The following is a 121,743-nucleotide window of genomic DNA, read 5'->3' as shown; positions in this document are numbered from 1 at the left end:
TTTGATGACCAAAAAAGTTACTTTTAAGACGTGGGCAAAACATTTTAATACCTATGTGAAACAATCACAAAAAAAGCCAGAACATTTCAATAAAAAATACAACAAAATTGAAAAGTGAGACTATTTTGCACATTTTTGGTAATAAAACAACACCTTTTGCCAATTTTTGACATAAAAAAAATGAAAATTTTTTACAATTTCTGGCCAAAAAAAGCAAGAATACGACAATTTTATCAAAAGGTAGAGCTTTTTTGAAAATTTTTGAAGAGAAAAAAACGAGACTTTAGGCAATTTTTGGAATTTTTTGCAGAAAAAAACACGATAATTTCAGTAATTTTTAACGAAAAAATTAAATCTTTCCGCAATTTTTAACAAAAAAAAAAAAAAAAAAAAAATATGAATCTTTCTGACAAAAGCAAAACTATTGAGAAATTACTTTGAAATTGTTGTCGCAAAGTTGGGAATTTTTTGCAACTTTTCAGCAAAAATGGATGTTTTGAAAAATGACAAAAATCGAAACTTCGACGCTCTCAGCAAAAAAGCAAAACTTTTGGGGCTTTTGGGGGAAATTTTCAACATTTTTTCCACACTAGAAAAAGAGGTCTATGATTTGGAAAAGTTGAATTATTAGAAATTTTTTCAAAAAATCAACTTTGGTAAACAAAATTTTAGAGAAGTAACTAAAAGTTACTTCGAGTACCTTTCTAAGCAAGGTAAGTAGTAAGTACTTGAAAAGTAACCGAATTCTACCCCTAAATTAATAGTTTTCAACACTTGGCAAAAAACGAAATTGTTGGTCAATTTTAGCAAAAACAAAAACTTTCCGTTAGTTTTGAAGCTAAACAGGATTTTTTTGACAGAAATGAAGCCTTTTAACAATTTTGACAACTTTTTATGGCATTGATTTTGGACAAAAAATGGGGACTTCTCGACAATTTTGGGGAAAATGGAACTGTTTGAAAATTCTAGCAAAAAACAGGACCTTTTTACCAATAAAAAAAAATCTCTTGTAAGTTGTAAGGTAATGTTGGAAATGAATAGATTGTGAAAACTTTGACAAAACATAGGACTCTTTGACAATTTCAACGAAAAATGGGCCTTTCTAAAAGACTAAGTGTTGAAAAGCTAAATCCGAGACCACAAAAAAGCAAGAATTCAGAGCGATTTCAATAAAAATCAAGACCTTAACTTTTCGAAAATTTTAGCAAAAAATAAAACTTTTTCAGCTATTGAGACAAAAATCAGCATGGTGTTATTTTATCAATCTACAGATTTTTCCCGGGTAGGTACTTATGAAGGTACAAATTGAGGAGAGAGAGGAAGGAGTCAGCTGTCTCCTTATGTGACGAAAATGATAACAAAAATTCCTCAGTAAGGCGAGGGAATTTTTTTACAAAAAAAAGGGTAAAATCCAAAATTTTATTGACATTTTCATGAATTTTCTAAAAGCAGAAAATTCTCTGATTTTTTCCGACTTTCCAGTTTTTCCACAGAATGGGGACCCTGCAGGGCTATTCCCGAAATATTTTTGCCTCCGCAATCGACGTAATCGAACGCAATGAACGTAAAAGATTGCGTCGTTTGCGTCGCCAGAAAGCAACCGTGTTGAGCGTAATGTGCGTTATTTTAAATATTTGAGTAACAATTATGTTTATAAAAGCCCAATTAACAATTAAAATATTTTGTTTTTCAAGATAACGCCAATAATTTGCAATGCTCATTACGTTGATTGCGGCGATTGCGGAGGCAAAAATATTTCGAGAATAGCCGCTCAGAAAAGGCAACCCACAATAGACGAATACTAACTATTGAAAATCAAAAACTTTTACAGGAATGATCAACAAAAATAAAAAGAATCTGGCAGCTGGCGTATGTCAATTTTGAGCCAATTAAGTATAGGAAGATGGCACTTCAAAGTTCAAATTCCACCAAAATACGATTTACGAAACCCCAAAAGTTTGATCTTCCTCTAAATCAATAGATTTTACTAATAGTACGACTCGCATGAATCACATTGCAATTTACAAAATGTATTTACCTGATTTTGCAAAGAGAAGTTTTCATCTATGTAACTCAGGTTTTCGAACCCTTTCATCGCGTGGCCATTCAGGGTACTTCTTCCGAAAAGGATTCAAATCACACAACCCTGAAACAAAAAAACAAAACAGTCGCATAAATTAAATGTTATAATATCTCGAGTACAGCCAATTAATATCTATACCTAAAAAAAACTCCACAAGTATCCATATCAGGGTACAACAATAAACCCCTGCACTCGTCCATTACATCCAATCCATTATACTTAAGTTAGTTCTATCGCCATCAATTCCAGCACCAACTCATCGAACAAATAGCTCGTGAAAACCCGCATTTAATCATCCATCATCATTCTCTCAAATACAAATACAAATACATCATTCTCAAAAGCATCGCACCGATTCGCTCAAGTTATTCTCATTCTGTACTCGTGACCACCAATTACCAAAGCACTGGAGGTGGTTCCACAGGCGGCGGCGGTGGCGGCGTTCATGGTACTCTGACTACTAGTGATTCTGCAAGCCAACTCTCGTACATTGGTTTTTAAAAGCGCAATATTTGTGGCTTTTAAAAGAGTAAAAATGTTAAAAGCTTTCTGTATATCCATTTACCCATACACGTCATGAACATACTCGCTCATATGATTCTTTTTCTCTCTTTTTTTTCCTCTTCGCTCAAAGAAAAATATATTACTTCCTTTACATTGTTATATTGGAGAGAGACGAGCTGTCATCCGCAATTACTATCCTCCATTCGCGTTCCAAATACAAAGGGGAGACGTATAGTAGTCGTAAATTGCGAAATTTCTCTCCTTTCTTTTTTTTTCCACGATTATTCTTTCTCGCTTTCGCTCTCTCCTCACTTACTCACTCACTCACTTACTCATAAAACCGCCACCAGTCTCAAAGAATGTTATTTTTACACAAATGAAGGATATTTTACACAACTTTATGCTGGCGGCGGTGTTACTTTGTTTTCCCAATATTTTTAAAATCCTTATTTACCGTAACGTGAAATTTTTTAGCTGGTTTTTTATAATTAAAAATGGCGACCGAGGTTTATTGTTCTAGATAGTTCTACTGTGTTAAGCATTCGTCGTGAGTTGTAATGCTGCACCGATCTTTCGTCTTCTGCAGCCTATGTAAGTATTCGGTTGGTTGCAACTCCGCAGGCAAGCTGCATTGTTGTTTACATTTTAATAATTGCGCGAATGCTTGCACATTGGAGAAGTGTTGAGATCTCGACAGATACATGTACAATGAAGCACTCGATATTTCGAGTAGGTACGATAGGTATACATAAAACAGTGAAGATCTTGACATTTTTACGAGTATTATAATTTTATATTGCAATCTTCTTAATTAAAATATGAGTGGACGGTTAAGGTCAATCAGAGAACCAGCGTCAAATTTAATCATGCACAGCAAAATTAATCATGTCGAGGGAATTTTTGAAAACGACACGAAATAATGAAAAGTCAAATTTTTGAATGTTTAAATTGTTCATCGAATCTAAATAAAACTCGCAGTAGTACTTTTGGGAGGAAACTTTTTCAAATTTATCAATCTGGGGGTGGGATTTTTAAAAGAAAAATTGAAAAAAAAATTCAAAGGAGGTGAATAGAGGGAAAATTGATAAATTATTGAATATTGAAAAATGGAAAAATGTAGAACTTTTTTGTGCATCATAATTATGGAAAAAAGTAAGACTTTCAGCTAGCAAATTAGAACCGTTCAAAATTTATTCAAGCCAATACATTAATATTTCAATGAGAGCTAGGAAAATGGGAGAAAATCAAAATTAAGGAAGAAAAAGCAAATAAATAGAAAACATTTAAATTTGATTGAAAACAATAGAAGTTTTCGCCATTTTGAAAAACAAAGCGAGACTTTTTTTGCAATTTCGGAAAAAATCATTTTTTTTTTTTACAAAGAAAATTAGGATTTAGTGACATTTTTGACAAAAAAAAGTAGGGCTTCCATTTTGAAATTTTGGCAAAAAATCAAACATTTCCGGCAACTTTACGAAAATATGAGCACCTTTCTTACATGAAGAATTTCTGGCAACATCAGCAAAAAATCAAGACTTTATTATGCAATTTTGAATAAAAAAATAAAAATTTTGTTGCATTTTTTGCAAAAAAGCAGAACTTTTTTCTGCAATGATGGCGAAAAATCAAAACTTTCTTTTACAATATTTTTGGTAAAAGATTCACGACTTTTTTGCACTTTTGACAAAAAATCAAGACCTCTGGGCCATTTTGGAAAAAAGTTAGAGATTTCTGGTAATTTCGTTTTAAAATATCAGGACCTTGTTCACAATTCTGATTTTTCAAAATCGGGAGCTTCTTGCACTTCTAACAAAAAAAAAAAAAACAGAACTTTTTTTACAACTTCGATTTAAAAAATCAAGACTTTGTGCCTTTTTGGAAAAAATTAGCACATTTTAGCAATTTTGGCAAAATAAATACTTAGGAACTCCGGGCCAATTGGGATGCAAAATTGCGACTTTATTTACAATTGTGATGAGAAAAAATATGAAAGCACTTTCTTCTGTTATTCTCTAGCAAAAAATCACAGGACTTGTTTTACAAATTTCGGTAAAATCAAATCATGAGTTTACGTCATTTTTGCAGTCCAAAAAAAAATAGTACTTTCTGCTACTACAACTTCTGAAAAAAAATCACGAAATTTTGCACAATTTTTTTGATGGAAAAAAATCAGAAGTTTTGTGCATTTTTTATAAAATTTAGGATCTTTTGGCAATTTTGGGGGAGAAATCAGAAATTCTTGGTAACTTTAGCGAAAAGTCAGGACTTCATTTTACAATATTGTGATGAAAAAAATCAGGACTTACGTGCATTTTTTAGTAAAAATGAAAACCTTCTAGCAACTTTGGCGAAAAAAAAGTCATCAAGGATTTCTCGTAACTTTGGCTAAAAATTAGGATTCGAATAACAATTTTGATACAAAAATATCTGGACTCTTGTGAATTTTTGACCAAAAATGTAGGACATTTTGCAACAGTGCGATCCCTTTACCAAGTTTTGCAAAAAAAACAGTACTTTTTCTCACAATTGTGGTAAGAAATCAACACTTTCTGGCTTCTTGGGAAAAAAGAAAGGCTTTTTTTTTGCAATTTTGGCTAAAAATCAGCGTTTTCCCAACAAATTTACAAAAAATTCGGGATTATCCAGCATTTTGACAGAAAAGAGGGACCTTTTTTTTTTACAAGATTAGCAGAAAGCAATTTGGAGAAAAAGCACACGAGTCTTTTACAAGTTCAAAGTTTGGTAAAAAAATTGGAATTTCTGAGAATTTTCACAAAAAAAAACAGCGCAATCAAACATCCTCCTGTCCTTGTTTTTTCTTTGAGAATTTTCAATAACCGGATAACTTTTTTTTTGCTAAATTAGGATTCGATTACCAAGTTTTGATATGAAAAAAAACAGACTTTTGTGCAATTTTGACGAAAAAATAGGACTTTCTTCAGAAATTTTGCAAAAACTTCCAACCTTTTGCCAAGTTTTGCAGAAAATCACTACTTTTTCTCACAATTTTGATAAGAAATCATCACATTAATGGAAAAAAACGCTTCCCCTGCAATTTTAACAAAAAAAATCAAGATTCTTCGGCATTTTGACAGATAATAAGAACTTTTTTCACAAGTTTAGCATAAAATAAATTTATTTTTGGCAATTCGAATTTTAATGGAAAAAATTTGCAATTTGGAGAAAAAACAGGAGTCTTTAACAAGTTTAAAGTTTGGTTTTTAAAAAGTCAGAATTTCTGAGAATTTTTAACAAAAACACCGAATGTGGGATTATCCAGCATTTTGGCAAAAGGAGGACCTTTTTTTTTTTTACAAGATTAGCAGAAAGCAATTTGGAGAAAAAGCAGGAGTCATTTACAAGTTTGAAGTTTGGTAAAAAAATTGGAATTTCTGAGAATTTTCACAAAAAAAAACAGCGCAATCAAAACACCCTGTCCTCGTTTTTTCCTCGAGAATGACAACAGGTCATTTTTATTTTTACCTATAGAGTAACATGGGGTAAAAGCCCGGTAGGGGTAAAAGTCCAGAGGACATGGTTAACATTTTTTATTTGTATATTTTTTCATGGGGGGAGGGGGAGAGTGACAGCTTTTCTCCTCCGCTATTTCGCTTACCAAACATTTGAATCGAAATTCAGGTACTTTTCTTCCTTGTCATTGGCGACCAGAAAAAAATTGATCTCATCAGCAACCTTGAAATCCACAACTTTGAAGAGAAGTTTTTCAAGAGAACTATCGAAACTTCAGTACAGTGCTTTCCAATTCTCGAGTAGAATAAAATACACTCTCTGAGCTTCTCAGTGTCAGAAAAAAATGAAGAACAAAATTTTTCATTTTGATCTCAAATTTGAAATCAATCAGACCTTATCCACGAAAGTACATACATACATCATAGACATATCTATTTACTAACTTCAAATCTACATCAAAATCACCGGATACCTTTTCAAATCACAAAACTGAAATTAAAAACTTGCTCGAGGGAAGCCAGAACTTCACAAGTCATCTCACCATGACATTCCCCAATTCCTAAATGCCAACAAGAAATCACCCTTTGATTCGTTCATAAGGGAAATTATCTTCGTAAGCTGCACCCTTCAACTATATAAGGCGATCAGCTCGAAATCCAGTCTACTTTTCAAGTTACCTCGAAATAACGCGAATTAATACACCCATCTTCCCCTCACACTCCTCGCAGCATCTCACCACCTCCATAATTTCATCTTCCCGGTATATACTCGTATTTTCATCTTGTGTCACCATCTAAATAGAATTTCTCGGGTTATAGTATAAGGTGAGAGCAAGAGTATCTGTCACCCTCATACACATCGTTATGTACGAGTTGACGTTGAAAATTTTTTTCTCAAAGGTTTCTTTGGTAGCTTTGAAAAATCAAAGTGTATTCCCATATCAAAGACCCGTGTGTACCTACTCGAAAGTCGTCGACGTCGACTCACAAAAGGGTATCTCGACTTGAAATTACTTTTTAAATCGCCATTAATATTCTGCAACGTAACGAAAAAAAAAACCTGCTCGCATAAATTTACGTAAATTATCCTTCGCACAAAAAAAAGGTAAAAAAAAAACTAACTTCGCCATACGTGAGTCTCTGAATCCGTTTTAAATTTCCTCGTTCTTTGCGGAATTTCCATCAATAAGTCGTTATTTTTCTGGTCTCATTTCCCTTTGAGATTTACCACAGAGTGACGTTGATTTTATACTTAACTTACGCCGAACGACGCACAATACACAACTTGATGAAGCTGTCTGTATACAAAAAATTATGCAAAATTCGCATCCCCCTCCCTCTCTGATCCCTCCTCACCACGCTGTGAAATGTTTCCTTCGATATTACAAATTTATAATATCCGGCCAGTAGCGTTACACGAGTATTTCAGTGCGAGGTTTTCTTCGACTTCAGCCAATACGGAGCGAATTTGCAGCAGGTACAATACGTCGTCGTGTAACCGAGTCGTCTTAATTACCGCACAAACATTGGGTGGAGTTTGTACGCTGGTTAAAAAACAAGAAAGAGAGAACATAAAAACCCTATGAAAAAGGCAAAAAACGACGCCATTACGATTTTCGCAAATTGCAAGTGAAACGTACGGGTGGATGGAGCTTAAAAATTGACGACGATTGTATGAAAGAGAACAGAGAGACCATAGAAGATGAAAAAAAAAGAGAACCTTTTGTACGACTTTGCATATGCATAATATCGCGCGCAACGAGGGCTGGTGGTGAGCGAGACGGGTGCAGGGGTAGCGAATGTAGTCGAGAGGCACTTCATTTACACTTTTTTTTTTTACTTCTCCCAATGCCTCGCGTCCTCGCCTCGCCGACGATTTTAGCTGGTAATGATCGAGCACGCTGCGTATTATGCATATTATTATGATGAAAACGCCCCTACTTTTGTTATTTTCGTCGAAAAGTACCGGATTTCACAGATGAAGGCCGAATTCATTTAAATGCATTAATGGCGAATATTACAAAAGTGCTCGCTTTTTCGACTTTTTCTTGCTTTTTTTTTCTCGCGCCACTCTCTCAGCATTGATTATGGAAGAAGTATAATAATAAATATGGAGAAAGATACGCAGGCGAAGAGCGCGGAGTCGAGTAAAAGAGAGCTTTCCGCGTATAATTTCGCGTCCGCTTTCGGGTTAAACTCCGGCGGATGAGAACAAGTTCATTGTATCGAAGTCAAACCATCATCACCGCAGAGAGCATGTATAATAGGAATCGGTTCGACGAAATTATTTTTTTTTAACGAGATTGCATTTAATTTTTACCTAAACGAGCGAGCTTTAATTTATCGCAGTACTACGCGGTTTTAGGCACCTCCACCTCCACCTAAACATGAGCCTTGGTGGTGTTTCTTCCACTTCTTCATCCTTGTGGTTTTTTTTTTCATCACCTATACGAGTATTTCTTCTTCATCATTGGTCGTATTTAGTGGAAAAATGATTATTTTTGCAGACAAATATTAACGAATACAAATCTACACCGCTGGCTGCCTTCCTTCCTCTCGAGTGTTTTGATTTCTCGCCTCTCCTCCCTCGATCTCGTAGAACTATACAGAAGGTGCTTTTCAATGGATTTTTATTTAATGACGAGTGAAATCGGTTTACATATTATATAGTTGAGAATGTATAGTAATAGCGAAGGAGGAAGACTCTCGGGGAGTAAAGTATTACTGATATTAATTTATGTACTCGTTAGTGTGGTTTTTAGTACTATAACATCTCGTCTTCGTCGGCGGTACGAATAAATAAGTTAAATTAAAAAAGTACACAGTGATTATAACTAAGATTCAAAGCGATGAGATTTACTCGACGAGTAACTCGCCTTAGTATTTATGTGCGGTATAAATTTCTTCATCACTTTTATCTATGCAGATACACAGATAGACTGACCGAAAAGAAATGAGTATTTTTTTCATATTTTAATTGTGCTTAATGTTCAACAGTAATGATGAGTTGATGATGAGATTTTATCATTTTACTCGTAAATGTACCAGATGGATAATGGATCAAAAGATGAGAATGAATTTCAACTAGAATTTACATTCAAACTAAGGAGATTTTAAAATTTACAATTTAAAAAAAAACATACCACTCGAGTCTTCTTCAACAGTTTACATTTCATTTTAAATTGACACAGAAATTGCCAAGAACTTTAATCTATAAGGAAATCTGCAAGGATTGATGAAATCTCACCAGGAATACTGGAGGAGTTATGAAAAAAAGTATTGTGATGCAGACATTTATACACATTCAATTAATGCTTTCAGCTACATAGAACATATTGTGCCTCAGTGTTTCAAAATTAAAAAAATCATTATGCTGAAAAAACCAGACAAACCTGAAAAAAGTGGATAATAGGCTAATTTCTACATTGCCCACAATATGAAAATTAATATCGCAAGCCACCACCCAAAATACTAGATCATCAGTTTGGATTTTGTAATCAACACTCAACAATAGAGTAGGTCCACTGTATCACAGCTACTATTGAAAAAGCGTTTGAGGAAAAGAAATTCAGTTCTGCAGTATTTATATCGATGTACCTAGTGCAGGTATTTGTATATATGACTGACGTGAGTATGGCACAAAGCAAAGGTATCCAATCAAAAATTGCAGGAATCCTACCAAGAAATCATGTTCATTTGTTGAAATCATATTGTATTACAGAAAGAGTATTCAGGGTGTTCCACATGCAAAATCCACCCATCGCCTAATTAGTGTAGGAGTGTGCCATAGGGTAGTGTTCTGGGATCAATTCTATGCATATGTAATGCAGAGTTGTTGCGATTTGAACCTCATAAAGAATCGCTAATAACTAGGGCTGAGAAAAATATTGTTTTACATTTCATAAAATTTTGAGTTGATTGAGCCTCATATGTTAGGGAATATTTTGGTATATTTTAGGTATAAATGCTATTTTGAAATTTTTTAGGGAATATTTGGCTATATTCAGCAATTTTCACTGTTTTTGGAGAATATTTTTTTTTTAACTCACAAAAGTGGTGAAATTTTAAAACTAAAAAAAATTTTTTCAATGAAAAAATTGAAATTTGAAAATGTTGGCAAAATTGGTCTTGTAACCGTAACGTATCGAAAAGTGTTCGGTAATTTTAGTTTTTATTTTTAATAAAAATTAATTTCGTTTCGCGAATCTAAATATCGCTGGTTACGTATTAAATGGAATTTTATCCTTTTCGTAAAATCGCGTAAACTGTTGGCTGTTAAATTATCGTTGTATATTCGTTGTTTTCGTTAGTTAATAAGTTCGTTCGCGTTAATATTGATTTTATCGTCGAGTTAGAAAGTTGTAGAGCGTTTGCTCAATTTCTGTTATTGTTTTGGTTCGTTGATCAAGGTCAATGACCGAGTAAATAAATATTCTTATTTATTTTTAAAGTCATTATGTTTTGTATGTCGAATTGTTCGATTAATTTCAATATTCTTGAGTCAGATTTATCGATTTAGATCGATTCATCGTACAGAAAAATGCAATTTAAAAAAAAAATCAAAAATTATGCTTATATTGATGGAAAGGAAAGAATTTTTCATTTATTGTGATACCCGTATTGTCAGGGAATCTCATATATCAGTTGGTTTCTAGCATATTTGATGGTTTCTGTCAGGGTTTTGCAGGGAGAGTTAGCTGACAAGTTTGTTGTCATCAGCTCTGACTGTCTTCTCCCTCTTGCTGGTTTTCCTTGAATTTTGCCCTCCCTGCACCACTAGCATGAAAATACTATTTTCTCTCATTTTTTGTGCAATATACTTCATTTTCCTATACTTGATATCCTCTAGGACTTCTGTGTTGGTGATGAAGTCCTTCCATGAGATCCTCAGTAGTCTTTGGTAGTGCCACATCTCAAAATCGGATATTTTCTTTCCACATTCCACCCTTATGGTATGGTCCATGTTTCACAGGAGTACTTCAGCACAGTCCATATGTAGCATTGCATAATTCTCTTCCTCAGACTTAGATTCATTGTTTGATTTCCAAGTACTTTGACAAGATTATTGAATGAGGTTTTTGCTATTCCAATTACTAGTGATTGTGTAAGAGAGGGATGAGGAGAGAATGCTATTGGTAATGATTACAATGATTAGTCTGAGGGGTGGTTAAGGTCAGAATATATTCACAAAGAATAGACCTACCATTCCCTATGGTTTTCCTGGATAGCTAACAGGATTCTCTCTAATCCAACTTCACATTAATGTAGTCTCACCTATTCAAACTACCCAGTATAGGATTGACAATATTCACAACTGATATAATAGTTAGTGTCTATTCAATTGTAGGCGCTTGCAATGAAATAAGAACTCAGAACTACTATATCTACACTTGTATATTTATGGTATATCTACAAATATACTACTTATAACTACAAATAGATTAGTAAGATGTAATTTAACTAACTGTACCTTGATTAAGAAAATACTATACACATACCACACAATTCTACCCCCTTCCCCTCACTTAATCACATCAGAGAAAATTATTTTAAAAAATTACAACCAAAAAACTAAAAAGATTTAAAAAATATATGCAAAATAAAAAATGAATGTGAAATAGGTACATAGTAAAATAAAAATAGATAAAAATTATATGCAAAGTAAAAAATAAATGAAAAATATACACACAAAAAATTTAAACATCATGGAGATACTGGCCAGACTAGCTTCCTGCACTGAGAGCATGCCAGACTCACATCAAGCCAGTAAATCATGCAGTTTCTGCATTTGAGGTGTTCACAATTTGTTTCCCAAACTTCCTGTTTTTCCTCTAAACAAGTTTGGCATTAATCTACCTTTATTTCAGGGAACACTGCCACTTTAGGCCACACTCCTCTGTGATAAAGGTGGCCTTCACATCCCACTCGTCTGAGAGCATCACCATTTGGATTTGGCTGAGAGCGACGGAGCTCATTCATTATAGCTTCAACCTCCTATTCATCAGTAAAAATGGGGTAATTTTTGTTAAAATATGAGTTGATCATTGTGTTAGAAATTCAATTCTGTACAACAATTCTGTACAAAAAAGGCTTTCAACTCATTTTTGATATTTTCAATTCATTTTTATATTTCAAATTGATGTATCTCATGTAATTTTGATTATAGTAAAAATGTGCAGAGAACCTTTTTTGTAGAAAATTGAATTTCCTACTCAACAATAATCTCATTTTAAAAAATATCTTCAAAATTGAAATAATGTATTAGCAAATGTTTCCAACAATAGTCAAATTCACTACATGTATCTCACATAATTTTAATGTTATCAAAATATGCAAGGGATCTATTTTGTAGAGCATTAAATTTCCAACACAATGATATCCTCATTTTTGAGGATATCTTCAAAATTGAGCAAATATTTGAAATAATTAAAAATTGAAATTAATTTTTTCTTTTCAAGTACACAGATCTCTGATCAATTTTGAATTTATTATAAAATAAATATTTGAGAATGTTTGCAAATATTCACTTTGTGCATATTCACATCAGAAATGAAAATTCATAGCACTGTACAATATTATAAGCAAAAATGAATCTCATTAGCAGCTCAAATCTCAAAAATGTGATTATCTGATCAATATTAAAGCAGCTAAAAATCTCAACAAACATCCATAGCAAACTCGAGGAACTAAATGAAAGATTTCACAGTTTACTTGAAAAACTGACCACCAGAGATCTATATGTGTATCCCTCACACCTCTCCATTAGGCAAGAAGAAATGCTCCCGAATCATCCCTAGCAGTAAAAGAAAGTCTAGACATGAAAGTCTAGACAAGTGTTCCTTTCAGTACCAGGTATGTATGGCACAATAGAGCAAAAGATGTACAATTGACTGTGAAAAAACCAATCAACTTACCAAAGTCTAGCCAAGGTAACAATTTCTCAAGTTTTAATTTCTTCACACTAAAGTCTAGTTAGTGTAATAATTTATAAAGTTTGATTTTTTCACAGTAATAGGTACTATGGGAAAATAAACAATGCACCACAGTCTAGTCATGAGTGAAAATGCAAACTACTAATTTATAATGATTTCTAAATGTAAGTATAAAAATGTTGGTGCAGAGGATAATAATTTATCAAGTTGAAATTATTTTCCCACAGTAATGTAGTGAACAAAATCAAGGATGATGATGTGTATGTCATGCTGAAGTCTAGTCCTGTGAGCTCATTTTCTACACTCTCCTGTCCGAATTGCAGTTTGCAACAATTTGTAGCTATGATGTTGAATTGAGGAGTTCCTGACCAACACCCATTGTGGGCAGATGGAAGCACACAGCGGGCTAAAATTTTTACCACACAGATATTGAACCTTAACGAAGACATGGTGGAAATTTCAGCTCAATCCACCAAGCTAGGCGTTTTTTATGCATATTATTTCCAAGACCCTGATCATCCACCCAATCAGTTTTTGTTTTCACCAAATTTGTCATTATTTTTGCGCAAAAAAAGAATTGTAGCAGAAGAATGGTTTGATAAGGAGGGTTGAAATTTTTATGGTGGGGATAACATGAAAATTAGAAGTTTGGTGAATGAATGCTAGTCCACTCTAGTCCAGAGTAGACTGGTGCAGTCTTATGGACTATCTGACTATAGTCTGAAGCTGTAGTCCAGACTAGCATTCGCTGAAATCATTATTTTCATGGAAAAATTGTATTTTTTGGGGAAATTCCACTGAAAAATACATATTTTTACACAAATTTTACACATGGACTACATAGTCCATTGGGTATGGACTAAGTGGACTACTAGTCCTGTCGCAGAATTTATATTTTCCCACTACTGCCCACGAGTCATTCTATGCATTCTATTACTCTAGGGCCCAAGAGAATGAGTGTGGTCCAAAGTGCAAAAGAGTTGATGGGCTCTTGATAAAATTTCTCACTTTTTTCCCTCTCCCATTTTTCAAAACAGTGCAAATTAGACCTTCCAATAACCTATTTTTGAAATAAAATTTCGATTTTTAAATAAAAGTTTGCTGAAATTGGGGCTCTAGTAATCAAGAGCTCCATACAAGTACACTTTTTGCCCCCTTTCTCATAAGTCATGCCTCAGTATGCTTTAGCAAAGTTTATGTTGGTTGGTAATGGTATGTTACCTGACAGGAGCGGAAAGTTAATGGTGTTACTGTCCAATCCTGTCGCGTATACTATTTGAATTTCATATGAGAGGAAAATAAATGCTGAAATTTTTAAAAATTGTCAATTTTGAATTTGTAAACATGTGCGGAAAACTGTTACTTTCCCTTCTTTCCGCGCTTGTTTAGATACATGCATTAAAGACGTATTTTCCAACCACAAAACTGTCTAGGAAACTACTCATTTTCTGATCATATGAAATTACGTAAAATTTAAAGTTTCTTTCTACCATTTGATGTAAGATGCGAGGCAATGAAGGCGACTAAATCGCCACTTGACGGGTTAGTGTAGCTTTTGGAAAAAGGCCTGCATTTCGCACGCTGATTATAAAATGACGAGTAAGTAAAGAGGAAAAGGATAGATAAAGAAGAAATGACGGGGATGAGAGAGAGCGAGAGAGACTCGTTCACGCGTACGTGTCTGAACAAAGTCGTGCTACTAAATTGGTCCTCGTGACGTATCTTTTATCAAATTGAATTTATTAGTAATCACGTCGTTACTCTTCTCTAACAAGATGAAATAATTTATTTTCAAAATGGTTGTCAACTCGACTGTTAGTGTTGTTAACAACCCTAACTTTCGGTTTATTCCCCTTATATTTAATACCCTTTTTGTATTCGTGGAGCAAAACTCGACACGATATCGAAGGCTTCGTCGACGGGTGTCCGAATCATTCCAACTGCAACCTTGAAACTTGGTCGAAAATTTTCACAGCTTTTCTTATGACTGAGATTTTTTGTCTTGCATACGATTAGACCTATTTGTACTTACCTAATAGGAGTAGGTCTAGGTAAGTGTTTATACGATAGATTTTCATTCAAAGCTGTATAATTTCTCTTTCATTCTGTACGTGTGTGAAACTATTTGACGAATGCATACCTCTTCTTACCCTCCCACAAGAGTGTGTCTAGGATTTGGACGTTCGTTGCCACCAAGATACAGGCATAGGTGCCTTATTCAATGATGTAAAGATTGACGTAGGTTCGTCGTGAGAAATGGTGTAATTTAAGATGAGGTTTGTTTTTCACAAAAACAATAAATTAGCTTCGGTTTAGGTTCGCGTAGGAGGATATGTTTTCGGTGTATTTGGACAATGGAAAAAACTAACATCATTTCGGTGGTGATTTTGATTTAAACGGGTCGATAATGCGACGAGTAAAACCGGTGAGTCTAATATAGTATAACGCAACATTCTATCTCTCTCAAGTATTATAACAAATACAAATGGGGAAAAATGTGAAGGGTACTGATTGTTATTTAACTAAGAAACATTTGGACGTCTAGTGCCGTGTTTAGCTTGTCATTCATTGTGACACCTTTTATATTCCGTATAATTTATTCGGTTGGCCTTTCTTGTCTTTTGACATATTGTTACCATATATTTTTTTTTTCATTATTTCTTCTTTCTTTATCGCAGATACAAGCATAATCGGAGTATTTTCAAACTATATAAATAAAAATCGGCCAAAAATTGTATAATAGGGGCGAACTATACGAGACCTACGTCATTACTTATTCGTGCCTCTTGAAATTGGAACATTGATTGGTTTCAAGGTATTTTTTCAATCGCCTACAACTTCACCGGGACAGGTGTTTACAACGTAATCGTTTAATAAACACTTTTCGTCTGATATAATTTTTATAACGTCTGATGGCTCGGGCTCGGTTTCGTTTTTATTGTAATTTTTATTTTCAATGTAATCCAAGCTCGAATACTTGGAATACCTACTCGTAGTTTTTCGACGACGACGAGTCAATAATTAGAGAGAAGGGATTCGAAAATGGGAGCGAACCTCTGAATATTCGGTACATACTTTCCACTTGGCGATAGAAGGGGGAGGAAGACGTTCTACTTTTCGTGAAAAACTCAAAGTTTGATCAAATGAGGGTAAAAAGCTAAAATTCATATATTTCCTCACAAACGGTTTTCTTTTGATTTTTTGGATTTTTTAATTTTGAAAAAAGCTGGTCAAAAACCCACTCTTGAGGTGTCACTCCTAAAATCGGCTCAAATATAGATAAACTCGTTAAACAGGTCGAGTATAATATACAACTCGATTTTTAGCTGCCCAACTGTATATTAACGCTTTCTGGAGCAAATTCAAAATTCTGGAGAAATTTGAAAAATCGCGCTGGAGGCTCCAGAATGGCTGGAAATAGTGAAATTTGGATTTGGGGGATTAGTTTTGGACAAAATACATCGATTCGCGTAAATTTTAAAAATTTCCACACAAACGGGAAACTTTTGATTTTTTGGATTTTTTAATTTTGAAAAAAGTTGATCAAAAAGCCACTATCGAGGTGTCACTCCCAAAATCGACTCAAATATAGATAAACTCGTTAAACAGGTCGAGTATAATATACAACTCGATTTTTAGCTGCCCAACTGCATATTAACGCTTTCTGGAGCAAATTCAAAATTCTGGAGAAATTTGAAAAATCGCGCTGGAGGCTCCAGAATGGCTGGAAATAGTGAAATTTGGATTTGGGGGATTAGTTTTGGACAAAATACATCGATTCGCGTAAATTTTAAAAATTTCCACACAAACGGGAAACTTTTGATTTTTTGGATTTTTTAATTTTGAAAAAAGCTGGTCAAAAAGCCACTTTTGAGGTGTCACTCCCAAAATCGACTCAAATGTAGATAAACTCGTTAAACAGGTCGAATGTAATATACAACTCGATTTTTAGCTGTCCAACTTCATATTCACGCTTTCTGGAGCAAATTCAAAATTCTGGAGAAATTGAAAAATCGCGCTGGAGGCTCCAGAATGGCTGGAAATTGTGAAATTTCGATTTGGGTAATTAATCTTAGTTTTGGGACTTATTTTGACCATTTTTACTGATCAAGTAGGTACGTACTTTTAAAAAAAAAGGCATAAATCGCCAAAAACAGTCAATTTTGAATTTTCAAAAATTCGCCAAAAATCGAAAAATGAACTTGGGCAGCTGAAAATTTGGTTTTGGGAGTTTTAGACTATGCTCTTTCCAAAAATCGCAGTCCCGTTCAAATCGGAGTGTGACACCTCAAGATGTTCGCTTGTGAGAAAAGTTGGCATAAAAGACCAAAACGGAATTCAGCGTCTATCAACAGCTCTATTTATCGTCTTTAGGACCCTTTTAGTTCGATTCAAGCACAAATTTTCAAAAAAAGTTTATAATGAAAAAAAAAATGAAAAACTTATTTTTCTACCAGAAGAATCAACTTATTATTTCTGATCATATTGAAGCTAGGTGTGTAAATGGCCCTGAAATTTGCTCTCCTAAACGTTATTTTGTTCTGATATTCAAAAATTTGATTTTTTTGCTTTTTCTTTAAAATATTGCAGATTTGGTGTGAGGAAAAAAAGGGATAAGTAAGTTGAAATTCATCGTAAAAAAAGTGGAAATGGGGTAATTTGATGTATTGGATGAAAAAAGTTATCGATCTAAAAGAGTGTCGTTTTGAATATGAAAATGAAAAAATATACGTCTGCTTTGAAACCCGGTGTTTCGATCGCTCAGGACTGGAAAAGTTCTGAAAAACTGGCGTAAAGGCGAAAAATCTGTTAAGAAATATTTTGTGGATCGATTTGAAAGGAAAATGATTGTTTTTATTTTGAAAGCGAACGTTTTGAACTGACACGTACTCATATTCGAATTAAACCACGCTACATCAAAAAATGATGTCCTGAACCCCCTCAACTATAATTTAAAACACTCCAATTTATTTTTAATATTTTGGACTATCATTTTAACAAATTCAAAAAATTTAAAAAAGCTGCTAAGTAACAATTTTTAAATTTTTTTTTCAAATTGGAATCCACCAGTTTCAGACCATTTTGGAACCTCTACCAAGGTCTCAGTTTTTTGTAGAAATTTCAAACTGTTCTGGAAGAGCTGAAAATGAACTTTTGCTCCCATAATGCGGTTTTCGATTCGGGTTTTCACAATTTTTTCTGGATATTTCAGTTGGTAAACAATTTTTTCTGAAGTTGTGTTTTTTTTTTTTTTTTTTTTTGGTCTTTTCAGAATAATACGGAACTTTTGGAGAGAATTGAACTCTCGCTGGAGAAGTGGAGACTCCAGAATCATCCAAAACGTGCAATTTTCAAGTTTGAGGGTTGAAATAATATAATTATTCGCGCAGGTCAATTTTTTTTTCAAGAAAATGAATGAAAATTTCTCTGCAATTCAACTCATGGTTTCTCTTTTCGATAATGCACTTCTACAGTGAAAATAATACCTACATAGGTATACAAATGAGGAGTCGGCCTGCAAAGTGACCTAACTGCAAAAATTGAACTTTTGAGATAGCGACGCTATTTGGTAGTCTAGGGCATGCATTACAAAAGGAATATAATCACCTTCATCCAGTTTCACTCGTGACACCTCTTCCCCACACCTTGAAAATGATGAAATTAAATCTGTGTCCTGCAAAGTGACCGTATTTTTACGATTTTCCGAAAACGTGTTTCATACGGTACTGTTTGTTGAAATCAAAATTAATTTTAACCCCTTCTGAAGAAATTCGGAGGCTCCAGAGTGATTCGAAATGATAAAATCGTAAGTTGAGAATAAGCCACAACTCCAGTTTTAGCTACCCAGCTTCCTGTACGTAAAAAATCTGGAATGAATGAATAAATCTTTGCTTTCATAAAAAATAACATACGCAATGAAAAACCGGAGAAAATTGCGTAAATATCACTAAAAAAAAAAAAAAAAAACGTATGTGCAGCCTGCAAAGGTGACCTAACTGCAGCATTTTTCATTTTTGTTGCACCCTGTAGCGAACCAGTGTTCAGATTTTTCAGAAACGAAAAGGTGATTAGGTGAGTGAAGGTTGACCCTTTCCATTCTCGAAAACAGATTTCGAAAATGTGACTTCATTTTCCTAGGACACGTTTTTCTCATTAATCTTGAAATCAATTTTTTGCAGTTAGGTCACTTTGCAGGCCGACTCCTCAAATCAATTCATAATGTCGTGTAATATAATATCGAGTTCTCCAAAAAGAAATTTCACCATTTACAGCAATTATAACGCCTCAGCGTGATTTTCGATTTCTCCTGAACTTTTTTGCTTTCCCTGAAAATTGCAAATTTTGACAGCTAAAAATCGAGTTCTGGCTATAATTTTTGACTTCGCTCAACAATTTATTTCCTCGCCATGTTGTGGCGTTTTTTATGCGGAAATTTCCAGTGTGTTTTATTGACTACATTCACTGGATGAAAAATCCGAATTGATACGTAAAATTTGTAGGTCTGAGAAACACATCAGCCGAGTGTCTGCCTCGAAATCGTCCTAATTACGAATAAAATTTTGAGCAAGTTGAAAATTGGCCTGAATTCGATTTTCAGCTGACCAAGTTAATTTTAGTGTTTCTAGTAAAATTTAAAAGTTATGGAAAAATCTAGAATCCGGATGAAGGTTTTAAAATGACCAGTATAATGATGAAATACTAACGGGTTGGGAGTGGGGGGGGGGGGTACGATAATTTGGGCAATATTTTAAAATTCTTCGAACTGGAAATTTTCGATTTCTTTCTTAATCTTTACGTTACAATAATAACTATGATTATCAAAAATAAAAAAAAAACACTTCAGGTGTGAGTCTCAAAATCGCTCTAATTGGGAATACAATACGATGAACAGGTCGAGAATAAGCCACAAACTCGATTTTTAGCTGTCCGAATGAATTTTCGCGTCTTCTGAAGAAGTTTACAAGATCAAGAAAAATCGAAAATCTCGCTGAAGGCTCCACAAGGGTTAGAAATGTTGAAGTACGATCTGTGGATGAGTCGATATTGGCTTGATTTTGAGAGAACCTAAAACGATATTTTTCCATGCAAGGAGTTTATTTTTTAATTTTTTCAATTTTAAAATTTGAAAGATTTTTTGAAATATGAAAGAGAACAAGCCAAAGTGAGGTCGAAAGATCTTGAAAATTGGTATTTCAAGAGCCATAAAAAATATGATAGGCCTACTTTACGCGAAAATTTTATTTTTTTACTTTAAAACTTTCGAACAGATCCTTGCAATTATCCTCTAAGTACGTGCATCTGCATACCTTATCCATGCACTATCTGAACTTCAATTTTCAAAAATCAAACTTCAATCCTCCAAAAATACAATTCTCAAACGTACCCCAGTCACCGCCCAATTTACAATAAATCTGATTCGTTGGCACATCGCATAAAGACTCTATACTTCGCAAACCCACTCATCGAGCCAATTTCCAACGTCAAGCCTCCATTAAAATATGAAAGCACACACTCGATCACACATACAGAAGCGCTAATTAGAAACAATAGAGGATCGCGTGGGAGCCATCGTATAGTCTTATAGACAATAAGACCAGAGACCGGATTGGATATCACAGGAGGATGCGAGTACAATACCTACTCATTCATGGTGTTTGGTAATTTATGACACGTTTAGTGTAGGTACATTAGCTCATTGTACATGTACACTTTTTATACTCATAGATGAATACCGGATTAAAGACTATTCCAGACGTGGTTGGTATGGTATCGTTTCATAGCCCCTTCTTTCTAGTTGGTTCAAGGATGAAGACTTGGTTTCTGAGATGAGAATTGCAAATGTGGGATGGATTTGTACTGTAGTGATTGCATTGTAGTACATAATGTACTCGAATTTGCTGCAGTCTTAGTGGATAAGATTTGATTTCAAGATATTGTTCCATCGTTATCATCATCCTATAGGTGAATACGTATCTTAATGATTGAAATTTTTTCCTCATTGTTAGAGCAGATCTTATGGAAGACGAGTAATCCTCGATTAATCGAACGTCTATATTATTTTAATCTACGATCCTTGGAAACAAGACTTGTCGCTCTCGTAATACCTGAGTTTGGCCAAATTTCACCCTTTCGACTAAGTACATCGTCGCTCGTCGCAGCTTCCTAAACCATATTCTATACCACATCTTGAGTCGAGAATCAGACGCGAGAATGTATAATTAACGCGGCAGCGATATTCGCGTTTTTAGCGACAACTCAGCAGCTCGACGACCCACCAAGCACCACCCAATTTTTACATACACATCCCTCGTTCACGATGAAGCACCCTATTAACGCGAATCTATTCTCCCCCTGGGTTTTTTTCACGTCTTCATTTAGTACATACGTATAAAGAGGCATATACTGTATCGAATAATACACCATGTCGCATGTAAAACCAGCAGCGGCCATATTTGGTACATAAAAAAAAGGGGGATTATCTGGCTCTCTGTCTGCCTACATCTATACAATATCTATGTATCTCTACACATGAAATGCTACGGGTGTCGACGTTGTTGGTGCAAACACGTTTCCATCTATTTATGCTGGTCGTCGATTTGCCGCAGGCTATAACTCGATTAAACTTTTATAAAATCGCTTAATTCGCCATTTTTTTATTGTTAATTTCATTTTTAACCCTTTTCATTTTCATATTAGGATGTCGATGAAGGCGCGGGTGTCCTCGACGCCGCCGCTGCTGCCCCCCTACACGTTCACTTTTTTGACGATGTCTTTGTACTGTCTGTCGTCGTAATATGACGTACCTACTGCTGCTAAATCGAACATCAGCCCGGTGGCAAATGCTAATGTTACTGTCATTTAAAAATCGCCCCGAAACAGAGCCCCCTGTCCCTTTTTTTGTATATGGTGCACCCCTTTGTACTATACACGTCTAAACGTACGTACGTGGTATGTATATTACGACAATACACATTCTACAATAATTAACGAAGGGTTAAATGATTAGTTTTCGCTTGGATAAAGCTTCGAATTTTACGCAATTACCTAATGACGTATTAGGTAAATGGTTAACATGAGTCAGACAATTGATGAGTTGCAAATTGAAGCGTCAAATACGGATTAGCGATGGTTTTTTTTTCTCTCCTTTTTTCATTAATCGACTCCCGCGTATACGTGAAGTCGTGTGTTTTTTATCTCCTTTTTTTTTTTTTGGATAGATTAATTAAAAAATCGCTATTTGGGAACGCGGTAAGAGAGGAATGGAGTTTATTGGATGGGGCGATGTTATATTGAAAGTGATGCGAGGGAAATTGAATTGCGTTGAAATTTTGCTAAACGTTTGCATGGTCATGGTAAATTTTTAGGTTTTTATGGTACCGAAGTGTAGAGCTTCTCGTCAAAAGATTAAAATCTAAAAAATAAACAAAAACAAACTGAAAATGATGACATTATTTTGAAAAGAGGAGTGGGATAATCAGGTTATGGGACTTCTTTTTTGAAACAAAAGCTCATTGGAAGAAAAAAGTAAAAAGTAGTCTGAAAATTGTCAATTCTGTTGCCTGTACGTAAAAATAGGGATGCACTCGAAGTGATTTTCTTGAAGTAAGATAATTTTTCATTAGCTCAAAAACTGAGGAGAATAATAATTATAAATTCGAAGATTCGCCATTTTTGAGCACTTGAAGAACCTTTCAAGATCAATTGTTCTGATCTAGGAAGCTTAAAAGCTTATATTTTGCAATTTTTGTAGGAAATTTGTTCATCAGTATTTCAGAATAGGTTTTTTGAATTCCAATGAGAAGGTACAAATAAATCATGTGAAAAATCAGAAATCACGGATTGGATCATTTGATCATAAAATTTTACTGGTGTTTACATAAAATTTTGCCTTGAAATTTAAATTGCACATGGAACTTACTCGACCTTTTTAACGAGTTTATCCACATTTGAGCCGATTTCTAGAGTGACACCTCAAGAATGGTTTTTTGACCAGCTTTTTGCATAATAAAAATATCCAAAAAATCAATAGTTTCCCTTTTGCGAGGAAACTTTGGAAATTGGCACGAATGTGGATAAACTCGTTCAAAAGATCGATTATAACACACAACTCGATTTTTAGCTGCCCAACTTCATATTCACGCCTTCTGAAGCAAATTCAAAATTTTGAAGAAATTGAAAATCGCGCTGGAGGCTCCAGAATGGCTGGAAATGGCAAAATTCACCCTCGGGGGGTTAGTTCTTCTTGAAATACAACGACTAACGCAAATTTCGAAAATTTCCTCACAAACCAGAAATTTTTGTTTTTTGACCATTTTCTTCATGTAAAAAGGTCAAGAAACCACTCTTGAGGTGTCACTCCCAAAATCGACTCAAATGTGGATAAACTCGTTAAACAGATCGAGTATAACACACAACTCGATTTTTAGCTGCCCAACTTCATATTCAAGTCTTCTGGATAAAATTCAAAATTCTGGAGAAATTGAAAATCGCGCTGGAGGCTCCAGAATGAGTGGAAATGGCGAAATTTAGATTTGGGTAATTAACATCAATATCAGAGTTTATTTTGATCATTTTTACCGGTCAGGTACGTACTTTTTTTTAAAAGGCATAAATCTCACAAAAACGGTCAATTTTGAATTTTCAAACGTTCGCCAAAAATCGAAAAATGAAGTTGGGCAGCTGAAAATCTGGTTCTGGAGGTTTTAGACTATGCTCTTTCCAAAAATCGTGGTCCCGTGACGACACCTCATGAAGTTCCCTTGTTAGAATATTAAAATTTTGAGTTGAAAATTTTGTGGAAATCTGTAGTTATTTTGTTTTTTTTTTTGGATAAAATGTCAACATCTTTTATTTTCGTTCTATTTTTTTTTCCCCAACAAAATAAATTCAATTCACTTTTTGCAGGTTTTTGAAAACAGGTTTCAAAATAGTGATCCCGATTTCAGAGATTCGATTCTCAGCTAATAAAATTTCATTCCCGACCAATGTGATAATATATATGTTACCGTTAAAGTATTTACTCCAGGTAATGTATGAAATAACTAGTTATTTCATACATTTCTTTTTTTTAAAAATCAATTTTTGAAACACAAACAGAAATTTTTGCAATTATTTGCAAAAATTAAAATTTTGACAATTTTAGCAAAAAGCAGGCTTTTGTGACAAATTGTTAATTTATGGCAAAAAAGTGAAATTTTTGAAATTTTATTAAACAGCGAGAATTTAAGTCAGTTTTTGGCAGAAAATAAGCAAGAGTGCACTTTGATAATTTTAGCAAAAAGCAAGACTTTCTGGTTTTATCGGTAAAACAATTATATACTTACATACCTACTTATTTTTGAAATTTTGGGAAAAAAGCGAGACTTTTTTGCAACTTTTTGGCTAAAAAATACTTTTTTGGTAATTTGCAAAAAAAAAAAACGAGGATTTTGAGTGATTTTTGGAAAGAAAGTGAGATTTTTTAAAAACAATTTTCAGCAAAAACCTGGATATTGGGTATTTTTTAAACGAAAAAGCGACAACAACTTTTTTTAGGAATGTATTCATTTGGTAATTTTGACAAAAGTTGAAATTTTTTGTAATTTTTGGCAAAAAGCGAGACTAACCGAGAATGAGAGACCTGCACATGCACAAATTGTATCAAAAAAGTGAAATCGGTATAAAAATCCGAAGTCATCGAACATTGATACGAGTAAATGATAAAATTTTACCAAGATTCAGGAGAACTTGAAAAAAAATTGCTTCACAATAAAACTGACTACAAAAGATGGCCGAAGATTCAAAATTTGAGCAAAATAGTCCAAAATGGTAGCTATGTATGTACCAAGATTCAAAAAATGAATGAATTTTAGTTGTGCGTGTAAGTAATTTTTTATCAACTTTTTCATGAAATACGTCAGAATGAGGTCAAAATAAGACAACTGAATAAATTTAAACTTTTTTTGATGTTTGAAATTGAAAATTGAATTTTTTCGAATTTTGATTTTTTTGTGAGGAGTTCATTTCATTGAGTGAAAAGGTGTTTAAAATCTTTTTCAACAGATACGAAAAAATAAGGGGTCAAATGGGCCAACTTCACCTATCAGAACTTTTTTTCATGTTTTAAATCAAAAAATCGCATTTTTTCGCAAACTTTAAATTTTTTTAAAATCAACTTTGCAACATGTTACCATCTCAATTTTTTGATATGTTGTTCAACATGAAAAGTTGTCCATAATATATTTTTTCAGAATTGTTGAGAGTCGGAACGATATGAAAACTACGTTTTGAAACTTTTTGAGCTAATTTTTTGTACGAAAAAAAGTGGCAACACTGATTTTTATGATATCACCAAAAAGCCTTTCAAAACTCCTAACTATGGGAAAAAGTTTCATTTTGGTAGGTATCGCGGTAATCGAGTAATCCACTGCTGAAATGGATGATATTTTAGGTTCACTGAAAACTTTGACATCCCCTGGCTGCCTTTAAAAATGGCTAGAGGGCTGCGATTTTCGCCATTGGTCATCTCTTCGGAAGGTCTTTCCACAGGAAAAATTTCAAAAAAATCGCCGAACCCCCTACCACTGCTTGGTCCAATTGACGTGGAATGGCCCACCAGTAGATTTTTGGAAAATATGCTGGAGATACTTAAAGAACTCGAAACCACAACTAATTTATTCGAGAGACAAAAAATTAATAGATACTTACATATAAATAAACCACTTCCAGCTAATCGTCCCAATTTTATCAAATTTTGATCTTTCCTCGGAAATTGAGTCTGAACTTTTAAAAATTCAAGTTCATAAAAACTTTAAAAATGAAATTAGAATTTGAAATTTGGAAGGGGAAGGGCTAAAAAAAGGAAATCTGCCTAGAAATCCTTTATTATAAATTTTCACATCTCTCCACCTTCATTGGGATAGAAAGTGATTTTCAATTTTACACATACATGTTCATAAATTTATGCAATCAATTTGAAAATAAATCAAAAACGCAATTTTCGGGAAAACCTTGAAGGAAAATTCTCTCGAGTGCTTCAAGGGGTCTAAAATTGAAGAATTAGAGACCCAATGAGTGGAAATTACAGAAAAATCGGAAAAATTTCATTTGTTTGGGAAATCTCAATTGACTAAAATCCTGCATCTTTGCATAATTGGTTTCAAAAATAAAAATATTTTCAATTTGACAAAAATTTTTACATGGAGTAGGTACTTTGATTCGAGATCTACTAACACTTCATTTAAAAATTACCGCAATAAATGTTTTAAGCCCCATAATTCACGAAAAAATGTAAAAGACAAAAACTCCTCATCATAAAAAATACCCAGCACAATAAAAACACCTTCCAGCTTCACTTCGTCAAAAGAAAACTCAACCCAAAAAACCTGCTGAAATTCCCATTATCTCACTTCTCACTTGATCATTCAAATAACCACTTCTCCAAAGACGAATTTCCTCTCGCCTGCAAATCCATCCCAATCTCTTGATATTCCACCACAACCACATCCACACATCGGAAATGGATGTTCGAATAGAAAAAGAAAAAAAAGAAAAAAAAATTCTACGATAGGCTGGCATTTGTAATTTTATAAATCCAAACGCTTCGTAACCATTCAACTCTTGACACGACGCATTTACTTGTGCTTTGGCATAGTATACAGTGGGTACCTACCTATAAAATACACTTCGGACGAGATTTTTACATCGAAGGGATAGAATTTATAATGGCGATGGAAAGTTTTTTAATGGCTCGACGATGGTCTCTTTTGTATAATTTTTCGATTGCCACCACGACACGACACGACGACGAGGCGTAGGCAGCGCGATGATGGCTATATTAGGGAAAATAGAGTGAATATGGTAAAATGAAGTGTAAACGTAAAGGGTTCCCTATGCCGATCGTTTCTTACCCCCATTAAATGTGATTTCCTTTTCCAAAAATCTAAAGTAATTTTACCAAACGACTTCGGGGGGTCGAATGATTAGTATAAAATGATACCTCCATTAAAAGCCGGATTTCAGTTTGTAAAATAGAGACTAGCGATGAACGAGGTTGAGCAGACCGGAGAAGAAAAACGCAATACACCCCCATTATTCTGCGAGGTGTTGGAGACAGAAATTTTTTTTCAAAACACGACTTTTCATACACTATGTACCACCTGGCATCATTTAACGCTTTCAAAAAATACGTGCATCGATGTACAGAGACAGAGAAAAAAAACAGCACCAGATATCCCGCCGGTTTGATTTTGTTTTTTCTCGATATTTTACTATACTCCACTATGTCCTTTTTCTGTACCAGGAAACGAGATAATGAACCGAGTGATATGTTGTGTCAGGTGTCATTGTATTTGTAAACCCATTCAACGCCTTTTTCGATATTGAATTTCGACTAATTACGTTATGTAATGGCGCTCTGAGACCATGAGCGATGAGTTCACGTGTCTCTAAGAAAGCCTATACGTAATCTTCATTCATGAAAAAAGTGCAGCGATTCTGTTTTTTAAAACGTCTCATTCGCATGAAATAAAATATAGGAAACGTACAACGATTATATTTTTCTGTAAAAAAATTATTATTATACACATTTTACAATATTTCTTATAAATTAATAGCACCAATAAGACGTCAACAATTACGTCGATTTATTCGCAGCTTTATCTTCGCCCTCTTTTTTATCGTTATTTTCTCGACTATTGCGCCATTTCATTCGTCTATTTTGAAACCATACTTTGACCTGGAAATGAAAAATACCCGCTTAGATACCTATTTTAGAGAAACTTGAATAGGGGAATTACTTACGTTTATTTTTTACTTTTTTATTTTTTTTTACGTCTTACTTGAGCATCTGTAAGTCCTAAAGTCGCTGCTAATTGTTTTCGATCCGGTTTCATAATGTATTTTTGGATCTGAAATCGTTTTTCTAATCCTTTACGTTGTAATTTGGAGAATACCGCTCGAGACCAAATTCGTTTTCGTTTGCTGGTGGCCCCATCGGAGCTGGCATGGTCTTCGATAACAACTGTAAATAAATAAGTAACTAAGCAAGGAGGCATAGCTCAAGTGGCTGAAAATGTTCTGAACTGGACAGAGAAAACTCTGAAGAGCAATGAAAGACACACCATACGACAAAATATCAGATGCTGAATTCAATTTTACAAATTTTGACTGATTTTTCTGATATTTGGTATCTCAGCTGCAGGCACCATGCTCAAAATTAAAATCTATTTTTTGTTCGATTTTCATTTCTCAGAGAAGAAAAATAAAAAATAAATTGTTTAATAATATTGAAATCAAATTCATTTTTGAAAGAACCTAATCTCACATTATTTTAAAGGGTGAAAGGGGGAGGCAAATTGATTTCAACACAGCCATAAATTTTGAAATTTTGATAATTTTCCAACTTTTTCATTTCTCTAAGTGATCGAACTGAAGTGCTGAGTTCGTACTCGTAATTCGCAGTTTCAAACTGTTCTGTAAGGAACCTAAAGTGAATTTTTGAAATATTCAATACCGAAAAAATAAGACACAAAATAAATATGGAAATCGGAAAAGTGAGCTAAAATTGATCGAGGGCAAAAAGACCCCCGAAAACTTTGAAATCGACTCAAAACCCCCACCAATCAATCGGGAATGTGGAAAATAGAATATTTTTATTTTCTCACGAGCACGACTAATTTTCAAAAATTCATCAAACATTTTTTTAAAAGTATAATTCTGTATTAAAATTTTCTGGGTGGTTCATTTTTGGTCATCCCTTTAATTTTTTTGTTCAGAGGTAGCCTGCAAACATTTTCTAACCAAATGGGATTCGCAAACAATACAACGAAACCGAGATTGAAGGCGTAGTCTACAAATTCTCAATTTTTTTCAGTATCAGATACAATTACAATCAATACAAAACTCAACAAATTGAAGTCTGTGCTACAGAAAAACTAAACTTGAACTGAAATTCAAATCAGACGTTTGTTTCTATTCGTGGAATGGAATTTCTGAAATGTAAATTTTTTACTTTTGATAATTTTTTTTTTTGGCTTTTGAACAAAAAAACTGCTTCGAATATACCTACTCCCTTTAGAAAAAAAAAACACGGGCCTACTTCAATACATTTTTAAAATTCAAATTACCAAAATATAGTGTTCGCTTTTAATCTGGAAAGGGTCGCAATTTTTGGAGCCTCCGGCGCGACTTTCAGTTTCTTCGGAATTGTTGAGTTGTTTTATGACCATAATTTATTAGATGAAAAATACGAATAATCAAAAATAGCTGTGCAAAAGAACACACTCGAAGCAGTTGCCAGTAGGAAACCCGCACCGACTGCGAATGGAACTTGTTTACACACATTTACTAAAAATAAGCCAAAACTCGATTTTGAACTGCCTAAATAAATTTCCGAAACCTTCAGAGAGATTCAAAGATACTCGAAAAACCAAAAATCATGCTAGAGGGTTTAGAGCTAATGGAAATGGCGAAATTCTGTTCGAGGGAGTTGAAATCAATTTCAAAACTGATTTGTACAATTTTTCTACTAAATAAGAAAGAACATTTTTTTAAAAAACATGAAAATCACCGATTGGACTATCAAAATTTTTCCAAAAATTAAAAAATGAATCTGGGCAACTGAAATTTTGGTTATGAGGGTTTCGGAGACCATGTTCCTTCCACCCTTAAACCATTCCTTTGAAGGTTATAAAATTTAAGAAAAATTTACATTTAAAAATTACGGAATTTTTTATTATTAAAAATAGATATTAAAAAAAAATAGAATCTGACATTATTTTTTAATGATCATATTCGGCCTCCAGAAAGCAGAAGTAAAATTTCAGGAAAAACGCGATTTAAAAAAGAAAACATTAGAAAACTTGGAAATACGCGAAAGTGAAACATAATAATAAGCCTATAGCAAGCAAAAATTATAACAAAAAAACCGCTGACCAACCAGCTTCAGTCAAGGCAGAGTAAAGCTCCTAAAAAATTGCGATTTATAAAATTTTACACGTAATATTGAATTTTTAGAAAATTCTGCTATTTTTGAACAAAAAAACCTAACAAATAAAGTTTTAGTTTGGTTTTTGGGGATATTAATAAACCTAGAGGCCAAAAAGGAAGGGAAAAGAGCAAAATTCTTTTAAAAAATTGAGAACTTAGAAAATAATTTTAAAATTTTTGAAATTAAATTGAAAGAAAAATGTAGAAAAACTCAAAGTAGGCATTCAATGAACTGGATAGGATCAATAGGCTCCCAATTACGCCAATCATATTTTAGTCATTTAAAAAAAAAAAAATGAAAAATATACTTATTTCTAAGTGAAAAATCAGATAGGCTCAAATAGTGAATCACTAAAAAAAATTAGCTGGTGACGTTGAATTAGAAAAAAAGTATCACGATAAGCAAATATTTAGTAGCAATTACACGAACGAAATTTTAAAAAAAGCCAAAATATTCCCAATACTTAATTACCCCAATTTTCCTTTTTTTTTTCTTTGGAAGAAAGGCTTAAAAACTTTAGCAACACATCATAAAAAAGGCAGATTTCAAAAAAGAGAACCACAGATTTTTTCGACTAAATATGTCAAACTTTAATTATTTATAAAACAAGCACTCGTTTTTTGTTCAAAATTTAAAAACGCGATTTTAAGAGAGAGAAATTGTTTATTCTCTTCAATCAGAAACTGAATGAAAATTTTGTACACCCTCCAAAAAGAAGAGTCTCACAAGCAGGAAAAGTACATAAATACATGACAAAGTAGGACAAAAACAGACCGTTTTTTCAAATACACATTTCGATTTTCCTTAAGGAGCAGGGTTTTCGAGAGGGGGGCAAAGGGGGCAGTTTGCCCCAGGCCTGCACTTTCTGGAAGGCCTAGCAAAAGAGAGGACTGTGATGAAAGAAAATCTCCGTTTTTTTACTTCTCAAAACACATTTTTTTGAAAACTTTTGCCTCGCTTCGCTCAAGCTTGTTTTATTTCCTTTTTCAAAAATTAAATTTCCAAAAAAATATTGCTCAACTTTCAAAGCTTTAAAGTAAAAAAATAAATTTCTCGCATACTTATAAAGTATTGTTTTTGTGCCTCTCGACATGCAAATTTTCGAGAGATTTCACCCTAATTTGGGCCTGTTCTCTTTTCTTTCTAGAAATTAATAATCTAAAAAAAAATCTTTCAAAAGCCAAAAAATGAACTCATGGCATTAAAAAAAATCGTCTGCAGTTCTCTAAAGATAAAAATTTTCAAAAGTTTCCCTCGGGTATGATTACTTTATTTTAGCATTAACTTTCTAAAAAAAAATCAAATTTTCAAATTCTTTCGCCCTTGCTTCACTTGTGTCAATTTCTTTCTCATTTTGAAATTTAGAGAAAAATTACATTTGGGCCCCAAAAAGCCGAAACAGAAGATGAAAATTCCTATAAGTCATACGAATACAATATCAGTCGACAAAATCGGTATTTTTTACCTATTACGTATCAGAAATGGGGCCAAATTATATTTTCCCCGAGCCCGCATTGTCTCTCGACAGCTCTAAAGGGGGTAGATAGGAGAATCAAAGTCATCTCAGGTAAACAATTTTAGGGTCAAGATTTAAAATTTTCAATGAGAACTGAAAAAAAAATCAAAAATATTTTTAAATTTCTGAAAGAAGGAGAAAATAACTAAAAAATCCTCGAGTTGAGTTTAAAAATAAAAAATTATGAAAAAATCTAGACAACGTAAAAAGAAAAGCAGAATAGATAAGCAGGACTGGTGGATTTGCGAAACGTGTTTCGAAATGTTGAAGAATATCATTTTGTGCTTTTCAGATGCCATTTTTCAAAAAGTATCAAGTATTCAACCGTGTTTTGGAAAATTTTTAAAAAAGATTGAAACTTATTTTTTGTTAAAAATTTTGCTCTCACATTTTTCAACTGCTTGAAGGAAATCCTGGCCTATCTCGTAGTTGAGACGAACGTTTTCTTCAATTTAGGGCCAAACGCAATTAGAAAACGAAGAATAACTTAATTTTATCTTTTCATGCTCCAGTCCAGTTTCTCAATCCACATCAACCTTTGAAAAAAATCAAAATAAAATGCTTACAATTGGCATATTTTCTAACCACAGGTAAAACACCATTCGCCGATATGTACAAAGGTGGATAAAACTGCGAATATGAAAAATGGTTCATCTGACAACAATGCAACGTGCCGTGAAAATATCTCGTATTCGATTCAACCGCATCTGAAATCAAAATTTCAAACACCCAATTATACATTTAAAAACAAATTTTCCAAATAACCCTCTTCTCACCCCAACCACTAAAAAAATCAACCCACTTACTCGTATGCTTCTTCCTATCGGTATCTTCTTTCGACAAAATCATATCAATACCAAATTTCAATCGTTTCGCGACACCACCACTACCATCGCCACCACCGGAAATACTTCGATCTCGATCATCGTTCGCGTATTTTACACCGTAATTACCGATCAAATCACCTCTACACGAATTATTACCAAGTGGATCATAACCGTAATCGTTCATTTCTCGTCGCGATCGCGATTTCGCACAAAATCATCGACTTAGGTATCGATTCTTCGATCACCTCAACGTCGAGTGCTTCGATGATAAAACTAGTTGCTCGACTCGACACACGGGGCTAATCATCATTCCACAGGAGGCTAGGATTGTATACTAATTTTTCATTTCAATATTATTACCCATATGGTTAATATCTAAACACCGAGTCACATATACTACACGTACATACAAGGCGGAGTCATCCAAGTGGATACAGCCACTAAAGTACACAACAAGAAGTGGAAGATGCGCACCTTGCGCCGTTTTATTAGGGCTATTATATGGCTCATCTAGTCTTTCTTTTGCTGTACTGTAGTACATCGTGTACACATTATGTTCCCTTCGCCACCGCCTTTCTGCATCCCATCGACTGAGACGAAAGAATTGGTTTTTCTTTCTTTCTTTCTCGCTGCTTTTTCGATATGTAGATACGTTTTATTAGGTAGATGATTAACTAGGTTTATTTTCATTTCGGTTAATTCCGACAGTAAAAATAAAGCTCTGCGTTAGCCTATGGTATATGGGGCGCGTAAAACAGAAGCACGCGTGTGTAACTTTTCAAATGACTAAAAACAGATTGTTATTTTGATCGGTAATTTACCCATTTCTCTCTATCACCGTCTCACTTCTATTTTTTATGTGTACGGAAATTACTTATTATCTCTCTCGTATTTTATGTAGTGATGTATCAATAAAAAAACGATGGTCTTATTTTATAGACAATTTATATGAATCGAAAGATACTGAGAGAAGAGAAGAGGTGGAGGGGGAGGGGGAAGAGGGTATTACACTATACATATAGACAGTATTTCCGAAACGCGTTAATTGATTCGAAATTATTACATAACTGTCGAGATACTCGTATACCGCCGCGTATCGCGGTTCAATATCTTTATAGCGACGAGTGTACATAAAACTACCAATTCTTGGAATATACTTATACATGAATGTACATTTAGTTTGAAATAATCATGATCGCTTACCAAATACCAACTGCAATACAGATGCCATCGTGTGGTTTTCCGAAACTAGTAAACAATCATTTTTGTAGGCAATAGACGAATTCCAATCTGAAACGCGAAAAATTAACAGGATTATTATTCGCATTAGATTAAATTAAGGTAATATAATTTGGCTAATAAGTGATAGTCTTTAATAAAATATGTAAATTCATTTGAATCCGTAGAGTATTTCTTCGCAAAAGTGGCCAGCAAAGCGAACATTGATGAATAAAAATCATGCTAGGAGGTTACCCATCAAAAAAGATGCGACAAAGAGGTTTGAATGGAATGTGATCCTCCAAATGTGCATTTATACACAAAAGAACGTTGAACACAACGAATAGGCCACATTAGTTAATAATAAGAATAGGCCTAGTCAGCTCAAAGTTCGAAGTTTCAAAAAAAAAAAACGCTGAACCTTGCTTTGTTATTTTTGAAAAAAATCAATTTTTAGAAAAAAAATTGTCAGTTTTTGCTGAAGGAGGGGCCGAGGTCCAAAATGGACACCGAATTCCGACTCGATGACCTCAAATTAATCGGAAAACGCTTTTTACTTCATTTTTTTTTTTTTGAGATAGAAAAAATCTAACACATGTAGGTAGAGGGGCGAATTCATTCATTTTTATGGGTAAAAAACTTTTGATTGCAAACCAAGTCAAAATTTGGGCAAAGGTGATTTTTCGGAATGTCAAATTCATATTTTCCGGTGTCAGATTCATAGCCACAGCGCTTCCCTCCACTTGAAATGACTTATTTTTGGTCTCGAAAATGAGAGAAAAAAGTTGTAAAATGTTGCATTCATAATACATAATACATTTTTTTGATTACTTTGAGGTCGCTTAGCGGAAAAATGACGTTCATTTTGCAATTCGACTCGTGATATGTGAATAAGTCGAGATTTCGTACTGAAGTAGCGACCCATGCTCCGAATGGACAACAGAACCGGACTTCCCTCATAGAAAATCACTACTAGCGACTTCAAAAAATTACTAGCGTTTTTGAAAAAGGTACTAGTGATACCGAAAACGTTACTAGCGCTTGTACTGACGCTACTAGCGACCAACTTGACACTACTAGCGACCAACTCAACACTACTAACGACCAACTCGACACTACTAGTGACCAGCTCAACACTACTAGCGACCAGCTCGACACTACTAGTGATCAAGCTTGACGCTACTAGCGACTAACTCGGCGCTACTAGCGATCAGCTTGGCACTACTAGCGACTGTCTCAACATTACTAGTGAATGATTTAACGCTACTAATGACCAAGCCAACACTAGTAACGATTAAACTGACGCTACTAACAGCTATGGCAGGTACCTACAATTAGTGAGAAATTAAAATAAAAGATGAGTTCCCAAAAACCATGTTTTTTTTTGAAATTATGAATTATTGAAAAGTTTCCACTTGGGACAGATCATTTTCTTTTTTCTTTCTCCGACCAAAATTAGATAGTAGCAAAATTGACTTCTCACATCACAAATAATGCGATTTTTTTACTTGATTTTTTTTTTAAAAAAGGGTCCTCTGCTGCATTTCAGTCAAACTACCAGAAATCCTCAATCTAAAACTCCCTTTTTTTCACCAAATATCTGGAAACAATCATTTAACATTTCAATTTTTTGCATAATAGAAATTACTAGGGGGCTACGCCCCCTGGCCGCTTCGCGGCCCAACCCCCATACTCGTTCCTCGGGCTTCGCCCTCGGAACTCGCTCTTGGGGGCTGCGCCCCCAAACCCCCCTTCGCTCACTCTCAGAAGAAGTTTGCTCCCAAGTATTTTTCCTTAAAAACTACATATATCTGCACTTCATTCATTTTCATACCACTTTCAACGACTTTCAGCACTTTGAACAATTTTTTTCAACCTCCAATACTTTTGATGAATTTTCAAGCAACCATTTTTGAAATTTTAGGTACTTAAAATTTTTACAATATTTCATTCATTTTTAAGTCATTTTGTTATTTTAGCTCGTTTTTTTTTAAATTAATGAACGTCTTTTATGGCATTTTAAGCAATTTTGGATTTTGCAATGTTTAAGGGTAGGTATGTCAATAATACATAATTTGGTACATAAGTACATACATAAATACTGATATGCTTCAATTAAAACTTTGATTAAAATGATAGATGATAAATGCAAAAGCAAAGCACCGAAGATAGACGGATTAACATTTTATAACATTAGCAATAATATCTGTTTCTGTTGACAATTTCACGCTCGATCGATTTGCAAATCATAATCCTCGCATTGTAAGAATTCCATTGTTGGAGGAGTGGGAGGTTTGTATGCGCGCGCATGTCGCGTGATCCTGTCTGGAATAACAACGACATGGCATTGATGATGCGTTGTACGTTGGTGGTTGTGTGTATGCTTGTGTGGGTGTATAAGTACACGCATCATCTTAACGGTTTTTTGTTTCAAGATTCCATAAAAAACGATCAAAATCGCGCGATCTGAGCAACTTTTTTCTAATCTGTTTTCACCATTTTACAGAGCATGAAATTTTGAACATTTCCCTCATTGACAGTACCCATCTAGCGGTTTTAGTTTTCGAGATAATTTAATTCAAAATTGTGTAACTGAAATTCGAAATTTGAATTCAAAATAGCTCAAAAACTAAAAGCCCCAGAGGGGTAATGTAATCGAGGGAAATGTTCAGGATTTAATGCTCTTTAAAATGAGATATTATCCACCCTTCTAGCCTTTTTCGTTCTTGATATATTTGAGAATAATCGAAAAAACAGCAAAAACAACCCATTTAAACTCAAAATTTGGGCCCTTTAATTACAAAATTTTTGCCCCCGCGTATTTTTCCTATATTCTAGAGACGTTAAGCTGTCGATTTAAAAAAAAATTAGCTCTCTAGGTGCCATAGATCAGGCTGGGAATTTTTTTCCGATTTTTCGAGTATTTTTCGGGTATTTATTTTTCTTGCAGCTGTATAGTATAGATATCCTGAAAAAAATGAAGAATTGTCAATTGTCAAGAGCTTTTGTCATGGCTTGCTCAGTTGCTCGGGCCCCATTTATATTTTTAAAATTCAAAGAGGGAGGAGAGGGGAGAGGAACGGAAAAAAGTCCACGATTTTTGCAAATAAAGCATAAATTCCAGTCGAAAAATGAAAAAAAATTCGAGGTACCAGCCCCCTCGGAGGGGGAAAGGAGGGGAGAGGAACGGAAAAAGTCCATTTTTGCGAATAAAGCCTAAATTCCAGTCGAAAAATGAAAAAAAAATTCGAGGTACCAGCCCCCTGGGAGGGGGGAACGAGGGTAAGGGGACGAGGAAGGGTCCATTTTCGCAAAGAAATATTGAATACGAGTCCATGATATCCATTTAATTTTTATCTAGAAATATTAACACACCAAAAACTCCGTTTTAATTTTGTAAAAAATCATCAAACTTGAAATTTTTTAAAGTCCAGAGTGCTAAAAAGTGCATATAAATGTTTCAAACACCACATCTTCCAACTTCCTCAGTGGCCTAGTTGGTTAGGCAGGTGACTAGAGAGTGAGGGATTGCAGGTTCGAACCCCACCCCAGGCATGAAATTTTTTTTGATTTTCAAAATTTTTTTGGGGAGAATTCGTTGTTCTAGGAGGGTCTACGAGTAAATAGCTGCCATTAACATGTTTTTGCCATGATTTTCAGTGCAAAATGCGCAAATTTGCGCGTGTCACTACTATTGACAAACGTTACTAGTCATTAGTAACGGCTGTCAGTAGTAGTGACGCTACTTGCCGAAAAAGTTACTAGTGTTTTTTTTTAGTAATGACGCTAGTAGTGATTTTCTATGAGGGTTGGTAACTTCAAAGTAGTCAAAAACTACCTACATTTTACTTGATTTTTTGGACATAGAAAAATCCAACAAACGCAAAGGAGTGGCTGGGCAGGTAGGTCGTCAGTAGCCTAAGAAGGCCACCCAGACGAGACAATGGCCTTAAGAAGCCAGACAGGAAGCCAGAAGGCCTTGAAAAGCCAAACAGAAGGTTCAATGGCCTTATGAGACCGGACAGGAAGCTAGACACACGGGTCAATGAACCTTGATAGGCCAGACAGGAATCCAAACGACTTTGAGAAACAAGACAGATGGGTCAATGACCTCGATAAGCCAGAAAGACAACTAAACGGCCAAAAGAAACTAGGCAGATGGGTCAATGACCTTACAAGGCCAGACAGGAACCCAGACTATCTAGAGAATCCAGACAGACAGTTCAGTGACCTCAAGAGACCAGACAAGAACCCAGATGGCTTTGAGAAGCTAGGCAGACAGCCTTGAAAAAGCCAGACAGATGGGTCAATGAACCTTGATAGGCCAGACAAGAATCCAGACGACTTTGAGAAACAAAACAGACGGGTCAATGACCTCGGTAGCCCAGCCAGACAATTAGACGGCCAAGACAGACCGGTCAATAACCTCAAGAGACCAGACAGGAAGTCAGACGACTTTGAGAATCCAGACGGACAGTTCAGTGACCTCAAGAGGGCAAACAGGACGAACCCAGATGGCCTTGAGAAGCGAGACAGACGGGTCAATGACCTCAAGAGACCAGACAGGAAGCTAGACGGATAATTCAATGACCTTTGGATGAAGCCAGACAGGAAGCCACATGGCATTGAGAAGCCAGACAGATGGTTCAATGACCTTGAAAGGTCAGACAGCAAGCCTGATGGCCTTGTGGATTGAGCTGAACTGAAATTTAATTGATTGTTTGGAGATTTTTATGAGTTTATTGACATCATTGTATGACTTTGTCTATCATTTTTGGACAATTCTGCGAAAATTTCATTAATTTTCGACCATGTACTGTGATTTGGATGCTTTTCAGTGCATTTTAACATTCTTTAAGCTTTTTTGGTCAATTTTACTAAAATTTCCAGAATTTTTGGTAATTTTTAGAAATTCTAATGTTTTTTTGATTTTTGTCACCTCATTTTAATAATTTTTCACTACTTTTCTACCATGCATTTTCAGCTATTTTTACTGAAATTTCATCAATTTCTGGACATTTTTAGTAATTTTTACTCCTGTTTGAGTAACTTCACGAGCATTTTTCAGGAGTTTTTGTCTAATCTTGAATACATCATTTCAACAACTTTCCAACACTTTGTCATGCATTTTCGGCCAATTCAACTAAAACTTTATCACATTTTTGATCATTTTCCGTGGTTTTAAATTATTAGTTATTTCAACTTATTATTTAGTGTTTTTACACCATTGTCCATTTCAACAATGTTTCATGCATTTTCATTAATTTTTTGGTAATGTTCAGTTACCTATTTTAATGCTTTTAATGCATTTTCTGCAATCAAATTAATTACACTAAAATTTCATTAATTTTTTTCAATTTTTCATTGAAAATAGAGGATTTTTTCAAGTGTTTTCACATCATTTCAACACGGAGAATGCAGGGCGTCCACTCATTTCTGGAAATGATTTTCCCTGACTTTTCCAGGTTTTCCAGACCAATTTTTCCATTTTTCCAGACCATTTTTTAAAATTTTCTATGCTTACCCCACACTTAAATTAAAGCGGATTAGGGGGGAGGGGTGTGGGTGTGTGATTTTATTTCATAAGCTTCTCTTCGAATTGGATACGTCTTTGGATACAAAAAACAGCTAAACTTCGATTATTACCTTTTTAAATTTTAAAATAAATATTGATACAATATTCATATGACTTATGAAAATTTTTCTTCTGTTTTTTGGATTTTTGAAGACCTGAAAATGTGAAATTTATTTTTCTTAAAATGAGAAACAAATTGGCCCGAGCGAAGCGAGGGTTAGAACTTTTAAACGTTTCAATTTCGAGATACCTAAAAACGAGGTTTTTTTAACGCAAAGAGTTTATTTTTTGGTTTCTTAAATTTTAATACTGGAATGATGTTTTTTTGAAAGAAAGTTACTTTTGAAAAAGAAAAGAGAACAGGCTCGAGCGAAAGCTTCTGAAAATTTGAATTTCGAGAGGCATAAAAACGAGGAGTTTTCATGTGAGGACAAGTAGTTTTTTTTTGGCTTTTAAAATTTTAGAATTTGAATGATATTTTTTCAAAGGAAGATTTTGACAAAGAAAAAGAACAGGCTCAAACGAGGACGAAAGCTCTTGTAAATTTGTATTTCGAGATACATAAAAACGATGTTTTTTTGTGAGGAGTTCATTTTTTGGTTTTACAACTTGATTTTTACTATCAAGAAAATAATGTTCATCTTGCTGTGAAAGAGAAAAGAAAACAAGCCCGAGCGAAGCGAGGGCAAAAGCTTTTGAAAATTTGTCTCTCGAGAAGTAAAAAATACTGTTTTTCTTTCATCACAAGTTCTTATCCAAAATTTGCAATTGATCGTTTTTTCAAAATTCCAGGGATTTTGCATGAAAATTATGAAATTCTCTGACATTTCCCTGACTTTTCCAGACCGACCAAATTCCCTGACTTTTCCAGGTTTTCCAGGTTTTCCAGGCTTGTGGACACCCTGGAATGGAATAATCGAATAAGTATAGTAAAGTGATAAAATTCGCCGCAAAACATTTACTGAAAAAGAAAGGCTAAAACAATTTTTTGACTAGGATATTTTTTGCACCAAGGCTCTGTCCAAAATTCTCAAGACGCTGATCTGTGTCGCGCTAACTTCTGAAAACTCGAGGGAAAAAATTCTTCAATTCTTCATGCCTGACTTTTAAAAACGTACAAACGGATTGATCAATTTTCCATTAGCATATCAGAATTCTAAAAACTTATGAAAAATTTGAACAGGTATTCAATATTTAGAGCAATGTTTTTTTTTCAACTTTCAAAGCAAAAAACATACCTATCATATAAAATTTTACTTGCAGAGGAGACTTTAATCCTCTTTTATTCCAGGTCCAGAATCAAACTTGTGAGTACAATATGTACGTATTTCGAAGGAAGGAAATTTTGTAACCAAAATTCGAATACTTAATCAAAAATAAAGAAAGATGTGTGTCCAAAATAATTTCGACCAATTTTTATCTGTTTACAATAATGTATCACATTTTTTACAGAAAAAAAATCAACTTATAAAGCAAATAAATTCTGCCATCTCTCTATCCTCCTCCGCCATGAAAAACAGATACGCATTTCATGAAAAAATTCAATAAAATTCTCAAAATTATTTTCCAGCAATTTTTGATTTTCAAAAAACAATCAAATATTCAGAATGAAAGACATAACGAACGACAGATTATTAGGCCTCGGTTTTTAAACACGCGAATAAGATTCGGCAGGAACGAATACCACCAAAAAAATCGTAAATTAAAAAAAAATTGTACGTTGGAAAACCTATATTTAATGGAAAAAAACTGGAAATTGGAAATTAGCAGGAATGTTTGAAAATAGCATGCTAGATATTCTAACAGACCAATTTTCTTTTTTCATTTTGCAGAACTTCAAAAAACAAAAATTAGAAATCTATTATTTGACCAGTTATTCAGCTGCCTATTTGTACAAGTACATATTTTCCGCTCGAAAATTCATTTCTATTCTCAAACCAAAACCTCTGCATCATTCCCCAACTGCATCTCCAAGCACCAGCTGAACCACGTTTCTTATAAGCTTCACCTGGCCTAACTACTATGTATCTCATTCAATCCTATCGTTTCACCACAGCTCAAACCCATCTCCTTTATCACCTTTCTATCCAAACTCTGACATCCTAAAAATGGAAAAAAAAATTCCAGAATAAATTTCCCATCCCATTTATGTACTTACATCTCGAATGTAATATTTTTTCGGCGAACTCCTACCGTGGTTCTCCATCTCGTTTTCGAATCGAATCATCTTACCGGGACAAAAACTTCCACAACGACGATCGTATTTTCAAACGGAATGCGGAGGCATTAAGAACAACGGAGAGAATGGTACGAGTACGAGTTAGAAATTTCGAAAACCAAAATAAGAAAAAAACACCACGCATCGAATAAATATCAAAAATTATCGTAAAAATTCATTAGACATAATGGCTAATTACAGAGCCGCTTACGAACGCCATAATTTCAGAATTACGACCATCTTTATCTATTAGCATCTATCATCGAAAAAGCTTAACATTTAGAATCTGATAAAATTCACATTCGTATACGAGTCCAGCTCGTCTAGATACCGATTAATATAATACGAATATCTATATAGAGATACTTCTATATTCCGGTTATTAGTATCACATACGCATAGAATTATTAGTACACATACGTTTATAAGAAAACAGTCCAAGACGTCGTTCCTTTTGAAAATCTCGCCCAGATTTATTCGAACATTAAAAAATATTACGCTTATAACGTACACAATCTGAGCCCAGCGTGACGTCAACGATAAAAGTAATAATAGTTAAAATAATTATTTTTTATTGACCATTGATGCCTGCGAGAGTCAATAGATGAAGAGAGGACCAGCAGGGACAACATCTCTACACAGCATTCAAGAGTTAAAGATATCGCGAGAAAACTCACACGTTGCTCATCCCATATCGAAGTAGATAAGACATTTACATATTTACCTCAACTATCGCGATGCGAGATGCTCCTCGTCAGAATCAGAACGCCTTTTAACAATTTCATTTTAGTCCAACGATATATAGGTAGGAATCATCCAGGTCGATTAATTTAATCATATTATACCACTTAATTAACCAAATAATCGATATTAAAGTTACTGCCACGAGAACTGTGTGAGGACAGCTCGTCAACAAAACGTCTCGTTAGTTATAATTCCACGTTTAAGGTATAAGAATGTTGCACGGTTCGATGAGTTTTTCCATTCTCTAGGGCTAGGATATACGACTTTTATTCTACGTATTATTTACCATAATTGGATACCGTAGCCTAGGTCATGGTTTGATTATTTTCGTCAATAAGGCAATTAAGATTTTTATTAGGTGATCGAGTTGTAGGTATTATTTCTAACACACGTTGGCCCGTATAGTGTTCGATTAAATTTGATATCTTTTTTTTTCAATTCACATAGATATACCTCAGAGTCCTAAACGTATACGTGTAATCAAATAAATTAGAGCTCGTGTAGGAATTTTAACTGATGCTAGGTGTGAAATTGACCAAGTTCGAAATTTTGTATAGTGTGAAACCAATTAATTTAAATTTCAGATTGATACCTAAATGAGTGAAAAATTGAGACGAATCAAATTGGTGTATCATTAGTAGCCCATGGTTGTGTAAAATGGGCAGTGAATTTGGTCACTACCGATACTTTTTTTTTACTTACAGGGTGGGAGAACGGAGAAAGGAGATAAAAAATGTGCTTAGTTATACATATACAACTACGAATGAATTAAAAGAAAAATTAGAACAATGAAAATGATCATACTTTCGATAAATAAAATATTTGAATGACACGAGTTGAACTTCTTTTCTCCAAAAAAAAAATCATTAAACAACACGGTTAGAAAAGCTAGCAACAAAATTTCGAAAAAATAACAAAAAATAGGCAAATATAGAACAGACCATTTAATAGAGATCGAAGTATCCGCAAAGCCATAATAGAAAGGTGATACTCAATCATCCAACTTCAAAAATAAAAAAAAATCAAGTTTTAAAACCAAAAAATAAACTTTTCACAAAAAACATCGTTGTTAAGCCTCTCGAAACACAAATTTTCACGAGCTTTCGTCCCCACTTGGGTCTGTTCAGTTTTATTTTTCAAATCAACTTTCTTCAGAAAAAAAAATTATAAAATTTTAAAATTATAAAAATATACCACTTTTACTTTCTCTAAACATAAACTTTCGCAAGCTTCAGCCCGAGCGAATTTTTCCAGATTGAGATCAAACTTTTATAAAAATCTAATTGAGTAAGAGTACCTATTCAAATTTTGAGAAATCTTTTAACCGAAAAAATACACTTTTCACCTAAAAAAAACATTGTTTTTTTACTTCTAGAAACAAGCTTTTGCGGCCTGTTTACTTTTCATTTTCAAAATTGAAATTTTTAATAACCCAACTCTCCAGCCCCCCCCCACTCTACGGGTGTAATCATCTTGTAATTATAAACACCAAAAAAAAAATCATTCAAATTCTAAAATTTTTAGCTATGAAAAGCGAACAAATTTTTTTAAAGAGCCATTTTTTACTACATATTATGTAATTCTCGAAATACGAATTTTTAAACGCGCTAGCACTCGCGAGTCGTACAGGGTGTCCAACAAAACTCCTAGACAAAAAAATCATAACTTGTTCATCATTTTTTTTTCAACTTTTTCATGGTCTATTTTTCACATTTTTACCGCATCAAAACACCCCCCTCCACACTCCAAAAAAATTAAATGACTTGAAACTGCGAGGAATTTTTTTAAATTTATAGGTAAATAAATAGGTACGTATTTCAATTATTTCCTTTTTCTAATTTTTTGAACTTTTTCTTTTTAAAAAATTTGAAGTGTGTTTCGAGTAAAATTCATGACTTTCATGACCGTTAGACACCCTGGGTAATTTCTATCTCTTTTTTAGACCAAAAAATCCATTTTTGAAACCTCCACATAATTCAAAAGAAAAAATAACAATTTTTTACAAGCCTTAATGCAAATATTAGTTGGCAAAATTGTAATTTCATCGTTTTTGAAAACTCTTCATTTTATTCGGCAAAATTTGTATTTTTTTCTCATTGCAAATTCCCCCCTCCCTCACCCTCTACTTTTGTTCCTGTCAGCTTCGCTAATATTTTCGACATTGGATGAAAAGACAAAAGAACAATAAACTATTAAATTGAAGTATGTAGCAAGTCATGTAGGAATCGAAGGAAATCAGGCAGTAGATGAGTCAGCTAAAACAGCTGTTACCCCCCAAAAAATTTTCTCTGTGACTCATGATGATGTTATTAACATTCTAAAAATAATCCAAAACTCCAACTGGCAAAACCTGTGGAACACAAAACCCGATCACAAACTATTTACCCACAAAAAATCAATCCTTCCTTGGAAACACCTTCGTCTCCTAAATCAATCAGAAGAAATTATAATCACACGCCTCAGAATTGGTCACACAAAAGTAACCCACAACCATTTGTACATTAAAGCACCTCCTGTCAATTCTGTAACTCTGAAACAATCTCAAGCCAACACCTTCTATTTTATTGTTCCTCCCTCAAAACAAAACGTCAATCCTTAAACATTTCAGACCTTCACCCTACAATTCCTGACAACATCAAACAGATGGAAAACATTTTTCAAATTCATCAAAGAAATCAATCTTTCGAACCAAATCTAGACTAACCCCTCGAAAACAACTTGCATTTGAGTACATATTTGAATCTGAGAAAAAAACAAAACAAGAAAAATTCTCAAGGGAGTGGGGATAACATTTTGAGAGCCCTATTCGGTGCACCACCGTGGGCCCCTAATCGACCCAGTCCGCACCTGCCTATTTTCTTTTTCAAAATTAACTTCCTAAAAAAAAAACATCATTAAAATTCTAAAACTTTAAAAACCAAAAAATAAAATCCTCGCATTAAAAGAAACTTGTTTTTGGACATTTTTAATAAAAATTTTCAATTTTAAAATAAACAAATTTCAAATTTGAGGCCCCCAAAAAATCCAAAAAGAAAATAAAAATGTTCGTAATTCAAATGAAAATTACATCAATCGGAAAAATTTATATTTTTCTCCCAAATCAACCGACACCTCAATATGGCTTCTGCTTTAAAAATGAGGCTTTTCCTCTAAGTTTTCAAAAGCCAGCGAAAATACCAGAAAGTTATTTTTGTAAGTTTGATGTAATTATAAAACCTTCATTGATTTTTTTTCAGCTTTTAAACTTCATTCTCAGCACATAAGTCCAGTAGCCTTTCATGTTGGAAATTTTTTCGGTGACAAGGAAAGTTTTGTGTCGCAGTTCTTTGAAAAAATTCTGAACTTTTAGGTATTCAACATTCTAGTTCAACTTTCAGATAACCGAATTTTTTTTTTTTTGGATTTCTGTTGAAATAAATAAATTAATTAGTCTAATGCAATCCAGCCTTTTGCAATTTTCAACCTCAACTTCAAAAATAATTTGTTTCAATATTGGAAACTTCCGCGACATCTTACCTTATTACTTTGTTCCAATTTTCTCATGAAGTGAAAATTTTTTCTTCCAAGTTGTCGGAGTTTTTAAATTAAGGGAATGAAAAAAAATGCCGTTTTGGGGCAATAAATTAAAAAATTGAGGGAGAAGGAATAGGTAATTGAAACAATTGTTTTCCGAATTTCATTTCTCAATCCAACCTAACAATAAAAATTTTTGAAATTTAAAGTGATTTTTTATAAGTCCAAAAGTTGAAATCTACCATTCAGAATTTTTTTCTCTTTTATTTTTGCAAACATATTTTATCCATCGCCTCACTTCATCTATCGAAAAAAAAAAAATCATAAAAATATACCGGATACTTTCTGCTTTTAGCTAAAATCTAAACCGTTTCAATTCTATGTATACAGATTTACACGCCGAATAATTATCTCATCACGTTTTCCTTCAAACAAACATAGCGCAACCCGCATACTTCTGCGGCAAAATAAATGCCTAGCTCGAAGTCGAAAGGCACCGACACATCTCACGATAGGGACTGGTATTACCACAAATAACAACACAGATGTACCTAAATACCTATCAACCTATCTCACCTAGGACTACGAAACACTTTACTAATTTCGTTCGGTTTAAATTTCCAAATTAGAAGAAGAATATTGTTTATCAGTCGATTCCATCAGTCTGATTGTGAGGAAACCATAAAGGTATGAAAATGATCACCGTACAGTGGTATACGGGCCACTTACGTTAGTTTTAGGTTAACGGTGGTCGACGGGATGTAATTATTTTGTCACGTAAGTGACGTCCTTATACTTGATACACAAGCAAATACGACACGAGCAAAATACAATATTCGAGTTGATGTTCGGTACGGAATCGGATGTGCATAAATTTGCAGCAAATTAAACTGTGACGAACGTTTAATAACATCTGAATTCGCGACTCGCGTTCAAGTTATCATGTTCGAGTTCCCTAACGTATAGTGAATAGGGATAGGTACCTACTGCCAAGTGACCAGATGGAACCGCGAAATGACGTAATTTATAATACTAACAACAAACCATATTTATATTACTATAATTCCAACGTACCGGCTTACTCGAAAACTCAACCAGCCATCAGGTTACCGGAAAAATCATATCATACAACACAACGACCTAGACCAACAGCAACAAACAAACAAGTTAGAAAAAGTGAGTACTCGTTTCAAATAGTTACTATCATTATTGTAGAATGTAGATCTAAATCGTACTTCGAAAACTCACTTCTAATCCAGAGTTCAATTCGCATAGATCCACGAATCAAAACCGCAAACCGAAAATCAACCCAAATCCGTAGACAATTCTTTCGACCAGGAGCTGGAATCTTTCAAAGGCCACAACAACAGCAACAGCAACAACAACCAGTGGCTCGAAATGCACTACAAATGTCACTTCTGTTACTATCCATATTGGCTTTCGGTACATTTGCAACCACTTCCATAATGATGGGTAGAAATAATCGACGAAACAATCGCCGGGAACAATCTACATATAGAATAGTTCTCAATAAAGCACCTAGAATGGAGGATAAACAAACCAATAATACAACTAGCCCATCTTCAACACACTGGGAGTGGGCTTCTATGTTTACCGAACGCATTTTCGAATTTATTGCAGATTTTGTCCAAGATTGGTGATCGAGAACCGATGCAAAATGGAAAGTATTCGTATGTTTCATCGAGACGAGGATGATTCGAGTATTCGTGTAAATATCCAAACTGTGTACAGTTAATCTGGCTGGAATCCGGCGATACTAGATTCTATGGATTGGTCACGATTCCGGTGTCATTCTTCCATAACGTGTGACGTCTTCTTCTTCGAAACTAACAATTAACAAAACAAGCATATCTAATTCAGTTACTCGTGGTATAATTAACACTGAACTTATTGGTGTACATATTCGAGATTAAAGTATAAATGGCCAATACACCATCTCCATCATGATCAACAGAAGATACAGTAATAATAACGTCAGGTGTTCGACGTATAGGTATCTACGTTAGCTTTGTATCGAATCTAAACTCTAATTAAAACAACAAACTCGTACGATAATTTGTTATTTTGTTTAGATTGGATAATAATATAATTTCATTAGCTGTTTTATGTTCTTTTCTTCGTACTTTTTACTACCTACTTCGATCAGTTTGAATACAAAGCTTCACCGGATCGACCAGCTTTCCAGCCAAGATCCAAAGTAAACTAAATGATTCGTTGACTGCTTGTTGTTTGACCGAATCAATATAATCATTATTGGAATATTAACTATAGAACTACCTCAATTACTGTTTCAAATCAAAGAAAAATAAACCAAAATCGAAATTATGAAAAATAAACACAAAACACAAGCTGAAAGTTACCGGTGGAAGTTCATCTTTTACTTACTGTAAACATCGTGAAATTACATTCGATGAAAGTGAAACTGATCTCTTGAACGAATATTACGTCCATTGAAGCAAATAACTTATTAAAAATGTACTTTTTTACACAATTATATTTAAAAAATAGAAAAATTACCGAAGAAATGGCAGTGATTAAGAATTTTCTGTTTTGAAATTGAAACGAGTTCAAAACGGTTCGGCTACATTCGGTTGTATTCGTCTCCAAATCCGAACACGTCCGATTACTCATGAACGTAATATTGCAGCGTTTTACAGTTTAGGAACGTGTAACTTTTTCATTTTAATTTATTAATTTATTTTTTTAATAGAGCTAGGTAATTATGATGTGAATTTGAAATTGAAAGTGAATAATTAGGTAATTAATTCAACTATATAGGTAATTATTCGTAAATATAAACGAAGAGTAACCGAAGGATGCATCAACGAAACAGTATCACGCTGACAATTTGAAGTAAATATCGACATCGAACGTCATATTTTGCATATTTTAGGCATTTTCACGATCATTAACGTTAACCATACGTTTTATTGATTGAATACAAATAATTATAATATCGAAATAATTAAAACAACATACCTACTTAATTATGAAAATATGAAGATATTTTTACTCCAATATGAATGGTAAGAAGAGATCAAGACTCAAGAGCATGGTATTGGTATCTAATGAAGTTCTCCCTTTCGTTCTGAGGTAATCGACGATGGTTTTCTTTAGTAAGATGGGTTTTTAAGATTTAAAATATTAAAAAACACGGTAAAATCACTAAAATAATTAATCCAGTCCAGGGACAAACCAAACTTCACCCAATTCAATTTTACAGGCGTTTTTTTTTCGCTTCATGAGCTTAAAGACAAAGTAAAATATTTATAATTTTTAGTTTTTTAATTTTGGAAAAGAAAAAAAAACAAAGCTCTTTCACCCATCATAATAACGAATTTTTGAAAACCTTATCAAATATCCAAACCAGATTCCATTTATTTAAATTTTTCACTCCACATTTCTCTCAATTCTCTCTATGTAATTTGCATATACAAAGTACCTTACTAACTACCTATTCTTTGAACTCTGTGAACATTTCCACCTTCCACGTAATGAATACCTAAGCTTTTTATATGAAAATGTCGATGTCCTCTCATCTCCGTTAATATTGAAACAAAACAAACACATTCCATCTATTTATATCCTGCTAAAGAAGAAACTCTGACCAACTAACCTTGTGAGAAATTTGCAAACCCAAGGTAGGTATATAAATCGTGGAAATTTTTCTATTTTTAATGGTTAACAATTTCATTGTCAGCAGACACAATACAGTGATTGCTGGTGTCCAGTCCTTGTCCAGTTCATCTAACGTATAATCGATTAAATAAGTTCGTACGTAGGCACATCTTCATTAAAGTGCGATTTTTATTTAGCACATGGGATGAGTAAGTTCACCTATCATCACTGCGATGAAGAGCACCAACGTTATAATTATATCATAACATCAACATAGGTACGGGTACAAAGAATAATATTATAAGTACCTAAGTATAGCAAATATACGTGAATAAGTAACTAAATTTTCCATTTAAAATATAACCCACTTATTCATACATTGTTTATATTTCTCTGTATTCGAAGAGCTAATTTAATTACATCTTGTGTTAATTGTTTTCGAACACATATTGCGTGTGCTCGTGTAGGTATATCTGTTATGCCCTAAAAACTGCAATATACACCTGTGCAGACTTGAGACTGTGCATAGCTGTAGATTTACTATCGTACGAGTACGTTTACGTACGAGTACATATATCGATGCTTAATGGTCAAACACTTGTTTTCGGTTTCTTCTTTCTTTGACGATATTATATGCATTGTAGAAGCGGTCACTTTTATCTTACTCTTATCTCGAATTTCTATTATTTTCATCGTTCGATGGCCAGCGTATCGAAATTAACGGTTGTTTTATTTCATATTTTACGTTTTTAAGTAAGAGTTATGGCGTTTAAATATGAGATATTTTCTGTAATAATTAATAATATGCGAAAAAGCTTTCGGAAACAATGTTGGGAATTTCCACTTGGTTTTACCGAGAGATGAGTGCAGATGAAACTGTGCCAGAAAAATGGTGGTATTTTTCTTCGAAGTAGAACCTGCAAGATCTGTTGGAGAAATAGGCATCTGCAGGAAGAAGAATGAAGAGGGGAGTTCTTTAATCTTCATTGTGAAAAATATGCCTCGAATTGAAACACGTTTCGCGAAAAGTTGTCGAATTTACTGGTAAATTTAAAGATAATCTTCAAGTTTTCAAAAATTGATTGCTGAATTTACAAGTTGAAAGTTCAACTATCGAAACAAAATTCGAAGAAATCGATTTATAATAATCAATATTTATAAAAATTTAAAATAAAAAAAAATTGAAATTTCAAAGAGAATTTTCCAAATTTAACAGCTTATTTTTTCACTTTATGTCCTTAATTTCTGGAACCCTCTCAGTAAATCGGATCCAAAGCTCATCACCTCCCTCTTCCGTCCCTTTCTCTCCGACATAAACGTCCGAATCGAAAATTTTTTGTATTTATTTCATTTTATTTGGTATTTTCAATGCCATACTTTACAAAGGTGAGTAGAAGTACCTAAAACATTCCATTTTGGCGAACTTTTTTGAACCCAAACCGTAAAATCAGTTTTGATCCGAGAAATTTACTTCGCAGGAAATATTAAGCACAAACCACAAAATAAATATGTATCACAAAATGAATGAATACCCCTCCCCCCCTCCCATTCAACAAGAGAGAAAGTTCGCAAAAAACAGTTTTCGAAAATTCAGATAAATTTGGAGAATCCTCTGAGGATCTGAAACCTACAAAAACTATAAAGTTACACCACTTATTCTGCAATTTTTTGGTGAAAAAAGTGATACTTTTTGGCAACAAAGAGAGAATTTTGACAATTTTTAGCAAAAAATTCAATTTTTGGAAAATAGTGAAACTTTGGCTATTTCAACAAAAAGAAAAGGTTTTTCGATAATCTTTGGCAAAAAAACGAGACTTTTGAACAAGTTCTGGAAAAAAATTAAATTTTTGGTGAAAAAACGAAAATGTTTGGACAAAGCTTCTACAAATTTAAGCATAAAACAGGAATTTTTCTGAAGTATTTACAGACAAAAAAGTGACATTTTTTGGTAATTTCTCGTAAAAAAGCAAACTTTTAGACAGTTTTTGGCAACAAAGTAAAATTGTTTGCAATTTCTGCAAAAAATCCAATTTTTGGAAAAAAGCGAAACTTTTACAATTTTAGCAAAAGGAACGACTTTTTGGCACTTCCTGGCAAAGAAAACGAGATTTTTGGTAGAAAATTTGTGGAAAATGAGTAAAACTTTTTGAAATTCTTTGTAAAAAAGAAAACAAACAAAAATAAAGTTTTCAACTTTTCTGCTGAAAATAAAGAATTTGTAATTTTTGAGCAAGCGAGGATTTTCAACGATTTTTGAAAAAAAGCGAGACTTTGACAATACGTAATTTCAAGGACTGGCTCGTGAGTAATACTTTTTAGTTTTTGGAAATTTTTGGCCAAAAAGTCTTCAATTATTCAAAAAACGTGACACTTTGGATTTTTCTTGTGTAAAAAATGATACTTTTTATTAAGCCATTTTGTTGAAAAGCAAAAATTTTTGACAATCGAAGGCAAAAAGCAACACTTTTCAACACATTTAGCAAAAGGGAAAAGCTTTTTGGAAATTTCCGAAAAAAAGCTATACTTTTAAATAATTTTTGAAAAAGTAAAAATTTATGGAAATTTTTTGAGCAAATAAAGAGAAACTTAATTTAAGCAATTTTGCTAGAAAACGAAAGTTTTTGCCAACTTTTTGCAAAAAAGAGAACGATTTGGCAAAAAATGATACTTTTTGCAATTTTTGTCAAAAAATCAAGATTTTTGGACAATTTTGAGCAAAATGTGGGACTTTGAGGAAATTTCTTTAAAAAAACTACAATTTTGGCTAATTTTTGAGCAAACGAATTTTTTTTTCAACTTTTGCTTGAAAATGACAATTTTTAGTCATTTTGCTAGAATAAAACAAAATTTTTTTGTCATTCTTGAACAACCAAGAATTTTTGACAGTTTATGGAAAAAAGCAACACTGCTACAATTCAACAATACGGAAGGACTTTTCAACAATTTCCTGGGAAAAAGCTGGACTTTTAGATATTTTTTAGAAAAAATAGAAACTTTTTGGCAATTCTGCCATATGCAAAATTGTTGGCAATTTATTTCTCAATTTTTGGTCAAAAAAACGAAACTTTTGGACAATTTTGAGAAAAATGTGGGATTTCGAGGAATTTTTTTCAAAAAAAAGACAACTTTGGCCATTTTTCTAACAAACAAAAAATGTTGTCAATTTTTGTAAAAAATGACACATTTCAGTCATTTAGCTAGAAAATAAAAAATGTTTGTCATTCTAAGAAAAACCAAGAATCCGTGACAATTTTTGGAAAAAAGCAACATTTTGTAACAAATTTAACGAAAGAGAAGCACTTTTCAACCATTTCCTGGAAAAAAGCTAGCCCTTGGATAATTTTTGGAAAAAAATTGAAACTTTTTGGCAATTTTGCTAGAGATTAGGAGCTTTTGTCAATTTGTTGCAAAAAGCAGAAATTTTTTGACTATTTTTTTGTAGAAAAAAATATTTATTTCGCAATTTTTAGTCAAAAAAGCAAGACTTTCAGACGTTTTTTAAAAAAACGTAAGACTTTGGGGAATTTTCTTCAAAAAATTGAAAATTTTTGACCATTTTTCTTAAAACGAAAATGTATGTCAATTTTTAGCAAAACGAAAGACTTTGACAGTTTTGACGAGAAGCAGAATTTTTTCAGAATAGGTAGGTATGTAATTGTCAAAAAGTGACACTTTTTGGAGCGAGACTTTTGTGTTATTCTTGGAAAAAAATTAGATTTTTTTATAGCAAATTTTGCTTCAAAAAAAGATGGATTCTTGGCAAAATAAAGCAAGACTTTGAGAGGGGCACTTTGAAAATTTAATAATCGATAGATAAGTTTTGATGTTGATGAACGGCATTCAATTCTCCACACAAAACAAGTCCCAACTAAAACTATGCACTCTTCGATTCTTCATACATTCTATTGCAGCATACTACATAGGCGCTAGGCGCCCACCCTGATATTTTGAGACTGATTGACGATGGCAATACGCGACTGGCGACTGCAGAATGTTGTGAAATGGTGTCTCGGCGAGGTAAACTTTTAACCTATTTCCGGAGCGAGATTTTTTTTCAACTCGACTAATAAATTTTACATATATTTCCGCATTAAGAATATACGCCATTCGAATCTGACCGAACGTCACAGCATCCTGCGATCTGCGAAAAGAAAAAAAATTCTCTGGGCACAAACAGCACGACTACGACACGACAGACTGCGATGAAAAAAAATATCGCTTTTGTTCGACACGTAACTGGTTGTGAAATCAATGTTCGATAAGAGAAGTGCGCCAGTAAGTATATGGAATGGACTGTACGTAGGTCTAACTACGAGTATAATGTCTTAAGAGTATTTTATACGTAGGTACTTATACACACTACCTATATATGCTACTTATTATACCTGACTACCATCATCATCAGCGACGAAACGGATAATCGAGTTCTACTTATTTTAACCTCAACGTATAGTACCTATACCTATAGTATAATGCCATTCGAATATGATTTCTGTCGTCCTTTCATTCGCCATTAGGACAATAGGTCGGTACACGTTCTTGTAGTTGGTCACGTTCATAAAAAAATTGCCGATTAATAGTACCCTGCAGTAGCTACCTAGATCCCAATCTCGATTCCCGACCTAGTAGAATTTTTTTCTCACCGAAAAATCATCTCAATCTCGTCAACGAGTTCATGTGTAACATACAAGATGTCAAAGTATTGTGGTCAAAAAGTCCTACCTATGTAATCTAGAGCCCATAACAAGAGTAACCCGAGTTAAAAATGATGTTTTGGCAGCTGTCGACTGTCGTATCGTGTTTAAAATAGGGTCGCAGAGCTATGCTACGAATAGGTATACATGGTGACTCGTTTACCACGTCGATTGTGTGTAGATACATTTTTTTTTTTTTTTTTTTTTTTTTTTTACATTGTAGGTACGTATTTCTCCAGCAACTCTCTTACGTAGATGTAGTTTTTCCTTTCTAGTAACGAAGCAGAATAATACATCTTATATGTACTGTAAAATAATATAGTATAAATATAGGTAAACAGGGACACTCGTGTCTTGTCACATCATCGTCGTAGAGCTGGATTGTTGTAGTCATCGTGGTTTTCGTTGATCTCGTCACTTCGAGGTCAACGTTACAGTGACTGAAAAAATGACCGTCGAAGTACGAGGCAATGTAATCCCACGATTTTAATTATTTTCCCGGAATTGGACGTTCATAAATGGGCTGAATGATGATGATAAAGGTGTCCATTCTCGAAGATCCAGGTATTGGGATGTAGCTGCCTGCTGCACTGCCACGAGCCACGTGATGAACGACAGTTTCAGGAGCAGGGTGCTGGGAAAGGGGAGATAAGTATGTGCCAATATCTCAACTACCATATTAGCTTCTAAAAATGAATTTATCGCTTATAATTATTACATACAAAATATGTATTACAAATTATTTAAAGGGTCGTCATCACTCATCATATCATTTCCCAATCACTGATCTGACTTCTTCTTGTCCTCCCTCCTTCAATATTTCCATACAAAAAAATGCCTTCCACTCCCTTGGAAAATCAACACTCTTTGAAAGTTCAATCTAAGGGACCAATTTCAAAGTCCAGATCACTTAGAATTTGAAATTTATCACTTTCAGCGATCTCAGTTCGCGCTGCCCTCTGCCATTCGAAACATGAACAAGAAATTATCACAGCAGATGTTGAGGAAGGAAATCATCATAATACTTCTAAAAATAGACAAAATTTAACGAAAATCAGCTTCATTAAAAAACCATTATTAAACCAAACTTCAAAAAAATTTTTGTAAATTCTACTTCAAAATGAAAAAAAATTAAAATATCTCATTCCAGCAAATTGTTCAAAGTTGAAACTGTGTGCGTAGCTCTAGCTTCTGACAGTTTTAACCACTCCTACATGGTGCATAAGTGACTCAAGGGTCATTCCACGTCAATTAGACCAAGAAGTGGTAGGGGGGTTCGGCGATTTTTTTGAAATTTTTCATGTGGAAAGACCTACTGAAGGGAAGACCAATGGCGCAAATCGCAGCCCTCTAGCCCATTTTTAAAGGCAGCCAGGGGGTGTCAAAGTTTTCAGTGAACTAAAAATATCATCCATTTCAGCAGTGGATTACTCGATAACCGCGATACCTACCAAAATGGAACATTTTCCCATAGTTAGGGGTTTTGAAAGGCTTTTTGGTGATATCATAAAAATCAGTGTTGCCACTTGTTTTCGTACAAAAAATTAGCTCATAAAGTTTCAATACGTAGTTTTCACATCGTTCCGACTCTCAAAAATTCTGAAAAAAATATGTTATGGACAACTTTTTATGCTGAACAACATATTAAAAAATTGGGATGGTAACATGTTGCAAAGTTCATTTAAAAGAATTTAAAGTTTGCGAAAAAATGCGATTTTTTGAATTAAAACATGAAAAAAAGTTTTGATAGGTGAAGTTGACCCATTTTACCAATATTTTTACGTATCTGTTGAAAAAGTTGAAAATACCCTTTCACTCGATGAAATGAACTCCTCAAAAAAAATTAAAATTCAAAAAAATTCCAAAAATGAACGAATTTTCATTTTTTTGTTGTTAAGTATTGTAATTTTTATCAACTTTTTCATGAAATACGTCAGAAAGAGGTCAAAATAAGACAATAATTGAATAAATTTAAACTTTTTTTGATGTTTGAAATTGAAAACTGAATTTTTTTGAATTTTGATTTTTTTGTGAGGAGTTCATTTTCATCGAGTGAAAGAGTTTTTTCAACTTTTTCAACAGATACGTAAAAATAGGGGTCAAATGGGTCAACTTTACCAATCAAAACTCTTTTCATGTTTTAAATCAAAAAATCGCATTTTTTCGCAAACTTTGAATTTTTTTAAATCGACTTTGCGACAAGTTACCATCCCAATTTTTTAATATGTTGTTCAACATAAAAAGTTGTCCATAATATATTTTTTTCAGAATTTTTGAGAGTCGGAACGATATGAAAACTACGTTTTGAAACTTTTTGAGCTAATTTTTTGTACAAAAAAAAGTGGCAACACTGATTTTTATGATATCACCAAAAAGCCTTTCAAAACCCCTAACTATGGGAAAATGTTCCATTTTGGTAGGTATCGCGGTTATCGAGTAATCCATCGCTGAAATGGATGATATTTCTGGTTCACTGAAAACTTTGACACCCCCTGGCTGCCTTCAAAAATGGGCTAAAAGGTTGCGATTTCCGCCATTGGTCATCTCTTCGGAAGGTCTTTGCACAGGAAAAATTTCAAAAAAATCGCCGAACCCCCCTACCACTTCTTGGTCCAATTGACATGGAATGACCCTCAATCATAGTCACAGTTCCCAAATCAACTTATAAGATTTTAAAGCTTTCCGCTTCTTTTTTAATTTTTACTTTTCTGTTGAAAATACATAAATCAATTTCTTTGGATACTTTTTGTTTCAATTTTATTGAAAAATAATTCCAACTTCAAAATATGTACATATGAGTTGTCTCAATTTTCTTGATGTTTCAACGGCTTCGAATCTATTGATTTTTGAAACCCGTTTTTTTCTCCTATAAACCTTTCACGATTGGTTTCCAGAAAATTACCCCTTACTTATCATATCCCCTGACCACGACCCCACTTTTTGGGGTGTGCCATATTTTACATGATAGACATTTTTTTATCATGTTTTCCCTCTCCCACCCCCTAAAGTTGTTACTTCGGGTGAGAAAATCACACCATGAAATTTTCAGCCTCCTCGGTGAAAAATAAGTGGCGTCTCAGTGAGCTTCCTCAATTTTACAAAATATGAAAAAAATCGATGTAGGTATCAGACAACATTTTTAAAATTGTCCAACGCCACAGTTAAGCCCAAACTCAGGTAAAATCAACTCATATGTACGCATACCAATTCCTCCCCCCCCCCAATCTCAACCCATGACTAACGTGTGGGTTAAAGGGGAGAGCTTCCTATACCTATACTTAAACTCATGAAAAAAATATTTGTTGACGCTCCAAAGTTGTCGGGTTTTATTAGAAACATTTTCCCAACCATGTTAGTAAAAATAAATCGTACCAAGCTTCACTCCCTTCCCCCCTCCCCCCATATTCTTAGAATAGAAAGGAAATCCGAAAAATTTCAATTTTTCATATTTTTTACCCCTAATCCTTATAGATTATGTCCATTTTCACTGAAAAAAAAAAATATCTTTACATTTTTTTCCCAAATTGTTCTTTCTTTGTGAAAAATATTACAGCGAAATGATAATGACACACCTACCTTTTTTGGCCCCATTTTTTAATTGAATTTGAATCTTTAATACTTCAATTTGGTCTATTTTCATCAGAAAAGCACTATTTAATGTTTTCGATTTGCCCTCCTCCTCCATCCCCTCCACCCCTCAACTTCACAATGAAAAAGTGGAACTTGGTCCCTCTCTATGTTTCTAAAAATAATTTGAATAATTTCATAGTAATAAGTTAGTTTGATTTTTGGATGAGTTGAACTAGCCAAGATTATTGCTTGGAGGACCAATCGATTGACTTTGGTAAATTATCATGAAAATGAAACATCAAACAAGAAGATTTTTTTCCTTGAAGAGAAGTCATTTAAAAGAACTCTGAGAGGGCCCAACGTTGATGGGAGCCCAAGGGAAGGTTTTTTTTCGAAAAAAGAAATTCTGCTCGACAGACATCAATTTTTCATTTTTGATATTTTGAACGTTTAAGGGGGAGTTTTTCTTGAAGACTTGGTTATTTAAAAGTACTCTGCCTAGAAATTAACAATTTTCAAAAAATTTGTACAGACATCAATTTTTCATTTTTTTTTTTTTTTTTTGGTTGTCTATTTTCGATTTTGAGGGGCTTCGTATAAGGGAGCCAACATCATTCATGAAGAATTTCCAACAAATTTCTACAGACGTCAATTTTTTATATTTTTTCCAATTAGGGGGGGGGGAGGGGCTTCATACAAGACAGCCAACATTATTTGAGAATCCGACGAACGTTTTCACTTGAAAAGGAGATTATGTAGAACAAATTCTAGTGAGGAAATGAAATGTTTTCAAAAAATTTTCCCCGATTTTGATTTATCGTCAATTTTTTTCAACTTTGAGGGCTCCTTACTATAGAGGAGCAATAATGATTTGAAAATCCGAGAAAATTTTTCCATTAAAAAAAGGTCATTTATAGAAATTTTGACGCAGAAATATACTAACTTTGATGGATTGAAATTTAAACCAAAAAAAAAATTGATTTTTTTCAACTTGGTGGAAAGGCTATTGACACCACTTTTTTTTTGCAAATCGGGGGAAAATATAAAATAGGGAATCATTTTCTCACCCGGGGTAACAACTTAAGGCAGGGTGGGTGGTGGGAAATTTCAAGCTTGTAAAATAAGATGCACCCTACCCCACTTCATACGAGATTAAAACCTCGATAATCGCACAAAACTCATCAAACGATATTAAGACAATATAATGCACTTTTTTTTCGTAACAAATACAAATACTTAACAAATTAGCAACAACCAGTTTCGACGTTCTTACCGTTAACTTCCTCCTGTTTTTTGTTGTGCTCCACGAACAAATTACGTAGGTACCGATGGTAAGAGAGAAAAAAAACAACAAAAAAACTGGAACAGGAAGTTATAGAAGATTTAACCCTACGAAACAAATATTATGGGTGCTCACTGCTCACTGTTCATGAGAGAGTACATTAAGAACAATGCCAATTGCTAAATCTACGAGTACCTCAATGTGTAGGTAGGTGTAGGTCTAGGTACGTAGATAGTGTAAGTATTATGTTTCATATAGACGTACTAGGTCTTATATTGCGGCGCTTAAGCATTAAGTACGCCCGTACCTAGTGAACCTATAATATTATGAAAAATACACAGGTCCATTCGATTAACATGGTTCTACTACAGCAAAAGAAATAAGGTACTACACACCACGATATAAAATTACGTACCTACCTTACCTACTACAACTCCAAGTGTGTATATCTATGTCTATATAAGATACCGCGATGTGGATGTCGGTTAAATTGTAGCAAAATCCAACTTCAACCGGTTCGTCGTCGAATATTACACATTAACGTAACGGTAATTTGTAATATTTTGATTTTACCTCGTCCCCTGCCCTCACCCGCACGTACACCGGTAGATTTAACCCTTGACCTTGAACACGTACCTATTATAACCAGGTATTCTATCGACCTGGAAAGTGCATCTTTTTACAGGTTATTTTCACGAGCATTTTTTCTCTTCTTTTTCTCATTCTTAAGTATATAGGCTTCTTTTGATGCAGCAAAATCCGTATTTGTGTAGAAAGTTTGCCGAGTAACCTTACAACCGCGACTTGGGATTCGAATCATATTGCAAGCTTAATCGATCAGAGGAAAAGGTACAATATTATAATCAATGAACCCGCATTTGGTACGATGAGGTGTGTTATCGATCGCGTTACATAAATGAGAAAGAAATACCATCATCGTATACCTCTACCTATAGGTACATATAAATGTATTTCAAAGATCATAATATGCGATGAAGAGGACGAGGATCGAAGAGGAACCAGTTACACAAACACAATATGTAGTATTTGTACCATCGAGTAACGGTAAATCATACACGCGTTAATTTGTTTGTCACCACGTATGAGATAGCACTCGATATACTCGTACATTACGTATACAGTGTGACAGAAAAGTTCTGACAGGTGTTTTTTTAAACACAGACACAGACGCGAGAAAAGAACCTGAAGGTGATTCGATCTGATTTCAATGAAAGTTGATTACGCGTTTTTGGAAACAAGTGTTCCAAAATCATGCCCATGTAACCCAAATTTCAGTCAAATAACGAATTCATCATTACATTTTTGACAAATTTTTGTATAAGGTAAGTATATTTCACGTTTAGGTGAATGAAAAAGACCTTCGGTGATTTCATTGATTTTTATTCATGATTCTCCCGATAGAGGGAAGTGACCTGGCCTGCTTTCCAGGTAGTCCGGCATATGACAATAGGAGTAATTGCACCCCCCCCCCCCCCCGCCGATCCTCCGGGACAACTTTTTTCTTAAAGGGGACATCCTAGGGAACATTTTAAAGCAAACTTGCCCAAAAAAAAGTTGGCCTTACTTACAAAATGGCGGCCATTTTGATTGACAGGTCAGCCGAAATCGCAGATTTTGCGTTTCAACGTAAGACTTGCACGAAATTTTTCAAACTTTACAAAGGTAGATCGAAAGATCATTCAAAAATTTATCACCTGTCAAAATTTCAAGTGCTAAAGTGCGTTTTTCGATTTTTGGTGAATTTTTGAAAATCGAATTTAGGCCAAAAATGAGGGAAAAAATCAAAATTTTACAAAATTGACCAATAAAGCTGAAATTTGAGATATACCCTATTTTCGACATGCCAAATCGATTGGAAACGGTTTCAACCCGTTTTGAGCAGTTCTGGAGCCTCCAGCAGATTTTTGAAACTCGAAATTCCCACAAAACTCCATCAAATTGGAGTTGTAAAGCTTAAATTTATTCTAAAAACTAATTTCAATACGCTACGAAGTACTGCAGGTGAATTTCAAGTCGTTTTGGAGCCTCCAGCGACGTTTTGAAAATTCCTGAAGCCTCCAGCAGATTTTTGAAACTTTAAATTTTCACAAAATTTCATCAATAATGGAGATGGAAAACTGAAATTTACTGTACACTCCAATTGTAACACCCTCTGAAGGCGACTTCAGGTGGATTCAAGTCATTTTAGGGCCTCCAGCGACTTTTTTAAAAATTACTGGAGCCTCCAGCAGATTTTTGAAATTTTGAATTTTCACAAAATTTTATCTAATGGAGATGGAAAGCTACTCTACACTTTAATTTTAACTCCCTCTGAATACAACTTCAGGTCGGTTCAAGTCATTTTAGAGCCCCCAGCGACTTTTTTGAAATTTACTGGAGCCTCCAGTAGATTTTTGAAACTTGAAATTTCCCAAAATTTCATCAAATTGAGATGGAGAGTCGAAATTCATCCTGCAAACTAATTTCAATACGCTACGAAGTTGACTGCTGGTGGATTTCAAGTCGTTTTTGAGTCTCCAGCGACTTTTTGAAAGGTTGTATTTCGTTTTTTTTGGAAAATTGAAATTTCCTAAAAGTAGCTGGAAACTTCAAAAGCATTTGAAACCAACATGTAGTCTGCGAAGTAAATTTCAGCTTGCCAACTCCATTTGATAAATTAATGTTGGGAAAATTTCAAGTTTCAAAAATCTACTGGAGGCTCCAGTAATTTTCAAAAAAGTCGCTGGAGGCCCTAAAATGACTTGAATCCACCTGAAGTCGCCTTCAGAGGGTGTTACAATTGGAGTGTACAGTAAATTTCAGTTTTCCATCTCCATTATTGATGAAATTTTGTGAAAATTTAAAGTTTCAAAAATCTGCTGGAGGCTTCAGGAATTTTCAAAACGTCGCTGGAGGCTCCAAAACGACTTGAAATTCACCTGCAGTACTTCGTAGCGTATTGAAATTAGTTTTTAGAATAAATTTAAGCTTTACAACTCCAATTTGATGGAGTTTTGTGGGAATTTCGAGTTTCAAAAATCTGCTGGAGGCTCCAGAACTGCTCAAAACGGGTTGAAACCGTTTCCAATCGATTTGGCATGTCGAAAATAGGGTATATCTCAAATTTCAGCTTTATTGGTCAATTTTGTAAAATTTTGATTTTTTCCCTCATTTTTGGCCTAAATTCGATTTTCAAAAATTCACCAAAAATCGAAAAACGCACTTTAGCACTTGAAATTTTGACAGGTGATAAATTTTTGAATGATCTTTCGATCTACCTTTGTAAAGTTTGAAAAATTTCGTGCAAGTCTTACGTTGAAACGCAAAATCTGCGATTTCGGCTGACCTGTCAATCAAAATGGCCGCCATTTTGTAAGTAAGGCCAACTTTTTTTTGGGCAAGTTTGCTTTAAAATGTTCCCTAGGATGTCCCCTTTAAGAAAAAAGTTGTCCCGGAGGATCGGCGGGGGGGGGGGGGGTGCAATTACTCCTATTGTCATATGCCGGACTAAGGGTCCTTCATCACATTCCACTTTTTCTGGGTATTTTAGAGAAACTGTCCGATAAATACTTTTTGATCACACTGTATACGACATCCAATTCATCATTCAATATTTCCAAACATTCGCAACCATTTTATAGGCTCGCCTTTTCATATTGTTCTCCAATTGTCAAAAAAAAATACCACGTAAAATTCTTCTAAGAAAGGTATAAATTACAAATCGATGACTACCTCTCCGCATCTTCTAAAGCCACACAACACTAGCACGAGCACAATAACATTGCATGATGAAATCACACAGGCACAGGCTCATAAAGTCGAATAAATTCCAACAGTCTCTCCTCCCCTTCACTTCGGATACCTATACGTTTTGCAAAATGAACAATGTTTATAATGTACCTATTTCCAGTACGTTTTAAAATGCTCATAGCATATTAAAAATAATATCATTAGGTAGCGTTAAAGATTGGAATAACATTATTGAATTGTGATGTGATAAGAAAAAAAAAAGGATGCCTGTGTAAGTGTGTACCGAAGAGGTACCTACTTCTACTCGTGTATGTGGCTCCATCATCGATAGTCGTCAACATCGGTCGGTCGCCGCGTAATGGAAAGTTAATGTTTTACTTTCCCCTACAGCATAAATATGTCCGAAGAACAATCTGGAATTTTATAATGATCCCTATGACTACCATACGCCAAGTTGTTGGCATTTTTACATTTTTCCTCCTTCCTCGAGATGGTGAAGTTTGGAGGGTGCGGGTGGAAAAATCTAGAATAGGGACGAACTCGGGTTGGGAGAAAATATGGGCGAAATTAATCCATTGCATAGGTAGCAGAAGAGAAAAATATGATCTAAATATTAACCAAATGTAGAAATTTATGAAACGTGTGGGAATTCCTTTGATTGATGAATCAGTCAAAACGAGTTTTATGATATTTCATTTCACGATGAAGGCAGTTCATTCATACATAGATACGAGTACTAGACAGCGTTGCCAATTATCTAAATTAAACCACTTGTACAATCATAAGGTAGAGTGGGGTAATTGCAAAGCACTATTTGATTAGTGACACTTTGAGAGGGTGCTGTGAGAAGACTATTGCACGGATGAAACTAAAATTTGTACCACTTATACTTCGGCAGGTTCTCTATCAATGGTAAAATTTTGGTACAATTCGGTCCACAAATCGTGGAGAAAATTGCAATTTGAAAATTTGAAAATCGACTTTTGCATTTATCCCATGTTGGGGTAAATGCAAAAGTGGGAGATATTTTATTTATTTTTTAATTTTTTTTTGCATTTTCAACACACTCACTGTATTCTACGTGTCATTTGGTAACTTTTGATGTATTCGTGGTCTTGATTCGGTAAAAAATTCGATAACTTTTCCACTTCCCAAGAAAAATTTTAGGGAAGTGAAAAAATGTTGAAAAATTATTTTTTTAAAACTCGCTAAAGTGAACAAAAAATCAACTATTGGTCATTTCTGATGTTTTTTATGTAAAAAACTCGTCATAGAAATACATTTGTCGTCAAATATATTAGTAAAACGTTAAAAAGGAGTAATAATAATTTTAAAATTCAGCAAAACTGTTAATCACTTCTCTAACGTGTAACTCATCATGTGACCGTGAAAATTCATTTTTTTTGTAATTTGAACCATTTTCACGTTATTTAGGGCAAAAAAATATTTGTGGTAAGTGCAAAAATGAAAAAAAAAAATAGTTTTTGCAATTACCTCAAGTCGATTTTTTCTGGGGTAGTTGCAAAAACGCAATTTACGGCCAAAACAAAAAAAAAAATCAAATTGCGATATCTTACCTTAAACTTCAATCCTTCATGACCCTAAATCGTGAAAATTCCAGATAAATCGACAGTTTTTTCTATTTCACATGCATTTTTTTAAAAAACACCTCTAACTTTACTTATGAGTGGTTTCAACATGCTTTGATAAAAGTGTTTGCTACGGAGCGACAAGTTGAACCCCATGAGTTGTGACCAGGTGAATATGTTGGTAAAGGATGTTGCTTCAACACCCCCTAGTTGGCACAACCAGAAAATTAATATTTTTTCTGCATGAGGTCACAATTTTGCAATTACCCCATTTTTGCAATTACCCCACTCGTATATGAGCTTTTAAAAAATTGGACATACATACTTTTTAAATAAAATTTGATCATTTTTTTTGTTTAAAGAAATGAAAATTATTTCTTCGATAAAATTTTAAAATATTGTTTAGGTACATTCGCATCATCATCATTGAACTTTGTCCGGGTGAGCTGTTCAGCCCGTCTGGGAAAATGTAGAAGAATTGCTCGCCAATGTATCATCAAGTCTTTTCTTCAGTCTTCCTCTACTCCTCCTGCCAGTTGGAGTGTACTCTTTGACTTTTCGAGGGGACCGTTCATCAGGCATTCTGTCAATGTGTTTTCGCCATTTCTTTCTGTAATCTTTCACTCGTCTAATGATTGGCTCTGCTCCCAGCTCCTTCAGGAGGCTGGAAGATGAGGATGAGGCTAAGACCAAACCTAACACCTTGGCGTGTGCCCAGCGTCAAAGCTGCAACCTGAATGGGCTATAACATCAAGCCGTCTCAGGAAGTAGGGGAAAGGAGTTAACAATTGGAAAATATCCCTGAAGCATCAACAGGAAGAGCAGCGAAGCTTGCAAACCCCGATACTCAAGAGTCATAAATACTGCTAGTGCTATACACAAATCCTGTACAAAAGCGAGAATTTGGCGCTATAACCAAACTTCGGGAAAGTCGGCTTGATGGCGCAGAGGGCAGCCCCCTCATCAAGCTATACTTTCTTGGGCTAGAAACCCATAGAAGCAAAAAAAAAAACAATTTCTTGAGAAAACAAAAATAAGAAGGTACATTCAAATTTCATTAAAACGATTGCAATTTACATATTTTTTAGATCAATTTTTTCGGTAGTTTTTTTTTCTAATGATAATTTCTAGATAATTTTTTATTTGATTTAGTACCATAAGTACGCAGAATAAAAAATTAGACAGTGCAATTCAATCAGCTGGGACTTTCATAACACTCGGTCGTGCAAGGCAAAATGTGCGCAGCGAAATGAAAGGTAAAGGAATAATGTACCCAATAAAATTTTCCGTTTCGTTAAAGAAAAAAAAGATGAACAATAATTCCGTCTGCGTTATACTTTGTAGTAAATTGTACCTACTAAAGCAACTGCCTATATTTTGTGCGTCTATCTAATTTGAAATTTCATTAAATCACCAAGCTAACTTAAGTAAGGTCGAACTTTGAAAAGTTGTCAGGTATCAATAGGTCTCATCCGTTCGCTAATTTTGTCGAAAACAATTTGATTATTGTTCTACACGTCAATACAAAGAAATTTAGCCCAGATGCCCATTTCCTCCCTATCCTTTTTTTTCGGTGGATCCAACCCCCACCCCCCCTCCCACCACACAGGAACTTGAAATTCCGTCCCTCTCTTCACCTATTGCCCGTACAAAAAAAAATGTTCCTTGAAACCTTCCTTACAACGTGGTCATCATCAATTTTCATTTGGAGAAACCATTGAGCTTAAAAGCTCAAAAAAAGCATTCTCAAAATCATCGAAATCAGTTTTTTTGGTTTTTTGCTGAAATTTACAGAGATACTTACATTAAAAAGTGTAATACTCGTAACAAAAAAAGATCAGAATTCAATTTCCTTTCGAAAACCTTGTACAACCAATTTCCTCACTTCCCTCTCGATTCTATAGGACCCCCCTCCCCCATTACAAGTTTCTAATACAGTAATGAAAAAAAAAAAAATTAAGAAAAGGTGGCCTAAACTACAGGCCCGACAAAAAAAATAAATTGAATGACAGTTAAATTATTCGCACCACAATTTCAAAAAAATAACTCCCGACAGAACGTCTTTTGCTTTTATTTGAGAAAAAATTCAATTTGAACTTCTTTTCGTACGAACAATAGATGAAGATATGGACAGATTTTCAAGTTAGGGGAGGGGGTGAATCCCCTTGAAATGGAGAGGCTAAATTTTTTTGTATTGACGTTAATTTTAAGGCACATGACCGAAAAAAAAATCATCAATTTATTCATCTTTAATCTTGTAGGCGCAATTTGTATTCTGAGAACTCAAAGAAATGAGGAAGAATTTTTATCTCGTTTTTTTTTTTCAAGTTAGCATATCTCCTTTAATTTTAAATATCCCGAAAATAAGCAAAGGATCTTTTTTGTAGGAAATTAAATCTCCTACAAAAAAATTCTTTGCATACTTCTGCAATCTTCAAAATCGAAAGAAGTACCTACATATGTATGTAATATGTATGCACTATAATTTGAGTCCATAACGTTGATTTGAAAAGTGAAATTTTGAGTGTAGTTATCTTCCTCCAATGAAAAGATAGAGAGAGGTTCACCTATACTCGATATGCCCTCGACTCGAGACCGTTCGAGGTATAGGCCTACAAGTGGATACTACCCTCTTGTAAATCAGCAATTGAAACAGACGAACGAGCGGAACATAATCAATTCAAGTCGCATAAGGAAAGAATCTAAATCACATCTAAATTTATTCATTCGATAGGCCTATTAGGCCTATAATTAATGCTCTGCCTTCATACTGACACCATTACTCAGCTCTCTATCGATAAATTATTACATGATTTGCGTCTTTTTGAGTGTAAAGTGTCATTTCTTTGTTTACCGCGTTTTCATTTTTTATTTTTTATTTTTGGTTCGATACGATTTTTGTACTGATGCGACCAAAACATGGCAAAACTTCGATGTCTCGTGAAACTGATTTTTTCAACTTAGGTATCGGTAACCAACATTACGATTTCTTTACAAGACGATGAGACTTTTGCCATTCGGTTTAATTTTAGAATCTTCCACAGGTTTTCGAAAATTACAAAAAAGAAAATCCCAAAATATTCCCAAAAGTGGTGCTTATACTCTTATCCGGAGATGTAGGAGAAGATGGCTTAGAATTATTGGACAATGATCGAGATATGCTGATGAAAAAGCACGAGGTGAGTGGATCACAAAACTTGAGCAATCAAAAGTAAAAAACCTCGATAACTGCATTCAAAAAAATTATTTTTGGGGGATTTTCAGATTAAAAGAAATTGGCTAATTTCTAATTTCTGTGACTACATTACATTGGATATTTCCTCTAAAACGCATTAAAAGGTATTTATGTACAGTGGTTCGTGCCAGGTTAAATCGTTGAAAAAATGTTGTGGAATATTATACACGCTAATTTGAAATTAGCTTGTATGTATAATATTCCACAAACTTATTTCGACAACTACTGTACCTACCATCCAAATACCTACTAATCCGGATACCAAAGGTACATTCGTATGTACGGTAAAATGCATTTTTTGGCATTACTTACCAGTTACCAGCCTTTTTGCTCTTGGTCGGTCAAAAACAGATGTAAGTACAGATCAATTAACTGCAAATTGGCCTTTGATTTCGAATTGAACAAATTGAGCTATTTTTTCAGCATGATTCGTGCAACGATTTTTCACTGTGAACCAACTACTTCAACTGGAAGAACTCTTGAGCCCAACTGATGCGCAAATTTTACCTGTAAACATGAGAGAAATGGGAGACTTTCAAAATTATACAGATAGATAATTGCATGTTGAATTGTTGATAGTCAAATTACACTTGGCCAATGAAATTAATATGGATGGTCAAAATATAAGATAAAAAATATTACACGCAACGTAAGTCCTTCCAAAATTCAATTCATTCTCATAAAATGAAATTTTTTTCCAAATCAAAAACATCTGATCTCATTTCATTTAAATTCTGCCACGGTGTGAACATACTTATTGTTTTAATGAGTTGTTGAAATAATCAACAAAAAAAAAAACGAAATGCTGTGTTGACATTTTTCATTTTGTTGGTTCAAAAAAAATTGAGGAAAAGAGAATTTTGAAAATTTTTAGGTGATCACATTTTTATAGAGCAAGTTTCTAACTTCTTGGTCACATTTTGTAAAATTATGTACTAACTGTAAAATACGCAGGTTTCGTTTTATCTAACGCGATCTTCTACTGGAGGCTCCAGTAATTTTCAAAAAGTCGCTGGAAACTCCAAAACGACTTGAAATTCACCTGCAGTCGACTTCGTAGCGTATTGAGATTAGTTTGCAGAATGAATTTCGTCTTTCCAACTCCATATTGATGAAATTTTGTGGGATTCTTCAAGTTTAAAAAATCTGCTGGAGGCTTCAGAACTACTCTAAACGGTCTGAAATAGTTTCCAATCGATTTGGCAGGTCGAAAATAGGGTATATCCCAAATTTCAGCTTTCAAGGTCAATTTGGTAAGATTTTGATTTTTTCCCACACTTTTGGCCTAAATTTGATTTTCAAAAATTCACCAAAAATCGAAAAAGGCACTTTAGCACTTGAAATTTTGTCAGATGATTAATTTTTGCCTGCTCTTTCGATCTACTTTTGTAAAATTTAAAAAATTTCGTGCCAGTCCTATGTTGGAACGCAAAATCTGCGATTAAAGCTGCCCTGTCAATCAAAATGGCCGCCATTTTGTGAGTAGGACCACTTTTTTTTTGAGGACAAGGGCTAGAAATGTTCTTTAGGACTCCCCGCATATTTAATGACTTCTGTTTATTTTTTTCACAGATTGTACGCTGTAGACAAATTAATCGTCGTCGTGTTGAGATAATAAATTTTGTGCAAATTTCTTATGTTCATTTGTAATGCGATATGCAGCATATTCAATAAAACGAAAGATATTGCCAACAGATGTAAATCTACTTAGGCACTGATTGTACATAATTTTATTTTCAAAACGATACGAGTATATGTACCCTAATCTTAAGTTTTTCACAGCGAACGAGCCTCTAGCTTAAGTCGCTGTATATGGCTCATAAAATAAAATAAATTTTGTAAATAAACGAAAAGAGGTTCAAGTGTGAATAGCCTTGACTTGAAATTCGCGGATATCCAACTTTTTCAAGGCGATGAAGGGTCAAATAAATAAAGATAGGAATCAATTGGTAAAAAATTGAAAGTTCTATATTATCATATGCAGAAAATTCATCAGCCTCCTGGAGCAATGGAGGATCATATGCATTAAAGTAGCATAAGTAAATAATACCAAATTTGGAATTTCATCATATGATCAGAGCTATTTTCAGAAGATGAGAATATTAATTAAGGCAGATAATTAATTCAAGTCGCACACGGAACGAATTTATGTAGTTCAAGAACACTTGTAACCCACACCGAAATTGGCGAAATTTATTCATTCGATAGGGTTTTGCCAATTCATTCGTTTCATTCGCAATAATGCCACTATTACGTAATTAATACCAAAGGTAGATCAAATAATTTGCGTACTACTGATTGAAACACCATTGTCGTTGCGTTTACTAGCTTTAATTTTTTTTTGCGTTCGCGGTGTTTTTATTGCTTTAAAAAAAAAAAAATGTTCGAAGAATCTCAAATATCCACATTTTACGCATACAAAAAAGTCCTCATCACAGGAGCGACTGGATTCATGGGAAAAGTGTTAGTATGGAAATTATTACACAGCTGCCCTCAGTTGGATACAATTTTTGTGCTGATGCGACCAAAACATGGAAAGCCCTCTTTGACTCGTAAAACTGAATTTTTTAATTCGCCGGTAACCAACATTACGAGTGCTTTGCAAGACGATGTGATTTTTGCCCCTCCGATATAATCTTCCAATACTCCACAGGTTTTCGAAAATTTTAAAAAAGAAAATCCCAAAGTATTACAAAAAGTGGTACTTATAGGCGGAGATGTAGGAGAAGACCGCTTAGGATTATCGGACAAAGATCGAGATATGCTGATTGACCAAGTTTCTATTATATTCCATAGTGCAGCCATTTTAAAAATGAATGCAGATTTACGCACAGCAATTAATGTAAATACCATCGGCACCGTAAGAATGCTCGAATTGGCGCAACAGATGAAAAAACTTGAGGTAAGTAAGTGGATTACATTTCGTTATTAATCGGAGTAAAGGGTTTTATTTCGGTCGAAAACAGATTTTCATATTTTTATCTCAGGATTTACCTACTCGGCTATTTTTTTTCAATCAATAATCAAATAATTACGCTCACACTACCATTAAGCCATTTCCTATATATTAAAAAATTCATGAAAAAATCAACTTCGGTAGCTCCTGAAATTCAGTTTAGACGTATAATCTAGAAAAATCGACAAAAATTTTCAATTTTTTGGAAAAAATTCCATAAAATACCATTTTTTTTCAAAAACGTCTAAAAGTCTCGCTTTTTTGACCAAAAATTTTCGATATACTTAAACAATTTTTTCTGCGAAAAATTGACAAAAAAACTTTTGCTTTTTACCAAAAATTGACAGAACTCTCAATTTCCATCAGAATTGCCAAATTTTTTTCCGAAAATTATCCAAAAATCTAGCTTTTTCTCAGCAAGTTGTTGAAAAGTGCTTCCCTTTCGTTAAATTTGTTACAGTGTTCTTTTTTACCAACAATTTTTTAAAAATTCTTGGTTTATCAAGAATGACAAAAAATTTGTTTTTTAGCAAAAATGGACAAAATTTTTCGTTTGTTTATAAAATAGCCAAAGTTGTCGTTTTTTTAAAAAGAACATTCCTCCAAGTCCCAAAATTTTTTCAAAACAGTCAAAAAGTCTCGGTTTTTTGACAAAAATTGCGACAAGTGATTACAGGGTGTCCAACACTCCTTCCGATCCAGGTCAGAAAAAGTTTGTCATGGGCCTACTTTTCAAAAAAGTCAAGAGTAAGTCCTTTTTACCCAATTTTCAAATAATTCTGTCATTTTTTGTTTGTTTTTGAATACCTGGATAACTCGAACACAAAGGTCCTTCCAAGGTCCTTCTTTTTAGTTTTCAGATTTTGTTAGACACTAATTTTTTTCCAAAACTTGCCAAAACGTTCTCTTTTTTGAAAAAAATTGAAAGAAACTCTCGTTTTTTAGCAAATTTGCTTGAAAGTTTCTCTTTTTTTTCGGAAAATTTCAAAAGGGTTTACTTTTTACGAAAATTGTCAAAAACCTCTTCTCTTTTGCTAAATTTTTACTTTTCAACAAAATAGTTTAAATAATGTCATTTTTTACAAGAAAAAAATCTAAAAAATGTCACGTTTTTTAAAAAATTGTCCAAAAATATGTATTACTTTCTTACAAGAAGTGAATTTCTCACGCTGCGCCCTCTGGGGCAAATTCAAAATTCTAGAGAAATTTAAAATCGCACTGGAGGCTCCAGAATGGCTAGAAATGGCCAAATTTGCCCCCGGGGAGTTAGTTCTAGACAAAATACAGTGATTCGCGCAAGCTTCGAAAATTTCCTCGTAAATGGGAAACTTTTGATTTTTTGGATAAGTACTCGTATTTTTATTATGAAAAAAGTTTTAAAAAACTACTCTTGAGGTGTCACTCTCAAAACCAGCTCAAATGTGGATAAATTCGTTAAACAGGTCGAGTATAACACACAACTCGATGTTTAGCTACCCAATTTCATATTCACGCCTTCTGGAGCAAATTTAAAATTCTGGAGAAATTGAAAATCGCGCTGGAGGCTTCAGAATTGCTGGAAATAGCGAAATTTGGATTTGAGGAATTAATATCAGTTTAGGACTTATTTTGATCATTTTTACTGATCAAGTACGTACTTTTTTTAAAAAGCATAAATCGCCAAAAACAGTCAATTTCGAATTTTCAAACGTTCACCAAAAATCGAAAAATGAAATTGGGCAGCTGAAAATTTGGTTTTGGGAATTTTAGACTATGCTTTTTCCAAAAATCGCGATCCCGTTCAAATCGGAGGGTGACACCTCAAGAAGTTTCCTTGTAACCATCGTACAAAAAAAATGCACAGAACTTTGAATTTATGGGGAAATATTTTGCGACAGCAACATTGGATCAGATTTTCAAGTCATATTGCAATAGGTTAAGCAAAATTAGAAAACTTCGATAATCACATCTGATGAAAATGAGTAAGTAAAAATTTGTGACTTTTAATTTCACTGAAATTGTAATACTTACACCTAACAAAGGAGTATCAGTTCCATTGACAAGATAATCTCCGATTGAAATGAAACCAGCACCTGAAAAAAGCCCATCCCCAATTTTATGCTGCTCAAGTTGATAATACGCTCAAAAAACATTTTCGTTGAAATATTTTGAATTCCTCGTGAAATTTTAATCTATTTTATTTTCTATGCCAAAAAAAAGCCGACCAAACTCGATTTCCCGAGTTGCCGAGTAGTTTTTGCCAGTTGAAGAGTCAAATTTGAATTAAAACATTAATCATTTACAATACTTTTGTTTTTTTCTTTAAATTTATAGTCATTTGTATACATTTCCACTGCGTATTGTTGCTGTGAAAAGACAACAGTGGAAGAAAAAATGTATCCTTCAAATCAAAATCCGCAAACAATTATGAGTCTCGTCCAATGGATGGAACCAAAATTGTTGGCAAGCATTACACCCAGGTAAATTTCATTTAACTTACATTCATATTTAGTATAGTTACTAATAATTTCGAGTCATTCCATATCATCGCAAGCGGGTTTTCTGCATACTAATCCCCCAAGCAATTTTCGTGCAGTCTTAAAAATATAATCTTTTCTCGTTTCCCTAAAAAATTTTCTACTAAGCACAAACATTATGAAAACGATATTTTGCTTTGCAGTTTAATTCATCCTTTACCAAACACATACACGTATAGTAAACGAATTACCGAATCTCTACTGCATAATTACGAGTCCACAGTTCCGATTATTGTAGCCAGGCCAAGTATAGGTAAGCTCTGAACTATAGGTGAACAGGGAATAAATTCCAATTTCCACGATTAAAATGGGAAAAATGCATATATTTTTTTTTTAGTCGTGGCATGTCACAAAGAACCATTCCCAGGATGGACTGATACTCTAAACGGACCTGCTGGATTTTATATTGCCGGAGCAAAAGGACTATTACGAGTTACAACAATGAGGCTAGATAACAAAACCAACTTCATACCAGCTGATTTCGCCATCAATAGTATTATAATTTTACCATGGGCCAATTCTCGGAAGCAATTGTAAATTTTAAAAGTTCATGCCTCAACATAGTCCATTTTCATATTACATTCGTACAATTAATCCTTCTCGGGGGTTTTCAGATTAAAAGAAATCAGCGTTTACAACATTCCACAAACCCACTTCGACGATATGACCTGGCGCCAAGTACTGCATCTTTTCATGCATTCTTTGAGAAAATACCCAGTCAATGTAGCCCTATGGTATCCAAACACCAATCCGGATACCAAAAGTATGTTCGTATATACGATTAAATGCATATTTTTGCATTACTTACCCGCCTACGTGATTGATTTCATTTTGCTCTTGGTCGGTCAAAAACAGTTGTAAGTAGATCAATATTAACTGCAACCTGAATTTTGATTCTGGATTGTAGAAATTTTATCATTTGTTTCAGCATGGTTCGTTCTCACGATAAACTTGCGCAAGCTGAAGTTATACTTCGACATTTCACTGAGAACCAATGGCACTTCGAGCATGATAAACTACTTCAACTGGAAGATCTTTTGAATCCAACTGATAAGCAATTGTTCCCTGTAAACATGAGAAAAATGGGAGATATTCAAAGTTATATCGATGATTGCATGGTTTCAGCCAAATTTCACTTATTTAAGGAAAATATGGACCATCAAAGTAGCGCAAAAATATTGCACATATCGTAAGTATTGCTGAAATTCAATAGTATAGGTAACAATTTTCCAGGTTAAGTGTGTTTGAATAAGCATAGTAGCCTTCCCAGAGCTTAGAACCAAATTTTATAATTTTTGAAGAATTACTCAATTGCTCATACGTATTATCTATAAATTTTCTGTAAAAAAAAAAAAAAAACAAACAAACAAAAAAAATCGAAATACTTTTTTGTGATTTGAATTTTTGGAGAAATTTCAACACATTTTGATAGGTTACATGACACTTTTTCTCAAAAATCTTAAAAATTGTGACTCGATTTCAGGGCTTAAAATTCTTCAAAAAGTCTCATAGGTAGTAAAAATCAGCTCAAAATTCTTCAAAATATCTTATAATACATTTTTGTCGAAATATTTGAATTTCCTTCAAAATTTCAACACATACAACTTTCTCGAAAATTCTAAAAATCATGACCCAATTTTGGGGCTTAAAATAATTCTTTAAAGACACTAACGCATTTAGCGTGAGAAGACCGACTTTTCTTTAAATAAACATTTTTTACGAACGAATTGATTCACTTTTTTTAAAACATTTGTACCGCGATTGATCTGTCTACAATCGAATCGAATCATTTACGAACAATTGGCGATTAAGTAAATAAATTGATTGATCTCTTGGTTAATCATTCGATTGGTTTCTAGGTGAATCATTCGCGAACGAATTGATTCGTATAAGTGATTCGTTCGCGAACGAATCGATTCGTACAAGTGACTCATTCGCGAACGAATCGATTCATTTACTCAATTTGTGATGAATCATTCGCGAACGAATTGATTCGTATTAGTGATTCGTTCGCGAACGAATCGATTCATTTACTCAATTTGTGATGAATCATTCGCGAACGAATTGATTTGTGTTGGTCATTCATTCGCGAGCGGATCGATTCGTATCAGTGACTCATTTGCGAACGAATCGATTCATTTGTTCAATTTTTGGCGAATCATACACGAACGGATTGAATTATTTTTTTGTGAATCATTCGCGAACGAATTGATTTGTATAAGTGACTCGTTCGCGAACAAATCGATTCGTATAAGTGACTCGTTCGTGAACAAATCGATTCGTATAATTAACTCATTCGCGATCGCGAACGAATGGGGCTCAAAATAATTCTTTAAAAAGTCTCATAATACAATTTCGTCGAAATATTTGAATTTTCGGCAAAATTTCAACGCATTTCAATAGGTCGCATGACACTAACTTGTTCAAATATTCTAAAAATCATGACCCAATTTCGGAGCTTCAAATTGGTCAAAAATGCACAGAATACATTTTCTTCTAAATATTTGAATTTTTGGCGAAATTTCAACACATTTTGATACGTCTCATGATACATTTTTACAAATCCCAAAAATCATGACCCACACGTTCATAGGTCGCATGTCATTTTCTCAGAAATCTCAAATATCATGATAAATAATTTTTTTTATTCACAACCTTGGGAACCCCTAAAGCCCAAAAAATGGTCATTTTGGGTCAACTATGACCACGGATTCGAATTTGGCACATTTATTACAGCATTGAGTCAATAACTAGCAAGGGCCGAAAAATGGCCTCATCACAATTCCTCCTTTCAAAATTTCTGAATTTCAATCACGATTTAATGACTTCTACTGTTTATTGTTTTTCGCAGATTGTACGTTGTAGACAAAATCGTCGTCGTGTTGAGATATTACGTTTTATGGAAGTTTCTAATGTTCGTTTACAATACGATATGCAGCATATTCATTTGAACAAAAAAATACTGCCAGCAGGTGTAAATCATAAACAACTTACTACTCGCACAAATGTCGTCAAAAATCGGTGCTCCATCTTGAACTCAAAATTCGAGAAAAACATCAAAATGATTCGCTTTTAGTAGATAAGCATGAAGTTGAACTGTATCGATTAGATTTAATTTACAGAAAAAGTAAACCTTACATTCACTCCTCAAGATTTTGTTTCGATATTTTTAACCCCATTCCCTGATTTTCCTGATATCGAGAAAAAAATACGGCTTCATGTGATCAATAAGCATTTCGTAAATCTCAGCCGAAGGAATTTCAACGAAATTCACTCGGTGTTTAAAGTTTTGGTTTGGCAACGAATTGAACACGTTCTTGTGAGAATAACCTTGAATCAAAATTCGCGGATGCCTGACTTTAAGAAGGCGATGCAGAAAGGTGAAAAGAGTGAAAAAATAAAGACAGTAATCAATCGATAAAAAATTGAAAATTCAATATCATGGGCAGAAAATTCATCAGTCTCCTGGAACGATGGGGGATCGTATGCATTAAAATATTGATGACGTAAATAACACCAAATTTGGAATTTCATCATATGTACTTAGGTATGTATCATCAAAGTTATTTTTAAAAGATGAGAATAATTAGGTCTGCGATCAACGCGCAAAAGGGGATATAGGCCTAATTAATTCAAGTCGCATACGGAAAGAATTTATGTAGTTCAAGAACACTGCCTTGTTACCCAGACCGAAATTTATTCATTTGATGGGTTTTTAAAATTCATTCATTTCCTAACCAAAACGAACTGAGTGTTATCTAATAAATAAATCAAATAATAGGCCTATGCGTAGTACACAGGTATTAATTGTAACAGAATAATCGTCGCGTTGATTACTTCAATTAGTTTTTTTTTTGTATTCGAGTTGTTTTTATTACTTTCAAAAAAATGTCCGAAGAATCACAAATATCCAAATTTTACGCTTCCAAAAAAATCTTCATCACAGGAGCGACTGGATTCATGGGAAAAGTGTTAGTATGGAAGTTATTAAACAGCTGCTCTCAGTTGGATACGATTTTTGTGCTGATGCGACCAAAACATGGAAAACCCTCTTTGTCTCGTAAAACTGAATTTTTTAACTCGCCGGTAACCAACATGAGTTCTTTACAAGACGATGTGATTTTTGCCATTCGATATAATTTTTTAATACTCCACAGGTTTTTGAAAATTTTAAAAAAGAAAATCCCGAAATATTACAAAAAGTGGTACTTATAGCCGGAGATGTAGGAGAAGATCGCTTAGGATTATCGGACAAAGATCGAGATATGCTAATTGACGAAGTATCTGTTATATTCCATAGTGCAGCCATTTTAAAAATGAACGCGGATTTACGAACAGCAATTAATGTAAATACCACCGGGACCGTAAGAATGCTCGAATTGGCGCAACAGATGAAAAAACTTGAGGTAAGCGGATCACATAACGATTAATCGGTGTAAAGGTTTTATTTTGGTCGAAAATTGATTTCCAGGTTTTTATCTCAAGATTTAGCAACTGAAAAGAGCAGAATTTTCAATTTTTTATTTTGCATTTACCCTTGCCTAGAGTAATTGCAAAATTTAAGGTCACTTTTTTTAGAAAATTTCCTTTTTGAATTTTTTGCTCAATATTCGTATTTCTTGGAGCTTTAACAACATGAGAAAATAAAAAGAAAGAATCAAAATCCGATCAAAAACAAAAGTGGGTAACAAAATAATTGAATCAATAGGTATTATATCCCTTTGGAGGTTAAAAAAAATTTCGTTTTTATTTTAGTTCAATTTGTGAACTGCTTTTTTTTATTTTTTTTTATTTCATATTTTAAAATTACAACGGCCGCTATTAGCCACAATTAATTATTTTAACAAATTTACAATATTTTGCGCATGAGGGGCCCAGTGGTCCCTTATGCATGACTTTTCAACCTAGGATATGTTTGCGTTTCAGTCTCCTGACTGTGTCGTCATCCATGAGTTTGATTGCTTCGATATTTGAGTGCTCTTCTAATCTCTCCAGGTGTCTTGTTTTCAATTCGGCGACTACATCGTTTATATAAGGGATACCACAATGTGAGTGAATATCTTTGTTAGTTGTGTAACGAGGAGCGTTTGTTGCCACTCTTAGGATCTTGTTTTGGGCTCTTTGAATTATTTCAATGTTGCTTTTGGATGCTGTGCTCCATATTTGGGCACCATACATCCAAATTGGCTTGAGTATTACCTTGTATAGAAGTAATTTGTTATCTAGTGAGAGTCTGCTATTTCCTCTCATCATCCAATACATTTTTTTATATTGTAGGTCCAGTTCTTTTCTTTTTTTTGTAATATGGTCTTTCCATGTGAGTCTACCATCAAAGTGCATTCCTAAGTATTTGACAACGTTTTTTTGAGGTATCATTTTATTATCAAGTATGACTGGTGGGCAATTCGAATTCCTTAGTGTGAAATTGATTTGCAGTTTTTTCTGCATTAACTTTGATTTTCCAATTATGCATCCAAGTTTCTATCTTGTTGAGATGGTTTTGAAGTTTTTCTGTTGCTTTGACATGGTCTTTGTCCATTGCTAGAATGGCTGTGTCATCTGCAAACGTACAGAGCGTAGTATCATCGTTTGTTGGAATATCTGCTGCATATAATGAGTAAAGTATAGGTGCAAGTATGCTTCCTTGAGGTACCCCTGCCTTTATGGTACAGATTTCTGATAATTCCATCTCATATTTGACCATACCTAATCATTCTATCTTCTAAATATGATTTTATAATCTGGTAGTACTGATGTGGTAGCTGTTTTTTGATTTTATATAATAATCCATCATGCCATACTTTATCGAACGCTTGTTGTACATCAAGGAACGCTACATTACAGAATTTTTTTTTCTTCTAGAGAGGTAATGATAGTTTGAGCAACTCTGTGTATCTGTTGGACTGTTGAGTGTTTTTCTCTGAACCCAAATTGATGGTCTGGAATTATTTCTCTTTTTTTCAATATTGGTTTCAATCTAGTCAAGAGAATCTTCTCCCATATTTTAGCTAAGGCTGATTGGGCAGTATAACGTCACTAAATTGAGAGGTTTTCCTGGTTTTGGGATCATGATGACCTGCGCAACTTTCCACTGTTTGGGGAAATATTTGATTCGTAAAATTGAGAATCGTTATTACGATTTTTTCCCTTATCAATTCTTTAAAAATATTTTCTAAAAGTGCTTTTGGTTAGTGTTTTTCACTCGTGTTGTTGAATTATTTTTGAAAAAAATTTCCAATTTACATTTATTTGTTTTGTTGGAAATGAAGGATTTGAGCTTTTTCAGAAATTTCATTTTCAAACATGATTTTTCTTTCAAAGCTCAATTTTTTTTTGTTATTAGGTCAATTGGGCAGGGTACCCTATTACACCCATTAAAGCAATCTGTTTCCTTAACATGGGAACCTAGAGAACCTCCAAAGAGATATAATAGTTCTGTTGAGATGATCAACCCTTTTTAAGAACTTGACACGAGACGAGTTTGTTTTCTTTATTTTTTATTATCTTTTGGTGACACTTATTTGATTTTCTGGTTAAAATTACTTCAAAATTTAATTTGAGTGCCGAGGGAAGAGCAACGACTTAGGCTAGGGAAAAGAGATGCAGAATAGGACGGATTGCTCGAAAAAAAATCAGCAGATTTTTGCCAAATTCAGCAGAAACTTTTACATTGATTTGAAATTCGCTCAGAAAACATTTTAGCTCCAGAGGTGCCCTTGGAGGGGAGAAATAGGCTCTCAAAGAAGAAGTATTTTCGAAAAAATCGGTTTTTTTCACTTCAGTCGCTACCCAATTTAAAAATTGCGCTCGGGCATTTTGAAAGTTCGGCAGCTTTAGGCTCCACCTCCCTCATTTATTGTACGATTGGGAAAATCCAAAATACTTCTTTTCTCATATCATACATTAATATCTACTCACAAAAAGATGACTTGATTTTCCATACTACAAAAATGCTGGCCAAACACGATTTTTCGAGTAGTTTTTGCCATCATCATGACGGTTTAAAATTTCATGAAACGTGAATTATTAACTTTACTATTGTTACCTTCAAATGTGAATTCAAACACAAACCATTGACAATACATTTGTTTTGTTTTTTCAAATTTGTAGTCATTTGTGTACATTTCCACTGCGTATTGTTGCTGTGAAAAGACAACGGTGGAAGAGAAAATGTATCCTTCAAAACATAATCCGGAAATGATTATGGATCTCGTTCAATGGTTGGAACCGAAACTGTTAGCAAACATTACACCCGGGTAAATTTCATCTAACTTACATTTACGTGTACATATATGTCCTAAATAATTACTCCAAGCCATTCCATATCATTTCAACCTGTTTTTTTGCATCCTATTCCATCAAGTAATTTTCGCGCAGTCTTACAAACATAATTTTTTCTCGTTCCTCTGAAAAATGTTCAACTAAGCACAAACATTATGAAGACTAAATTTGCTTTTCAGTTTAATTCATCCTTTGCCAAACACATACACGTATAGTAAACGAATAACCGAATCTCTACTGCATAATTACGAGTCCACGGTTCCGATTATTGTAGCCAGACCAACTATAGGTAAGCTCTGGTTTAGATGAACGAAGAATAAATTCTATTTTCCAGGATTAAAATGGAAAAAATTCATATTTTTCTTCAGTGGTGGCATGTTTCAAAGAACCGTTCCCAGGATGGATTGATACTCTAAACGGACCTGCTGGATTTTATATTGCCGGAGCGAAAGGACTATTACGAGTTACAACGATGAGGCCAGATAGCAAAACCAACGCAATACCAGCCGATTTCGTCATCAATAGTATTCTAATTTTACCGTGGGCCAATTCTCGAGAGCAATTGTAAATTTTAAAAATTTCATATCCTAACATAGTCTATTTTGATTAAGACGCCATTATTAGGTACATTCATAAAAATTCTCTTTGTGGGTTTTCAGATTAAAAGAAATTAGCGTATTTAATATTCCACAGAATCATTACGAAGATTTCACCTGGCGCCACTTACTACACCATTTTATGTGTTCTTTGAAGAAATATCCAGTCAATGTAGCTCTATGGTATCCAAATACCAATCCGGATACCAAAAGTATGTTCGTATATACCATTAAATGCATATTTTTGCATTACTTACCCGCCTACGTGATTGATTTCATCTTGCTCATGGTCGGTCAAAAACAGTTGTAAGTAGATCAACTAACTGCAACTTGGCTTTTGATTCTGGACTGCACAATTTGAACTATTTGTTTCAGCATGGTTCGTGCTCACGATAAACTCCGAGAAGCTGAAAAAATGTTACGACATTTCACTGTGAACCAATGGCACTTCGAGCATGATAAACTACTTCGACTGGAGGAACTTTTGAATCCAACTGATCAGCAATTGTTTCCTGTAAACATGAAAGAAATGGGAGATCTTCAAAGTTATGTGGATAATTGCACGATTTCAGCCAAATTTCACTTGTTTAATGAAAATATGGACCATCAAACCAGCGCAAAAATATTGCACATATCGTAAGTTTATAAAATTCTTGGTAAGCATACATAGGTACTTAGTTACTAATCTGATGAAAAATGCGGTTTTGAAAAAAAGAAAAAAAACTGACATAATTACATCGAGTGAATAGTCGACTCATCCTATGTTGTTTCCTCATTTTTCAAATTTGAGACTTACAACTTACAAGTCATGGATCTCCAAAAACTCTGATCGAACTGAAATTTTGCTCCTTGAATATACCTAAACATAGTTTTCCAAAGCCTAGAACCAAATCCAATTTTTGAAGCATTGCTTAACAGCTCACATGCCTTAATTTTCTACAAAAAAAAAACACACACACACACACACACAAAATACGATTTCGAGTGGGCTAGGACCAAACTGATTGCAGATTTCTTACTTATTAGGTGGGTAGACATAAAACATTGAGCGAAATCGAAGGACATGATTTTCAAAATCGCATTTTTTTTGGTCGAATTGACATGGAATGACCCAGTCCGATTGTAACAATTCAAAGAGGAAAAGGGCTCTCATACTCTCAATCACGATTTAATGACTTCTGTTTACTTTTTTTTCGCAGATTGTACGTTTTAGACAAAATCGTCGTCGTGTTGAGATATTACATTTTGTGGAAGTTTCTCGTGTTCGTTTACAACACGATATGCAGCATATTAGTATAAACAGAAACTCCATATCTACAACGGGAACGTGTGAATCATAAAAAGCTTATAATTTGCACAAATGTCGTCAGCAATCAGTGCTCCATCTTGAACTCAACAACTATCGAGAAATGCTGCAAAATGATCCACCTTCAGTAAACATGAAGTTGAATTGTATTGATTATAGTTTCAATTTTCATAAAAAGTAAACTAATTAATAACTCCTCAATTTGACATAGTTTCTATATTTTTACTCTAATTTTCCTCAGAACAAACGAGAATAAGGCTCATACGAATCGTCATAATTTCCAGCATGGAACAATTCACAAGATGCATTTTGAGGGTTGAGTTTACGCATGTCTGATATTTTTTTCCCTTTTAACATCCTACATCACCTCAGCCGATGAAATTTCAATAAAATTCACCAAGATTTGATATTTTTAGGCGTGGTTTGGCATTGGGTTGGAGATGACTTTGACTTAGAATTTGTGGACTTCCTTGAGAGGAAAGTAACATTGCTTGGCGGCTGAAAAAGGAGATTTTTTTCATGAAAAGGTTTTTTTTAGAAGGTTCTGAGCAGAAATGAAAAATTTTCTAAAAATTTATGCTGCAGACTTTCAATTTTTTTTATACCAATTTAAAAGGACCTCATACAAGGGAACCATGAATTGGGGGGGGGGGGGTGTTACAAATTTTGGCATTGTGTGCGGTAATGCAATAAAATTACGAAAAGCGAGTAGGAATTCTTGAGTCGACATTGAATTGCAAGTGTTATTATACAAACAAAAATACTAACAAATACTTTTTTTCTGGACTGAGTTATCCCTAACGTAAAAGGACCAAATGTGTCGATAGGTTGATACCACAACAGGAAAATGGAGTGCTTTGATTTACACGGAATTCTGGTAAAGGAGGAATTAACGGATATTTATAAGGACCACCATCATAGTATTTGCAGTTAACACGTTTTTAACGTAGTACACAGTAGTGGTCTGCGCGGGTCGGGCAAGCCCGCGGGCTTACCTGACCTGGCCTGAGTACTCGGGCAAAAAGCCCGACCCAACCCAAAAGCCGAAACAAGCCCGACAGGCCCGAGCCTGACCCGACAATGCAACGTTGACGTGACGCGACGAGATGGTTTTCTGAACAATATGCATTGTTGTGACGTGAACATGGTGCTACACTTCTTTATTTACGAGTACTCACAGCGCATGCGTTGAGTACCAGTCACGTACTGAAACCTGAACCCGAGAAAGCCCAACAAGCCCAGCCCCACCTGACCCAACTTTTATTGGGCTCAGCCCTCAGGCTTTCGGACAGGCCTGTGCAGACCACTAAGTACACAGTCGATCTGCCTTTTAGGATCCAGACATTTTTTCTTAATTCAGATAGAATATGCAAAATGCCAACATGATAGTTATCAACATGAATTTTTTCAATTAATAAATGAGCGAAATATTCCTACTTAGGTAGAAGTATAGGAAACTTGGCATGATTGTCGAGACATGATTTAACAAAGTGTCCAGTACAAGTAGTACAACATTTATAATATTTTGAGAATCACGTTTTAAACCAAGCGCTAGAGCTGAAAACGGTTACGCTACCCACTTACCAGTATCTGGTTAAAATACCAGCTAAACCCGCTAGTAGTTGTATCGGGTTGATTCGGATATAGATAGTAGCATATAGCGAGTACAACCCAAATGTTTTGGCACTTGGTCTGAGCACGCACCCCAAAATTTGACAATGCGGTGGACGATCCGTCTCACTCCCCCCCCCCATTCCCCTTCCCGTCCCTCGTCTTAATCTTGGGGTGAAGGTATAGCTATATTCTAGAATAATTAATAGTAATTAATATTAGTAACCCTAAGATTAAGATTGTTTTTTCTTTTTAATTAAAATAAACCCTCGGCGCCTAGTGCGACCGAGGAGTTTAACAAAAAAAAAAAAAAAAGTGGGAGGAGTTACGCTTCGACACCTGTCGTTCGTATGTGTGATTGACGTTTGACATGATTGATGACAATGATGATGTCATGCCGGTACACCAGCTACCCATTCAATGCGCTACTAGTTATATCCTGAACAGGTGCGACATTTTTTCAATTCGCTACCCGCTACTACCACGTAGCGAGAATTTACAATACGGATACGATAGTTACCCGCTGTCAGCGAGTACCGTTTTCAGCTCTACCAAGCGCATTAGGTTGTGAAATATCAGGATAATTTTTTTTTGGATAATATATAATCCACTGGTTAAAAGCTTCTTCGGTTTTCTGGACAATGTCACTCGAGTTGACATTTTTCATAAAGCTCAACGTTGCATCAAGTAGGCAGTTGAGAGTTTTAAACTGAGTACAATCGGTTTTAAATGGAGGCTGAATTACAGCTGTAGCTAGCGAAATAAGTACTGGGTCAAATTCAGGTTCAGGTTTGGACTCAAACTGTAAATTCATTGGCTTTGGCGCTTTGGCCAAGCGACTTCCATCTCTTTCAACCATGTTCTGCTACCATAACAAAAAGCAGGTAATGAATAGGGCGATTAACATACATATTAATCGCTTCAAAAAAACCAACCTTTTTACAACTCAGGGCGGCTATTACCGAAATATTTTTGCCTCCGTAATCGACGTAATCGAACGCAAAGAAGGTAAAAGATTGCGTCGTTTGCGTCGCCAGAAAGCAACCGTGTTGAGCGTAATGGGCATTATTTTAATATTTGAGTAACAATAATGTTTATAAAAGCCCAATTAACAATTAAATTTTTTTTTCAAGATAACGCCAATAATTCGCAACGCTCATTTAGAAAAATTCTGAGCTCTGAAAGCAAAAATGCAAAATTTTCTAAAAAGTTCTTATCGACATTGATTTACTTGATTTCCCACGAGTTTGTCCAATTTTGGGGGGCTCCACACAAGAGGATCAAAATTTTAAACTGGTAGTTCAGGGGATTTAAATATATCAAAGAATTCTGACTGGAAAACTGGAAAACAATTTTTTTTTGGATCAATACGGGGGTTTATACATATTTCATTTTTATTACTTTTTTTTCAAATTAAAGATGCTCTCGACCTCGACAACATTGTGATATTTTTTTGGTTTTTTAATTTTTGGAAATAAACTTCGAGATCATCTTCATCAGAGTAATTTTTTTAAAAAATTACTATACATTTTTGGTTGGATTATCACTGGTTTGATTTTTGGAGATAACATTGAGTGACAATTCGCATGTTCCAACTTTTAGAGGGAGCTATGCGAAGGTTTAAAAATAGTAAAATCATTTCGAAACAAGAATCCATAAAAATGAAACTAAAATGCCCAAAATTGAGATTCTAGAGCAATAGGAGCGGAAAAATGTAGACTTTCCGAAATGTTCATTGGCTTTGGAATAAACGAATGAATTTTCAAATACAGATTTCCATCCATCCTCGAGTTCAATAACACATCCGATTTTAGGAATGAAAAGAAACAGGTAAGTAGATACCTACTCATTTGCATAATAATTTGAAGTGAATTATACGAAAACAACATTGTATGTGTGATTTCATCAAATCGAAAAGCGAAAAGGTTATGGGTGATTATACATACAGAAACTGATAACAAAAAAATCATTCGCATACACGCTTATTCAAATTTCGACCGTCATTTAGGGACATACCGATAAGGGGGAAGGAGGATCTTCCTTTCTGGCCGGATTTTTTTTCGCATTTGCAACTGTAGGAAAAAGTTGAACAAATCAAAATTTAATTCTTTTCAGTTGGAAATATCGAAATTGAAAAAATTTTTAATTAGAATTTTCAAGTTTACTCCCCCCCCCCTTCGATCCCCTCTGAGTAACCTCTTTGAGTACGGCTCTGCAGTTAGGTACCTATTTTAGGTTAACATTTCGAAAATATGCTATCGATCGGCTCAACTTATCCAGAAACAGTCAACTTTTCCTAATAAGACGTATCAGGATACTAATTACCATCGTTGCACAAATGTAGGATAATTAATTCAAATTGCACGAGGAACGAATATACTTAATGCAGTTCCAAGTACAAAGTACTTCTAACCTACACCGAAATTTATTAATTCGATGGGCTATCAGAGCTCTGCCTTCATACCGACACCATTACCTGGTGATCTGAAACTAAGGCAAGCCAAAATCCAAATACTAGACTACTTAACTTGAGTAATTTTGATGGAAAACTACGCTTATGAGCTTCATTTACCATCAAATTTATGCATACAATACGGTCGATAACTTTATCAACCTTTTTTCAAAATATCGTCGGATACTCATTAAATAAGCGAAATGCAGAAAACGAGTAGGTAATTAATTCATAATTTGTCTATTGGGATTTGAATTGCGTTTATTTGAAATTTATGCACTCGATAGCAAGTAATTCGCGTTAATGGTCGAGCAATATCAATCGCGATACATTGCCTCCGAAATCCGCAACAATTAAATCGACAAATTCGATCTTCGTGCTCGTTACTTTGTACTCGTGTTTGAAAAAATGTCCGAAAAATCGCAAATAGCCGAGTTTTACGCCTTCAAGAAAATTCTCATCACAGGAGCGACTGGATTTATGGGCAAAGTTTTAGTATGGAAGTTATTACACAGCTGCCCCAAATTGGATACGATTTTTGTGTTGATGCGATCAAAATATGGAAAATCTTCTTTGTCTCGTAGAGCAGAATTTTTCAACTCGCCGGTAACCAATATTACGAGTTCATTACAAGATGATGTGATTTTTGCCATACGAATCAATTTTGAAATATTCTTTAGGTTTTCGAAAATTTCAAAAAAGACAATCCGAAAATATTTCAAAAAGTGGTTCTTATATCCGGAGATGTAGGAGAAGATCGCTTAGGATTATCGGATAAAGATCGAGATATGCTGATTGACCAAGTATCTATTATATTCCATAGTGCAGCCATTTTGAAAATGAATGCAGATTTACGTACAGCAATTAATGTAAATACCGCCGGAACCATAAGAATGCTCGAATTGGCCCAACAAGTGAAAAAACTCGAGGTGAGTGGATCACACATAACATCATCAATCACAGTAAGGAGTTTATTCGTATGAAAAAAATGACTTTTCAGATTTTTATCTCAAGATTTATACACTCTTTTCGTAAAACATCGATAAACCTTCTACATTATTTTCAAAAACTTACCCAAAATCTAAAAATCAATATAAACAGTCTAAAATTTGGGTCTAAGGGGGCGGAGGCTTTTTGGAAACTTTGATGAAAAGTTATAGGTAAACGACGTGTAAGAAGTAATTTATAACATTATTCAGTTCGATAAGAAAAGTGAATTGTCCTTGATCGATTTTTTTTGAATAAAACATGAATCGTTACTTTTGTTTTTTTCAAATTTGCAGTCATTTGTTTACATATCCACTGCATATTGTTGCTGTGAGAATAATAGAGTGGAAGAAAAAATGTATCCTTCGAAATATAATCCGGAGAAAATATTGGACCTTGTACAATGGATGGAACCAAAGTTGTTGGAGAAAATTACACCCAAGTAAATTTTATGCAATGCAGCCTATACTTTTACAAAGTAATCGTCTATGCTGACATGAGAGGTATTTCAATATACAGACACATTTTTGAACCGGGCAAATCTGAATCGAAAGATGATGCATAATATACTTATCACAAGTCAAAATTTCACGTTCTGAAGTGTATTTTTCGAATTATGACGAATTTTTGAAAATCAATGAGCCAAAAAAATCAAAATTTCTGGTTTTGGCCGCCAGCAACTTCGTAATTGAAAATTTGAAATATTTATGTTGACGAAAAAAATCAACATTTTTGACATGCCGAGTTAACTGGAGGTGGGTTCAAGCCATTATGGAGCCTTCTGGAGTAATTTATTAGAAATTTTGGCTAAAAAGTCCATAATTTCCAAATAAATCGCTAGAAAAATATTCGGTGTTGAGACAACAGAGATCGATTTTGAAAAATTGCTGTGTAATTGACCCGAAGGCGTACCGAACGGGTGGGGGGGGGATTCTCACGCCTTCAAAAAAGTTGAGAATTTTTGAGAAAGTTGGATGAGTTGAGAAAAATTGGGGAAAAATTGAGATGTCGTGTAAGATTAAAAATTTTCCAAAAACCACTGAATTTTACTTCTTGAATTATGGAGGGTAGCAAAATATTTGACTTCTCCCATCAAAAATAATGTTGATTTATACTTCTGGAAGAATTGTGAATTTTTGAAAACTTTTCCTGAAAACTGAAAATGATATGTAATAAAAATTACTCGCACGTTTGAATGATCAATTTTTCATAGTTTTCGCATAGAACATTTTCCTTCAGTTTTTGCTGCCTAAAGTTGAGAGGGATGAAGAAAAATTGACTTCATTTGTCAAACATAATGTTGATTTACTTCTGAAAAAATGTGAATTTTCAAAATCGTTTGCCCTGATTTCGCTTAGACCTTTATTCCTAATATTTTTGACAATGATAAAATTTCCTCAAAAATGTGGTTAAAATTTGAGAATATTGAAGCTACATATTAAAATAAACTTCTTGTATCAAAAAATATAAAAAATGACGTCGTTCGTTTTACGATTCTAATTATCAATTTTTCAAAACTTTTGCCCTCGCTTCACTCAGCTAGATTTGGATTCTGCTACAAAAATTATCAAAAATTTCCAAGAATGAAAATATTATGGAACTTGCAAAAATTCCAGAAATACGCCTATAACCAAATCTATTAAAAAATTCAAATTTTTTGCATGAGTTTTTTAAAATTTTAAATTATTTAAAATTTATGTTTTCAACTCTCCTTTCCAAAATTTGTCCTGGTCACTACTGTGGGGGAAGAGGGGAATCTGGTGTAAAAAGTTGGTAAAATCTATCGATAAAAGTAGAACAAATTTCAGTCTCTTCCCCCCCCCACCGACGCATTGTTTCGTTATGCATCTAAATCGACCAAATGGCACAGGGTGTGTTTATGGGTGCTAAAGTTCATTTCGACTGTGTCATTTTTTGAAAATATGAAATTTTCAAAATATGGTTAGAGCAATCGACTTAGCGAGTTCAAATCAGGGTGAAAACTAAATTTCAGTTTTTCAACTTCATTGGCAGAGGCGGATTCAACGGGTGGGGAGGGGAGGTGTCACACCCCTCCAATATTTATAAAAATTAGGATTTGTCGGCAAAATCGTCGCCTGTCGGCGAAATTGGAAATTATTGCCGACAACATCACCAATATTGTATTTCCGTAGGTACCTATGTACCTACAATTATTATTTTTGGAAATTATCAACGAGAATGAAATCAACACATCCTCCATTCGTCGGCATCTGCAAAATGATCAATTTGCCGACAAAATCACTAATCTATTCACAATTTTTACTTCTCAAATCAATCATATTGTACTTGGAAAATAGCCTACTTATAAATTTGTTTAAACTTTTGAAAATGTCAAGGGTGGAAAAATTCACTTTTCACGCCAAAATTACTGCTGTTATGCGTTTTGAATTTGCAAGTTTCGAAAGTCTTTTGCCCGAGCGGAGCGAGGGCAAATCAAGATTTTCTATTTCAAAATTGAAATTTCTGAAACCATTGACTAATTTTAAGAAATACAAATATTGAGATCAGAAAAAGTGAATCCTTTCATTAAAATTGATGTTGTTCTACTTTTTGAATTACAAATTTTCCAAAGCTTTTGCCCTCGCTTCGCTCGGGCCATTCAAAATCATACCTTGGATAATTTTAAGAATTCAAAAATTGAATAGAAAATTCCAGAAATACTCGTTTTACCCAAACCATTTGAATACTGAATTTTTCATTTTTTCTGAACAGAACCACCTTATAGTTTTCAAAGTATTTGATACCACTGTGCTCCGATGAAAATGTGTAACAAAACATACAAAAATGGACGGTCGGTTTTTCGTTTTTTGAACTAATTTTCTCGAAAAATTGTTGCTCTCACGAATCATCATAAAGGCTTTTCGGAAAATTACTTGAAATTTCGATTTTTCATGCTCAAAAATCTGGTTTTGTTCCCCCCTCCACCATTCAAAATAAAAATGTAAACCCCCTCCATGATTTCATCAGCTCGTTAAAATTTTGATTTTCGTCGGAAAAATCACAATTTTTTGTCGGCAAAATGACATGATACACACCCCCAACTAACATGCATTCGATCCGCCTCTGTTCATTGGGTAAAATATTGTGAAATTTTCAACTTTCAAAAATCTTCTGAAGGCTCCAGAACTGCACAAACCCGGTCGAAATCGTTTTCAATCGATTCGAGCGGTCGAAAAATGGACACATACCAAATTTCAGCTTTCTACGTAAGTCAATTTAATAAAATTTCAATAATCTTGCATTTTTTTGGGCAAAATTTGGTTTTCAAAAATTCACCAAAAATCAAAAAATGGTCTTCAGAATCGGAAACTTTCTTCGCGATGTTTTTTTGAATTCTCTTTCGATCGAGGAGCCATGTCCATCCAGTTCCAAAATTTTACCATCTGAGATTCTCTATTACTTCAACCGGACTTCTGGAAGGTAACGTCAAATTTTGCTCAAAATTCTTTATGAAGTCATGAGACGCCGCCAGCTGACTTCATTTTCTCTCGAATTCGCTAAGGAAACACTGCGAGAAAGTTAATTTTTTTCATAAGGTGGATTTTTAGTCAAATTAACTTTGGAGTCCGTTGTTTCAAAATGGAACCATCTAGCGTGTAAATCGTTCACGTCATCAAATAATAAATTCAGAAGAGATGAAAAAGCTACTCAAGTATTGGAGGGGAGATATGGGTCCTCCAAAAGTGGACATTTTTCTATCTCGTTTTTTCGCTCTAGTCCTAACTCAACTTGATTTGGGGAAAATGGCCCAGTCCCAAGAGACAGTATTTGAGATTTTGAGTCGACCCAGACCATTTCCATCAAAATCCAAAACCACTTTAGAGTTTACTCAGCGGTCGAAAATTTAGAAATCGCTTATTTTCGAGTAAATTTGTGTTTTAAGGATATTTATCTATTTCGCTATTTCCTCCTCAAATACTTTGCAATGATTTTGACAATAAAGGCATTTTCTTCTCTCTCAGAAACACTCGCAATTTTGGGGGGAAATGCAAATGAATGACTTGTTATTCCATATCAATTCAAAAAAGCACAAACAATAACATAATATTATCATGAACACGATGTTTTTCAGTTTAATAAATCCTTTGCCAAACACATACACGTTTAGTAAACGATTAACGGAATCTCTACTCAATGAATACGGGTCTACTGTTCCGATTATTGTAGCTAGACCAAGCATAGGTAATCGAACTCGTTAATAATAAATAAATTCCATTCACAGGATTAATATGAAAAATCGACATTTTGTTACTTTTCAGTGGCGGCATGTTACAAAGAACCATTCCCAGGATGGAATGATACTCTAAATGGGCCCACTGGATTTTATGCTGCTGGAGCCAAAGGACTTCTACGAGTTACAACAATGAGGCTTGATAACAAAACCAACATGATACCATGCGATTTTGCCATCAACAGTATTTTAATTTTACCATGGGCCAATTCTCGAGAACAATTGTAAATTTGAAAAATAACAAACCCCAAAACAGTCTATTTTGACCTTGCATTGGTAAAAATTCCTCTCGATTTTTTCAGATTAAAAGAAATCAGCGTGTACAACATTCCACAAAATTCTTACGATGATTTAACCTGGCGCCAATTACTGCACCATTATATGAGCTCTTTGGAAAAATATCCAGTTAATGTAGCCCTTTGGTATCCAAATACCAATCCGGATACAAAAAGTATGTTCGTATATACGATAAAATGCATTTTCTTGCATTACTTACCAGCCTACATAATCGACTTCATTTTGCCCTTGGTCGGTCAGAAACAGTTGTAAGTAGATCGAGTAACTGGAACTTGGTCGTCGATTCCAAATTTTACAATCGGTCATTTGTTTCAGTATGGTTCGTTCTCACGATAAACTTGCTCAAGCTGAAACCATGTTACGATATTTCACGGAGAAGCAGTGGTCCTTCGAGCATGATAAAGTACTTCGATTGGAGGAGCTTTTGAATCCGACTGATAAGCAACTGTTCCCTGTAAACATGAAAGACATGGGAGAATTTCAAAATTACGCAGATGATTGTATGGCATCAGCCAAATTTCACATATTCCATGAAAGTATGGATCATCAAACAAGAGCTAGAATAATGATGAAAATGTAAGTACATATCTACACCTATAATTCAATCCATTCAATTATGTATTCGTTAATGAAACACTGCAGTGTAATGTTTCCTGATTTTCACATTTACGATTCGGTAAATTTTTTGAAAATTGTTCATAAATTGAATCACATTTGTTCGCTTGATTCACGTAATATCTATCGCAAAAATTTGACCCATCTGTTTGGTAATAAATTTTGAAAAAAGACGGTTTTGAAAATTCTATGCACTCAATCGAGAAATGTTTAGACCACCTTGAACGAGAAAAAACATGTTTCCAAATGATTTTATAGCCATGGAGCGGCGGCAACCACTTGACAAATACTGAAAAAACCACCAGCAATAGTGAATGCACCCTAGATTATTGTAAAATAATACTTTCATCGACTTTTTTCCAGTATTTAACTTCCCTCCACGTTGATTTGAAGTTTTTACAGTGGATTTAAGGTCGTTGTTCAGGTCAAAAAATTTGAAAAAATTTTAAGTAACTATCCTCAAGTACCACACCAAATTTCAAATTAATCGGTCCAAAACAGCCAAATACAGCGTAAAATCTGTGAATTTACTAATAAAAAAAATACCTCAAATACTAAAATTCTAGTCAAAGGCAGTTTCTCGTCCAACTTATTTTACAAAATAGTCTTTGGCTTCCAGCAAGAACATGCCACCCACACCTCAGAATTAAATTTTGAGTATTTTTTTAATTTTTGAAGAATTTTTGAAAACGCAAAAATTGCTTATACATAATAAGTATAGTTGGGTATGAGTTAATTTTTTGTAAAAAAAAATCAGATGAAACTTGAAAATCGACTAAGACCAATTTCCAACCAATCAGGAAATAAACAGAAATTCAAAAAAAAGAATACACTCCTCATGTCCTCATTTTCAATTATACTGATGATTTCTGTTTGTTTCTTTGCCAGAATGTACGTTGTGGATAAAATCGTCGTCGTGTTGAGATATTACATTTTGTGGAAGTTTCTCGTATTCATCTTTAACACGCTACGAGACATCCTCGTATTTAATTGAACAAAAGATACTTCCGGCACGTGTAAATCTACCAGTCGTACGCATAAACGTCATCCATCTTTTGCTGTATTGAACTTTCAAGAAAAACTGCAGAATAATCCGCCTTCGTACAAATATACGGTATCAGACGATATTATTTATTTTGTATTGATTAGTTTTAATTTTAATAAAAAGTAAAGTGAAAATCACGCATGAACTTTGTTAGCTTCGATTTTTTCATAAATAATTTTATTGCCCAATTGTTTGAACACATGAAAATTAAAAAACACCTCCCCCTCTCAAAGGCATTTCAAAATTTTCAAAATGGACACCATTTGAAAATTCGGCTGTAGCGAGGAGAACTTGTAAATTGAAATAAAAATCCATAAAATTCTCAAAAAATTCTTGTGAAACAGTCCTAGAACAACGTATCAAAGAACTGCGCAGATGATTTTCAACATTTTGAAATAAGAAATTTTCAATGATTGTAAAATAAGAAAAAGTTTTAAACAAGAATTTTCTCTCATACGAATCAATTCGTTCGCGAATGATTCACCAAAAATTATTGAAGTCGTTCGTGAATGATTCGCCAAAAATTAATTAAATGAATCAATTCGTTCGCGAACGAGTCACTTATACAAATCGATTCGTTCGGGAATGATTCACTGAAAAATCGTCGATTTGTTCGTGAATGATTCGCCAAAAAGTAATAATATGAATCGATTCGCTCGCGAACGAGTCACTTGAACGAATCAGTTCGTTCGCGAATAAATTATTTAATTCGTTCGTGAATAAATCACCAAAAATTAATCAAGTGAATCGGTTTGTTTGCGAACAATTCACTTATACAAATCAATTCGTTCGCGAATGATTCACTAAAAATTAATTATTCCATTCACGAATGATTCGCCAAGAAATCAATGAATTTGTTGAATCACCAATCATCGATTTTCCACGAGTAAAAATGCAGAAATAGAAAAATTATCATAGCTGAGATGTACTCCTCAACAAAAAAAAAAAAACGTTAAAATAACGTTTTCACGATTTCAACGAAATAAAATCTCAGAATTTGACCCAAAAAAGCTCAATTTTGAAAGTTACAGGTAAAATCAAATGAAAAATTATCGAGCACTTGCTAGCGTGTTTCAAATGTATGTTCTTCAATTTATTTGAAAAAATATGCATAAACGCCTTGTCTAGGGGTTCCTAAAGTGGGGGGGGGGCTCTAAAAGAAGGATTCCAAATTACGAATTTAGGGGGAGCTTAATTGATCTTTTTCATCTAGATAATCGAATATATACCTCAAAACATTACGTTTGGCGCAAATCGCAGGTTTCTAGCTTTCCAGGGATTCCCAAAATATCGAAATTACGAAAAATTAGAAAATTGAATTTTTGAGTACCAGCGCAAAATTTTATTGAGTTCAAAATTTGGTAGGATGGAGGTCTTTTAGATACTAATAAACTGTAAAAAGCTTTTTAGGGAGGTTCAAAGGGGTAAGTTCAAAATGGTGGTTCCAAAATTTTCCAAAAATTAACCCCCCCCCCCAATTTCTGCCCCCGAGTGTCGAAAATTGGGAAATAACCTCGCATAACGTTTATCGACTCAGTGGTTCCGAAAATTATTTTTTTATTCACAACTTTGGGAACCCCTGGAGCCCAAAAATGGTAATTTTGGGTTAACTAACCACGGATTCGTATTTGGGACATTTATTACAACATTTTAAGAGTGGTCGAGTCGATAACTGGCCCGGGGCCAAAAAGTGGCCTTATCGGGACTCCTCCTTCACTCATGATTATTTCAGTGAACTTTGGAAAACCAAAGCTAGAACAAACTAGACAGCTAAGCAAAGCTTAGCTGCAAAGTGTGCGTAGCTAGCTGCCTTGTCTACAGCTATAACCGCTATTACATATCTAAGTAGTGCATGCCTCTAATTTTTCAGAATTCTCATTATCTTCATATATAGGCCTATTACATACAATAATTATTCATATCATTTTCAAGTTCACATTATCTACAACTTATAGAACTTTTAATCAATTTTTGGAATTCTCAGTGTCTCTAAATGACAAATTTTCATATGTTTTTTTAGAATTTTCATTGTCTTCAAATTTATAAAATTTCAAACCAATTTTCAGAATTTGCCTTGATTCTAAAATTATTAAATCATATAAAATATGTTAAGAATTCGCATTGCCTCTAAATTACACGAAAAAAATATGGGTAATTTTTACAAAAAATGTTGACTACATTTTAGCACAATAACGAGATCCCATACAAAAATACATAATATAAGTATGATAAAATTTGTTTTGAAAATCAGCAATTTTTAACTGTTCAGTTACAATAATAATTTTTATTGTAATCTTATAGTAAAAATCATCATTTTAATAAATTTTGCTACAACATTAGTAAAAATCATTTTGTTTTAATAATTTTTACTAAAGCATGATAATAAAAATTACATTAACCAAGTTGTGTAAAAATTACTCATTTTAAAGTAATTTTTATATCAGTAAAAAGTATTTGAATAAATGAAATGAAAATTCATTTAGCAAAATGATATCATCATATTTCATAACTTTGTTTTTATAAATCAAAATGAGGGGGCTACAGAGTTCAAAATTCGTTTTATTTTGCACCAGCATCATGTACTCACTCCACAGCATTTACCTATCCAATATTTCCAACGAAAAATCAGTCACCTATACCTACCTACCTGATGGGGATTCGAACCTGGGACCCTACAATTCCTATTCCTACCTACATGCCCTAACCATTCGACTACGAGTTCACATGGTGGGTTAGGGCATTAAAAGAATATATTTGTTGGGTAAACGCCCCACCAAACCACTCCCACTTGGAATATACAGCTAACAGATGAGGGGTGTAACAGGGTACAATGAGACAGCTGATTTGAAAAGCGGAGATGGAATAGACTGGGGGTATAGCAGGGTACAATGAGCGGCAGGTGTTCTACAAGTCCCCTTTTCCCTTTTTTAGGATTTAATGCATTAAAATAATGAACTAAAATTGCAATTACTCAGCAATTACCCATCCGAATTGAATGAAAATTAATCTATTCCCTCCGCCTTAATGATTCTCAAATGGTGTCCAATAGGTACAAAAAACGGTTGGATAGTTTAAGAGAACATTCATGTATAATGAAATTTCATTTCTCAAAGCGAAACAAATAGTGTGCTACGCACACTAAAAACGTCAGAAAAACTGAAACCAAAACCCAAAGCATCAAAAAATAATGAAAAATTAAAAAAAAATTTTTAAAAAAATTTAAAAAAAAATTTAAAAAAAAATTGAAATGCAAAATTTTTATATTTTTGATTTTTTGAAATGTTTGTACTTACTTTTTCGTGTATTTTTAAGACAAAATGATAACTTCGGCCGCGATTTGCAGTGTTGCTCATTGAAAAAAAGCACTAAATTTCATATAAAAATAGTTGATAAAATCGAAAACGATTTTTCGCACATGAGCCCCTTTTGCGTAGACCAGGACACAAAAAAAAATTACCTTCGAAAATCTGAATGAGAAATTACTACTTAGGTACTTGTGATAGATCAAAAAATATTTTCAAAGTCGCAAAATATGAAAATGATTCCATTTGTTCAATTGGATCTCGAAGATGACCTTCCCCATCCCCTTCAATCACTTATAGAAAATTTGCAAAATGGTTTACTTTTCAATAAATTATACGAAAGCAACATTGTAACTATGCAAAAATGGACTTCTGCAGATTAATATGTACGTATATTACGTTTAAAAGAGGAACCTTTCCAATTGTTCCGCATTTCATCAAACCTCGCGAATAAATTATGCATTTTTCAAAATGACACTGGATCGGTGAATCAAAATTTTCATGTTGTTTTCATCGAACAAATGAATGAATTGCATACCGCTTGTGAGCCTCGAAAAATTCGTTTTTTTTCAAAAAAGATGCGTAGGCTGGTCACTTCCGCTATGCAAACCAAGAATAATTAATTCAAGCCGTGTGCGAAAAATATAGTTCAAGGCTCTCAAAATGGTAATCATATCAAACCTATATACTAAGTAAATATGCACCCATATAGCTACTTACATATAAAACATTAAGCATTTGACAAATTAAGGATCGAATAACGCTTATTGTGCTTAAACTCGACAGCTTTGTTTGCTTTTTTGTTCGCGGTGTTTTTTTTATCATTTTAAAATATGGCCGAAGAATCGCAAATTGCTCAGTTTTACGCCTTCAAAAAAATCCTTATCACTGGAGCGACTGGATTCATGGGAAAAGTATTAGTATGGAAATTATTAAACAGCTGCCCTCAGTTGGATACGATTTTTGTGCTGATGCGAACAAAATATGGAAAAACTTCTTTGTCTCGTAGAGCAGAATTCTTCAACTCACCGGTAACCAACGTTACGACTTCTTTACAAGACGATGTGATTTTTACCATTCGATATAATTTTGAAATATTCTGCAGGTTTTCGAAAATTTCAAAAAAAATAATCCTAAAATATTAGAAAAAGTTGTACTTATAGCCGGAGATGTGGGGGAAGACGGCTTAGGATTATCGGACAAAGATCGAGATATGCTGATTGACCAAGTATCGATTGTAATCCATAGTGCTGCCCTTTTAAAAATGAACGCAGATTTACGAACAGCAATTAATGTAAATACCGTCGGAACCGTAAGAATGCTCGAATTGGCGCAACAGATGAAGAAACTCGAGGTGAGTTGAGTGAATCTCATAATCAGGGGGTTTTTATTTTCAATGCATAAAACTGATTTTTAGATTTTTATCTGATGAAGCACTCAGCATGGTTAGTATATCTAGAGGATTTTTTTTTTTTTTTTTGAAAAAATCACTCAAAAATCAAAATTAAAAAAGCTTTTTTATTTATAAGTGTTACAAAATACAAAGGTGTGAAAATTACATTTGAAAAAAATCACTACTTTTTCACAACTTTTTTCAATTAAATTTTCACAAAGCTCTCTCTCTACTCGTCTCCTTCCCACACACAAAAATTAACAAAATCAAATTTTTCACAGGAAAATTTCCCCAAAAAAATTACAATTGGAAGAAAATTTGGATATACAATATACATACACAACATTTTTTAATTTCATCAAAAATAAATTTTTTTCAGTAATTTAAAGTTTTTTTTTTCTCCACTCACCACATGGCAGAAAATCGCGTTTTTAACTAAATTTTTAGAAAGCTCTCCACTCGGCCTCCTGCTCCCCTCCCCCACACACACAAATTAATAAAATCAAATTTTTCGCAGGAAAATTTCCAAAAAAAATTGAAATTGGGAGAGAATTTGTATACACAAAGTATTTTTAATTTCATCGAAAATAAACTTTTTTCACTACCTTTTTGACTAAATTCACTACCTTTTCACAACTCTCACCACCCATTTTTAAAATCACTACTTTTCTAGGTACCTGTTACATACCCTGCACTTTGAAAAAACCTGCTCTAAAGTTAATTTGGATGGTTTTCAGATCACTTTTTAGAAAATCTGAAACTTCCGAAATATACCCGAAGGTTCCAGAACAGTCTGACACGACCTTCAATCGACTCAGCATAATAAAAATGGGGTATTGAGTAAATTTCATTTCAACAACTCAATTGGGTAATTCAAAAATCGGCTAGGGTGCTCCAGAACTACCACTCAAAATGGTTCGAAACCGTTTCCAATCGATTTGGAGGGTCGAAAACAGAACATACACCAAATTTCTACTTTCTTGGTCTATTTGGTAAAATTTTGATTTTTTTCCATTTTTGACCCAAGTTTGATTTTTCAAAAATTCAATAAAAAAAATCAAAATCGTATGTAAACTCAAAAATTTGATCTACAGTTTCCGCAAATTCATATTCGGAAAATCAGATCACATCAATTCAAACCTGATGGACAATTACTCGTATTTCAGCTGATTTTCAAATTCCGATATTAATTTTTTTTTTTTGATTTGCCATTGAAAATAAAAGGTCACAGCTGTGTAGAAGTGACTTACGTACGTAACTTTTCTCGTAAGAATTATAAAATTACTTACATATTCTCATACGCGAGTTCATATTCTATCATTTTTGGAAGGAAATTTGTACTCACCTGAAACAAAGAAAAAATTAAGGTGGATTAGTTAGTTATAAAATTACTGATCAACCAACAGATATGTAAAATAGCCAACTGCCAAAGCAAAAATTCTGACAATCTCGACGTTTGATAAAGAACCTGAAATGAATATTCAGTTCACAAATACAGTATCATAAAAAATTGATTGTGAAAATCACTCAAAAATATCAAAAATTGATGGACCATCAGAAAACTACCAAAATTTGAGAAAATGTCTTGTTTGGGTTAAATTTTGCACAGACTGCTTAGATTATGTAATGAAAAATACTTATCGAGAATTAATAGGAAATTCTCAAAATTGAATTAATTTGGCAAAACTGCAGAAAGTGTCATTCTCCACTCGACCCCCCCCCCCCCCCCCCACACACACACAAAATGAATAACGTAAAATTTTTCCCAATGGAAAATTTTCAGAAAAATTGAAATTCGAATTCGTATAATAACATTTTTTTTAAATTTTAATCAAAATTTAAAAAAAAAACAATACAAATGATCGCATTAATGAATTTTCTAATTTTTTCACTAGGTACCCTATTGACTAAATTTACTACTTTTTCACCACTTTCACTACCTGTTAAATACTCTGCTATTCATCACCAGGTTGACAAAAAAATTTCAAATCTCTGTAGTGTGTAAACAGACCAAGATCAATCCATGGATTTTTTTTCAATTTTTTTGCACTGCTTACTTATAGAAAGTCAATTAATTTTTTGGAATCCAAACATGCCAGCAAAGTTCCAATTTCGGGGCACTTTTGCCAATTAATCTGTCAACTATAAATTTTAACATTTGAAGAGTGATATTCCAAAACTCGCTTTGTCCATTTTCACAACTTTTCAGGAAAGAGGAAAAACAGTTTCCCTTTAAACGGGTAAATTGGCTTTTTAGGCGATTTTAACACTTTATTTGGGTGGATTTATGAGGTAGGAGTGTGAGTATACATTTCATCCACTAGATACTGCTGAAAAAAATTTCAATAAAAATGGACAAAGCGCGTTTTGGAAGATTATTCTTTTAAAATTTTTTAGTGAATTGGCTATTTAGGTGAGTTTAACACCTCATTTTGGTAGGTTGATGATGTAGGAATGTGAGTTAATACTTCATCTACCAGATACCGCTGAAAAACGCACTTCGACAAAAATGGACAAAGCGAGTTTTGGAATATCACTCTTCATTTCGTTTTTTTCAAATTTGCAGTCATTTGTTTGCATATCCACTGCATATTGTTGTTGTGAGAATACAACAGTGAATGAAAAAATGTATTCTTCGAAATATAATCCGAAAATGATTATGAATCTCGTTCAATGGATGGAACCAAAGTTGTTGGATAGCATTACACCTAGGTAAATCAGATATTTCAAGTGAGCTTTTCTCAGATTCTCAATTTTTTTAATTACCTATTTTATATTTTACACATACATGTCATATACACAATTTCATTACATAATATGAGACATTCCGAATACTGCAACTGAGTTTCTGATCAACAGGCGACTTACCTATCAATGTAGGTTGAAATTTTGCCAAAAAAAATGACAATACAAGTGATTTCATTTTTCGACCACTTCCAAAAACATTGGCGCCTAAAATTTCATCTTTGAGATGTAGGTTGAAATTTTACGAGAAAAACGGAAATGCAAGTGAATTTCTTTTTTCGACCACTTGCAAAAAGCTTTGGCCTCAAAAGTACAAAGAAATGAGTAAATTAGCATGCGACCTACCAATGAAGGTTAACATTTCGCGTAGACAACAAAAATGCTCGTTATTTTCTAGTGAAGCATTCACGAAGTTGGTTAAGAAAGGAAAATCATTGCCGTTTTCGTGTTTTTTTTTATTGAGAAATTTCAATCTACACTGATGGGTCTATGCGTGTTGATTTCAATTTCTGTCAAATTTGAGCCTCAATTTTTTTGTAAATCATCGAGAAAGGAAAATTATTCGCATTTTCGTTTTTCTTGTGAAATTTCAACCAACATTATAATATTTTGTAGATCGCGTGTTAATTTTTCAATTTCTTCCAAATTTGTTAAAGTTTTGGGCCCCACTTTTTTTTGGTTTCGTAAATCGTCAAAAAAAGCCTGGTATTTTAGCGAACATCATAAATAAAAGCAATATTTTACAGTTTGATTCATCCTTTGCCAAACACATACACGTTTAGTAAACGATTAACCGAATCTCTACTGCGTAATTACGAATCCACAGTTCCGATTATTGTAGCCAGGCCAAGTATAGGTAAGCTCTGAACTAGATGCAACAGGGAATAAATTCTATTTTCCAGGATTAAAATGGAAAATTCAATTTTTTTCAGTCGCGCCATGTTATAAAGAACCATTCCCAGGATGGACTGATACTCTAAACGGACCTACTGGATTTTATACTGCTGGAGCAAAAGGACTTCTACGAGTTACAACAATGAGGCTAGATAACAAAACTAACTTCATACCATGTGATTTCTCCATCAATAGTATTATAATTTTACCGTGGGCAAATTCTAGAGAACAATTGTAAGTTTGACAAATAACGAATCCCAAGACAGTCCATTTTGACATTACATTGATAAAAATGACTCTCAATTTATTTTCAGACTGAAAGAGATCAGCGTGTACAACATTACGCAAAATTTTCACGATGATGTAACCTGGCGTCAAATATTGCACTATAATATGCGCGCATTGGAAAAGTATCCACTTAATGTAGCCTTATGGTATCCAAATACCAATCCAGATACCAAAAGTATGTTCGTATATACGATTAAATGCATTTTTTTGCATTACTTACCAGCCTACATAATCGACTTCATTTTGCTGTTGGTTGGCCAGAAGCAGTTGTAAGTAGATCAATTAACTGGAACTTGGATTTTGATTCTGGGTAAAATAAATCGGGCTATTTTTTCAGCATGGTTCGTGCTCACGATAAACTCAGAGGAGCTGAAACCATGTTACGACATTTCACCGAGAACCAATGGCATTTCGAGCACGATAAAATACTCCGATTGGAAGAACTTTTGAATCCAATTGATAAGCAACTGTTTCCTGTAAACATGAAAGAAATGGGAGGGTATCAAAGTTACGCAGATGATACCGTGGCGGTTGTCAAATCTCACATATTTCATGAAAATATGGATCATAAAATAATAGCTAGAACAATGATGAGAATGTAAGTATCTACATACAAGTAACATCCAAGTCATTCTTTTTATTCGTTCAATAATGAAACTACTGTGGAATACTATCTATGTATTTCCTAATTTTCAATTTTACGATTTGATCATTTTTTTTTTAAAGCTGTTCATAAATTAAATCGTATAAACTGGCTACTAAATACGAACCAATGAACCGGGTTCAAAAATTTGATTGGACAGATTGTGTAATTTCTCACGCCCGCGCGCCCTACAACTTTTGTTTCAAGCTTTTTTCTCTACCTCCAATTTTTAGATGATTTTCAATAACTGGTTGCAAATTAATGAACCGGTTTCAAAATCCGATCACTGAAAATAGTTCAATTTTTCGCGTTCTACAACTTTTGTTTCAAGCTTCTTTCTCTATCTTCAATTTTTAGGCGATTGTCAAACACTGGTAGCTAAATGCGAACCAATGAACCGGTTTCAAAATGTGATCAGACAGAATTGGGTGATTTTTCACGCCCTGCAACCTTTGTTTCAAGCTTTTTTCTGTTTCTGCAATTTTCGGATAATTTTTGATGACTGGTTTCAAAAAATGTATATCACGCAGTTTTGCCATCTCGGAAATTTTTATTATGCCAGATAGAGGTAAAAAATATGCTAGATGAGGTTCAAATTGAAAGAAAATTATGCCAGATTTCATTATGCCAGATTTTTGAAGCCATCTTTGCTAGTGTATGTTGGTTTTACAATTTTTCGGCCATTTTAACTGAAAAATGTGTACTTTTTTCTGCAATAAAATATGCCGAATTATGCTAAAAATTATTCTGATCAAATTATGCCAGTTTTTTTTCGTTTTTTTCGTGTAACCATTCATGAAATAGGCAAAAGAGACGAGTAATAGGGCAGATACTCTAAAAAATATATGAATTTTCCTCTTTAAATGGTTGAAAAGGACACTGAAAAGACCAAAGTAAATGTAAAATATCAAAATTTCTATTCTGAGCGCTCAATTCCGAGGTTGGAATTATGCCAGATTATGCCGAGTTGGAAATGAATTATGCTGAAAAATTATGCAAGATTTTTTTAATGCCAAACTTAAAATCACTATGCCAGATGAACTTCAAATTATGCCAGATCTGGCATAATTATGCCGCGATGGTAACACTGATCACGTTTTTGTCGCTTTAGTGTGTAAAATACATTGTGCCATTAAAAACCGGTTTGAATTTTCTGACCAAACCGGTTTTTCATTTCGCTACTCAACGCCGCTGCTTCAATCATCTCACAAGCTCTTTCCACTTGGAAATAATTGAGCTTTTTTGGGTCAAATTCTAAGATTTTACTCTTCGAAAAAACGTTAAAATCACGTTTTCACGATTTCAACAACGTAAAATCTCAATTATGAAACAGGAAAAATCAAATGAAAAATTATCGCGAGAACTTGCTGGTGTGTTTCAAATGTAAATTCTTCAATTTATTTGAAAAAAATATGCATAAACGCCTTTTTTATGAGTGCCTAAAGTGGGGGGGGGGTGGGCTCTAAAAAAAAAGGGTTTAAAATTACGAATGTACATACAGGGAGCTTGATTAAACTTTTTCATCTAGATAATTGAATATATACCTCAACCAGAGGTTCCCAATCGAAATTACGAGCTCAAAATTTGGTAGGGTGGAGGTCTTTCAGATAATAATAAACTGCAAAAAGCTTTTTAGCGAGTTTCAAAAGGATACAGGTTCAAAATGGTGTTTCCAAAATTTTCCAAAAATCAAACCTCCTCAATTTCTGCCCCCGAGGGTCGAAAATGAAAAAATCACCTCGCATAACGTTTATCGAGTTCAAACGGTTATTTTACGCTAAAAGAGTTTTTTTTTGAAAATAACACTCAGTGGTTCCTAAAAAACATTTTTATTCACAACTTTGGGAACCCCTGGAGCCCAAAAAACGGTCATTTCTGGGTTAACTAACTACGGATTCGTACTTGGAACATTTACCTATTACATACATTTCAAGAGTGGTTGAGTCTATATGTCTATAACTGTCTGGTGCCAAAAAATGGCCTTATTGCAACTCCTCCTTTGAAAAATGTTCATGAAGTCGGGTGACATATTAAAATTGGTTAAAATTTCGCATGCAATATGCAAATTTTGAGCAGCCCTTTAGCCTATTTTTGAAATATGCAAAATCATTGTACGATCTATCAATGTACAAAGGAAATATTTGAAATGACACCCCACGATTGAAACGAAACCGAGCTAGAACGAAACAGGATCCCTTAAACCCTCCACATAATAAAAATTTTACGTACTAATATAAGTAAGTAAAGTTCTTTCTTGGAAATTGAAAAAAAAATTCTATAAGTAGTCATTTTTGCAGCAATTTTAAATTTCTGGAGAAAATTGAAAACTCGCTGCCCCTGCAACGTTGCCTAATTTTTAAAAAAGCATCTTTACGAAAAATTTGAATAGCTGTTTTGAATTCTGTGAACAAAAATCCTAAAATGAATTTCAGCACCTAAGATTTTATGTGGGAAGGGGGGATGAAATCCTCTTTAGATTTAGTTTGACTTTACTTTAAATTAAAACCTTTTCAGCCCTTTCAGATCTGAATTAAACTTTTTTCTGTTTTTAAAGAAAGATTGAAAATGACGTTCGGAATATTATTTTTTCATTTTTACGTAGAATCACCGAGTTCCAATTTTGAGTCACTTTTCACGCTTGATCTGTCCCATCCTCTCAAACCTATGCCAGATTATATTTTGAATGAAAGCCAAAAATAACCTGTCGGGTTGTTTTTTTTTCAGAATGTATGGTGTGGATAAAATCGTTGTTGTTCTAAGGTATTATCTAGTATGGAAATTCCTAGCATTCATCTTCAACATGATTATGGCTAATTTCAACTGAAAAGTAGGCTGATTCAACCGTAAATATACCTACAATTCGAAGAACCGTCAACATCACAAACTCAGATTTCCAAAAAAAAAAAAAAAGAGGGGATTTATCTTTGAGCTGATACATATTTGTAGCGAATTATAATATGACGAGTGCATGATAGTAAAATATCAAAATTGAAAATCGATTTCATCTTTGTTTAAACCATTGGAACAAACGAGAATAAGTCACCCCCCTCCGCACCAAAAATTTATTTTCGTTCGTTGAGGTATTTTTCAGTTGCCAAATTAAAAATGACGTTTTTTTTGTTTTTGTTTTTTTTTTGTCTGGTTTTTATACAAAACGAACTACAGGAATTTTCCATAGCAATCACCTCTGCATGAGGCAGTTATGTTCAAATAAATGTCGATTGTGTTGTACATGTTCGATAATATTATACTAGTATAAACATTTTTACGTACAACTGTTTCATTCCTTTTTTCACAGCACTAATTTAATCAAACACGCGGAAAGTATACTAGATAAAAAATTCGGTAAATCTGTAGTCTGTCTGTCTCTGCAGTACTTATCAATCCAAATTCAAAAAATCATACATGACAATAACTCCAATTTTTTTTCTTCAAAATATCGTCAGCTATCCATAGGGATTCAAATTGCTTTCGTTGCAAATTATTCAGTCAATAACACGCCACGAGACATACTCGAATTTAATTGATTAAAAGATACTTGTACGTTTAGAACAACAAAATGATCCACTTTCGTACAAATATTATACGGAATGAGTCAGAACATTAATATTTTGTATTGATTAGTTTCACACATGAAAATTGAAAAATGCCCCCTCCCCCGCCGAAAAAGGACGTCAAAAATTATTCAATTTGTTCGTGAATGATTCACCAAAATTAATCAAATTAATCGAATCGTTTTCGAACGAGTCACTTATACGAAAAGATTCGTTTGCGAATGATTCGCCAAAAATTATTGAATTCGTTCGAAAATGATTCACTAAAAATTAGTCAAATTAATCGAATCGTTCGCGAACGAGTCACTTATACAAAACGATTCGTTCGCGAATGATTCGCCAAAAATTATTGAATTTGTTCGAAAATGATTCACTAAAAATTAATCAAATTGATCGAATCATTCGCGAACGAATCGTTTTGTATAAGCGACTCGTTCGCGAATGATTCACCTAAAATTGAATGATTCATCAAAAAGGCAAAAATTATTCAATTCGTTCGTGAATGATCCATCAAAAATTGATAGAATTAATCGAATCGTTCGCGACCGAGTCACTTATTGTTCGCGAATGATTCACCAAAAATTAAATGATTCATCAAAAAGGCAAAAATTATTCAATTCGTTCGTGAATGATCCACCAAAAATTGATTGAATTAATCGAATCGTTCGCGAACGAGTCACTTATACGAATCAATTCGTTCGCGAATGATTCACCAAAAATTATCCAATCTGTTCGCGAAATATTCACCAACAATTAATCAATTCGTTAGTGAATAATTCAGTGAAAATGAACTATTCTTCGCTAAAAATTAATTATTCTGTTCGCGAATGATTCACCTAGAAATCGATCAATTTGTTCAATCATCAATCGTTTGTGAATGATTCGATTCGATTATTTTCGCTTCGCTTGAAAGCAGATCAATTCCCATGCAAAAGTTTCACAAAAAGTGAATAAATTCGTTCGTAAAATTGCGTAAGTGTTATTTTAGCATGGGTCTTCCCAAAATTTGCGTGATGCTGACTTTCGAAATCTTCGAACCAAAATTCAGTCGACTTTCCGACATTATGTCAGACCTTTGAAAACGGAAGAAAATCCATCGGCTTTTGATTGTACCCGTATGCACAAATATCTCATTTTACAGTATGTTGTCTGACATTGGGAGCTTGCAACGAATTCGTAACATTTGCCAGACTTTTAAAAACTTTGAAAAATAAAAGGACCAATTTCCGACATTTCGAGGTTATGTCAAAGTTTCAAACACTAGAGCAGGTATCTATTTATATCTGATTTGACTTTTTGATATTTTATCAAACTTTGGAAAACATGGAGAGAATCATGTAGTATCTAACTGTCTACCGATGACATTCAAAAAAACATTTTCATGATTCAAAACTATTCTTGCAGAGAAGACTTCACCTTTATTTTTCAATATTATTAGTATATTGGCAGAAAGACAAATCAAATTTTTTTCTCGTCAAAATACGCACAAATTAGGAAAAATTTGTATTTTTTTGGACATGAATTTAAAAAAATTACACTCAAAAATATGGTTGGAAAATTAGTAGGCTACTTGGGATGGATCAAAAAATATTTTCCAAGACGTAAAATATTAAAATGATTTCACTTGTTCAATTGGATCTCGAAGATGACCTTCCTCCTCTCCTTCAAGCACCTATAGAAAATTTTCCACTTGCTTACTCTTCGGTAAATTATACGAAAGCAACATTATACCTATGCAAAAATGTAATTACGCATATTAATACGAGTGTAGATATATACGTTTAAAAGAGAAACCTTTCCAATCAGTCCGAATTTCATCAAACCTCACGAATAAATTATACATTTTTCAAAATGACACTCGCTCGATGAATCAAAATTTTCAATTATGCATTTTATTCATCGACTGAAAAATTTTCAATTTGTTGTCTTTGAACACATAGCTACATAAATGAACTGCATACAGCTCGTGTATCTCGAAAAAGTTGCATTTTTCAAAAAAGATGCGTATGGTGGTAATTACCGTTATGCAAACGAAGAATAATTAATTCAATCCGTGCGCGATAAGAATCTAGTTCAAGGCTCTCATAATGGTAATTATATTAGACCCTATTTCAAAGTACATGTAAAACATTAAGCATTTGACAAATTAGGGATCGAACACCGTTTATCAGTGCTTGTGATTTGTTAACTTTTTTGTCCGCGGTGTTTCTTATAGTTTTAAAATATGACAGAGGAATCGCAAATTGCTCGGTTTTACGCATTCAAAAAAATCCTGATCACTGGAGCAACGGGATTCATGGGAAAAGTGTTGGTATGGAAATTACTACACAGTTGCCCTCAGTTGGATACGATTTTTGTGCTGATGCGATCAAAATATGGAATAACATCGATGTCTCGTAGAGCAGAATTTTTCAACTCGCCGGTAACCAACATTACGAGTTCTTTACAAGATGATGTGATTTTCGTCATTCGATATAATCTTGAAATAATCTGCAGGTTTTCGAAAATTTCAAAAAAAATAATCCTAAAATATTCGAAAAAGTGGTACTTATAGCCGGAGATGTAGGAGAAGACGGCGTAGGATTATCGGACAAAGATCGAGATATGCTGATTGACGAAATATCGATTGTATTTCATAGTGCAGCCATTTTAAAAATGAACTCAGATTTACGAACAGCAATTAATGTCAATACCGTCGGAACAGTAAGAATGCTCGAATTGGCGCAACAGATGAAGAAACTCCAGGTGAGTTGAGTGGATCTCATAACATAATTAGGTAATCAGAGGGTTTTTAATGCCGAAAACTGATTTCTAGATTTTTACTCTGGCAAAGCACGTATCCCAACTCGGACAAAAATTTTCAAACTGGACAAATTTTTTGGATTATTGGCGATTTTTTTAAATCTTTGAGCTAAAAATGAGAAAAAACAAAATTTTACCAAATTAACTTAGAACTCTGTGATTTGGGATATTCCACATTTTCGACGAGCCAAATCCACTGGAGGGTCATTCCATGTCACTTTGACCAAAAAAATGCGATTTTGAAAATAATGTCTTTCGATTTTGCTCAATTTTTTTCACAATGTCTATCCATCCAATAAGTAAGAAACCCGTAATCAGTTTAGTCCCAGCCCCCTCAGGAAGCGAGTGGAAGGGGCCTCAATTATTTTCACAATGTCTCGAGGTACCTACTCAATTTCAGCAGTGCATGCCTCCTAAGCTATAATACTTTGATCAAAACTGATTTCACAGTTCAAAAGGGACTGCATTTTGAACTTTTCAAGTATTTTGAAATTTTCAAAAAATGAAAGTTTGAAAGTTCTAATTTCAAAATGGTGCTGAAGTGGGAGCTACCATTTGAAATTCTGAATAAATGTTCACAGATGTACCTTTCGATGATTTTTCGAAATATTTAATTTTCGAGATGGTATCTTTCAATAGAGGGGGCACCCCCTTCCTTGGGCAAAACTTTCAAAAAAAAATCTGGGATATGTGATACATCAAATTGTATGTTTTTGGTGACGCAGAACACGAATATGACGTCAGATTTTTGATTGGACCCCATATATGGAAATAATTACCTAATCATCAACCTCATAGTCGCAAGCGACTAGGGTGCCCCCAATAACGACTGCAACTACTCTCTGTCTTGAGCTAGTGTGGCCCCAGTCGCAACTGAGCCAACTATTTTCCGGACTATATCAGTCCACCTTGTTGGAGATCTTGTTCCAGGGACCTTGCCAAATAGAATCCCTTTTTCGATATTTTCCAGTTCTCTTCTGGCTATGTGTCCAAAATAACTCATTATTCTCGTTTCACATATTTTATTTAGCCTGGTTGGCTCTTGATGTTGTTCTCAATGCGCAGTGTATGGAATCTTCAACATCCTGCGCCATACCCACATTCAAAGGCATCAATTCTTTTTCGATCATCTTGCTTCAATGTCCAGGTCTCCGCTCCATATAAGAAAACTGGAAAAACTAACGTCCTGATTAGTCTCTTCCTCGTTTTTATGGAGATTTTCTGGTTGGTGGTGACTTTTCTCAACTGAGACATCGCTGCTTTTCAAAGAGCTATTCTTCTTCTAATTTCCTTGGCTGATCCTCCATCAGCATCCACAAGTGAACCCAAATAAATAAATTATGTAGTTCACTTCTTCAAATTCATTCAAGGCTTCAGATTCTGGAAGGTATCCAGTTCTATCAACAATCATGACCTTCGTTTTCCCCACATTTATGAGGAGTCCCATGTCCTCACTGACCATCCTGACCATGACCCACCTGATCAGTTCTGCCAGTTCCTCTTCATTTGCAGCTATTAAGGTGGTATCATCAGCGTAACGGAGATTGGAGATCCTTCTTCCTCTTATATTGATGCCGCCTTCCCAGTTCTCCAAGGCTTTTCGCATGATGTACTCGCCATAAATGTTGAACAGCAGCAGAGAGAGTATGCAGCCCTGCCTTACTTCCCGTTCTGCCCGAAATGGGTTCGACTCTTCTCCACCTACTCTCACCATCATCTCGTTCTTGTCATACAGCAATTTGATCAGCTCAATTAGGTGCTCTGGAACTTCCATCTCACGTAGTATCTCATATAGCTTTGTCCAATTAACACAGTCAAAGGCCTTTGCATAGTCAACAAAGCATAGTACCTCAGGTATGTTGAATTCGCAGAATTTTTCAATTATTTGTCTGGTGTTCAAAATCTGCTCTCTTATACCTCTTCCAGGCATAAAACCTACTTGTTCAGGTGGAATCTGCCTATACAAGTTTTCCTTGATCCTGTTGTTGATTGTTCAGAGCATCGCTTTACTAGCATGTGGAATCAGGGCTATTGTGCGATAGTTGGTGCAATTTTTCATATCACCTTTCTTGTGTAGCGGAATTAACACTGATTTGCACCAATCTTCTGGCCATTCTCTTTTGCGCCATATGTTGTTGCATATCTTCCAGATCACGGTCTCTGCTTTCTTACACATGGACTGTATTTGTTGGAATTTTACCTATTTGGAAAGGTTCTGGGGGCCATAGGCGAGGTCAATTTGAAAACCTAAGGCTATTGGAATTTAAAACAAAATGTAGAGCACACTGAAAATCACTACTGATAAGATGAAACAGTGATCATTCTTTCGTTTTACATGCGTTCTTACGGGAAATTCGTAATTTTTGAAAATCAATAATTAATTCTGTAACCAAGCTAGCAAGGTGATTTTTGTTTTAGATGAAAGATCAAATCAAATCAAATATTTATTATTGTAAGTTACCACAAGCGGCATTTACAAGGTCATTAACATAAATAGTGCCTACAGAGCCACTTTACAGTAATCAACATACACAATAAAATGAAATGAATTGAAATAATAAGTATAAAATAAAATACAGTAATAGATATAAATAATTAAACAGAGGGCTAGAGTTTTTCCAGGAACTCGTCTACACAATAAAATGCCTCCTTGAATAGCCATTTCTGAAGAACTTTTTTGAATAATTTAGTATTATGAACATCTCTGATCTGTGGAGGAACTCTATTAAAAATTTTGACTGCCATAGTATCTATTCCTTCCCTGTTGACTTTAGTCCTCATTTGATCAGCAAAGATTGAGTTTATCTATATATTAAAATTATGACCGGATTCTTGTGACAGCGAGATCTCAGGAACGGCTGAACCGATTTTGATCGACGAAGTCTCAAAAAAAAGCTTTTGACCCGTAGATGTGCAGGTTTTAATCAAAAGTTCAAAAAGTTGCGCCGTAAAGCTCAAAAAAGCTCAATAATTGATTTTTGTCCATACGTAGCGCATTCGATGTATACACAGTAGTACGTATATTATACCTTGAAAGAGCATCTAAAAAAGTCAAATGTTGAAGAAAAAAGTTCACAAAAAAGTTGTGCCTTAAAGCTCAAAAAAGCTCAATAATTGATTTTAGCCTATACGTAGTGCATTCGACATATATAGAGAAATATGTATATTATACCTTGAAAGAGCATCGAAAGAAGTCCAATGTCAAAAAAAAAGTTTACAAAAAAGTTGTGACATAAAGCTCAAAAAAGCTCAATAATTGATTTTAGCCTATATGTAGCATATGTCACGTATTCACAGTAGTACGTATATTATACCTTGAAAGAGCATCTAAAAAAGTCAAATGTTGAAGAAAAAAGTTCACAAAAAAGTTGTGCCTTAAAGCTCAAAAAAGCTCAATAATTGATTTTAGCCTATACGTAGTGCATTCGACATATATAGAGAAATATGTATATTATACCTTGAAAGAGCATCGAAAGAAGTCCAATGTCAAAAAAAAAGTTTACAAAAAAGTTGTGACATAAAGCTCAAAAAAGCTCAATAATTGATTTTAGCCTATATGTAGCATATGTCACGTATTCACAGTAGTACGTATATTATACCTTGAAAGAGCATCTAAAAAAGTCAAATGTTGAAGAAAAAAGTTCACAAAAAATTTGCGCTTTAAAACTCAAAAAAAACTCAATATCTATATATTAATAGCAAGGTGTTTTTTTTTGTGATTGTTCGTTTGGAAGAACCGCCGAACCGATTTTGTTCGACGATGTCTAAAAAAAAAAGCTTTTGACCCGTAGATGTGCAGGTTTTGTTCAAAAGTTCAAAAAGTTTTGAAAAAAGCTTTCAAAAGACTCAAAAAGCTCAAAAATTGATACAGTATAAACAAGCGTGACGATGTATACGCGAAAGTACGTATGGTCCACCTAGAAAGAGCTTGCCAAAAAATACTTTTTGACCATATTTGTTAAGTTTTATAAAAAGCTTAAAGCTCGAAAAAGTTGAAAAAGCTTTGTACATGACGTAAACAATTAGAATTCTTCAATACCCCATAAACATTTTAAATTACGTAAGAGGTCTACCCAGAAAGTGCTTGCCAAAAACTACTTTTTGGCCATATTCGTAAAGTTTTTGAAAAAAGCTTAAAGCTCAAAAAAGCTCAAATGTCATATTTTCCTTATATTATATTGTGTAATATGTCGATTGATATGTTTTCGAGGTCGTAGAGTTCGAATCTGGAGTCAGTTTTTTGGTGGGGTTGTGGTATCAAAACTTTGGAAAGTTCTGATTCAAGCTTTGAAAAGCTTCAAAAAGCTCAAAAAGTTCAAGGTAGTATAAATGACTGTGTCGATGTATACGCGCAAGTACGTATAGTGTACCTAGAAAGAGCTTGCCAAAAAATGTTTTTTGACCATATTTGTAGAATTTTGTAAAAAGTTCAAAGCTCAAAAAAGTTCAAAAAACGTTATACATGACAAACAATTAGAATTTTTCAGTACCCACCCAATAACTATTTTAATGTATGTATGGCCTACCTAGAATGTGCTTGCCAAAAATACTTTTTGACCATATTCGTAAAGTTTTGAAAAAAGCTTAAAGTTCAAAAAAAGCTCAAATGTCAAATGTTTCTTATATTATTGTGTGATATGTAGATTGATATGTTTTCGAGGTCGTACAGTTCGAATCTGGAGTTATTTTTTTGGTGAGGTTGTGGGGTGAGTCATGGAGGAGCTTAAAGCTTTAAAAAGTTCAAAAAGCGTCATACTTCATGAGAACAATTAAAATTCTCCAGTGTCCAATGAATATTTTAAGTATGTATAGTCTCCCTAAAAAGAGCTCCCCAAAAAAAAATGTTTGACCATATTCGCAAAATTCTGAAGGAAGCTTAAAGCTGAAAAAAGTTCAAAAACCTTCAGATATGATGTAAAAATTAGAATACTCCAGTGCCCAATGAATATTTTAAAGTAGGGTGGTTGCGGGTTAGATGCCCATAGTCGGGGGTTAGATGCCGGTGTGTCGCGGTTTTTCGAGCCTCACTGCCATAATTTTCATCGAAATGATTTCAAATTTGCGCGAATCGGTAGAGCAATTATTCCTCTATATTATACTAAAAGCGTAATTTTTTTTATCCAGTAGTTTTTTTGCAATTTGAAAAAAAAACAAGGTCACTTTTTGACCGGCATCTAACCCGCACCTACTGGCATCTATCCCCCCAGTGCGGGTTAGATGCCGATTTGGTGAGGGATAGATGCCACTACCCAAAACCCCCCCAAAAAAGGCTCCTGGAAGATTGAATTCGATGAAATTCTTATATTTCATGCACAATAAATAAAATGAACATCAAAAATTCACAATGGAAGTTTAATTAATAAAAAAATGAAAAAGGTGTTTTTGAGAATTGACAATATGTGTTAAAAATGAATGTAATTCCAAAAATTGACCACGCCAGTTGAAAATATTTAAAAAACCATCATTTTTGGACTTTTTGCCGCAGTATTGACAAAAAAAATTTTCACCTTCCTCACTCCCATTTAATTACTATGGGCATCTATCCCGCTCACAAAAACCGGCATCTATCCCGAAATGATGGGTCAGATTGCAAGGTCAATTTTCATACCAGAATTGAAACAAATTTTTGTAAATTTGCTTGAATATGTTAGTTCAAGGTATATACTTATGCGTGAGATACTTACATGCAGTTTTGAAACACTTTTTCTGGAGAAAAAATGCGTTTCAAAAATTAAGTGAAAAAAGTATCACTGGTTTTAGCTACATAAATTTTTTCATTCGCATATCAAACCAGGTTAACAATAACCGTCACAGATCAAAACTTTAACACAAACTATGTTCACCTTAAGGTATAATCTGTGCTAATCAGTTTTCAGAAAGAGTTGATAGGGAGCGATTGGTGACCACACCGGCATCTAACCCGCACCGGCATCTAACCCGCAACCACCCTATGTATAGTCTACCTATATCGAGCTTGCCAAAAAATACTTTTTGACCATATTCGTGAAATTTTGAAGAAAGCTTAAAGCTGAAAATTGTTTAGAAAGCTTCAGATATGACATAAAAAATTAGTATTCTCCAGTACCGAACCAATTTAGAGTACTCATAGTCTACTTAGAAAAAGCTTGCCATAAAATACATTTTGACACATTCGCAGTTTTGAAGAAAGCTTAAATGAAATCCTAAAGCTTAAAAAACATGAAAAAGCTTCATACAATCAGTATTCTCTACTTCTCAATAATATTTTAATTTGAAAATAGCTTTTAAACTTTAGTTGTGATGGTTTTTATCAAAAGTTGAAAAGTTTCTGAAGGAGCTTTAAAAAGTTTTTAAATAGCTCAAAACAGAAAAACAACGGAGTTGGTGTACACATGAAAAAGTGCTATTTTTAGCACATTGGGTATCAAAATTAATCCTGGAACCATGGTTTCATTTTTTTGAGTTCTGGAGTGGTTATATCTAGCATCTCACTTTTTCATCAACTTATGCAAGTTCCGTACTATTTGGGAAAATGTCTACTGTTATATGTAGGAGTTTAGATTTTTCAACTGAGGGGTTGAATTTTTTTTGTGAGTCCTTGACAAAATTAGAGTCACGTTTTAAGGAAATTCCTAATTGCATTTTTGACTCGGAAATCTTGGAATATTTCTAAAATTGTGTCAAGTAAGTACCTAGGTATTTTATTGAAGTACATATTCTCCAGTACCGAACCAATATTTAGAGTACTCATAGTCTGCTTAGAAAAAGCTTGCCATAAAATACATTTTGACACATTTGCAGTTTTGAAGAAAGCTCAAAAAATTTCCAGGTCAAAGTTAAGTGAAACTTTGAAATTTTCAGTTATGTGGTATTAGATCCAATCCGATGTGTTAGTTTCATTTCAACTGTAGGAAAAAAAAACAAGTATTTTTGGAATTTTTCAGCAACTTCTGCTAAAAAAGTGATAAGTAGGTAGCCTAATTCGCAATTTTGCCTAAAACTTGAAATTTTTGCCAACTTTAAATGAAACCATGACTTTTCAGGCAATTGTTATAAGAAAGCTGATACTTTTTTTCAATTTTTGTAGAAAAGTAGGACATTATTTTAATGAATGATAAAGCGATGACAGAGTGATGCTTTTCAGGATATTTTAGAGAACAATTTACGCTTTGGGTTATTTTTGATGAAAAAGTACCAATTATTGGAATTTTTGCTTTGAAACAATTTTTTTTCTGACAATTATTAAAACAGCCATGAACTTTCACAATTTCCGGCAAAAAGCAACATTAACAATGTTAGCAAAAAGCAAGACTTTTTGGGAATTATAGGCGAAAAAAGATACTTTCAAAATTTTCAAAATGAACAATTCACGTCTAGAAGAGGAGCGCAGTATGCGCGAAAAACGGGTTATCTAGTATGTTCTTATTTTTAGTGTAAGTGATTCCAATCATGTACAAAACATACTTTTTCCAAACGCTACTATTCTGCTTCCCACTTATGGGATATTTACATTGAAAAAGGCGACTTGAACGATGCGATGTTAAGGTATCTAAAAATGAGTTAATCCGAGAAGTAAGAAATCATTCCTAAAGTGGAAGAAACGCTCTTTCATTTAAAACAAAAAAATCATCACCAGATGATTTGGTGAATTTATAATCATTGTTCAAAGTTGGGAAATTTTCCAAAAGAACACAACATGTAAAACGTAACAATCATCACTGTTTCATTAGTTCCGCGTTTGGCCAACAGATATCAGCCACTTTAGTTTTAAATTCCAATATTCATCTTCAGCGATATCGAAAACATACTACATATTTCATGTGTCACATGAACAAAACACTTTTTTTTTACTTTTACCCTCTTGGGGAGGTTCTGGGGGCCGTGGATGAGGTCCAATAAAAAATCTGACGTCATAATCGTGTTTAGTGTCACCAAAAATATAGGTACAATTGAATATAACACATGCCCCAGATTTTATTTGAAAATCATGCCCAAATTTGTAGGAGGGGGGCTCCCCTCCATTAAAAGATACCATCTCAAAAATTAAATGTTTCAAAAAATCATCGAAAGGTTCATCTATGGTAATTTTTTCAGAATTTTAAATGGTAGCTCCCATTTACAGCGCCATTTTGAAATTTCAACTTTCGAATTGGAAGTTCAACTTTCATTTTTTGAAAGTTTCAAAATATGTACTTAGAAAGTTGAAAATGCAATGCCCTTTCGAACTGTGAAATCAGTTCTGATCAAATTATTATAGCTTTGGAGGTATGCGCTGCTGAAGTTGAGTACCTCGAGACATTGTGAAAATAATTGAAGCCCCCCTCCGCTCCCTGAGGCAGCTGGGACTAAACTGATTACAGGTTTCTAACTTATTGTGTGGGTAGACATTGTAAAAAGAATTGAGTGAAGTCAAAGGATATGACTCAAAAACGTTGGTCGAATTCGCGTTTTCACGCAAAAAATTCCTATTTATCGTCATGTTGACCAAAACTTTTGAAACCTCTGTAGGAATAGGAAAGACCAAGGCCAATCCATGGATTTTTTTAATTTTTTTGCACTGCTCAGTGCTCACTTACAAAGCCAATTTAATTTTGTGAACTCCAAATATGTCAATCTGATAACTAAGTATACTTACTTACATTAAGGGTAACAATTTCAACAACTCGTTTTTTTTTTCAAATTTGCAGTCGTTCGTTTGCATATCTACTGCATATTGTTGTTGTGAGAATACAACAGTGGAAGAAAAAATGTATCCTTCAAGATATAACCCGGAAATGATTATGAGTCTCGTTCAATGGATGGAACCAAAGTTGTTGGATAGCATTACACCTAGGTAAATCAGATATTTCAAGTGAGCTTTTCTTAAGGGGATATTCTCAATACACCAAATTTTCTCATAGCATAAATTCATTATATAATACGGAACATTCCGAATCACTTCAACTGCGTTTTTGATCACCCCGTGACCAATCAATGCAGCTTGAAATTTTGCCAGAAAAATGACAATGCAAGTGATTTTATTTTTTGACCACTTCCAAATAAATTGGGTACCAAAATCTCTGAAAAAAAATGAAAAATCAACACGGGACCCCTATCAACGTACAACTTACATAAGTTGAAATTTTACGAGGAAAACAAAAATGTGATTTTTTTGACCAGTTGCAAAATGTACAAAGAAATGAATAGGTACATTAGCATGCGATCTATCAGTGTAGGTTAACATTTCGCGTCGACCACAAAAATGCTCATTATTTTTTTGGTGAAAATTCATGAAGTTTGATAAAAAAGAAAAATGTTGGCAATATTTTACAGTTTAATTCATCCTTTGCCAAACACATATACGTTTAGTAAACGAATAACCGAATCTCTACTGCATAATTACGAGTCCAAAGTTCCGATAATTGTAGCCAGGCCGACTATAGGTAAGTTCTGAACGAGTTGAACGAGGAATAAATTTTGTTTTCCATGATTAATACGGAAAATTAATATTTTTTTTCTAGTCGTGTCATGTTACAAGGAACCACTCCCAGGATGGACTGATACTCTAAACGGGCCTACTGGATTTTACACTGCTGGAGGAAAAGGACTATTGCGAGTTACAACAATGAGGTTAGATAACAAAACTAACATAATACCATGTGATTTCGCCATCAACAGTATTATAATTTTACCGTGGGCAAATTCTCGAGAACAATTGTAAGTTTGAAAAATACTTAACACAACCCCAAGACTGTCTATTTTGACATTGAGGTACATTAAAAAAAAATTCCTCTCAATATCTTTTCAGACTGAAAAAAATCAGCGTGTACAACATTCCACAAAATTTTTTCAATGATTTAACCTGGCGCGATATATTGCATCATTATATGGGCGCTTTGGAAAAATATCCAGTTAATGTAGCACTGTGGTATCCAAATACTAATCCAGATACCAAAAGTATGTTCGTGTATACGATTAAATGTATTTTTTTGCATTACTTACCAGCCTACGTGATTGATTTCATTTTGCTCTTGCTCCGTCAAAAGCAGTTGTAAGTAGATCAATTATTACTCGTAACTGAAACTTGGCCTTTGATTCCAAATTGTACCAATTGGGGTATTTTTTTTTCAGCATGGTTCGTGCTCACGATAAACTCCGAGAAGCTGAAAAAATGTTACGACATTTCACCGAGAACCAATGGCGTTTCGAGCACAATAAAATACTTCGATTGGAGGAACTTTTGAATCCAACTGATAAGCAACTGTTTCCTGTAAACATGAAAGAGATGGGAGAGTTTCAAAATTACGCAGACGATTGCGTGGGGTCTGCCAAATTTCACCTATTCAAAGAAGACATGACCCATCAAACAAGGGCAAAAATAATGCTGAAAATGTAAGTATCTACCTAGACCTAAAATTCAATTAATTCTTTTTATTTCGGTAAATAATATTTTAAAAAATTGTTCATAATACATATAAATCGTATTTCTTTGCCTGATTCCTAAAAATTGGAGAAAAAAAGCCTGAAACAAAAATTGTAGGGCGTGAAAAATTGCACTATTCTATCTAATCACATTTTGAAACCGGTTCATTATTGTCAAAAACCGGTTGCTAAATGCGAACCAATGAACCGGTTTCAAAATGTGGTTAGACAGAAGTGTGTAATTTTTCACGCCCTACAACTTTTGTTTCAAGCTTTCTTCTCTATCTGCAATTTTTAGGTAATTTTCGATAACTGGTTGCAAATTAATGAACCGGTTTCCAAATCCGATTTGCAAAAGTGGTGCAATTTTTCGCGCTGTACAATTTTCGTTTCAAGCTTTTTTCTACATCTTCAATTTTTAGGTGATTAACAAAAACTGGTTGCTAAAAATGCAAACCACTGAACCGGTTTCAAAGTGTGATAAGACAGAATTGTGTAATTTTTCATGCCCTATACACTTTTGTTTTGAGCTTTTTTCGGTTTCTACAATTTTTGGGTATTTTTTTGATGACCGGTTGCAAATTAATGAACCGGTTTCAAAAAGTTCATATCACGTTTTTTTCGTCTAAGTGTGTGCGCCAAAAAAAACGGTTTGAATTTGTTGACCAAACCGGTTTTTTAATTTGTGAGCACCTAAAGCATGAGCCTGAAATTTTTAAGGTCGCTTTTAAAAGCCCTCATTTTTTACTACTCAACACCGCTTCATTCAACTCGCTAGCTCTGTTCACCTGGAAATTAAAGCCTCCGAGCACTACATACTTTCGTGTCATACTGTAGAATTCTACAAGATGACATCAGTACATTTATTTCCCAGAATGTTCGCTGTGGACAAAATGATCGTCGTGTTGAATTCAGTTACCCCTCCCCCTCCTACAAATATCAATTTGAAAGCACTCGTGGGCAAGTTCATCCGTCTTATTCATCTATGTCTTGTATAAAAAGCTGCACGCATAATAAATTTCCTCTTGTGAATTTTCGAAGTTAGGCAAAAATTAATTCACCCCGAAAATCGTTTTTGAAAAATGACTGGGTTGAAAACTCTCCTCAATTTCATTCGAGAATGGAAAAAGAACGATGTTCTCGAGAGAAAAAACTTGAACCGAATAAGTTGGTCATTTTTCTTAATTTCGAGGAAACAATTTCTCCAGTTTATAGTCTCCTCACCTTTCCTTCCGTTTTGGAAAAAGGTGTAAAAATTACGTTTAGAATATTATTTTTTTCATTTTTAGAATCACTGAGTTCGAATTTTGAGTCACTATTCACGCCTGATCTGTCTTATCCTCTCAAACCTACCAGATTATTTTGTATAAAAGTCAAAATAACGTGTTGGTCTATTTTTTTCCAGAATGTATGCTGTGGATAAAATCGTTGTTGTTCTAAGGTATTATCTAGTTTGGAAATTCCTTGCATTTATCTTCATCACGATTATGGCCAATTTCAACTGAAAAGGAGGCTGGTTCAAGAGTAAATATACGTTCAATTCAAAAAACCGTCAACATCACAAACTCCGATTCAAAAAAAATGGGGGGGGGGATTCATCTTAAAGCTGATATTTGAAGCGAATTATGACATGGCTAGTGTTGATCGATTTTCATTTTGATACCTAAAAAGTAAAATATGAATAAACCACACCACAATTTAATTCAAAATCAGTTTTTATCTTTGTTTAAACCATGGGAACAAACGAGAAGAAAAAAGTATTTTTGTTCGTTGAAGTATTTTTCAGTAGCCAAATAAGAAAACAAATAAGTATTCAAAATGACGTTTGTTGTTTATGTCTGGCTTTTACAAAACGAACTACAGAGATTTTCCATAGTATGTATTTATGTAGATCGCCTCTGCATGAGGCAATTTTTCAAAGAAATGTCGATTGTGTTGTACATGTTCGATAATATTATACTAGTAAACATTTTTACGTACAACTGCTTCATTCCTTTTAACATAGCACTAATTTAATCAAACACGCGGTGACTATACTCGATAACAAATTCGGTAACTCTGTTGTTTATCCGTCTCTGCAGTACTTATCAATCCAAATTCAAAAAATCATACGTGACAATAACTCTAATTTTTTAGTGTGCATAGCACACTATTGGTCTCGTTTGAGAAATGAAATTTCATTACACCCGAATGTTCTCTTAAACTATCCAACCGTTTTTTGTAGGCTACCTATCAGACAGAATATGAGAATCATTAGGATTATTTTTCATTCAATTCGGATGGGTAATTGCTGAGTAATTGCAATTTTAGTTTATTATTTTAATGCATAAATTCCTAAAAAAAAAAGAAAAGGGGACTTATAAACCATCTGCCATGCGTTGTACTCCGCTATACCCCCAGTCTTATTCCATCACCAATTTATAATCACCTGTGTTTCATTGTACCCTGCTACGCCCCTAGTCTACCAGCTGTGTATTTCAAGTGGGAGTAGTTTGGTGGG

The 121,743-nt window shown here is 34.0% G+C and overlaps 6 protein-coding genes and 1 long non-coding RNA gene across 9 annotated transcripts; 6 read left to right on the top strand and 1 right to left on the bottom strand.

The window, feature by feature from the left end:
- Positions 1-27,505: 27,505 nt before the first annotated feature.
- Positions 27,506-46,949, bottom strand: LOC135837383 (H2.0-like homeobox protein). Of its 2 annotated transcripts, XM_065352639.1 has the most exons (6): positions 46,818-46,949; positions 46,644-46,709; positions 33,505-33,591; positions 32,041-32,181; positions 27,809-27,990; positions 27,506-27,705 (listed from the first exon to the last, which is right to left on the bottom strand). In XM_065352639.1, exons 3-6 carry the CDS (start codon positions 33,530-33,532, stop codon positions 27,604-27,606), a joined length of 453 nt encoding a protein of 150 aa, XP_065208711.1. In that variant the 5' UTR covers positions 33,533-33,591; positions 46,644-46,709; positions 46,818-46,949; the 3' UTR covers positions 27,506-27,603. The 2 variants fall into 2 exon arrangements, with proteins under 2 accessions (XP_065208711.1, XP_065208710.1); XM_065352638.1 differs by lacking the exons at positions 33,505-33,591; positions 46,644-46,709; positions 46,818-46,949 and adding an exon at positions 32,281-32,819.
- LOC135837384 (uncharacterized) lies at positions 46,328-47,694 on the top strand. Its single transcript, XR_010557176.1, has 2 exons — positions 46,328-46,745; positions 46,845-47,694. It is a non-coding gene; the product is annotated as an uncharacterized LOC135837384 (long non-coding RNA).
- Positions 47,695-69,546: 21,852 nt separating this feature from the next.
- LOC135837382 (putative fatty acyl-CoA reductase CG5065) lies at positions 69,547-75,951 on the top strand. The gene is made up of 8 exons (XM_065352637.1): positions 69,547-69,906; positions 69,982-70,230; positions 72,598-72,743; positions 72,944-73,053; positions 73,138-73,333; positions 73,415-73,657; positions 73,729-73,989; positions 75,652-75,951. The coding sequence occupies exons 1-8, from the start codon at positions 69,709-69,711 to the stop codon at positions 75,749-75,751; spliced, it is 1,503 nt and encodes a 500-aa protein (XP_065208709.1). The 5' UTR covers positions 69,547-69,708; the 3' UTR covers positions 75,752-75,951.
- Positions 75,952-76,706: 755 nt separating this feature from the next.
- LOC135837379 (putative fatty acyl-CoA reductase CG5065) lies at positions 76,707-82,165 on the top strand. Its single transcript, XM_065352630.1, has 7 exons — positions 76,707-77,206; positions 79,911-80,056; positions 80,261-80,370; positions 80,450-80,645; positions 80,741-80,983; positions 81,053-81,313; positions 81,877-82,165. Exons 1-7 carry the CDS (start codon positions 77,066-77,068, stop codon positions 81,974-81,976), a joined length of 1,197 nt encoding a protein of 398 aa, XP_065208702.1. The 5' UTR covers positions 76,707-77,065; the 3' UTR covers positions 81,977-82,165.
- A 4,142-nt stretch (positions 82,166-86,307) lies between these two features.
- On the top strand, positions 86,308-93,387 carry LOC135837378 (putative fatty acyl-CoA reductase CG5065). The gene is made up of 8 exons (XM_065352629.1): positions 86,308-86,652; positions 86,727-86,975; positions 87,330-87,475; positions 91,127-91,236; positions 91,314-91,509; positions 91,588-91,830; positions 91,898-92,158; positions 93,086-93,387. Exons 1-8 carry the CDS (start codon positions 86,455-86,457, stop codon positions 93,189-93,191), a joined length of 1,509 nt encoding a protein of 502 aa, XP_065208701.1. The 5' UTR covers positions 86,308-86,454; the 3' UTR covers positions 93,192-93,387.
- Positions 93,388-96,584: 3,197 nt separating this feature from the next.
- LOC135837376 (putative fatty acyl-CoA reductase CG5065) lies at positions 96,585-105,463 on the top strand. Its single transcript, XM_065352624.1, has 8 exons — positions 96,585-97,575; positions 97,650-97,898; positions 100,504-100,649; positions 101,429-101,538; positions 101,615-101,810; positions 101,891-102,133; positions 102,202-102,462; positions 105,232-105,463. Exons 1-8 carry the CDS (start codon positions 97,378-97,380, stop codon positions 105,329-105,331), a joined length of 1,503 nt encoding a protein of 500 aa, XP_065208696.1. The 5' UTR covers positions 96,585-97,377; the 3' UTR covers positions 105,332-105,463.
- A 2,432-nt stretch (positions 105,464-107,895) lies between these two features.
- LOC135837374 (putative fatty acyl-CoA reductase CG5065) lies at positions 107,896-121,309 on the top strand. 2 transcript variants are annotated; one of them, XM_065352622.1, is made up of 9 exons: positions 107,896-108,151; positions 108,277-108,483; positions 108,558-108,806; positions 117,530-117,675; positions 118,155-118,264; positions 118,343-118,538; positions 118,630-118,872; positions 118,953-119,213; positions 120,649-121,309. In XM_065352622.1, exons 2-9 carry the CDS (start codon positions 108,286-108,288, stop codon positions 120,746-120,748), a joined length of 1,503 nt encoding a protein of 500 aa, XP_065208694.1. In that variant the 5' UTR covers positions 107,896-108,151; positions 108,277-108,285; the 3' UTR covers positions 120,749-121,309. The 2 variants fall into 2 exon arrangements, with proteins under 2 accessions (XP_065208694.1, XP_065208695.1); XM_065352623.1 differs by lacking the exon at positions 107,896-108,151 and having other exon boundaries at positions 108,186-108,483.
- The last annotated feature ends 434 nt before the right edge of the window (positions 121,310-121,743 follow it).

The sequence above is a fragment of the Planococcus citri genome, chromosome 2, assembly GCF_950023065.1.
Source record: "Planococcus citri chromosome 2, ihPlaCitr1.1, whole genome shotgun sequence".
NCBI classification, from domain to species: Eukaryota; Metazoa; Arthropoda; class Insecta; order Hemiptera; family Pseudococcidae; genus Planococcus; species Planococcus citri.
Note: the sequence above shows the minus strand (reverse complement) of the source record. Positions and strands in the feature narration are given on the sequence as shown.

Bases quoted from the DNA above. Each gene is read 5' to 3' on its own strand.
- LOC135837383 (XM_065352638.1), bottom strand. From the start codon at position 32,485: ATGAACGATTACGGTTATGATCCACTTGGTAATAATTCGTGTAGAGGT. The intron at 27,991-32,040 runs GTAAGCATTTTA...ATTTATTTACAG, and splicing joins GGTTAGAAAATATGCCAATT to TTGTTATCGAAGACCATGCC. The intron at 27,706-27,808 runs GTAAGACGTAAA...TTTCATTTCCAG, and splicing joins TAGGACTTACAGATGCTCAA to GTCAAAGTATGGTTTCAAAA.
- LOC135837382 (XM_065352637.1), top strand. From the start codon at position 69,709: ATGTTCGAAGAATCTCAAATATCCACATTTTACGCATACAAAAAAGTC. The intron at 73,054-73,137 runs GTAAGCTCTGAA...TTTTTTTTTTAG, and splicing joins TGTAGCCAGGCCAAGTATAG to TCGTGGCATGTCACAAAGAA. The intron at 73,990-75,651 runs GTAAGTATTGCT...TGTTTTTCGCAG, and splicing joins GCAAAAATATTGCACATATC to ATTGTACGTTGTAGACAAAA.
- LOC135837379 (XM_065352630.1), top strand. From the start codon at position 77,066: ATGCTAATTGACGAAGTATCTGTTATATTCCATAGTGCAGCCATTTTA. The intron at 77,207-79,910 runs GTAAGCGGATCA...TCAAATTTGTAG, and splicing joins AACAGATGAAAAAACTTGAG to TCATTTGTGTACATTTCCAC. The intron at 80,984-81,052 runs GTAAGTAGATCA...TATTTGTTTCAG, and splicing joins ATGGTCGGTCAAAAACAGTT to CATGGTTCGTGCTCACGATA.
- LOC135837378 (XM_065352629.1), top strand. From the start codon at position 86,455: ATGTCCGAAAAATCGCAAATAGCCGAGTTTTACGCCTTCAAGAAAATT. The intron at 86,653-86,726 runs GTAACCAATATT...AATATTCTTTAG, and splicing joins CAGAATTTTTCAACTCGCCG to GTTTTCGAAAATTTCAAAAA. The intron at 91,237-91,313 runs GTAATCGAACTC...GTTACTTTTCAG, and splicing joins TGTAGCTAGACCAAGCATAG to TGGCGGCATGTTACAAAGAA.
- LOC135837376 (XM_065352624.1), top strand. From the start codon at position 97,378: ATGGCCGAAGAATCGCAAATTGCTCAGTTTTACGCCTTCAAAAAAATC. The intron at 100,650-101,428 runs GTAAATCAGATA...AATATTTTACAG, and splicing joins TTGGATAGCATTACACCTAG to TTTGATTCATCCTTTGCCAA. The intron at 101,811-101,890 runs GTAAGTTTGACA...ATTTATTTTCAG, and splicing joins GCAAATTCTAGAGAACAATT to ACTGAAAGAGATCAGCGTGT.
- LOC135837374 (XM_065352622.1), top strand. From the start codon at position 108,286: ATGACAGAGGAATCGCAAATTGCTCGGTTTTACGCATTCAAAAAAATC. The intron at 118,539-118,629 runs GTAAGTTTGAAA...ATATCTTTTCAG, and splicing joins GCAAATTCTCGAGAACAATT to ACTGAAAAAAATCAGCGTGT. The intron at 118,873-118,952 runs GTAAGTAGATCA...TTTTTTTTTCAG, and splicing joins TTGCTCCGTCAAAAGCAGTT to CATGGTTCGTGCTCACGATA.